At 38.7% G+C, this 116,461-nt stretch overlaps 10 protein-coding genes across 13 annotated transcripts; 5 read left to right on the top strand and 5 right to left on the bottom strand.

Annotated features, from left to right (window-relative positions):
• Nucleotides 1-3,665: 3,665 nt before the first annotated feature.
• LOC139949967 (uncharacterized) lies at nucleotides 3,666-6,875 on the bottom strand. Its single transcript, XM_071948568.1, has 3 exons — nucleotides 6,698-6,875; nucleotides 5,819-5,974; nucleotides 3,666-5,234 (listed from the first exon to the last, which is right to left on the bottom strand). The coding sequence occupies exons 1-3, from the start codon at nucleotides 6,873-6,875 to the stop codon at nucleotides 4,126-4,128; spliced, it is 1,443 nt and encodes a 480-aa protein (XP_071804669.1). The 3' UTR covers nucleotides 3,666-4,125.
• Nucleotides 6,876-11,143: 4,268 nt separating this feature from the next.
• On the bottom strand, nucleotides 11,144-20,319 carry LOC139949966 (uncharacterized). Of its 2 annotated transcripts, XM_071948565.1 has the most exons (4): nucleotides 20,249-20,319; nucleotides 17,263-17,519; nucleotides 15,933-16,100; nucleotides 11,144-15,084 (listed from the first exon to the last, which is right to left on the bottom strand). In XM_071948565.1, the coding sequence occupies exons 2-4, from the start codon at nucleotides 17,423-17,425 to the stop codon at nucleotides 13,997-13,999; spliced, it is 1,419 nt and encodes a 472-aa protein (XP_071804666.1). In that variant the 5' UTR covers nucleotides 17,426-17,519; nucleotides 20,249-20,319; the 3' UTR covers nucleotides 11,144-13,996. The 2 variants fall into 2 exon arrangements, with proteins under 2 accessions (XP_071804666.1, XP_071804665.1); XM_071948564.1 differs by lacking the exon at nucleotides 20,249-20,319 and having other exon boundaries at nucleotides 17,263-18,064.
• On the top strand, nucleotides 18,179-28,921 carry LOC139949963 (uncharacterized). Of its 2 annotated transcripts, none has more exons than XM_071948561.1 (4): nucleotides 18,179-18,332; nucleotides 19,534-19,709; nucleotides 20,457-20,609; nucleotides 26,989-28,921. In XM_071948561.1, exons 2-4 carry the CDS (start codon nucleotides 19,550-19,552, stop codon nucleotides 28,101-28,103), a joined length of 1,428 nt encoding a protein of 475 aa, XP_071804662.1. In that variant the 5' UTR covers nucleotides 18,179-18,332; nucleotides 19,534-19,549; the 3' UTR covers nucleotides 28,104-28,921. The 2 variants fall into 2 exon arrangements, with proteins under 2 accessions (XP_071804662.1, XP_071804661.1); XM_071948560.1 differs by having other exon boundaries at nucleotides 18,179-18,441.
• Nucleotides 28,922-29,260: 339 nt separating this feature from the next.
• On the top strand, nucleotides 29,261-38,228 carry LOC139949965 (uncharacterized). 2 transcript variants are annotated; one of them, XM_071948562.1, is made up of 3 exons: nucleotides 29,261-32,406; nucleotides 35,352-35,531; nucleotides 35,944-38,228. In XM_071948562.1, the coding sequence occupies exons 1-3, from the start codon at nucleotides 32,238-32,240 to the stop codon at nucleotides 37,026-37,028; spliced, it is 1,434 nt and encodes a 477-aa protein (XP_071804663.1). In that variant the 5' UTR covers nucleotides 29,261-32,237; the 3' UTR covers nucleotides 37,029-38,228. The 2 variants fall into 2 exon arrangements, with proteins under 2 accessions (XP_071804663.1, XP_071804664.1); XM_071948563.1 differs by lacking the exon at nucleotides 29,261-32,406 and adding an exon at nucleotides 34,790-34,885.
• A 1,208-nt stretch (nucleotides 38,229-39,436) lies between these two features.
• Nucleotides 39,437-55,574, bottom strand: LOC139949962 (polyadenylate-binding protein 4-like). Its single transcript, XM_071948559.1, has 12 exons — nucleotides 55,365-55,574; nucleotides 51,734-51,949; nucleotides 50,937-51,130; nucleotides 49,299-49,414; nucleotides 48,618-48,855; nucleotides 47,696-47,812; nucleotides 46,601-46,717; nucleotides 44,984-45,190; nucleotides 43,714-44,008; nucleotides 42,924-43,069; nucleotides 41,906-42,133; nucleotides 39,437-40,683 (listed from the first exon to the last, which is right to left on the bottom strand). The coding sequence occupies exons 2-12, from the start codon at nucleotides 51,927-51,929 to the stop codon at nucleotides 40,603-40,605; spliced, it is 1,935 nt and encodes a 644-aa protein (XP_071804660.1). The 5' UTR covers nucleotides 51,930-51,949; nucleotides 55,365-55,574; the 3' UTR covers nucleotides 39,437-40,602.
• A 1,302-nt stretch (nucleotides 55,575-56,876) lies between these two features.
• LOC139950120 (uncharacterized) lies at nucleotides 56,877-60,212 on the top strand. The gene is made up of 4 exons (XM_071948745.1): nucleotides 56,877-57,054; nucleotides 57,816-58,046; nucleotides 58,592-58,777; nucleotides 59,906-60,212. The coding sequence occupies exons 1-4, from the start codon at nucleotides 56,994-56,996 to the stop codon at nucleotides 60,199-60,201; spliced, it is 774 nt and encodes a 257-aa protein (XP_071804846.1). The 5' UTR covers nucleotides 56,877-56,993; the 3' UTR covers nucleotides 60,202-60,212.
• A 17-nt stretch (nucleotides 60,213-60,229) lies between these two features.
• LOC139950119 (monocarboxylate transporter 12-like) lies at nucleotides 60,230-72,202 on the bottom strand. The gene is made up of 4 exons (XM_071948744.1): nucleotides 71,847-72,202; nucleotides 65,944-66,084; nucleotides 62,244-63,098; nucleotides 60,230-61,721 (listed from the first exon to the last, which is right to left on the bottom strand). The coding sequence occupies exons 1-4, from the start codon at nucleotides 72,079-72,081 to the stop codon at nucleotides 61,591-61,593; spliced, it is 1,362 nt and encodes a 453-aa protein (XP_071804845.1). The 5' UTR covers nucleotides 72,082-72,202; the 3' UTR covers nucleotides 60,230-61,590.
• A 1,649-nt stretch (nucleotides 72,203-73,851) lies between these two features.
• On the bottom strand, nucleotides 73,852-83,421 carry LOC139949923 (mRNA turnover protein 4 homolog). Its single transcript, XM_071948499.1, has 7 exons — nucleotides 83,265-83,421; nucleotides 81,822-81,880; nucleotides 81,060-81,163; nucleotides 80,458-80,607; nucleotides 79,851-80,002; nucleotides 78,664-78,740; nucleotides 73,852-77,364 (listed from the first exon to the last, which is right to left on the bottom strand). The coding sequence occupies exons 1-7, from the start codon at nucleotides 83,290-83,292 to the stop codon at nucleotides 77,164-77,166; spliced, it is 771 nt and encodes a 256-aa protein (XP_071804600.1). The 5' UTR covers nucleotides 83,293-83,421; the 3' UTR covers nucleotides 73,852-77,163.
• A 3,620-nt stretch (nucleotides 83,422-87,041) lies between these two features.
• LOC139949852 (14-3-3-like protein 1) lies at nucleotides 87,042-104,208 on the top strand. Its single transcript, XM_071948404.1, has 5 exons — nucleotides 87,042-87,473; nucleotides 93,172-93,301; nucleotides 94,468-94,631; nucleotides 97,504-97,599; nucleotides 99,209-104,208. Exons 1-5 carry the CDS (start codon nucleotides 87,153-87,155, stop codon nucleotides 99,257-99,259), a joined length of 762 nt encoding a protein of 253 aa, XP_071804505.1. The 5' UTR covers nucleotides 87,042-87,152; the 3' UTR covers nucleotides 99,260-104,208.
• A 1,464-nt stretch (nucleotides 104,209-105,672) lies between these two features.
• On the top strand, nucleotides 105,673-110,405 carry LOC139949851 (MKRN2 opposite strand protein-like). Its single transcript, XM_071948403.1, has 5 exons — nucleotides 105,673-105,872; nucleotides 106,409-106,629; nucleotides 108,272-108,321; nucleotides 109,075-109,237; nucleotides 110,186-110,405. Exons 1-5 carry the CDS (start codon nucleotides 105,801-105,803, stop codon nucleotides 110,403-110,405), a joined length of 726 nt encoding a protein of 241 aa, XP_071804504.1. The 5' UTR covers nucleotides 105,673-105,800.
• Nucleotides 110,406-116,461: the final 6,056 nt, after the last annotated feature.

Raw genomic sequence — 116,461 nt, 5'->3', positions numbered from 1 at the left:
AAGTCCAGTATTCTCACTTGTGTATCTCAACATGCATAAGTAGAGTTACACACCTGTGAAAAGATGGACCCAATTGGTAATCGAAGTTGCAAGAAAATAACGAAAGAAAAAAACACCCTTGTTGAACGCAGCTAGAATAATCCGTTGTGGTAGGAGATTCTGTCCCCCCACATGGCGAACTGTGTACAAACTTCTTCTGATAGCGCCCTCTTTTGATTCATCCTCCTACAGACCACGTTTATTTCCGAATTCCCATGAGGGGGACCGAATCTCCAGCGGACAGAATTCCCTGGGACACCGTAATCAGAATACACAATTTGATGAGAAACGTGTCTCAGATTCAAATTTTTTGGGGAAAATTTTATAATATTTTCCCGTACCAACATCCATTCGAAGTGGTGCATCAATCTTAAAATGATTAGTACTATCAAAGCTGTTGTGTAGGCTTTTAACCAATAGTGTTTTATTGCCATTACTTTTAGGAGTACCAAACGTATGTATACCAAGTTCCCCTTTACATAGTTGGTTTTGCTAGCAAATAAGTTGCTGGCAGTGTAAGCACTTTATGTAATCCACCCATACAGCTATATAGTGCTAAGAAGATCGTATAACGCCCTCTTGCGGCGTCTATTATGTCATCTTTGTCCAGTAACAGCGAGCTTTCGATTTTCGGGACGTAGCACATGGACGTGAGAGAACATAACACAGCAGTCTGTATGCTCACGCTCGAGTGCTCCCGTCCTGGGGCCAATTTCATAGAGCTGCTTAAGCAAAAAATTTGCTTAAGCACGAAAATAGCTCGCTTATTTTACACGTGTTACTGGCCAAAATTTCATGCCATATACATTGCTTATGACTAGTGTTTAGCTGTTGTTTACTTAGCATAACAATTGAGTGGAGTCTTGGCCGGTAATCTGATTTTACTAAGCAATGAATTGTTTGCTTGAGCAAAATTTTGAAATTGGGCCCTGTATGTTGTGGACCGCATGGTGATATAGAATTGATTCAAGTCCCTGTCCCGTGAGAGTCCTTTTATTTTCAGTCCCATCGCCTAAAGTCAGACAACTTTTGCGAGGTTGGCATCCCCCAAACCTAGCCCCCCTGTGCCTGGCCATTATCGGGACCACAATAGCTAGATTTTGAAGTCGGATATGATTTTTAAGATCTCTCGTACTAGAACGGGGCTTGAATCAAGTCTATCACAAAGCTCATTCACCGTACAACGTGTACAAACGACATCACTCCGTTGTCGAACAGACCGGACGTTGTTTCACCAAGAAAGCGTTCTCAATCTCTACACGACGTAGACTACTTTAGTTTGGCGCATGCGTCGATCGATTTCCCTGCTACCTTACACTAGCTTCCCTGGGTCAACCCCGGTGTGTGGCGGTTTTTTTTTCCAGGACGAACGTGGGTAATTATCTGCACACGTTCGTCCTGGAAAAAGAAAACGCCACACACCGTACCGGGGTCGACCCAGGGAAGCTAAACAAACGCACCCAGTATTCAATCAGTAATCCCTTATCCCTTATAGCGTATTTTTTTCTCTAGGAAAGATGAGGCCACTAAGCATTAATGGACTTGTTGTACATGTACATTCTTTCTCACATGGGCGTAACCAACCAAGCGTGTCTAGAGTACCCTCTATACACCGGCCGTCCACAGCGGTCTTTGGTCGGCGTACCGCCGAGCGTTAGCCGCTTGGCTAAGTCGGCTTGCCGATGCCAACAGGCCGCTCAACAGCCACCACTTGCCACTGGCGGTCTGACGGCGGCTTGCGGACTGGGCGTTTGGTTCGGCGCGGGTAGTGGCGCGCCTATCTGAAACGGGTGTGTACGTTACTGCTCGGGGTTTAGTGATAAACCATAAACCATTAATTTGACATTGTATTTCACAAAATTGTTCCAGTTTGAACTTTAGTAAGATTCCAGACGAAAGTTTTACAAAGACTTTTTGTATCCTTTAATATCACTCCTGAATATCACTGCATTTTAAACATTTTTGTTAAGTTTATACAATTTACAGCTTAAAGCCTATAAAGTCCGAATATTGATATCACATGATTTTAGAGCAACCTTTTTTTTTAAACGAGCAGAGTATAGGCCCTACTGTTCGAAACGTCGAGAACACACCGGCTCTTTTTACAAAATCAAGTTTACTTTTAATTATTTACTGTTTCTTTCTTGTATATCAATACCATGCAAAGCTTCAAACAATACAATTTGTAGTATGCTGATAATACCCAAGCCTACATCCGTAAAAGGGGTAACCCTGTTTCAGTCCTAGGAGTAGGTGGCAACGGCCTCTGGACAAAACATTGTAGCCCACATCTTGCCTTCAGGCCTTGTGTGTCTGGCGACTTGCATAAAAATAAAAAATAAAAATAAAAACAAAATGCTGCAGATTTTACCAGGCTTACAATTTTAAACATGAACTCTTTCCGGTTATTTTGTGAGCTAGTAGAATGCACATTTATTTTTTGATTTTATGCTGACATTGTGTTCATCTTGACTTTTTGGATTGGATAGTTCCAAAGTAAAATATATCCATTTATACGCTGTAATGTGACAGTGGCGATGTTTTAATATATTTTCTATTTACACCCAGACGAGGTTTTTGGTTATACACTAACGCCAGATTATCTTCGGAACTAAAGAAAAAGAAGATTTAAGAAAAAAGCAAAGGGAATTTCTGGCAAGAAGTGCCCCAAGAAGTAAGCGTTGCACTCAATTGTATATGTTACCCTATCCCTATAGTGACGGCACTGTGAACAAGAGATAAACAGATAGGGTTTATACCCCACCAGCTGGATTTTTAAGCAACATTAAGAGAAAAAACATTCCATTCACTTTCACGATCGACAAGTTTGCCCCTTTTTGAGAGGAAGGAGTCAGCTTTCTTTGTAATGAAGCATAATCATATTCATATCATAGGGTATCATGGTGAGCTAAAAACAATGTGTAGGGTGATTAGAACAATGGCCTAAAAACATGCCAGCATGCTGCCAGCGGGCCACCAGCGGCCCTCACAATGAAGCCAGTTCTTTTAGTCTAGACCAGATTTCAAAAAACCAACTTCGAGCGGCATTTTTGAGTAAAAGTTGGTAACATACCTGATTTAACTGAATCCGAAAATGGTGGATACCAAGGCTAAATTTTAGTCCTTCACCCTGAAAAATCAAATTTAAAACAATACAGAAAACCTAGCAGACGACGGACTTCTCATGTGAAAAATAGTCAGGTTCTGCTGTGGTTCCATATTGATGTTGTCAGGATACCATACAGGGCAGGTACCCGGGTGCAGGTCAGGTATCCGTAACAAACTTTTGAGTGTACTGGATAGATCTGCAATCAAATTGCACTTTCAGAGGGACCAACAGGTGCTTTCAATGTCATTTTGAAAGTATTTGAGTTAGTGTTTTTTCTAATAAAGAGTTATTTATTATTTGAACATAATTTCTCTGTTGTTAAAAGCACAAACCGTTGATTATTTTCTCTTATAATGTAGGGCTATATACACTTCTTAAACAGGTAGGCCCACCAGATATAGTCTAGACTCAACAATGATACAGAAAATTATATTGTATATCAACTTTTCAGTGCTCCCTGTTTTTGAATACGTTGGCTTACGTTCAGGCGATACGCCGTGGTGTGACAGGGCCTTTAGACTGGTCCCCTATCTTTATCCGTATTGAAAAAGACAGGTCTTGCTTTTCAGAACCAACGATTCAATTGGATAAACATGCAGTGACGTAAGCTTCCATCTGTGTATTGATTGTTGCGAGGTACAGTATTTACTTGTATGTAATGTTGATTCGAATAGCTCTGACGTCATTCCGAGGGGCTCACCCGGGTCAGCCAGTGTCCTGCTTGTGGAGTGGGTCACTTATGAGGCTGGCCCCGGGTGCATGGCATCACTACGAGAGCGGTGAGTGATCGTTCGTTTAGCACCACAGGGTAGACCTAGGGAAGCTAATCGAACGCACCCTTTTGTAGGGTTAGTTGAAAGGTGTAAACAGACGGGGATTGACCTAGGTTAGAGGCCACTCTGGTGTTACTAACGTGCCTCAAAGTCTGACGTCAGATAGGTTCAGGTTATAGAGACCTCTACCCGCTTTTCATACATTCAATGATCAAGAGTGTAGTCAAGTCGCTGCTCTGGCAAATTGCGACCAAGATATAAGCTGATCAGTGAGAGAAACAACATCAAGTTATGGCCGGCTTTACGTTCATCTTGTAGCTCGGCAGTAAACCCCAAAAGCCGATCCCAAAACTCCTCATGAAGACTGTTTCGCTGTCGCATGAGGGCGTAATTAAACTGCTGCCAGATGAAGTCGATGTTGATCCCACCCACTGCTAGTAAGGGTAAGATGAGCACAAAAGACTTCGAACTGAGGATGAACATGTTGATTGGGAGGTTTCTCATAGCGATGCCTTTGTCTTTCTCGCTGTAGATTTCGTAGTTCCACGTGATGTGGATTGTGAGGCCCAGAACGGAAGAAGCGACAATGAACGGCATCAGAGTCGCCAACAACACGTGCAGGATACGGAAATCATGGTTGACCTCAAATACACGGCGACGACACAAGTCTAAGTTCCCCGTATTGCGTTTGATGAAAACTATCACCAGATTTAACTCGGCTGTCAAAGCTGTGCGCGTGACAAGTATGTTATACCAGAAACAAGTGTAGATGGCGAGAATGATGATTGAGACGGAGATTCCAATGGCCGTTTTTAAAATCGTAAACGCCGTGGGTGCAGACATCATCAGATGGACTGATGAATTACCAAAGGGCGTGACAGAGTCGTTGATAATTCTTGATGAATTGGATCGCCCCAAATAAGAAACAAGATTGCCAACCTGCATGGTATAGTTTACAAGTAGCCAGACCAAACTGAAGATCAAAAACACCTTCTTGGGTAAGGGGAACGTGCGACCGGCCAGGCATCTCAAACGCCTCAGTATGTAGTCCTGGTGAAGCACATAGTACCACGACCAATCTAGCACTGGTCCCCGGCGACAGTACTGGACCGCGTTGGACAATATACAAACTAAGGCCACCCCGGATACGATGTAAACAAAAGAAAAGACAGAGACCAAACGATTGATGTACCTGACTTGACCCCAATAGGTAACCACATACCAGCCCAGTGTGACTGTGGAACAACCGAGGAGTATTAGAACGAGTAGATTAGAAAGGACACCACACACTCTGCTGTTAAGCCAACCTGGAACTGAACAGATACAAAGGAAACCATTGTTTAAATAAACAAAAATGTGGCACAAACAATAAAGATGATGACAATCCCACTGCTGCCACTCTCAATAGTTAGGATGGGTTACTCGTCTTAACTCGATATATTCATTTCTGTTTTTTTTACCCATATGCACCGATGTGTGTTAGCACTGTGTACTCAGCATACTTAGCCGAGTTCTGTGAACAAAATCACAAGCATATTACTCGGGTGGGATTCGAACCTACGAATTTTGCAATTCTAGAGCAGTTACCAACTAGAACACCGATTTTTAACAGATGGAGAAGCTTGCATCAGGGATAAAGAATATTCATGTTTAACTCGAGATAGGATTAATTCTAGCAATTCGTGAAATCTGCTACAGGTAGCTTGGGGCAGTCAACAGCCCTACAACTGGTTTTGCATGATCCGATTAAGTCCACTGTTTGGAAAATTAATAACATGGAGATAACAGGTGTGAGTTGTCAGATGAAAATGGTGTTTTATTTGAATGAGCAGCTCTCTATAACGGAACTTTCCCGCAATGTCGCCCATAGCTATACCGCCGCAAATGGAGCACAAACCTGCTTTTGAGCTATCTCTGACTATTTTCCCATCGGCGTTCCATAGTAGACTGGAGCACACTGCACAGTCCGGTCGACTACTACCATCAGCCTCATGGTTATTTTCCATGTCGCGATTTTCGTCACTCCTGGATTCTTCATCGCAGCTTGTATCAACTTTTGTTAAAGGGAACGAAACAAGTTGTACAAAATCTTATAAATAATTTGTTATGGTTGGCGGTTTATACGCTAGTTTTTGTTCAAGACGCTGCTTTTATTGATTGTCTAGAAATCTATACCCATCTCTACATCAAAAATATATTAACAACAAGAGGGTATCGAATAAAGACTAATATTAATAAACGAAAACCATTGCTGCTAACCTTGATGTCAATAAAACTAATTTCACCGATTTCTTTTTTTTAATTATTTTTTCCCCACAGAGGTTAAACGGTACTTTCAACAAAGTTCCATTCATTTTAACACCCGGCTCAATCAATTTCGTGTGAAAAATGGAAGCTCCGTTGAATAAGCATATTCAGCAGTCAAAATGAGTAAGTGAATTTCAACATCGTATAGCATTCACTTATCAAAATTGAAAGATAACTCAAATTCGTTAGGTCGCAAAGACTATATATTCAATTTCGCAAAAGCCAACAGCAAGAGGCTGGTCCATAATTATATTTGCAAACATTTGCGATCAAATTCACGCCATAGATTTTGCAAAGACATCGCAAATACTTCCTTGCAAACGTATCTGCGATATGGCAAACATTTGCAAATACATCTCTGTGAAATACCAATTATAACGGGAGTCGACTTATTGAAATGACGGGGAAATGTCAAAATAACGGGTACGTGGGAATGGCATTTAATTGATGAGTTAGTCATTTGGCCTACCCTTTGATTTATCACCATCTACTCGTTTGTGGCGGCAATCGTAACACGGTCTGCAAGCGTCTAATGGACGACCCTTAAAGACTCCCAACAATGTCAAAACAGCCAAGAGAAACTTGGGCCACGTTGGACTGACAGCATTATGTTCGGCTGGCTCTTGGTCCATGTTAGTGTTGCTCATCCTGTATTATTAATGACATGGTAAAAAACGATTTTACACTATTAAAAATCGACGAAATTATAGAAGGCTTCATGAAAGTAATATTTCAAATCACATGATAGTGCTTCCGGTAAATAACGAGGCACTTAACCATTCTTATTTGTTCGTCCTTCAGGTGGGACGTAAAGCCGTAGGTCATGTGTGTTTCATTCAAATGCAAATATTAAAAAGGAGACAAAACGAGAAGTATAGCTAATCCAAACAACTTATACCAACCAAAATGACCGATGGTAAATGCAAACAGTCATATTGTAATTTTCAAAGTACATTATGTGCATTGAGACCACTAAAGAAAAAGGAGCAGTGACATGCATGGAAACTATATAAGTTAAAAGCTGTGAAGAATTGATGGAGGATGAATTTCCACCATCAGAGCAGAAATATTGATATAATGAATAATCACAGTGGGCCACAGTTAACAACAAATCAAGGAATTCTGAATGAAATCTAAGATGTTTTTATCAGCCAGGAAGAAACAAATTGATCGAGTTTAGTATTAACTTGACAACTTCACAACCAGGCATATCCCGTCCTTATGCATTATTTGACACTGTAAACGCAAAAATTATTTGTCCTCTGAGCTACTGCACACATTAATAAGATATTAACAGTATCGGATATGGCGTATTAATCTTACAATCTTACCTCTGCATTGTATGGTGCTGTCTCGATAAGACAAATTGCGCCTAAAAGTTCCGTAATTTACTTTATTTCCCTTCCAGACTTCCTTCTTACTGTTTAGTCCAAGCAAAATTAAATCAAGTTCCCAGCACATAATCGCAATTTAATTCTGGTGTCATACAGTTTCCTGTCAAGTTTCTATATTTGTTTCGTTGTTTAGACAGCACGTGGTAATGCAGGATTCATTTTTTGAAGTTCCTCTTTGAAAAAAACCGCATTAAAGTGAAGATGAATACTTTGACCGAGTGTTCATTCAACTCGAACCTCTACAAGCTAGAGAGTTGTTGTATTTATTTCATACTATTTGACCACCATGTAAAAAGATCATCCAAACAACAGAGTTGTGATATAGGAAACGAGATTTAAATAATGTTAAATTTAAGATGTAAAAGGACCCCCCCCCCCCCCCTTCCCCTAAATGATGGAGTAAAACACATGTACTCAGGCAGGGACTGAAAATCAGAGTCAAAAAGTAACGCTCTCTGGTCTGAGGTGGGATTCAAACCGGGGACCACAGAGGTGAAAGGCATAGAAAGAAACCACTGAGCCAAAAGCATGAATCAGTTTTTTTTTTACTCTGATTTTCCTTGGCGTTATATCCTGACTTACGGACATTGCCGAGTATCACAGTAAGCTCCTTATGTCATTTTGTCATACAGTTTCCTGTCAAGTTTCTATACTTGTATCGTTGTTTAGACAGCACGTGGTAATGCAGGATTCATTTTTTGAAGTTCCTCTTTGAAAAAAACCGCATTAAAGTGAAGATGAATACTTTGATCGATTGTACATTTACACACTATTTGAACACATTTAAAACAACGGAGTTGTGGTATAGGAAACGAGAAGTTGTTAAATTTAAGATGTAAAAGGACCCCCCCCCCCAAAAAAAAGGAAGAAATTATGGAGTAAAACACCCGCACTCAGGCAGGGACTGAAAAACAGAGTCACGAGCAAAGCTCTGGTCTGAGGTGGGATTCAAACCGGGGACCGCGCAGAGGTGAAAGGAAAGGAAAGAAACCACTGAGCCAAAAAACAGCTGCAGTGCTTCTCGCAAAGTTAGCTTCGATGATCTTTATTTTGTTTAGTATTAATCAATCTGGGACACTTCCTTTAAGCTGAAAATATTCACAGCATACATGAAAGTGAGATACAGAGTTGAAACTGAGATATTATATAAGTTATAATAACAGCATTGTTTGTGACCTGTTTATGAGATCCCTGCATCTGACGCACTCGTAAAACAAGGGGCCTAATCATAGAGCTATTAAGCACAAACAGCTGGTAAGCACGACAAAATCATGCTTACCAGCTAAGGTTACCAGTCGTAATACCAACGTCATATGTACATTATGTGTCTGGTGCCCTGCTCATTTCTGCTAAGCCAATAATTGTTAAGCCATATTTTTCGCATTATGCAGCTCTATGAAATGAAATCGGGTGTTAAAATCACAGAAACTAAACTATCAAAAGTGAAGCTGTTCTCGTATTTTAAAACACACAATTTTTGTTTCAAGTTGTTACTCAGACCTGGATTCTTGTCCAAACATCAGATCCTACAAGTGACCGCGTGGAAAGAGCCTGCCTATGAGACCTTTTCGCAAATACCCACTGCGCAAAAGCCAACTGTTGAATTGCTAGCGATCAAACTTGATCAGTATGGCTAGACCAGCATGCACCTCATTGCGATAAGGTCTACGGGAGAGGACAGCGAGACTGAATTTGAAAGTTCACCATCGAAAGATCGCTCCTCGTTGCCCTGACCATAGAGCGGTTGTTTTAAAGGCACTGTGGACACGGTTGGTTATTGTCAAAGTCCAGTATTCTCACTTGGTGTATCCCAACATGCATAGAGTAACATACCTGTGAAAAGATGGACCCAATTGGTCATCGAAGTTGCAAGAAAATAACGAAAGCAAAAACACCCTTGTTGAACGCAGCTAGAATAAACCGGTGAGGCAGGAGATTCTGTCCCTCAATATGGTGAACTGTGTACAAACTTCTTCCTATAGCGCCCTCTTTTGATTCATCCTCCTACAGACCACGTTTATTTCCGAATTCCCATGAGGGGGACCGAATCTCCAGCGGACAGAATTCCCTGGGACACCGTAATCAGAATACACAATTTGATGAGAAACGTGTCTGGCAGTAACGTTTCCCAGATTCAAATTTTTGCGGGAAACATTCATTCGAAGTAAAATATCAATCTTAAAATGATTAGTACTATCAAAGCTGATGTAGGCTTTTAACCAATAGTGTTTTATTTGCCATTACTTTTAGTAGTACCAAACGTATACCAAGTTCCCCTTTACATGGTCTAAAGGAACATTACAGAATTGGTTTTGCTAGCAAAAAAGTTGCGTGCAGTGTAAGCACTTTTGCAATCCACCATAAATACATAAACTGATAAACCTGTAGAAGTTCGAGATCGATCGGCCATCTGTGTCACTGGGTGAACAACCGATTACACATTTTAAATTGCATCGATATGTAATGGGATGAAATTGCAGCCCCCTTTTTTTTGTATTACCCCTAGTTTACCTATGTCCTGCTCGGACTAGGGCGAGTCTAGGGGTGGGTGGTTGCCTGGTGGTGTGTGATGAGTGGGTGATTGGTAGCAGGATTTGCAACCAATCAGGGCTATTGAGGAAGGGATGTCTAGGGGTCAGTGACAAAACCTATGGTGGCCCCGAAGGGACATCGCATAACGCAAACGTGTGCGCACACGTCTGCAATGTCGTGAAACAAATGGCGAATATGTGCGCACACGTATACAATCTCGTGAACTAAATCGTGAATATGTGCGCACACGTATGCAATTTCGTGAACCAAATCGTGAATATGTGCGCACACGAGTGCGATTTGATTTGCAATGTCGTGAATTTTATTGCATACCATGTTGCATACCATTAGGATGATGTCATAGTTGTGGATAATTTGTTACCGATCTAGGGAGTACTGTGGCGCTACAGCAGGCTCCCTCTGTAAAGCATGTGTATACCCAGGAACTTGGCACCAGGCCAAGGACGACCACACGCCTCGCTTGCCTCACAACAAAGACTACTGCTGCAATGACTACCGCTTATCTCACTGTTGGAAAGAAACCCCCCAGATCATTAGACATTTTATTCAAAGGTATGCAACATGGTATGCAATAAAATTCACGACATCGCAAATAATATTCGCAGACGTGTGCGCACATATTCGCGAATTGTTTCGCGACATTGCATATGTGTGCGCACATATTCGCGAATTGTTTCACGACATTGCATACGTGTGCGCACATATTTGCGAATTGTTTCACGACATTGCATACGTGTGCGCACATATTCGCGAATTGTTTCACGACATTGCATACGTGTGCGCACATATTTGCGAATTGTTTCACATTGCATACGTGTGCGCACATATTCGCGAATTGTTTCACGACATTGCATTCGTGTGCGCACATATTTGCGAATTGTTTCACGACATTGCATACGTATGCGCACACGTTTGCGATATGCGATGTCCCTTCAGGGCCACCATACAAACCCAAGAAAGTGGTTTGACACTTGGCCACTGGACACCGACAGAGGACGGATAGTGTTAGAATTAACCCTCCAAGTTCCTTCAATAATTACACTTTGCCTCTGTCGGACATCTACGTTGGATTGCGCCGGCCCAGCTTTATTACCACAATAATTGTATAAATATTCATCCCCTGTCCTGCTCTAGGCCGAATCCAAATCAAGAGAGCCAGCAGGACAGCGTGTCATCAACTGTAGCCTGTTTATCTTCACTGCATTTTCGTCATAACCAGTCGTACCAGAAACAGTAATCCTGTTCCCTGATCAAGGACAAGGACCTGTTTCTGAAGTCTTCAAGTTTGTCATCATAATCTTCGCAGCCCCAATATCTTCAACTTTGCTGGAAGAACTTTTTCATTGTTACACCGGAATCTTCAATTCAAATCGTCAGCGTCCGTCCAAGTCCACCACCAACAGATAGGCCATTCATTTATTTTTGTTTTATATTTCCATTGTATAAAGTTTCATTGTTATTTTTGTTGCATTTTAATTGTCGAGACCCGCCGGGTTTACTTCTCTCTTTTTGTTTCTGAGATTCTATTTTTATCTCATTTGCATTGTATAATACAGCGTTTTAAAGTCGCCTCTCCCTTTATAGTAGTCGGGATTTGAATAAAACTTTCTTTATATTTTACAACACCACTTAAAACAGCGTGTCCCTTGTAAAATTTATTATGTTTCAGCACAGAGTGCGCTAGCCGCACTCAAACATGTTACAGATACCAAAACAAAAATGAATAAAACGCTCACTGAGCGATCAACTCCAAACGCGAAATTAGATTATTGATTTCTCATCAAATTATGACATTTCAGACAGATATATTTCAAGGGATGTTTCCACTACATCATCATAAGCCCGTGTAAGTTTTATGTAAATCTGTGATTTTTGCGATTTTTTGTTTCTTACCAATTCTGTAACGATCCTTTAACTTTAAATTGGTGTACAATGTTATGGCTATGGCTTGTCTATGCTTTGTTACTTGTATATGTATCCTGCTCTTACCAGTGTTCACGCTATTATGCCTTTTTCTTTGAATTGTGAACAAAATAATGATGCCATATATCAACCCATGCCCTAATTGTCTTCATTTGTTAATATGAAGTATGCAAACATATATTTAAACTTGATGGACATTGAAATGTTCACACTACACACCGATCTTCGATGACTTCAACTGGCCCCATTTGTTTTGAGTTTTTCCTGTTGTCACGGCAAACAAGAAAGTATGGTTTCCCGGTGAAGCCATACATGGAAGAAACATCTGCAGTGACTACAAGTGTTCTTTGAGACTCTGTGTATGACTCCATAGCCAGCAGTTGTCTTCGTTTTATTCAAAATATTTGTTAATGAAATTTTAATAATTACCATGGTAATTTGCAAAAAAATAGCAAAAATAAATAATTTAATAAAAAGTGTGAATAATTATTGGCTTTCAAATCTGATTTTTATTTAGATTTTCCCCTTTTTTTCTTAATATTTATAATAAAGCGTATAAATAAACAATGATAACTGAATCAACAAGCTGATGTTTAAATTTTAATAATAAATAAAAAATTAATAATAATATTGATATGAGGGTTAAAAATTAAAATCTCAAAAAATATTAGAAAATGATATAAGGCACATGGCTTCTTTAAGCCTCTGTATTTTTTTTTTAGCAAAATATTCAGTCACATGATTTGATCATCATGAGTTGTGAATTGAAATAGTGTTTGATGAATTTTTTTGGGTGAGCAAATATTTTTATATGGCCTCAACATTATGACATATTTTTGTACCTTGTAGAAATGCCTAAAATACAATTTTTTTGCATTTACAAGTGCAAATAACCAGTGGAGCCTTACGTGTTTCTAAGTTTTGGTCAAGGGAGAGGAGACTCTTTGTTTGGCAAATAAAACCACACAATTTTTATCTAGGGACTGTTTACATCGCACACAGAGAGGTAAAAGATTTGCCACGATTTTAGGGACACCTCGAAAACAGGACCTCCTACGATACATGTAAAGTGTTTTGTGCCATCCTAGTCTTTTTAAATTTAAGTCTGTTGAAGATAATTTGTAAAGGTCGGGGGTTCGAATCCCATTCGAGTAATATGCATGTTATTTGTTTTCAACGAGCTCGGGAAAGTACTGAGTATACAGTGTCTAACACACATCGGTGTATGGGTAACCAAAATTAACATTCTTTATCACCGAAGCAAATTTCCATCTACTTAGTTTTTATACGTTGTAAAACTGCACCTCGGGTTTGTAAGGTGTTAACTGTCTACTTATTGTCATTTTTTTTACACATGACGTATCCATAATATAAGTATGCGTCTCTCATTCAGTGTGCAGTTGTTACCGCCGTGGCAGGAGATTCTGCCCCCCCCCCCCCCTCCCCCATATGGCGAACTATGTGCAAACTACTTCTGCTATCGCCCTCTTTTGAACCATCCTCCTCCACCCCATGTCAATTTCCCATAATTATGGGGGGGGGGGGGCAGAATCACCGGCAGACGGAATTCCCTTGGACTACCGCGACCATTTGAGTTCTAGCCGACATATATACGTTATTGGTGACTTGTGCCTCTAACTACTAACCATTGATGATCTATGATAGCAAAATGGTGCCGTGGCTTGAGATTTATGTCCCTGGAGATTATGTGCCCGTGGTGAAATGTGTTAAAACTTCTTCTGGTAGCCCCCTCATTTGAAATGTGGGGGACCGAATCTCCGGCGGAAGGAATTCCCTTGGACATCGCCATTTTAGTTCCTAGCCATCATCTGCGTTATTGGTCATGCATTCTCAAACTATACTGACCATACTATTGCTGATCCAAGATCAAAACAAAGTTACAATGCCCGGCCCATGTCTCGATAGTCAAGTTTCTGGTCAGTGATATTCCTACCAAGGTACAGGCTAATTACGGCCAGAAACAGCATGACGTGATGCCCTTTACGTTCGGTGTTTATCTCGACAGCATAACTCAACAGCTGATCCCAGAACTTTTCGTTGTCGAAACTTCTCTGCCGCGAGAGGGCGTACATAAACTGTGACCAGACATAGTCGATGCTGACATTCCCAACGGCGAGAAGTGGAATGATGAGGAGCATAAGCTTCTCACTGAAGATGAAGATGTTGATGAGTAAATTCTCCCGTGCGATGTTCTTCATTGGGTTGCTGTAGACGTCGTAGTTCCATGTGATGTGGACGGTGAGTCCCAGCACGGATGAGGCCATAACAAACGGCACCAGGACAGCGAGGACCTCTCGAAGGAGACCGAATTCTCGGTTAATCTCGGCAATGCGTCGCCTGCACTGAACCAGGTTCCCCTCGTTGCGTTTGATAAAGATCAGGACTAGGTTCAACTCTGCAGCCAGGCCCCTCCGCATGACCAAGATGTAGAACCAAAATGAAGCGAACAGCGGAAGCCCAACCAGCGAAATGATGAAATCCATTATGATTTTTAAAAATCGGAAGATATCACCAGGAATTGGGTCATTCAGAGCCATGTCAACGATGACTTTGGGTGTAGCGTTGGCTGGTTTTGTCAGGTATTGGGCAAGATTCACTGCCTGCATTGAGTTGTTGACAAAAACCCACACAATGCTGAGTGAAAGAAACAAAGCTTCAGGTAGCGGGAACCTGCGACCAGCCAGGCAGCGCAATCGCCTTGCTGTGTAGTCCAAATGAAACACCTCACACCAGGAACCATCTTTCACTGGTGTCCATGACATGGCGTTAAATACCGTACACACCAGGCTGATACCAGCGAGAACGACAACATACGTCATGAAGGATACCAAGTGTGTCAGATTCTCGCTACTTCCCCAGAAGTTAAAGATGTAGAGGTACATGATGACGAGAGACAGTCCAAGGCATAGGATTATGCACAGAGACGACAGGATACCACACAGACGGCTGTTAAGATACCTCGGAACTGTAAAGACAAACATTTTAAAAAATTAACTACATTATACAATAGTTATTCTTATAATATAAGAATATCATTCTCCTTGGGCAACGATGATACAGGCCTTAAATGTTGCACTCGGCCAGAGGCTTATGGCCATTGCAGCAGTAATGAATTTCGAAAAAATGAAAAAATGGGTTGGATATAAAAAAAAAATCAATAATAACAACAATACGGTGTTTAGGTATATCACAATACATACATATTAAAGGCAGTGGACACTATTGGTAATAACTCAAAGTAGTTATTAGCATAAAATCTTTCTTGGTGACGAGTAATGGGGAGAGGTTGACGGTATAAAACATTGTTAGAAACGGCTCCCTCTGAAGTGCCATAGTTTTCCAGAAAGAAGTAATTTTCCACGAATTTGCTTTTGTGACCTCGGATTTAGAATTTTATGAGGTCTCGAAATCAACCATCTAAACGCACACAACCTCGTGTGACAAGGGTATTTTTTCTTTCATTATCTCGCAAGTTTGATGACCGGTTGGGCTCAAATTTTCACAGGTTTATTATTGTATGCATATGTTGAGATATACCAACTGTGAAGGCTAGTCTTTGACAATTACCAATAGTGTCCACTGCCTTTAAACATATTATTCAGTACAAAAATACATTTAGTATAAAAATACTATAAGAATATGAAAACCAAGGAGCAACAGACAAACAAAAGATGGGCTGCTTATGAGAAAACAAAAGTTAAACACTATAATCACTGGGGTGTGTTTACTCCGACAAATTGCTGCCATTGCTCGATATTTTACTTGAGTGTCTGAAATCTTCATTACTGAAAAATACTTATTACTCAAACATACCCGCATTAGAAAATTCACTGACTACTGCCCCATCGGCGTTCCATAGAAGACTCAAGCACACGGCACATTTTCTGTCTAGTCTCGATGCATGAGCTGCTTCGCTATCCTCTGCGGACCGATTGTCATGCGCATCAATGTCTTTCTCTGACTCGGGGGTATCGTCTTCACCTGTGATTAAAGGTAATTATCAAGGTTCACATTGTAAAGCCAATCGCACACAATGCTTGTCACCCTCTTTTTTTAACCCTCCCCTTTCCAATTATTATAAGGAGCACCAACATGAGTGCTAAAGATACACCTACATGCACCACAACCTCTTAAAACTTCATGATAAGAATAATATTGATCATGACCCCGATTCCTAGACCAGTGTGGCCTGATTTGTTTCAGATACCGGGTCAGTTTGACCCGGTTTCTGTGGCAAACTGATCCAGAAACGGATCAAACTTTGTAACACTAGCAATTTATCATGTAAACTTGTACATTTATTTTGATGTAATTTTATTGTTAACCAAAATTAATGCCATTAGTCTATGACTTTTTATTTGGTCTTTGTATTTTTATATGAAAATAAACCAATACTGAATTGAATTGAATTGAATTGAAAACTGGTGCGAATTAATGCGAAACAAATTCACAATTTTTAAAACTAGTTTCCTGGTCAGCCTGACCCCAAAGTAGTTCTGGGATCTCAATCCGGGTAAATTTTTACATTGGAGCTGGAGTATGGTATGCGATAAATCATGTCGGACGTAATATCCATGTAAGGTGAACCAGTATGACCGACATGTCTTGTCGTACCAATGTCGTACATGTGACCTATTAATGTCTGACCCACCCTGTCCGGTACATCATGCCAGACATAAGGGCCAAGAAACTATGACCCATTACGATCGACTAAATGAAACAACTATTGTCGTACAAAATTACCCTTGTCGTGCACGTGACCCATTTTGTCAAACCCAATAAGTCCGATACCGCATGTCCGACAAGTAGTACACCACGTGACACATTATGATCGACTTAATGTGTCCGAATAATTGTGTGGATACATAATAACCTATATGTCGTGCAAGTGAACCATTGTCGGAAATAATTCCACCTAAATAGTGCATGACCCATTATGATCGACACACTGTGTCCGACATGTCTTGTCGTACATTGACCAGTCGTACCCATACACCATTATAATTAACGCATTTTTTCTATACGGCTTGTTAGACATGTTCCATGTACTATATGACCCATTATGATCGACTAATTTGTGTTCGACAAATCTTAGCAACGGTCAATGCCGGTGCATCCCATAACATAAATCTATGGTTCTTACCTTCAAATATACACTCAATGCCTTCACGTTTTTGACGACAAAGCAGGCATCGTCTATTTGCCTGTATCGGGGTACCCTTAAACACTCCCAATAGAGTCAGTGCAACGAGAAGCCATCTTGGCCATGGTGGACTTTCACATTCAGTTATGATGTCCTCTTCCATGATGAAGGCAGGTAGGCTAGTTTCCACTCAATCAGTTTTTTATAAACTTGTATAATCTGTAGTTTCGACAAGCATCCAGGTCCGAGTGAACAACCTGAAGCAACATATATTGAATGTATAGTCATTAAAAGGCGAGAACAGCTTCAGTGTTGATAGTTTGTTTATGTTGATCTTAATACCCGATTCCACAGGCAAAGTTCTTGATTTTACGAGTGCGTCAGCGGCATCGGAGTCTAAGCCAATTCCACAAACATTGATATTATTATGACCTATAGTTATAACATCTCAGTTTCAACCCTGTATCTCCCTTACATGGATATTGTGAATCTTTTCCGCTTAAAGGAGGTGTCACAGATTGGTAAAATACTCCAAAATTTGAGTTAATGAAGCACTGAAACTGGTGATATACATGCATATACAATCATTATTTTGAGAAGGGGTTCCATTCAAAGTAGAATAATTCGGATATTTCTTCACCCCCAAAAACATTTGGAATTGATACACGATTCATACTTGAATCATTTTTATTATTTCCGAGGATTGGCTGAACTTAAAAATGTTGCGTGGTGTCCGTTTAAGAATGCTGCAGCCAGAGATGCGGCTGGTACCCGCTGTCACTTCGCGAAACGTGGATGGATTCAACGTTTATCTTCACTTTAAGATAAAAAAAATTTTACAAAAGAGGAACTAAAAAAAAAAAAAAATACTGCATTACCACGTGCATCGTTTACCGAAACAGAAACTTGGCACGAATCTGTGAAATGCGACTATAATTAAATTGCGATCATGTGCTGGAAACTTGTTGTACTTTTTTTGCTTGATCGTATAACAGTACAAGCAGGAAGTCCGGAAGAGAATAAAGTCAACGGAGCTTTTAGACGCAGTTTCTCTTATCGTCACTGCACAGGTAAAATTGTGTAACTGATAGGCCTACGCAAGTTCAATTATTAGTGTTACTATAACTTATTAATGAATATGTGTGCAGCACCTTACAAAGCAACGGACTACCAACAAAGGCAAGTATGATGTCATGTTTCCATTATTTAAAGGCAGTGGACACTATTGGTAATTACTCAAAATAATTATTGGCATAAAACCTGACTTGGTAATGAGTGATGGGGAGAGGTTGGTAGTATAAAACATTGTGAGAAACGCCCCCCCCCCCCCCTGCAGTGGAGTAGTTTTCGAGAAAGAAGTAATTTTCCACGAATTTGATTTCGAGACCTCAGATTAAGAACTTGAGGTCTCGAAATCAAGCACCTGAAAGCACACAACTTCGTCTGACAAGGGTGTTTTTTCTTTCATTATTATCTCGCAACTTCGATGATCGATTGGGCTCAAATGTTCACAGGTTTGTTGTTTTATGCATAATTATGTTGAGGTCCCTTACGTGGAAACTTACTTCTTTCTTAAAAACTACGTTACTTCAGAGGGAGCCATTCTTATCACAACCTCATCAACCTCTCCCAATTACTCGTAATCAAGAAAGGTTTTATGATAAAATATATTTTTGGTAATTATTACCAATGGTGTCCACTGCCTTAAAGGCACTGTACACGTTTGGTAATTGTCAAGGACCAGTTTTCTCACTTGGTGTATCACATCATTAGCATAAAATAACAAACCTGTGAAAATTTGAGCTCAATATTGGTCGTCTAAGTTGCGAGATAATAATGAAATAAAAAACACCCTTGTCGTTGGAATGTGTGCTTTCAGATGCTTGATTTCGAGACCTCAAGTTCTAAATCTGAGGTCTCAATATCAAATTTACTCGAAAACTAAATTAATTCATAGGGTGCCGTTTCTCACAATGTTTTATACCATCAACCTCTCCCCATCGTTATCAAGTAAGGTTTTATGCTAATAATTATTTTAGTAATTACCAAAAGTGTCCATTGTCTTTAAATAAGTGTACTATTACGTTCGTTCATACGCAACACACAAGACCTACGGCTTTACGTCCCTTTCGAAGGAAAACAAAAGAAAATGGTGGTGCCCCGTAATCCGGAAGCACTATGTGATTTGAAATAATATTTTCATGAAGTAATTTTGATATTTCGTCGATTTTAGTGTGTAATACAGTTTTTACCATGTCAATAAAAATACAGGGTGAGTAACACCAATATGGATCAAGAGCCAACCGAACATAATGCTGTCATCCCAACGTGGCCCAAGTTTCTCTTGACTGTTTTGACATTGTTGGGAGTCTTTAAGGGTCGTCCATTAGACGCTTGCAGACCGTGTTACGATTGCCGCCACAAACGAGGAGATGGTGGTAAATCAAGTAAGGGTAGGCCTACTAACTCACTCGTGAATGCCATTCCAATGTTACCTGTTGTTTAGATATTTCCCCTCCACTGAAATATGTCGACTCCCATTATAGTTGGTACTTCACAGCGATATGGTGACACCGAACAGACACCATGCATCGCAAACACTATCTTTGCAAACAGTTTGCGAAAAATATTTGGAGTTTTGCAAATCGCAAATATCTTTACAAATCGATTGCGACTTATTGTTTGTGATGTCTTTGCAAATGCACCTGAGTTGCAAATTTATCGCAAATATTTGCAAATATATTGACCATCCTCTCGCAATTGGCTTTTGCAAAAATCGAATGGTCTTTGCGACCTATAGAATAACTGAAGTGATCTTTACCACTGAATGCTGACTTAGTGAAATTGATTCACTCCTTCTGACTATTGAATGCTGGTTCAACGAAACATTCATTTTCAAACGAAATCAAATGATCCGGGTGTGGAAATTGACCGGGAAACCTATGATCAAAGTAGTATTTTGTTTTGAGAAAATTGCTTCATTTACATGTATATCAAGGTTGGCATCAATATTGCTTCCTGAATGGTATGAAAGTAGTTTTGGTTAACGACCTTTCTGTTCCGGAATTCCAGGATGAGTACAGCTTTATAGATAATAAACAAAAGCAGCGTCTTGATCAAAGACTAGTTAAAAACCGCCAACCATAACAATTTTACAGATCTATATTTACAAGATTTTGTTCCCTTTACAAAAGTTGGTAACTGCGATGCAGAATCCAGGAATGGTGAAAATCGGAACGTGGAGAATAACCATGAGGCTGATGGTAGTAGTCGACCGGACTGTGCTGTATGCTCCAGTCTCCTATGGAACGCCGATGGGGAAATAGTCAGGGATTGCTCAAAAGCAGGTTCGTATTTGCAGAACTGTATAGTGCTAAAGAAACAAAACCATAAATCTGCACGATACGTTTTTTTTGTTATCGTTTTTTCTGTACTACTTTTTGTATAAGAGAAACTGGCCGTGGGTAAATTTAGGGTTGAGCAGTGAACTACCTCTAATTTTTAGCTGTTACGTCCTTCGGAACAGGTATTGTTTTCATCGAGATTTTTATTATTTTTATTCTTATTATTATTAGCTGTTCCGACCGTCCGTCGGAACAGGTGTTGTTTTCGTCGAGATTTTTTTTATTATTATTATTATTATTATTATTATTATTATTACTATTACTATTACTATTACTATTACTATTACTATTACTATTACTATTACTATTACTATTACTATTACTATTACTATTACTATTACTATTACTATTACTATTACTATTACTATTACTATTACTATTACTATTACTATTACTATTACTATTACTATTACTATTACTATTACTATTACTATTACTATTACTATTACTATTACTATTACTATTACTATTACTATTACTATTACTATTACTATTACTATTACTATTACTATTACTATTACTATTACTATTACTATTACTATTACTATTACTATTACTATTACTATTACTATTACTATTACTATTACTATTACTATTACTATTACTATTACTATTACTATTACTATTACTATTACTATTACTATTACTATTACTATTACTATTACTATTACTATTACTATTACTATTACTATTACTATTACTATTACTATTACTATTACTATTACTATTACTATTACTATTACTATTACTATTACTATTACTATTACTATTACTATTACTATTACTATTACTATTACTATTACTATTACTATTACTATTACTATTACTATTACTATTACTATTACTATTACTATTACTATTACTATTACTATTACTATTACTATTACTATTACTATTACTATTACTATTACTATTACTATTACTATTACTATTACTATTACTATTACTATTACTATTACTATTACTATTACTATTACTATTACTATTACTATTACTATTACTATTACTATTACTATTACTATTACTATTACTATTACTATTACTATTACTATTACTATTACTATTACTATTACTATTACTATTACTATTACTATTACTATTACTATTACTATTACTATTACTATTACTATTACTATTACTATTACTATTACTATTATTATTATTATTATTATTATTATTATTATTATTATTATTATTATTATTATTATTATTATTATTATTATTATTATTATTATTATTATTATTATTATTATTATTATTATTATTATTATTATTATTATTATTATTATTATTATTATTATTATTATTATTATTATTATTATTATTATTATTATTATTATTATTATTATTATTATTATTATTATTATTATTATTATTATTATTATTATTATTATTATTATTATTATTATTATTATTATTATTATTATTATTATTATTATTATTATTATTATTATTATTATTATTATTATTATTATTATTATTATTATTATTATTATTATTATTATTATTATTATTATTATTATTATTATTATTATTATTATTATTATTATTATTATTATTATTATTATTATTATTATTATTATTATTATTATTATTATTATTATTATTATTATTATTATTATTATTATTATTATTATTATTATTATTATTATTATTATTATTATTATTATTATTATTATTATTATTATTATTATTATTATTATTATTATTATTATTATTATTATTATTATTATTATTATTATTATTATTATTATTATTATTATTATTATTATTATTATTATTATTATTATTATTATTATTATTATTATTATTATTATTATTATTATTATTATTATTATTATTATTATTATTATTATTATTATTATTATTATTATTATTATTATTATTATTATTATTATTATTATTATTATTATTATTATTATTATTATTATTATTATTATTATTATTATTATTATTATTATTATTATTATTATTATTATTATTATTATTATTATTATTATTATTATTATTATTATTATTATTATTATTATTATTATTATTATTATTATTATTATTATTATTATTATTATTATTATTATTATTATTATTATTATTCTTTGTTTCTCCCTAAATCCCATAGCGTTTGTACACGTTTTTTGCGGCAGCCTAATCTCCTAAACCATAATACGAAAGAGTGAGTTTATTATACCAAATTGAAGCTTAGAACATAAGCTTAATTCTTATCGTAAAAAAAATGTAAAATTGTTAACTAATAAGCCTTAATTAAGCTTGTGAATATTTAATTAGCAAACCAAGTTAACACCATATCTCAAAAAGTAGACCGCCAATCCTGAAACTTTTTTCAGCTATACACTAGTCAGGTCCTGTTAATGTGATTTCCGACATAAAAATCTGGACGACGTCACCATGACGTCATATATTGCACGTTTTGTGTCTGTGCACAAACACAATGGCTCTTGAAGTGTAAACAAACCCAGCTTCCGGAAACATAATTTGTTCGATTAAAATTAAATTACATGTTGTACACTTCCCAAAACTGCTTTAGATTAAGATATATTTTATTGATGGTCATTTTAAAAGCATCAGAACTTATAAAAACAGTGTAACTATTTTTAAAAACCTGTTTTTCCGGGGAAGATTTTTCAAAGATCATGGGTACGGCGTAAAACTTGATTTGAATAGTCAAAATTGTAAGTTGTTGACTTGACCAAGTCCTTATCCCATTTTCGACCGGTGTTATTGCGTTTTTTTGTTCAATTTACAAAGATTTCTTACGGTCACCGACTAGCACAAGTCTAAACTTGTTCCCAAAATTTGACAAGCCTGAGCATGGTGCGTCGTGGACCGGGTTCATTTCAGGCGACGAGCGTGGACGACGAAAATAGACCGCCCGGGATTTGGATTTATTTACGGGTAAAGTCACCTTGTTCGCGCCGGGGACCATTTGCCTAAACTAGTTCCAATATTTCGCGTTACGTTCGGAAATTAGACCATGACAAACAAAAACTCTTTGACAGGAATACAAAAGCTGAGATTTTATTATGGTGACGTTTCTCTGGTAGTTGAGTGGCTCAGTTTTATAGAGCTTCTTATAATAAACAGGGAAAACACTTTGCTTTACAAAAATTGCAGAAATTGAGCAGAACATCTGGATTCACAACTTGAACATGAGGCATGGTTAAGCTGCTTTTGTGTTTAAAAAGCTATTATGTAGTTTGGTCCTGGGCCAATGGCTTTTAAAGGAAAAAATCGCAGCGCTTACGTAATCAGGGAACTGTGCTTACGCTAAGCGTGTTTTACAGCTTAGCGGGGAATGTGTTCTTCACGTCACAATTCGCATACACAAATTTGCTACAGTTGACTAATTGTGCTCAACTCGATCCTGCGAAACTTTCACTGCGAAAACAGTGACTTAAAAATTTGATTTGCATTCGCAGGAAAAACCGTGCTTTACTTGAGACAAAAGTAGGCAGGGGCGACTAGTGTGCTTAGTGTTAAAGTCGCGACTACAAATTCTTATTTGAGTCGCGACTACTAATTTTCTCTACTCCCGTTATAATCGTGTCCACACATCGACTACAAAATTTGTCCCGACTACCTGTTCGGTGAACCAGTTGTGTTGCTTAAATTAATATTGCCCTTGCGGCATAGCGGCACAAATCTTTAGAATCTGTACTTTATCTCGGCAAGTGTCATAGTTAGGTTTGAAGTGCGACTAGTCGAGTAGTAAATTTCACTAGTCACACCCATTCGCACCATAATTAAAAATTTGTCCCGACTACCTGTTTGGTGAACCAGTTCTGTTGCTTACTACTATTCGCAACATAATTTATATTGCCCATATTGCCCTTGCGGCATAGCGGCACAAATCTTTAGAATCCGTACTATATCACGACAAGTGTTGTAGTCAGGTTTGAGGTGCGACTAGTCGAGTAGTAAAATTCACTAGTCACACCCATTCGCAACATAATTAATATTGCCTTTGCGGCACATAGCGGCACAAATCTTGACAATCCGTATTTTATCTCGACAAGTGTCGTAGTCAGGTTTGAGGTGAGACTAGTCGAGTAGTAAAATTCACTAGTCACACCCATTCGCAACAAATATAATATTGCCTTTGCGGCACATAGCGGCACAAATCTTGACAATCGGTATTTTATCTCGACAAGTGTCGTAGTCAGGTTTGAGGTGTGACTAGTCGAGTAGTAAAATTCACTAGTCACACCCACTCGCAACATAATTAATATTGCCTTTGCGGCACATAGCGGCACAAATCTTGACAATCCGTATTTTATCTCGACAAGTGTCGCAGTCAGGTTTGAGGTGCGACTAGTCGAGTAGTAAAATTCACTAGTCACACCCATCCGCAACATAATTATTATTGCCTTTGCGGCACATAGCGGCACAAATATTGAAAATCCGTTCTTTATCTTGACAAGTGTCGTAGTCAGGTTTGAGGTGCGACTAGTCGAGTAGTAAAATTTACAAGTCACACCCATTCGCAACATAATTAATATTGCCTTTGCGGCACATAGCGGCACAAATCTTGAGAATCTGTATTTTATCTCGACAAGTGTCGAAGTTAGGTTTGAGGTGCGACTAGTCGAGTCATGATTGGAATTTGTTTAATGAAAATGATTCAGTGCTCTGCAGAAGAATTGAATTCTGCGCTTACGTCAAGCGAAATAGACTGCTTATAGCAGGGATTTCTTTTGTTTGTGTGCTTTTCTAAGCTCGCATATTTCACAGCTTAGCAGGGATATTTTTGCTTGTGCGCGGGGAAACTTATCATATGTAATCTTTGTTTTGAACTAATTGCACAGATATTTCAGCGCCTGCACAGTAATAGAATGGATGGTTGTATAATAAATGGGCAGAGTTTGGTTGAAGCAGACAGAGCCATAAAACTGGGCCATGTTCTATAGGGGAAATTATTACTTGACATTTTATGACAGTTTTGGGCTCTGCGACGTACACATACAAATACAGAGTCAGATACAGACATTACTGTGCAGAAATCGTGCAATTGAAATGTCTCATAAGCGCCCCCTATCGGCAGGAGTAGGAAAATAAAGGAGTATCCTACAAATTAATTATGTGTTTTTAAACACGTAAAATAATATCAAATGGAAGCTTTAGGATGTTTAGCTTAATTCCTATCATAAAACATATTAAAATTCTTTAATAATTAACCACCAGTGACCCTCATTTGCATATTAATTAGGAAATCTTTGCAGCATCATATCTCAAGAACTTCACGGCCGACATTTCAATTGTTTATTCTTAAAGACTGCTTGGGGGTTGGAGATAATTTGAAAAAAACTGTGACCTTCAAGTTGACCTCTACTTCCGCGTCAGCCGGAAGTGTCACCATATCTCAAGAACCTTAAAGCAGATTTTCAAAATATTTTCAGTTATAAACTCCTTAGGCATAAAATATTAACTTTAAAAAACCGTGACCTCAAGTTGACCCCTACTTCCAGGTCAACCGGAAGTGGGACCTCAAGAACTATACAACAGATTATCAATTTTTGTTCAGTTATAGACTCCTTGGGCATTCACAATTAGTTTGAAACAACTTTGACCCCATGTTGACCTTTACTTCCGGGTCACCCGGAAGTGAGCCCATATCTAAAAAAGTAAAAAGCTAATGTTCAAACTTCAGTTATAGACTCTAAGGCAATAGATATTAGCTTTGGAAAACTGTGACCCCAAGTTGACCTCTACTTCTGGGTCAACCGGAAGTGGGACTATATATCAAAATCTACACAACCGATTTTATAGTCTCCTTGGCATTGCAGGTTAATCTTTGGTAGCTGTGGGCCCATGTTGACCTTTACTTACGTGTCAACCGGGAAGTAAGACTTTATAACAAGAGCTACACAACTTTTTTGAAACCTTTTTTCAGTTATACATTCCTTGGGCAATGAAGCACATAATCCAAGCAAAACAACACGGAACAGCTTCGTGTTTGTTCACAAACACTTAATGTCTAGTTGTTATATTTGTTACAGTGTGCCAATAAGAAGCCATTCAATACGCACTTGCCGTATAAGCAGGGATCTCACTCAAGTTTACTATACAACCTGTGTAGTGGCAGAAGAGGGATCAGTACTCATATTATATGGTTGCTTATTTGGGCCACATTGAAATGTATACAAAACAGTGTCCTCTGTAACTGTTTAGGTTATTTACAAAATAATAACTTTACTATAATAATATATTACATCACTATTGACAGTGGCAGCAGTGGGATTGCCTCCATCTTTATTGTTTGTGCCACATGTTTATTTAAACAACGGTTTCCTTTGTATCTGTTCAGTTCCAGGTTGGCTTAACAGCAGAGTGTGTGGTGTCCTTTCTAATCTACTAATTTTAACATTCCTCGGTTGCTCCACATTCACACTGGGCTGGTATGTAGTTAGTTATTGGGGTCAAATCAGCAATATCAACCATTTAGTGTCTTTCTTGGCATTTGGTGACATCATAGTCGGGGTGGCTTTAGTTTGTACATTGTCCAACGCGGTCCAGTACCGTCGTCGGGAACCAGTGAGTGATTGGTCGTGGTACGATGTGCTTCATCAGGACTACATACTGAGGCGTTTGAGATGCCTCGCCGGTCGCAGGTTCCCCTTACCCAAGAAGGTGTTTTTGATCTTCAGTTTGGTCTGGCTCTTTGTAGTTAATACCATGCAGGTTGTACTTTTGGTTAACTCTCTAAGTCGAGTCAATGCGACGTTATTAACCAACGACTCTTGCATGCCCATGGGTATTTCATTAATTGAGAAGTCTCCACCCACTAAGGCGTTTACGATTTTAAACACGACCATGGTGATATTCGTGTCAATCATCGGTCTCGCCATCTACACACTTTTCTGGTATAACATACTTGTCATGCGCACAGCTTTGGCAACCGAGTTAAATCTGGTGATAGTTTTCATCAAGCGCAATACGGGGAACTTAGACTTGTGTCGTCGCCGTGTATTTGAGATCAATCATGATTTCCGTATCCTGCACGTGTTGTTGGCGACTCTGATGCCGTTCATTGTCGCTTCTTCCGTTCTGGGTCTCACAGTCCACATCACGTGGAACTACCAAATCTACAGCGAGAAAGACAAAGGCATCGCGATGCGAAACCTTCTCATCAACATCTTCATCTTCACTTCGAAATGTTTTATTCTCATCTTGCCTTTACTAGCAGTGGGTGGGATCAACATTGATTTCATCTGGCAGCAGTTTAATTACGCCCTCATGCGGCAGAGAAACAGTCGTCATGAGGAGTTTTGGGAGCGGCTTTTGGGGTTTACTGCCGAGCTACAAGATGAACGTAAAGCCGGCCATAACTTGATGTTGTTTCTCTCACTGATCAGCTTATATCTTGGTCGCAATTTGTCAGGTCAGCGACTTGATTACACGACTAACCATGGGCTCTTGTAGTGTATAAAGAGCAGAGTAAGATCACTTGTTCACAAAGAGCTACGATTCGTCTAAAGGCAATGGGTCGTTTTTTTTTACAAGTTCAAACCTAGCACTAGTCCTAGATATCGTCATGGGAAAACTTAAGACAAGTCTTTAGGACGAGTAACTCATCCCAAATTGAGATAAGACTACCTTTCATCGAAACGTACCATAACTCTGGATACTTCCAATCTTAAAAATTATCAACGGGGCGCTCGTATCCCCCCCCCCGCCCTTGTTCATCAAAAGTGAAAGAAAAGACGGGATTTTTTGTTAAGTTCCCTAGTTCCTTAAACCAGCTAAAAATAGATGAGGATATATTTTTAACATTATTGTTCCTCAAAAAATAAATTATGATTCTTTTAAAGTGTTTCATAACAACTCAATAATTGGTGTGCATTATATTGCTCACAAAAAGCATGTTTTTGTTATTTGGGGAAACTAGATTATACCCCAAAAAACGTGTTTACCTCTAAAATCCTGTTTTTATAGCAAGTTTTGGACTATGATAACAGTAATTTTAAGCTTAAAATTTGAAACTTAGGGAAAAAGATGCAGTTAAAGTTTTAAGATACGGGAGTAACTAATAATTTACAAAACATTAATGTTTAATTTAGCTAAAGTCTGAAAGCCACCTCGTGAGGAAGTTCGTACTAGTATATAATTTTTTCTGTGATCTATATTAGTTTTATGTGGGAAAAAAGTCATTCTAATTCGAGAAAAACTGTGAATGAAAACCTTTAAAGGGTCTATGTACTTTTTCCTAACAAAAAACAAAATGTCCACAGATTTACATTAAACTTACACCGTTTGTAGATTATGATAATAGAAAGCTTCCCTCGAAATTTTACTTACTGAGATGCTGTAGTTTTTGAGAAATGAGTAAAAGTAATAATTTTCATCTCAGTTTTAGCATGTAAAAACGTATTAACCAGTTATGCTATGGTTTTGGTATAATATCATAACTGGTTAAGGGGATTTTACATGCTAAAATAATTTTGGTCTCATGAGACCGAAATTATTTTGTGACTTGTTTTACTCATTTCTCAAAAACCACACAACCTTAGCAAGTGATATTTGAAGGTAAGCTTTCCACTATCATTATCTTCAAACCATGTAAAATTAATGTAAATCTGTGGACATTTTGAAAAAGTACCTAAATCCTTTAAAAACGCGCAAAAGCTGATTTCGGTTGTTACTACAACCTAAATTAAAGTCACCTGGAAGTGGTATTTTTTCAAAATAAAGCTTTTGTCACTAATATATGTGTTTTGATGAGTGGAATGTGAATAAACAGTTAACTAAGGTTTTAAAAAATCAGTTCTTATGTTTTACAAACTTAAGAGTAGACCCTGACCCGAGAGGGCGCTGTTCGTGACGTCAATCGAGGCAGACTTTGCCTGTAATGCGTAGAGTAAACACAATTGCAAGGTACATGTACGGACCAAGTCGTGAGTTTGTACGTTTAAAAAAAAATTGTTGTTTTTTCCGGCAATGCCGACCAGGTGTATTGCTGCTGAATGCAGAAAAACACTTTTTGAAATGTACCAACTCACGACTTGGACGTACATGTACTTTGCACGTGTGTTTACTATACGCATTGCAGGCAAAGTCTGCCTCGATTGACGTCACAAAAGGGGAAGGCGGAGTCAGCCCCCCAAACAACTTTATATATTTTTTAAACATATAAATCGTGACAAACAATTACTAAAAAAATTGTTTTATTGTTCGTAAGCATAATTTATACTCTTATGTTTGAAAAAAAAAAAATTATATTTCCAGGTGAATTTAAGGATAATGCGCGTACATGCAGAATAGTGTACGTAATCACAATGGGGTTGTCCCTATTTCCCACATAAAGGTCATGTATTACTTATGATTGATAACAATAACTCTGGGCCGTAGTTTTAATTTGGTAGTTTTTATACGGTGGTTCTTTTATATTATCGTGTGTGTATTGTTTTTGCTTGCCATCTTTTGTTTTAATTTTCACCACAATTTTAGAGTGTGTGATGTATAGTATAATTATAATATATATTTTTACCTTTTAATGAGCTAGGTCGGGGGGCACATATTTTTTATGACAGTTTTTTTTAAGAGAGGGGCAAAACCATTTAACAATACGTTTGCCCTTCTCTCAATTGTCAATTGTTTTACTCTCATAAATGGCCGGCCGTGTTAGTTCGCACAGTAAAAGGAAAACCACATAATTTCGAGGCAAACTTGTGTAGATCATTGTATTCTACTTTTACAAAATCTTTCCAACCATATGCATTTTATAACAAACGGTTACAAACGCTTTTCAAAGACCAACTCGTCCGATCCAAGGCAACGTGTTCCTTTAAGGCGACAGGTAGATCTCCGCGTCATCGTGAAATCCTTAGCAACACCCTAACACCCTATAGCCGTAGCTGAAGACGCCAATTCGGTTACGGCCAAGAGCCGTTGTCAGATGCAATTGTGTCCACCATGCAATACTGTCCGCTCCGACACTTTTGCATATGCAATCGTGTCCGGGACATGTACACGACTGTACATGTATGTGCGAGCGTGCATGCACTGAACCTACGTAATGCAGCATGAATATTCACGTATTTATGATTGCAGCGACTACCCAAGGGCCGAACATGCACTTAGCTTGTAAAAGAATTGCGAACGTGTTCCGTCGACCAAGGGCGTTTAATTTACAGCAAGGACGGTTTTGACACAATATGCAGCTGCGTCCGGGCGGACACGATTGCATATGCAACACCGTCCAACGGACATTATTGCATATGCAATAATGTCCTCCGCATAATATTGCATAGATGACGTAACTGCATGCGACACCGTCAATGACGCGCAACTGTGTAAGAGTTCAGCATTTAACGTCTGGCTACAGACTCGCTTTGATGAAGTCGACAGTTCCCATATATCATCTTTATAACATTTTGCAGATTCAAAGAAGAAAACCGACTTGAATGAGAAATACGTACACCGGATCAAAATACTTGACTCAAAATCAAAACTCTAAAACAAACACATTGCTTGCTTCGATAACCTTGAATTTTACCAGTGCGCATTTTACCAGTGCGCATTTTGAATTTTACACGTTGTCGATTTTGTATTTTATAAAACACAGAGTTGCAATTTAAATTTCAATTATTTTATTGACGGATGTTCTGTGCCTTGGGGAAAACAACAACGATAAGGATGAGCACTCCCTTGGTGGTGACATGGAAAATATATTAAATGGTCACAGAAAGAAAGTACAAGGATCCCTTTTCACTTATGATGTTTCGAGAAATGGGTTAAACAAAATTGAACTCGCAGTTCCAAAAACACGATTTCTTAGAACGACGAAAATTAAGAGGGTTTCAGTATGTTCTAATAACCTTTTGAGCTAAAACTGTCATGGGTTTGCTGTTAAACCAAGTTCAATGTTGGTTTTAATCAAGTGCTGGTATGGTATGGTATACATGGTCTTTGACAATCTTTATCAGTTAATACGAAACATAATATGCTAACAAATACCGAAACATTTTTCTGGGGTATTCCCAACAAACTTGGGGACGTTCTGTACGGGATAGCCACAACAGGCGTTTGTACAGTAACTGACAGATGCAGAACTTCCTCATCAAAAGAAACTCAAATTTAATGTATTTTCTTGAAACCGAATCCTTCTATCCTCTATATTTTTCAGTGGTTTTCTCTCGGTGTGTTTATACAAGATCCGGAAGAATCGAGATTATTTACTTCCTTGTTCAGGTTTTTGTTTCATCAGTTTTTGTCTTAAAATAATCTACAATACAAATATTGCAATGTATATAAACACAATATAGTTCCTGTTTTTAATACTTGATATCTATGGAATGCAAAAGAGGTATACAATTATCCGATCAACACATCGATCGATGTGATGATTAAAATGTATGCCCTTTGGCGTTCCTTAGTCGTTGTGTTGATCGGAATGTATGCCTCTTTGGCGTTCCATAGATATCAAGTTTAAGTAACTGGTATAAAGCCGAAGGCATGTATCTTTGTTGTCATACATTTCTTATGAAACCTCTAGTCAGTAAAAGTGAAGTTCATATCTAAGTTCTTTGTCAATGCTCTCAACTTCCTTTTCCAACCATGGATGTTGTCGATAATGATAAGTCAAACACTAGTACTGCAAGTCCTCCCTGGCCGAAGTTTTTGGTTGCAACTTTGACCCTACTAGGTGTGTTTCAAGGCCGGCCACTTCAAGTGACCAGACCATGTATTCTTTGTCGGAGGAAACCTCCGGGTGATGACGTCATGAGTAAGTTGAAAAAAATTAATGCATTTTTTTTTTTTTTTTTGTTGGGGTGTTTGTTTTGTTTGTTCGTTCGTTTGTTTGTTGGCGTATGTGTTTGTTTGTTTGTTAGACCATCTTCCCGTCATAAAATATTTGTTTCTATAGAGAATTATCATACGAAAATCCTGATTTTTGTTTGATGGTTCCCTTTTTTAATCGATTTAGAAATTCCAAATAAAAAGGAATACGACAGTTGGCAATTTTGGTGTACAGAAAAATATCGCCTTTTCAAGGGAACTCGGCAAACCAAACTCAGGAGATATTAATACCAAGCTGTCAACAGCTAATCTCTCTCATACTGCATGGCTTCACGTAACCCTATTAGTATTACTGTAGTATAATACGAAAGTGTAAGGCCGCCAGAGCCAGGTTTAACGTTACTTTACGATGAAGTGCAATAATCAAGAAACTGTGGTTCAGTACTAGACGACTACATTATTCTATAGTCATTGTGAAATCAGTGGTTAGCTTGGTAGGATTCTAACCCATAACCTCGGCATTGCAAGTCCTTAAGTCTAAACACTGGACCACGGTGGCTTCAGACATAGTGTAGGTTTTCCCGGACAATTTCAGCACAAATAAGATATATCAGCCTCATGTAAAACCACGCGTGTCCCTAAACCACTCAAAACCACAGAGCAAGGAGCTCAAACATTGTTTTTGTTTTGTGTACATTGCATTCTAAGTTCATTTTCGTGCACACACGATTTCCTTCTTCTCGTTAAGTTTTTTTTTTTAGTCATTCTGTTTTCATTTTAATATGCAAGACTATACATGTTTACTTCGGTTGAAACGTATTACCATGTGTAATACTGACCAGCCGTTTGCCGTGAGCTAACTTTGAGTTTGTCTTTTTGAAGAACTTCATTTTCTAAACCTCGATAGTAAAACAAAACATGAAGTTATGTTGTTCTATGGGCTCCAATGTACACGCCTCAAGTTTTACAATAACATGATACTTTTAGTAGTTTCTGTTCATTGATTTTGTTTTTCTTATTAGTGATCATTCGTTTTACACGTTCAAAGCACCGTAGCACGTCCAGATCTTGCCAATGCCCAATCACAAGCTGGATACTGAAGGCTCCACCCTACTCGGACCGTTGTCTTTGTTAAACGCTATACATATTCATGTTATTCAATACAGCAGTAGAGCTGGAGGCATGTGTTAAGCCCCAGGAAAATTCTCTTATTGTCTGCTCCTTGAAAAGCATGCAGGTAGCGGACAATCAATCAGAAGGTAGTGCTAGCATTCACTATAGAGGAAAGATTTACTAAGCAAGCAGGGTTTGTAAAAAAAAGTGCAACAATAGCCTATACAGTATAATACCACTATTTGTGAGCCCAATACAACATGTGTAAGTCCCTTTGGTTGTGCAGTTGGAGTCTAACAATGTAGGTGTTCACATTCAAATAAGTTTACGTTCGTCTGTAATGATATTCGGGACTGCTGTTCACATTCAAATAAGATTACGTTCGTCTGTAATGGTATTCAGGACTGCTGTTCACATTCAAATAAGATAACGTTCGTCTGTAATGATATTCAGGACTGCAGTTCACATTCTAATAAGATTACGTTCATCTGTAAATTTATATTCAGGACTGCTGTTCACATTCAAATAAGATTACGTTCATCTGTAATGATATTCAGGTCTGCTGTTCACATTCAAATAAGATTTGTTGGTCACTTACAATAATATATTTTGTTCATTTCTTTTTAAACCCTACTTTGTGTGATCCCTACTGGATTTTGGAGTTTCAATCCAACACCCGAGTGATATGAATATGGTGTTTTTGTGTTTGCACATAATAACAGTAAGTAAAGGACGCTGGAGTATCAGTTTTAATAGTTATAAATAAATCCTTATGTTATTCGGCCACAGTGACACCCAACATGCTTCTTAACATACATTTCTTTGCAAAATAGTTTAAGAGGGTACTTAAAAAAAATCAAAAATGAGCCCCTTTTCGCCTTTTCCTTTGGTTATATTTGGCCGGGCACTAGTGGACAGCAGCAATTCTAAGTAAATCATTCCTCTATAGTGAATGCTAGCACTACCTTCTGATTGATTGTCCGCTACCTGCATGCTTTTCAAGGAGCAGACAATAAGAGAATTTTCCTGGGGATTAAACAACATGCCTCCAGCTCTCCTGCTCTATTGAACATAACATGAATATGTATAGCGTTTAACAGAGACAACGGTCCGAGTAGGGTGGAGCCTTCAGTATCGAGTTTGTGATTGGGCATTGGCAAGATCTGGACGTGCTACTTTGCTTTGAACGTGTAAAACGAATGATCACTATTGGGACCATGTACTATTTTAGACTGCTGCCATCTTGAGATCACGCTCTATCTAAGACCGTTTGCTGTGTTTTAGTCGCATGTTAAGAATACAACTTGTCAAACTTCGAGGGCGGTTGCGGGCGGTTTGAGCGCCTGCAGGTGGTAAAGTGCTAAACGTTTACAACATGACTATAAAAAAAGTTCACAATGATGCCTTTTTGTTACAGCTAAAAAGTAGGAATGGATTTGAGAAGCTTGGCTGGGGCTAAAGGTCAAAACTCATTGCATCACTCTCTACGCTGAATCTTTAGCCCAAACTTGCCTTTACTGGGGCAGTGTTTATTGGCATGAGCGTAGTAAAGCGCTCGCCTCTCAACCAATGTGACCCTAGTTCGATACCCGGTCAGTGCTATCTGTGCGTTGACTCTCTGCTGTGCAACTAGGGTTTCCAGACCATCCGGTCAAACTCCGTGGTCACAATGGGTTGATATGGGTGGCTGCCCAAAGCACCCTTGCAAACCTGCTTCTCGAACACGTTGTAGCCGCGTACCCTTCGCAGTCCAGCTCTTAGCTGCGAGTAGGGGGATTATCTATAGCCTTCCAAATTTGTTTGATATTTTCATTACAGGTTTCCACATGGCAGTCGACACTGCTACTGCTGACATGGAAACTGGTCAAGGGAAAAAACCGGACACCGAGAGAGATGACGTCACTGATGGAGAATCAAAAGAAGACGGCAACTGTGCCGTGTGCAGGAGTGTCCTATGGAACGCCAATGGGGCAACAATAAACGATTTCACTAAAGCTGGTAAGCGTACTATATCATTGCCGCTATAGAGTCATATGTTTATGCCCCCTCCTCAAAATAGAATGGTCCATTCTACTACTCCACGTGGCCTTGCACTATGGAGAAAACTATTATTACCCATGACGTAAGCGTTTACAAGCCCCCTGAAGGGCCACGATACTTGGGACTTTAACTTTTTGTGATCAAAAATAATGGGGAAGTAGCTTTAAAAAATTGATACAAAGTCGAGACCTGAATCTTTATTTATCGGGTGGACAAATAAGAAGGGTGTGGTTTGTATCCAGGTGGTTTTAAATACATGGTTCTAGTCATACCCGAAAATGACTTGTAATGATGCATATCCCTTAGTGCAAGCAGTGTGGCTTTTTAATTGGTGCACATTTTTGGTGTAAAACCAATGTTTTGTTTTCAGTTCCAGAACGACTGAACAGTGCCCCGTGTGGCATTCTGGCCAACCTTCCCATCTCCATGTTCCTTGTGTGTACCATAGTTGCACTATTCTGGTACATGATCAAGTTCTGGGGTATATTCCGCTACATCACCCATCTGCTGTCTGTCTTATCATATGAAGCCATACTACTCGAGGTTGCTCTGATCTGCACTGTGTCAAACACCATGCGGTATAGCCACCGGGCATCAGGGAAGAAAAGCAGCTCTTGGTGGCAGGTGCTTCATCAAGACTACATTGCTAGGCGTCTGTTGAGTTTAACTGGTAAACAGTTCCGTTTACCTGGTGTACTGTTCCTATTTTTTACCACAGTCTGGATTCTGGCAATTAATGCTCTGCATATTTTGAACGGTATTCAAATTCTCGGTGCCGCACTGGATAACAAACAGAGTTACACTCCAACAACGGCCAGACGAGAGTTAGCTTTCACTCTCTTCAAACTTGTGGTGATCATTGGCACGTCTGTTGTTGGGCTTCCGCTCTTCGCATGCTTCTGGTACTACGTCCTGGTCATGCGCATGGCTTTAACAGCAGAGTTTAACCTTGTCCTGGTGTTCATCAAACGCTACGAAGGAAACCTTGCCCTGTGTAGGCGTCGCATAGCAGAAATAAACCACGAGTTTTGCCTGCTTAGGCGTTTGCTAACATTCCTGATGCCGTTCATCATGGCCTCAGCCGTGCTAGGAATCACCGTCCATATCACATGGAACTACGAAGTCTACAGCGGGACAAAGATGTATCTCGCAAATGAAAATTTATTAATCAACATCGTTATCTTTAATGAGAAATTCTTAGTGCTTATTCTACCGTTACTTGCAGTAGGCGGCATCAACATCGACGACGTGTGGGTTCAGTTTAACTACGCCCTCTCGCGTCAGAGGAGCTGTCGCCATGAGGCTTTTTGGGATCGTCTTTTGGCCTTCTCGGCAGAGATACACGAAGAAAGCAAAGGACATAACTTGACGATTATTCTGTCGGCAATCAGTGTGTTCCTCGGTCAAAATATAACCAATCAGAAACTAGACTACAGAGGAGAACTGCTCATTTAAATCCAATTATATATTACTCAACAAATATTTTGGTCGACGTACTTGGTTACGAGTAACGAAGAGCTGTTGATAGTAAAAACACATGAGAAACGGTTCCTTCTTTAAGTTACGTAGAATAGAATGAGGTAGTTTCACACTAAAATAATATTTGAATCTAAGAGAGCACACACATTTTGTGTAACATGGGTGTTTTACTGTCTTTGTTTTTCTTGCAACTTTGATAACAATTTGAGCCCCCATCGCTCGAAAGAGTCATTTTTGAAAGTTGTGTAAAAATAGCCAACGGCAACCCATATGAAACGGTGGGTAATAATAATTATTGTAAACAGAAAGGTTGCCGAAGAGGATTGGATAAAAATGTTTGTAGTGTTGTACATAAACTAAATTTCTAAGCCATTTAGAAACTAAATTTTACATTTTTATAAATAATTTTGTTTGTGTATTTTTATGCGGATAGCAGAAATAGAGAATCGTAAAGAAAGAAAATAATGCCACACAAACATCTGGCTCAAAAAGCAAGTATTAATCGGAGGGACTGGGCAAGTTCACTAATCTAACCATGAATTTTGGCCCTAGTTCAATCACCTTGAACAGAACGGCCATGTGCCTTTCATTTAATTTATAGGCGAGGATGATATCTGGTTATTTTATATCATTTATTTTCACAGAGTTTGTAATTAATTTAAATAAAATTCAAGTTCAAACAAGAAAGAAAAACACCTAACACTCAGTAACTGTGGTGAAAACAAGCTTACTTTATTAACTTTGACTTTTTAAAAACCAAAACAAAAAAAGCAAAAACATAACAAAATAACAGCAGCTATTTTTAATCTGAACAAAGCATAAAAAATGTGCACAATTTTAGGGATAATTGTACATGTATTTCAAAGGCTCTCATACAAGAAATATGTCTGCCATAAAAAAGATACATGTACAAACATTTCATTATTTTAACGATGCAACTGGCATTGTATTGATGCACAGATTAAGTTGAAAGTTTAGTCCCAAAATTGAAGTTTACAACAGTACTGTTGAGCAATCATGTAAAGGCTGCTTCATAGTGGTACAGTGTTTACCCCACAAACCTTGGATGAGATTTGGGCAATTTGAAAGTTTCCCTCATAGCACATGTTTTTCCAAGTTCTAAACTCGGTACCTCCCAGATGTTAAAATTCATGAGGTTTACCAGAAGAAAAACAATACTAGTTGGAACAGTTCATCTGCTTCAGTTCAGGTCTGTTGCAGGTCTAGTTCTCCCATATTATTGTGCAAAATTAAAATCAATTTAAAATAAAAAAACAAAAAAGGATGGGATTACATAAGGGGGGGGGAGTGACATGATAAGGGACAGAAAATGGTCACCATCTTAAACAGCTATGTAATAGACCTTGTGCACATGACGTTATTAGAGTACAGCGCTCTCCATGAGAGGTCAAAGGGCAATGTTCATTTGCCGTCCTGTGCACCTCTAAGATGGCATTGGATTCATAAGGTCTATTAAAGGAACACGTTGCCTTGGATCGGACGAGTTGGTCTATAAAAAGCGTTTGAAACCGTTTGTTATGAAATGCATATGGTTAGAAAGATGTTTTAAAAGTAAAATATAATTATCAACACAAGTATCACTCAAAATTTTACGGTTTTCATTGTACGTCGCGAACTAACACGGTCGGCCATTTATGGGAGTCAAAAATTTGACTCCCATAAATGGCCGACAGTGTTAGTCGACGAAGTAAAAAGAAAACCATGCAATTTCGAGGCATATTTGTGTAGATCATTGTATTCTACTTTTACAACATCTTTCTAACCATACAGATTTTATAACAAACGGCTACAGAACGCTTTTCAAGGACCAACTCGACCGATCCAAGGCAACGTGTTCCTTTAATACATTGTTCTGAAGGGGCCACTGATTATTAATTTCAAACTCCCATTTTACACTGAACAGCTGGGTTAAATCAGGCCTTGTAGTGGCACATCGTTACTGACTCCCAAAAAGGAACAACATTTTAAGCTCTCACTAAAAAAATTTACATGTACATGTAGTTGGAAGTATTTATCATGTCTTTAAAACATCTTGTTTTCTTAAAGCAATTAAAATAAAATAAATGTTCAAAGAGGTCACGGTAACGGTTTTGACGGGTTTATCTTGCTAGTGTACCCTATTTTTTTTCACTATACTTCGACATCTTGTCCGAAACTTTTTATGGAATACTTTGGGGAAATTTACCTTTTCAAATCTGTTCGATACGTAGATCAATTCAACGTGTTCCGCAAACATGTTTCTTTTTAAAGAAGTCTCAGAATAAAAAATAACGATGTTACAGAAAAAATAATAATTGAAAGCGCAACAATCTGCTCAATAAATTTGCAATATTTTTTGTTTAACTGTTTTACATTTTTGTAACATTTTTAAGACTATTTTTCCGTTTTTTATTAGATATTTTTTTTCTTTTTTAGACACCATTACAACTGGTGCAGCTTAATTAGTTGATTATCTCTTCTTTGTTTGTACTGTTTTATTTTTGTATTTTTATGCTCTCACTGAAATCTTGAAGGATTCGTCGTTTGTCGTCTCTTTCTCGATACACTGCCCTCTATTGATTACACCTTATTTTGAATTTTGCTTTTTTTTAATGTGGTAATATTTTTTCAGTTTTTTTGTTTGTTTTACATTTCTTTCAATTTTTTTGTTTGTCTTTCCAAGCAGCGTGGCTTGTTGAAGAATTTTTTGCAAAAATGTTTTTTTTTCTCAACTTCCTTTTCACACAATTTTACTATTTTTTTGTTCTTTTTGATTTTTTTTTTTAGTGTTCTTCTGCTAAATCTACTTGATGTTTACCGACGAAAGGAAACTAAGTGATTTTTTTTCCCCGCAACATGAAACCCTTCCATTCTTTGACTTTCCTTTTAGCATTTTCACAAGACATAATGCTAAGACTGGGCATACTCACTTGAACTTGGGCCAACTGTATCATCCCTGTCTTAGTACCGAAGATTGATTGATTGACGCTTGATTAATCGATCGATGAATAAAGGAAGTAAACACTTTACAGTGTGTTTCTACAAATAATCGCTGACGAATTTGAACAACTTGCAATCTGGATCATTTCAAATGCTTTAGTGACGGTCATTTTTCAAGTTGCTACTCCCATTTCAAAAAAACATTTCTGAAACAGGTAAAATTCCATGCACAATGCAGAAATCTCCAAATCCACTGCAAAGTATTCAATGCCAGACAATCTGTAAAAACTTGAAAAATGCCTGTACAAATGGTGACAATCGGTGTGAATATGTCTAAACGTCACTGACTGATGACAACTTGATTGGGTGTTTTACACTCCCCCTGTGTAAGAAGCTTATAGATTCTGGTTTATTTTGGATTGGTTAGACTCCACAATTGGATATTCAATCATCCCAATCAAGGATGATAGCATCCATGCTGGGATGATTAAGTATGCCATCTTGTGTCCGATCCAAGCCTAGTATTTACAGCGACTATTCTTGAGAACGCAAGTCTAGGCAGGAAGCCAATGAATGAAGGGTTGTACATGCTTGCTGTGGCTTGCTGTTACTACTGCTGGGTCAAGCTGGCTGGCTTGGTTGGATTCTCCTTGGCCTGGTGAGCCTTTAACACATTCACAGCTTCCTCAACCTACAACAAACATTAAATCAAGTGTTTAAATCCTATCCAGTAATGTTTCTCAGATTCAAATTTCGGGAATAACATTTTTTTCTTTTTATTTCTCCATAACCACATTATTTAAAAGTTAACTTATTCTTAAAATTATTATCAAACTGCTTTATACAAGTTAAATGTCTAACATGTCTACTCTTTCCAGTCACTTGGGATAGCGACTCTACAAAGTTGTCCTAGCCCTGAAGGCCTTGACAAAAGTTTATTACGGACTAGGCAGTTTGGCCAAAGTGAGACCTGAGTCCTTAGGGAAAGTTGAAAAGAACAAGTGTTCTACCACAAAGATTAAATTGAAAAAAAGATAGCCCAATAGAAAAACTATTCACCTTGGCACTAAGACAATTAATGCATCAAATCTGCAGTTCAGTAATAAAGCTTACTATACAATGTAATAAAAATGAATTCCCTTTTATTTTTACATAAAAACCACACTAATTTAAAATACCAATGTTAAAAAGGGGTTAACCGGTACAATTGAGAAAGAGTAGGCCTAAAAAGAAAGTTCAAAGGTGAACCATAGACAGATACTGAAATAACGTACACTCTAGACGATGTGACCTCTGACGTCACTCAAACCATAACATGATTCCCGCGCAACCGTCGAGCAAAACCTTTGTGTTTTGGCAGCCAGCTAGAAAGTGTATACAATCTTACCATGACTGCGCGCCTTTTTGCCCGGCGAAACATGACGTATACAGTGTTTTGTCAACAGAGGGCGGTTTGAATGTAAACATAGGTCCCATCGTCTATACAACAACAGTAAAAAGGCAATAACAACAATGGAGTTAGAACCCGAATAAAACCACAGCTAACTGTCAAGCTGCCTATTGTCTAACTTAATAGCAGCCGAAACAAACAAACAAACAAACAGATATTCATGCAGATTCGGATCATAGAATAGATACCAGAGAACGCTGAGCTAGAACGAAGGAAAAGTCTTCTGTGAAAGCGGCTTATTACACTATATGTGTATGACAGTTGATCATATCGTGAGCCCACATAGACGTTTTTAACGTGTTTTCATTGGTCAATGTTCATGCCGTATCGCCCCCCAAAGTGGCGTTTGAGCATGGACAAAGGTGGTCTCACAACGAAATCCCACACACGTTGTCTCACTTGGCGTTCTCTGGGTTCTATTTCTATGGTTCTGAAGGATCATTAAAGAAAAACGTTTGCTTACCTTGGCGCTAAGGAGTTCATATGACTCTAGCATGTGAAGCAACTCCGAGTTATCAATCTCCAACAACATGCCGGTGATCTTGCCTGCCAGCTCCCCGTGGGTGCGTTGGATCAGCGGGAAGAGGCGCTCGCCCAACATCTGTTTCTGCTGCTGCGGAGTGGCGGCCGCCAACATACTAGGAGTCAGGGGCTCCTGGCCAGATACCTCAATGGCCTGTTGGGGCACAGCCTATTCAACGGAAGAGAAGACAACAAATAATAATAATACTAGGTTCTTATATAGCTCTTTATTGTTCCCCGAGGGCTGTGTCACATGAGGCAATTTACAATCAACCAGTTCCAAGCAATCTCCAAGAACAAAAGGCATTCCCATCTAAATGATAGTATTTTTCTTTTGTGGGTCGTAAGACAATGTTTTAAAATTGACTCATGTGTTACCAAAGTGATCCTGTAGCATGCACTGTAGTTGGTTGCCTCCAAGTTGCCTGTAAAAGTTGCCTCGTGTGACAAGGGTCTATGGGTCTCATCAAAGCACTCAGTTCTTTTTCCTGCAAGGTATGTTGAGCTACATTTTAAAGTATGAGACCTATTCCTTCATAGCACCATGTAATGGTTTACAAGAATCTGTGGCGCAAAATGCTGTCAAGCAAACCTGGAACACCAGGGGGAAAGAACCCCTTCTCTTTAAGATAAAATACACTGGGTTCACACAAGACCAATGGCTTTACGTCCCATCAGAAGAACGAAGCATCAAGTGCCTTGCTTAAAGACATAGGTCACGACTGAGCACCGGATTCAAGCTGGGTTTTTTTCTGATTAGCAGAATGTGGGTTCGAGTCCCAGACACCACTAACTGTCGCGCAGTATTTTCCTGCTAACCAGCTTTATGAAAATGGGCTTATGAAACTGTAAGCATTGAGATTTTGGAAGGTCACAAAGGTCAAGGTTCTTTTGACAGTTACATTGGCGTCTTGAGAAATATCAAGAAGGCTAAGCGTTTCAATTTCAGAAGAACTTACCGCTTGGGCAGCATTGGCCATGGAGGGCACCAGCTGGGCACTGCGAGCATTGGTGGGCAGGAACTTCATTGCTCTGGGCTGGATGCTTGGTACTGGTATATTGGCACCACCTACACGCATTGGCTGTTGAGTCTGGGCTGCAATACCTAGCAAACATCAACCACATTCAAAGATAGAACACAGTTAGTTCAAATATATTAACAGATTTTCAGAAGACAACAATCATTACTCCGCTCAAGCGTCTAATAACTACCAGGGCTCGAGTTTGGGGAACAAATTGAAATCCACAAAACTACAGGGTTTTGTAGCTCAAAACTTTCACAGATCGTTTGTTACACAGGCATGCACCTCGCGGGCCGAAAAAAAAAAAAAAACAGAAAACTGCATCAGGATTAATGTTGAGGGCATGGATCAAACTAAAGCTAGCCGCCTATCAGGCCGTTACAGCGTCTGGTTCCCGCTGCATCCCCTTATACAAAGAACAAATAAAACACTACGGAGCCAGACTGTGCACAAAAAAGTGTAAAAGGTAATGCTGTACAATGCAAACTTGTGTCCATGTCTGGACTGTGCTGCTATTGTATAATGTGGAAACTTCTGGAACCAGTTTCTTTTCAATAAGGTATGTCTATTTCAGCAGGATTTTTATGTTCTATCAAGTGTGGATTTTTTTTCTTCATGAAGCCGATTTTTTTTTTACGCGTGGTCTTTTTGAAGCAACGGATTTCTCATTTCATAATCCCCAAATGATTTGCAAGCCTGATCAGATGCAATATTGTACAAGACTCACCTGTTGCAACACGCTGGGCAGACGGAGCAGGTTGGAGTGGCACTCTAGGGTGCACTGGTCTTACAGGTGTTGCACCCGTTGCAGCCGCACGAGGGTTGCCGGCAAACTGGTGCCTTCCTGCAGCAGGCATGGTTTGGAATGGCTGGCCACCTGGACGGGCCTGGGGCTGCGGCCAACGTGGGTTGCGTACATGGGCTACTTGACCGGCTGGGTAAATGCCACGTTGAGCGGGGGTGATTGTAGGGGCGTAGAAGTTGCCGTAGTTTGGATAAACTTGGCCGACTTGTTGGGCGGGCTGTGAATGAATAATTAACAGTTTAAAATTTATTTATTTATGTCTTCTTTAATAAGGGTAAATTTTGATCAGCACCCAGCACTGCTTTTCATTGAGGCCTCTCAAGCACTATAAAGCAAAATTAATACTTATTACACCATCAACATTTTTAAAAAGGAAAAACACCTCGGTCTCCTGCTTAAAAAAGAAAATCTTTACACAAAAGTGTAGATCAAAAGATGCATATAAAATAGCAATCATAAGGAAGCAGAGTATGTTGAAAAGCATGTTTCAAATTAATTTAATTCAGTGAAACATTTTTTTCTTTACTCACAACAAAGAAATACAGAATCATTAGGAGGAATGAGTAGTAATACAACACAAGCAAAGAGTAGTAAACATGACCAATGATAATGATACTGAAGAAAGTAACAATATAAGAAGTGAGTAGTGAGGCTGTTCAAATAAGCCAAGGGCTTGTGGAAACAGCCCTGGACATTTTACAAAAACAATAAGCAAAAACATCACACAAAAACCAAACAGGGGGGAATGCAAAATATACTTGTAGTGAGCTAATACCGATAATGCCCAAGAAGTATTGGCAAAATCAACACAGAAGGGAAGGAGGAAGCAAGCCTGATACTTCACGGAGGCAACGAAGGCGGTTGCCTCGATGCCCCCTGGTCATTAGCTATTCAAAGATGCACATTCTGTGTTGCCCTCAGCACACGACTTTAAAGAGCACCATTTAGTGTGTGTGGGTAATAGGGCGTGCAATCCATGGTAATTGTGTCTTCTTATTGGCCAACAACTTATCATGCTCAGGCATTACATTTCTCCCACCCAAAATCTATGGCAAAAAATGAAGAAAAACAAAAGGCCCCAAAACTAGTTGCTATTAAGGGGCTATACCAAGGAGAAAATGACTTGGTGCCCTTGCCCTTTCAAAAACGAAGCATACAGGCCCTAGGGAAAATGTTTCTGCCGTGTACTCACCGTCATGCGAACAGTGGAAACACGCTGCATGATCTGACTGGACAGCTGCGCTTTACGCTCTTCCTTGCGTTGAGCCAGAGCGACGTACAGTGGCTTGGCAACGATGATACGGCCATTCATCTCAGTCACTGCCTTGGTGGCTTCCTCCGGCGAGGAGAAACAGACAAATCCAAATCCTTTGCTTGTACCCGTCTCATCCAACATCACCTGTGTTTGTAGGCAATATTTAAACGTTTTAATTCAGGCCTGATACTTCACGGAGACAACTGTAATTCCTCACTTTGTACGAACATCAAAGGGTAATTGAAGAATAGCAAATTATGAAAATTATTCCCTATCCTGTCATCGTTTGTTCACTGAATTTTTACTAAAAGGATTACCTCTTTACAGTAAATTAGGACCCATTTTATTTCATAACGAACGAAAAATTTATGACGGGATACAGAAACTTTTCTGAAATTATTGTGTTCAGGTCTCAAATTTAGTGGGAGGGGAAAATACACATGTCAACATGGCTTGTAGGTTAAAAACATTTTCTGGACTAGCATACATTTTACAAGACCAGACTGTGATGAAAAAGAACGCTCTACCCAGTTAAAAATGTACAAGCAATAAGAAAATATCACATTACGTACTTCAGTCTTGTGGTATTTTAAGTGTAATTCAATTTAAACTAAAGCCATTGGACCCTTTCGGTACAGGAAAAGAAAAAAAAAGTTCACAGATTTACAAATAATTTATAGGGTTTACAGAAGGTAATGGTGAAAGACTTCTCTTGAAATATTAGTCCATGAAATGCTTTACTTTTTGAGAAAACAGTAAAACAATAAAAATTCTCGTTAGTGAGAATGACGGATTTGTTATAAACACATGTCATGACACGGCGAAACGCACACAAACAGGAGTGGGTTTTCCCGTTATTTTCTCCTGACTCCGATGTCCGATTGAGCCTAAATTTCCACAGGATTGTTATTTTATATAAGTTGTGATACACGAAGTGTGGGACTTGGACAATACTGTTTACCGAAAGTGTATAATGGCTCTAAAGCATACTACTCAACACAACTGAAGATTTTTACCAATAAAAAAAAACTTTTAGATATGTTCACAAAGTTAAGTACTTTTAATCAATTAAAAAACACAAGACAACTGGACTTGTCCAGTTCAGAGTTTACAGACTAGAGGCTTAAGAACACGTTGCCTTGGATCGGTTGACTTGGTCTTTGAAAAGCGTTTGTAATCGTTTGTTTTAAAATGCATATGGTTAAAAAGATGTTGTTTAAGTAGAATACAGTGATCCACACAAATTTGCCTCGAAATTGCATGGTTTTCCTTTTACTTTGCGAATTAACACAGTCGGCCATTTATGGTAACCAAAAATCTGACCACTATAAATGGGCGATCGTGTTAGTCGACAAGGTAAATACTTGTGTGAGTGATACTTGTATGGATCTATATTCTACTTTAAAAATATCTTTCTAATCAAATGCGTTTTATAACAAATGGTTATAAACACTTTTCAAAGACCAACTCGACTGATCCAAGGCAACGTGTTCCTTTAAGAACATTGGCCTATGGCATTCAGTCCAGTGTTAATTTTGAGCCCTGGTGCGTTACCTTGGCACTTGTGATGGTTCCGAACTTGGTGAACTCCTTACGAAGCTTCTCATCATCAAATTCATCGTCAAGATTCTTGATGTACAAGTTGACACCTTGATAACGATTGCTCCGCTCCTGAGGTTTAATTAACAATAATAATGTACTGATTTATATCGCGAGCATTCCATAACATGTACACAAGCACATAACAAAATAATGTTGAAACAATTTAATAAACAAAAGAACACTATTGTCACGTGACAATTCTAAAATGAAACTTTTTACAAGTCCAACACTGAGGGTGACTTGGAAACCCTACAGTAACAACAGCAAAAATCACAAATTTAACTCAACAAATTCCCTTGAAAGTTGGGAAATACCACAATCATTAAATGATAACACAAGACCCCCTTACAAACCATTAACAAATGCTCAAATATTTCTCAGGCATCTGAAGACACAACATGCAAGGGTGATTCATTTATCTCTCATTTTTTTTCTTGCAACTCCAATTACACCTTTGAGCCCATATTTTCACAGGTTTGTTATTTTATGCATGACACACCAAGTGAGAATACTGGTCTCCGACAATGGACCCTTCCCATGAAATATGCTAATTACATTCACGCATGCATACAGACCCTGTTGGTTGGCAAACGCCATAGAGTTGTGCGCTAAGCAGACGCGCAATCGTGTCTGCGTCACGCACCCATTAGCCGTGTACAAAACAGCGCGATGTTCCCTCATATTTGCCAACCAAAATGTTAGTGCGCACGCGCTACGTGCATTTTACATATTTCATGGGAAGGGTCTATTACCAAGAGTATGCACTGCCTTTAACAGAACAGAGAAGTATTTGGGACTGTTAAGGCCATGTCACACAGATCAATTCACATGCAACCAGTGCTAGGCACACTTCAAAAATAAAACACATTCACTTCTTAAGTTCCACGTGATTTTCTTGTGACAGTAAGAGGGTTTTAGTATTTTGTGCTGCAGAAGTGTACTTTTTTGCATACAATATAATTCGTTGCCTCCACAATGCCTGCAAAAATTGCTGTGTGTGACATGTCCTGAAGGATTTCAATGTTGTTTATAAACATTTTCACAAACCTGCTTCAGAGCCTCGAAGCGGGCCTTGAGTTCTGCTTGACGCTCGTTCTTCTTCTGGGCACGTCCGGCAAACACTGTACGGCCGTTGACAGCTTGAGCATTCATCTCTTCAACGCACTATGATAGATAGATAGATAGATAGATAGATAGATAGATAGATAGTTTATTTCTTTTTACATTCGTGACCAACGGCCAAATTACAGTAAAAATTACAATACATACAAACAAGTTTACATACAAAAAATAGTTACATATAAAAATATACAGCAAGTTTATATAAAAAATATATATCGCCATTGGAGGCTATGTTAAAATTTACAAAGAGACGTGAACAAACCACCATCAAAACACACACAAATGAAAACACACTATAAATGAGAACCAAAACAAACCAGTGAGTATTATTAAACCTCGCTGTCTTTCAATTCCCTCTTTATTTGTGTACAATCACGGGTTCACATGTTCTTGAACAACAATGGAAACAAACACTGATGCAGTGTTCTCCCTCATCAGTGGTCTGCTGCCCAAATAGCTGAGTAACTAGTGAAATAGCAAGTTAACTGGTCCTGTTTGCCAGTCACTAAAAAGGTTTAGGGCAAATCCTGACACAAAGACAGTCAGCTGGACCACTAGACTGGTCTCCTGTTTTTATTGCAAGGATAAAGACATTAAACTGGTTTTACAGAACCAGTGATTTCATTGGATACAATGATTGCACTGGATAAACGTGCACTGACGCAAGCTTTCCATATCTGTGTTTTGATTATTCCGAGGTGAGGTTTGGTAGCTGCACTTTTGGTCGACTGCGCAAGTAGCTGAATATTGTAAATGTTTACAATAACATGCGATAGGATTAACTGCAAATATCTGTGTGAATTGTGAGAAAATTCTCTTGTGGCCGACATGTCTTTCAAAAACCTACCTTCTGAGCAGCTGAGTGGTCCTCGAAGCTAACAAAGCCAAAGCCCTTCCCACGGCCAGATTTGTCGTCAAACATGACCTTGACGGAAGCCACTGTGCCATGCACCTCGCACATAACCCTCAGCTTTTCATCATCGACATCCTCTCCAAAGTTCTTGAGGTATACATTGGTGAACTTCTTGCGCTGGTCGCCCAAGTGAGCAAGGCGCTCTTTACGTGGGACAAAGCGCCCGACATATCTGCAAATGAAAAATAATGTCAAATGATAACACTCATTTTTCAAAGATAAAACTTCAATCTCTGTTCACATCCAATGCACAAAACATCAATTTTTGACAGATGAAACTTTATCTGAAAATGGACCGTAACAACATTACAAAAAGAGAAGACCAGCTTTTCTACTAGGAGGACTGATTCATGTTTAGATGACTGCAACTACAGGCTCAACGCCACCACCACATTGACTTGCTACGGACTGTGCAAATCTCCCCATTATTCAAACACAGGGGACCATAGATGTTCACTAATTGTTGGTCTCTACATGTGAAGCCAGAATGGTGAAAATAAGATGAAAGATGAGACTACATAGGCCATTGTGATGATTTATTGACTTATCTGAACATTTATCTGGTAACCATTTGAAAAGAGGGGTGGGTAGTTGGGGTCCTGCAAGCCAACTTACACTTTCTTGCCGTTAAGCAGCATACCAGACACCTTGGCTATGGCTTTCTGTGCAGCTTCTTCAGTTTCAAAATGCACAAAACCGTATCCCTTGGAGCCGTCTTCTCCCAAAGCAACCTGTGCAAACAAACAAAAAACATATTAAGTCAATCTTAAGTATGTCTGACAGTGCTCCCTAGATCCCCATCATTAAATGTTTTGTTTGTTGAATCCTTTTTCCCGTTATCCGTGTGGAATAATTTGCAGTCACTAAGAATTTTATTCTTTCTAACCATTTGTTTTGCGAATAAAATTCAGTTTTAACCCCACATGATGCCATTTTCTGGTAGTAGAACTTTGTTGTGCTAAGTTGCTTTTTGTGCTTAAAGAGACATTACAGAATTGGTAAGAAACAACAATGATGATCACAGATTTACATAAAACTTACACAGTCTAATGATGATAGTAGAAAACATACCTTGAAATATTTCTGTATGAAATGTCATATTTGATGAGAACTAAATAATCTAATTGTGCGTTTGGAGTTTATCGCTCAGTGAGCATTTTATTCATTTTTGTTTTGGCATCGATGCAATGCAAAATTTGTAATCGGTTTTTCACTATTCTCTCGTGACCTAGATGGCCGATCAATCTCACACTTCTACAGATTTGTCAGTTTATGTATATTGTGGATTACATAGCGTGGTTACACTGCCTAGGCCTGGGCGAATTATTCGAATATCCGGTTAATGGCGAATAGGTTTTCCTATCCGTAACCGCGAATGCCTTTTTTTTCTTAACCGGATATCCGCATAGGGCGCGAATAGCTATTTATAAACCGGATAGTTCTGTAATTACAACCAAGTAACCGGATATTCTTTAATATCCGAATATCCGCGGACGTCGGGCGACAACTGACATGAATGTTTTGTCTGAATCCTAATGAAACTTCTATTAAGACAGCATAAAACAGCATAAATTAAGTATTTAACTATGCTCACCTCCGTGAAGAGTCAAAACAATGACATTTCTGACGTAATTTGTTCAAAGATTACAAAAGTTTTCCTTCACGTAGAGTCATCCACGATCAAAAGAAAAAGCAAATCGCCATCTTTAAATTAGATCCGGTCATTTTTATGAATGAACCGAGTGACACTGTCTAAAACTAATATCAATCCGCCCAGAAGATCTCATTCACAAACGAACAGCGCCCTCTAGCGACAAAAAAAAATATTTTTTTAAATATTTTTTTATTTTTATTTTTTTTATAGCGCCCTCTAGCGGCGAAAAAAACTATTCGAATATCCGGTTAATTTCGGATAGTTGGCCAGCGGTATCCGAATAACAAAATTTCACTATTCGCCCAGCACTAACACTGCCAGCAACTTTTTTGCCAATTCTGTAATGTTCCTTAAAGCAAGTCTATGAAATTGGGCCCTGGGGTCGATTTCACAAAGAGTTAGGACTAGTCCTAACTTAGGACTAGTCCTAGGAGATATACAAATTGCATGGATAGTCCTAAGTTAGGATGAGTAACTGGTCCTAACTCAAGATGAGACTAGTCCTAACTCTTTGTGAAATCCACTCCAGGTCTTCAATAAAATGGGCACAAATCCATCAAGTAAAAAAAAATGTGTAGAAAATAGAAGCAGCTACAAACCTTGCAAGACAAGATGTTACCGAAGGCAGAGAAGGTATCGTACATGGCCTTGTTGTCAATAGACTTGTCCAAATTCTTGATGAAGACGTTGCCTACACCGGATCGCCGCAATGAGGGGTCACGCTGCGACCACATGATACGTATGGGCTTTCCCTTTAATGTGTCGTAGTTCATTGTATCAAGAGCTCGCTCAGCTGTAAAAATGAATTTCCAAAATAGTAAGCATTCGTTGGAGTTTCACATGGTGTGGATAAATAGAAAGAAACTCGAATAAAAAGTAAATTTGTGGGCCCGTAAAACCACAATATAAATTTCTTTAGTGGAAGGTGTGGGCTCTGAAAAAAAGACAAGGCAGGGGAATGAAAGAAGAGCAAGACTACACCGTTCAAAATGTCAAGTTCACACTGGCTTTTAAGCCTCTGTACAGGACCCCGGAACACTTTTGGGGGTTAAGGGCGCTATATAAAAACCGTGTTGTTATTCTAACAACCAATTCAGACAGGCACCCCAGAGTTGCGCCAAGCCAAATAGATTAGGAGCGACTCTGGGACAACCCAATTAAATTTTTGTTTCAGACAGGCTAACTTAACATAACATATATATTAGGTTCAGCTCCTGACAAGATTGACGTCTGAAACAAACAACTGCAAGACCTTTCGACTTGTAGGGGTCCAGTAGCTTGTAACTGCTTCAGACGTCTAACTTTTCATGCGCTTAATTCAATAATTTGGTTCGGCACGACTCTGGAACGCCTGTCTGAAATGGGCGTTAGAAACTTTCAAATTATAGACACATACCATCGGCTGGTTGTTGGAAGTTAACGTATGCATATCCGAGAGAACGACGAGTGATCATATCACGACACACCCGGATTGAGAGGATAGGTCCCGCTGAGGAGAACTTCTCAAACAGCATGGCCTCCGTCACGTCTGGATGCAAGTCTCCAACGTACAGTGATCCCATTGGGTAGTTGGCACCGCCAGCAGCATTCATTTTGGATTATTGGTTTTTATCTGTAATGGAAAGAGAGAAACCCCTATGTCAATGGTTTTATTAAATTTGAAGAGCAGTCCATAATCATAACATGCACTTCGGCTTTTTACAGTGGCCAAATTTGTCCATACATTACTAGCCCTGAACTGAACTCATAAACTTACTTCAGCAGGAAATACCCAGTCTAATTAGTATACGCATATTGACTGGCAATGAAGTAACTACTATACATTGTACGTCTGTTCCCCCGAGGGACTTTGAGTGACCTTCTGGTCACTCACAGGCCCGAGGGGGGATAGACTAGGGGGGTACACTAGTTAGCGAATTATGCCAGTCAATATGTGTTTTATAACACACCTCGGTTTTTAATGTGAATTAAAGGCAATGGACACTAATGGTAATTACTCAAAATAATTATTAGCATAAAACCTTTCTTGGTGATGAGTTACAGGGAGAGGTTGATGGTAGTAACCATTGTGAGAAACAGCTCCCGCTGAAGTGCCATAGTTTTCGAGAAAGAAGTAATTTTCCACGAATTTGATTTAGAGACCTCAGATTTAGAACTTGAGGTCTCGAAATCAACCATCTAAACGCACACAACTTCGTGTGAAGGGTGTTTTTTTCTTTCATTATTATCTCGCAACTTCGATGACCGATTGAGTTCAAATTTCCACAGGTTAGTTATTTTGTGCATATGTTGAGATACACCAACTGTGAAGGATAGTCTTTGACAATTACCAATAGTGTCCACTGCCTTTAAGAACAGAAATCTGGAAAAGAAAGAACATTTTGTAGTTGCTGTTCACGGTTTAAGTCAAGAGAGGGCGCTGTGCCGGCACCATTTTCAAAGACTAGTGCCTGCGCGGGAACTAGTTCCCGCAACCACGCGCGAGTGAGCACTAGACTATATTAGTTCATCCCACGTGACCGTTTTAGCCAACCAGAATGCAGAACAAGCAAGAGGTGTGTTATAATAATAATTATGATACATATGGAATGGCATTTTGTTTGGAACCTTTTCGGAGCTTACTTAGCTAGAAATGGGGAGGGGGGTGGGGTAGTGTTTAAAGGAACACGTTGCCTTGGATCGGGCGAGTTGGTCTATAAAGAGCGTTTGTAACCGTTTTTTATAAAATGCATGGTTGGAAAGATGTTTTAAAAGTAGAATACAATGATCCACACAAATTTGCCTCGAAATTGCGTGGTTTTCCTTTTACTCTGCGAACTAACACGGTCGGCCATTTATGGGAGTCAAAAACTTGACTCCCATAAATGACCGACCGTGTAAGTCGACGTGGTACAAGGAAAACCGTGCAATTTCGAGGACTGTTTGTGTAGATCATTGTATTCTACTTTTACATCTTTCTACCCATATGCATTTTATAAAAAACGGTTACGAATGATCCAGGGCAACGTGTTCCCTATTTAAAGAAATATGGGGAAGCAACTACGAGAATGGCCTCCAAAAGATGGACAGACTGTAGGCCTTGTCGACTAATGGAATTCACTACCCGACTGGCCTTAGTCAATTAGTTCAGACTTCAAGTTCAACACCAGTCGTGACTGTCATCAAAACAAAAGATTGTGAATCACTGACCAGGCACAAGATCATAACATGTCATTTGTCACAACAAAAGATGGTAAGATTCACGGTGTCGTTCAACCAATACAATAAAATATTGAACTTGTGTAATAGAAATGTGAAGTATGCACTATGCAATGCAATGATGGGCATAATTGCACTTGCACTGCAGTTAAAGCAACTATTTTGACCTACGCAACAATAAATTAAAGCAGGCAAATCATGACTAAGCTGTACATCTCATTGCAAAAAAAAAAAAAAAACTTTTTAAAATTAAAATTAGGCTATAAAAAGAAAATCAAAAATCAAACTCTTGACATGTATTGTATGCTGAATTCGGGTCATCTCGTACCCGAGTCAACTCGTACCCGAGTCAACTCGTACCCGAGTCAACTCGTACCCGAGTCAACTCGTACCCGAGTCAACTCGTACCCGAGTCAACTCGTACCCGAGTCAACTCGTACCCGAGTCAACTTGTACCCGAGTCAACTCGTACCCAATTCAACTCGTACCCAAATACATTTTTAACCAATTTTGGGGTTTAAACTCGAACTGATAATAATTATGGTTTAATTTATTTATTTATGTATGTAAATCATACATTTATTTTATTCATTTTGTAATGATTTCGTTTTTTTGTGTTTTTTTTCAGTGTTGCAGGTTACGAACAGTATAAGCGAATAACGCAAAATGCCTGTTTTTTTTTTTTGTTTTTTTTTTTACTTGGTTGGGAGCAGTTCCCTGATAACTTTTCAGGAAAAACAAATTAATTGGCTTGTTTGATTGAATTATTTTCTTTTTTTCTTTCTTTAACAAGAAAAATATGGAACGTTTGCGTATTATACATCGTATTTTTTTATATTGAAGGAGTTTGTTTTTAAGCAAAAAACAGAGAAACATCAGAACAGAAATTACAGCCTGGACTGTTTAAAACATTGGAAGAATACTACCGTAAACCATCTAAAAGAAATCACCCCCCACAAAAAAAAAAGAGAACAAAAAAGCAGAAGACAGATGAACATCCAGCACTATTAAAACGAAATTCGTGAGAAGGTATTTAATTAATACAAGTGAGTAGAAAGTCAATTTTATTTTCCATCGTTTTATATAAAATCACGCCGCACGGAATCTCCGTATCGGCACACAACGTACGTTAAACGGTACGAGTTGACTTGGGTAAGAGTTGACCTGGGTACGAGTGTTGACTTGGGTACGAGTTGACTTGGGTACGAGTTGACTTGGGTACAATATTTTGGGTACGAGTTGACTTGGGTACAAGTTGACTTGGATACGAGTTGACCCGTTTCGTGTAGGCCTAGAGTACATTACATGTAAATTTAAAAATTAGTAAAATTATTACTACTAAAACTAACTAGTACTAAATAACGCTATAATGTTATGTATGATGGCAAAAGTATTTACTTAAAAAAAAAAAAAATTATGGGGCACTAACATGAATCACATGATTTAGTTATGTTGCGCAATCATATTCTACCTTCCCGCCACCGCCGTGGCCGCTGCCTTTCTCTCTCACATCACTTTTTTATAATATTATTAAACAGGGCAGGGCCAGGGGCCTAGTATTATTAGTATTAGAAGAAAAAAATAAGTGTCCTCATTCAACGACTCATTCAACGCCTAAGCAATGATGTTCAGTAAATAAGATATCATTTTATTTCGCAATGAATGAAAAAGTGGCAGTCAGACACGGATATATAACCCTTTTTTGAACCACACCAAATATGAAAGCACGTTTCGGGGAAACTTATTCGTCATGCGCCACATGTGAACACCAACGACGTGCTTGGCCACTTTTCATTCAGTTTCATTTATCAGTTCCATATGTGACTTACGTTTACACGTATATAAGCTGAAAATCCCGTAGTTTCCTCGTCTGCAGCAAGCACAGTAGTTTCTTTACTTTTTTTATTTGTTGGTTTTTTACTTTTAAACTTTTTTTGTATTTTTTATGTTCCAAAGGAACGTTTTATTTTAAATGGGGTTGTGTGAACGTATTCACTGCACACACAACACTCCGCGTCAATGTTGTAGAGGAAATTAAAATGGCATTGCTTCCTTTATAAACACGTCAAGCCAATATCAATCCGCGTGACGTCATAATGAATTCTTCAAATCAAAGTATCATAGCAGATTTTACCCTAAATGATAAAACATGATTAACCAGGAATTTGTCAATACTTGTTTTATTCAAAAGGATTCATTTTATAAGGAATGGATGTTTTCAAGAATTGTTTTCCGTGTACAGAGGACTTGTTTATGTACGTGAACGTGGAACGGTTCGTAGGCTGTTCTATTTAGCATGGTGCAATGCTGTAAGTATGCGTGTTTTTGCTTTGTTATGCTTAGGTACCAGTTGGATAGGGGCTGTGTCAGCTGATTTCCTAAACTTGGTCAGTCCTTTGTCGTGACATCGGCATGCACTTGGACGACATAGACTTGTAACAGTGTATGCTCAACGAATTCTACGGCATTTTTGAGCGGGTTGAAATGCGAGGGAATAGTCGTACTTGCAATTCTGTGATCGTGGTTTTTAATCGTCCCGATACACGGATCTTATTATTGGCTGATATAGCGCCCTCTTCTTTTAATGTTTGCTCAAAAAGTAAAGCATTTCATGGAATAATAAATATTTCAAGGGAAGTCTTTCGTGACCATATACCTTCTGTATCTTTGAACTTTTAATTTTTGTTCTGTTCAGAAAGTGTCCAATGGCTTTAAGTGATGATCGGTGAAGTTCCATGTCAGAATTGAATTAAACTTTGTATTATGAAGAAGGAAATTATACACTCCAGATACTGCCGCATGCCCCAAGTTCCAAAATTATTTCGTTTTGCTGTAGTGAAGCCGACAAACGCCCTCATGGGGGATTTTTTATGCACTTAGAACTAGCCACTATATATCGAAGTGATTTTCAAGGGAATTTATTTATTCTTCTAAACCGATTCAAAATGGAATATCCTTTGAAAAAAAAACGGAAAAGTTTTGAGGATGGCAATTCTTATGTAGTGCACCACATGCAAATCTTATCCAGCCATTCATAGAATAAGTTATTGCATAGAACATTAATTAGCCACACAAAGTCATTCAACGCGACTGTATGGCAAGCTAAAAGGCAAGCTTATACACCTTGGTGCTGTTGTCAAGAAAATTATAATACGTGGCTCAATAAAATCACCGCTCTTCTAAACGAAAACAATCGATTTTGCTGAAGATAATTAAAACCGTTTAGGTTGTTGACAGCCGCACGGCACCAGCACTACTCAGTGATCAATATATTCCGACATTGTACTTGGCACGGTAATTTGAAGTAAATCACGAAGTCGCTATCCCCATGCAATTATAGCGGCAAGCCTAGGTTTTGGTAATGCATACACGAAGTTAGTGTGGTACAGAGATTCTGCCGTGGTGACCGGTACTTAACTGTGATATTCTGATAAACTATAACACATTTCGGCATCATAATGACACCAGATCTGACAACTCTAGCACTCTTGTTGCTATTTGGCACAGCCGCTCTGAAAGGTAAAATAACATTTGTAAATTATTATTTTGAAACCCACACAATCTTACCCCATTGGTAACTATAGTGATGAAACATTTGTTTAATCGCTCCATCTAATGTGTTTTTGTTTCGTGACTTTTAATATTTTTGCTTACTATTTATTTATATTATTCTCTTTTGGTTCTTGATTGCATTATCCCTAGCGCTTTGTATCCTTTAGAAAAGGCGCTCTTTAAATTCGGTGATGTAAGTACTCAACATAATAGTTAGCATAAAAATGAACTAACTTGGTAACGAGCAATTGAGAACTGTTTATATTTTAAAACATTGTAAGAAACAACTCCCTCTGAAGTAGCGTAGTTTTGGAAAAAGAGGCAATTTCTCACTCAAATAAAAAAACCTTCAGGCCTGTAGCCCTTTTTATGTATCTGAAAGCACACACACCAAAAATGTGTTCCATTTGGTTTTTTCTTTCATTATTATCTTGCAACATCAATGACCAATTCAGTCAAACATTCTCACGTTTCCATACTCCCACTTTACACGCGGACAGCATTATATAGCAACGACATTTTAGGTAAAAAATAAAAAATAATAATGACATAATAACGGCAAACCAATGCAATTTCTTGATGGTTGTATTATTAAGAACGTTTAAATGTAACTTCAGCGTTATTAGAAAATGGCGAGGGCATAATAACGGATACGTTTCAACAATCCTTTCTTACTAGATTTTTATTATTATGATTATTTTAATATGATTATTTTGTTTGTGTGATAGCTGTTTACGGAAGCGTTTGTTACATGGGTCAGGAACCAAATGGAGCTGGTATCCGATACGGTTGGTCACTAGCCGAGCAGAGACCGTGTGAATGCACCGAGTTTCGTCTGGGCGGAGTCAACATGAAGCCTCAAATGAAGTCCTATGAAGTGAAGATTGGTGAAGACCATCGCGTGAAGACCATCGAGGGTCAGATGATACAGTCACCTGACTGCAACGAGGATCATAGTGGTAAGAATCATTTGTTATCTTAAAGCTTAAAGACACTGGGCACTATTGGTAATTGTCTTCTCACTTATATATAGCTCTATGATCTCAACATATGCATAAAATGACAAACCTGTGAAAGTTTGAGCTCAATTGTTCATCGAAGTTCAGAGATACTAATGAAAGAAAAAACACCCTTGTCACACGAAGTTGTGTGCTTTCAGATGCTTGATTTCGAGACCTCAAATTAATTCTAAACCTGAAGTCTCGAAATCAAATTCGTGGAAAATTACTTTGTTTTTCTCGAAAACTGCATCACTTCAGAGGGAGCCGTTTCTCACAGTGTTTTATACTATAAACCTCTCCCTATAACTCGTTACCAAGTGAGATGTTATGCTAATAATTATTTTGAGTAATTACCAATAGTGTCCACTGCCTTTAAAGGGCTTTAGATTTTCGTAACATTAACAACACAAGACTACACGTTGAGTATATAGCTATACCGAATTACTTTTTGAAATCTATTACCGATTTCTCAAAGCCCTCTATTTGAAATCCCTTTATTTCAGGAACAGCAGTTGAGGGAACTTCACTCTGTGCTCCAAATACATTTCTGGTTAAGCAAACCATGGATCTTCAGCTGCCGATGACGTCACCAGTGAGGCTAGAGGTCACTTTCGGCGTTGTTGCTCATGGATACGTGTGCTTTATTCATGATGGTCCTGGTGATTGTGATGATGCATTGTATCAAGTAGGTGAGTATCCGCTGATGTTCTCGAAATCAGTTCGCCTGACAGGCCACCTTGGGTGGAGAACAAATACCTGCATCTTGTAATAATGTTTCTCCCACAAAGGCACTGGACATCTTTTGTTAAAGACGAAAATTCTCACTTGGTGTATCCAAACATATGCATAAAATAACACAATTTGTGAAAGGACACCCGTTTGTCAAAGACCAGTAGTCTCGCTTGCTGTATCCAAACATACGCATTTGAAGACACTGGACACCTTTGGTAATTGTCAAAGACTGGTCTTCTCACTTGGTGTATCTCCACATATGCACAAAATAACAAACCCGTGGGAAAAATTTGAACGCAATTGGATAATAATGGAAGAAAAAACACGCTTGTCACACGAAGTTGTGTGCTTTCAGATGCTTGATATCGAGACCTCAAATTCTAATTCTGATGTATTGAAATTAGATTCGTGGAAAATTACTTCTTTCTCGAAAACTACGTTACTTCAGAGGGAGCCGTTTCTCACAATGTTTTATACTATCAAGAGCTCTCTATTACTCGCTGCCAAATATGGTTTCATGCTAACCTTTAACTAACAAATCTGTGAAAGTTTTGACTGAACTTGTCATTGACGTTGCAAGAGAATAATGAATGAAAACAAACCTTGTTGCACAGTGTGCTTTCAGTATTTTATTTATTGAGTGAGAAATTAATTAATCATCTTAACTTTTGTTGATTTGCCAAGCTATTGTCTAAGATTGTCTGTCCTTTAGCTACACAGGATTTGATATTCTCTAATTATTAAAAGTTCGTATAATAAGACAATGCTCCTATACTTACTATCACATCCTCCAATACAATTGTTTTGGTTTTTTTTTTTATCTGGGACCAATCCAGGATATAAAGAAAATGCACTTCTCGCGCTCATACTCGCGTTTCTACTGAAATCTGGTTGGATTTTTTCTAAAGAAACAATTACAAACTTTAGTGTATAATTTTGTTTATGTTATGCATATAGGCCTAGGTCTTCGATTAACGAAAGTTTAAGGATAATTTCACGAACTTTGTTTATTTCCGTTCAATATTCGTAGAACAATAACGGCAATGTTAATGATATTGTGATCTTTTTTTATTACTTTGATACAGAGCTGTTGACTGCTAATTATGCCCGCATATCCAAACGGGAATCCCCGATGGATGCGTGGACTTATGTTATCAAGAACGCTTTAAATTACTTCGGAGTACCAGTCGTGATCACCTACGATAACGGTCGCTTCGAGCTGACAATCCAAGGGGTACCAGATTCGACCCTGGCCTACGACGCACAATCTCCACTTCAGCCCACCAGCTGGTTTGTGAGTTTTTATACTCATGGCGAAACTGAACTGAATTTCACTAAGCCGTGTATAAATGATTACTATCCAAAGATCGATCAGAATTAAAGGCTTTACAGAAACACATGATTGGAAAAGTGTGCAAACGCACAAAGACAACACAAACAACGACAACAGCAACAACAACAGCAACAAAAACCACAACATTATTATGCAACAACAACTGCAACCACAACATCATCAACAACAATAACAACACAGCTCAGACATTGTTTCTTTATTTGGTATCGTCTTGTATATTTATATTTGTATGCAGTGGAAAGTCTAATAAAATAAAATTAAAAAACAAATAAAATAAGGAACCTGTCCTTGGCAAAATGTTGTCTGCTTAACGCCTCATCCTTTGCTTATTAGGTTCACCATACCACTGGCTCTGCTTGCAGCAACACGTATTTTGTACATTTTCGTTGGAATTGACTGCAGACCTCCATCTTTTAAGTTAATGCGAGGTCAAAGGTGATTATAAACAGGGATTAGTGTGGGCTCGAGGCAGTTATCTGGCGTAATTCACGAGCCTCATGGCGTCATCAGATGTCCAAGTTATTGGCACAGCCGTGAAGAACGTTCTCGATGGCTCACAGTTTAGAAATTCGCGGGATATTTGAATTAGCTCACAAGCAGTCCTTATAAAGGGGTCTTTTTGTAAGACGTCCTCAGATTGACATTAAACTCACACAGTTTGAAGACAATGATAGTTAAAATCTTCCATTAAAATATCACTTGCTAAGGTGCTGTAGTTTTTGAGAAGTTAGTTTTTAAAAAATGTCACGAGAATCATGTTCGTCTCAGTTTTAGCATAATTTTATAAAACATTATCAGGTATAGTATAGGTTTTCTCGGTCAATTGCGTCAAATGAGCAGTCAATTTAACCACCAAGCTTTTCTATTTCGCGAGAAATCGAGTGCTACTGAAAAGGGTCATTCGGTTTCGTTTTATGATTAGTAATGTTGCGTCATTCGATTTAACAAAATAATCCTTCAATTTAACAATTCATCAAAGCAGCATTAAAATTCGCAGACGCTTCTTAAGGCGTGTTTGTCACGAAAAAGAAGGACGATACGCTAAATTGAACAGAGTGCTAAAGGAATCTGAATTTGAAACTCAGTAACAACTGGAAAGGCAAAAAAGCTTGACTTCAAATGCATGAAAATGAAATTGGCTGCTCATTTGCCGAATTTGACCGAGAAAACCTATGATCTTACCATAACTGAAAAAAAAAACGTTTTACATACTAAAAATAATTGTCGTGGCCTTGTTTACTAATTTCAAAAGAGAAAAGAAAACAGCAGCAACCTCCAGTAAATAATAGGGAAGCCTTCTACTATCATTATCTTCTTATCCTATGAATTTAAAGTAAATTTGTGCATTATTGTGTTTTGTGTCCTACAAAAAGTACCCGATCACCTCTGATCATTGACGAGTCAAGACAGAAACACTTATTTGACTGTGTCTTGGCGGTATCTTTTGAGCCACATCAATGCGAGAAAGGCAAAGAAGCTAAGAAGATTAATTCCTCCCATGATGGTAAACGCCAAGGTGTAGCTACCGAGCGTGTCAAACACCAAACCTAATCGGGAATAATAAAAGACCTATTATAAGAAAGAAGGCAGTTGACACTATTGGTAATTACTCAAAATGAATATTATCATAAAACCTTACATGGTAACGAGTAATGGCGAGTTGTTGTGAGAAACGGCACCCTCTGAAGTAACGTAGTTTTCGAGAAAGAGGTAATTTTACACGAATTGAGTTCGAGACCTCATAATTAGATTTTCAGGTCTCAAATCACAACTTCGTCTGACAAGAGTGCTTTTTCTTTCATTATTTTCTCGCTGCTTCGACAACCAATTGAGCTCAAACTTTCACATGTTTGTTATGTTGAGATACACCAAGTGAGAAGAGAAGACTGGTCTTTGACAAGTTGGTACCAATAGTGTCCAGTGTCTAGGGACACGTTGCCTTAGATTTAGGCGAGTTGGTTTATAGGGAAAACGTTTGTAACCGTTTGTTAAAAAAGCATGAGGATAATTAAGTTAAAACTACAGTTCAGATGAAGCAGTTTATGAGTTTAGCGTTTTAAAATGCTTACCTGGAAAGAACAGGAATGCGAATCTCACGACACCAGCTTTGAATCCGATCCAGCCCAGCGCACATCCCAACTGATCCACACCGATCGCCTCTTTCGTGACGACGTCACTCAGTATGAACATGAACGAATGAAAACATCCGAAAATGAATGCACCAACAGAAATAGCCCAGCTAGCAGTCAACCATGGATCAACAAAAAAGTATGTTGATGTAGTGATGATTGCAAACGACATCCATACGTTAGCACCGAGACCGATTTGTCCACAAACAGAGACGGTTTGACCCACAAGTAAACTCCCTAAGATCTTCCCAATACCGAAGATTAAAACAAAGTTAGCAGCTTCGCTTAGTGAGTATCCCTTGGAGATAGTGACGTAGGGTACAAAGTAGATCACCCACGCAGCGAACGTGAGCCACGTCATAACCGTGACGAACGTGACAAGCCAGTAACGGGCAGAAGTGAACAAATCTAGTTGAAGACTCGCGGTGATAAATTTACGAATTGTTGTGCAAGTCGACGACCGACTCTGTCGACTTGATCCGTCTTCTTGATCGTCGATGGCTGAATGGTCGCCATCTTTGTCGACCGAATGGTAGCCTCCATTACCTGACGTAGTCTTATCTTGTGGTTTGATTAGAGCGCCACACACGGTGAGATTGAAGAATAATGCACCAAGGAGCATCATCGTCGCTTTCCAACCATAGAGGTCCAATAGGAATTGCGTGAGAGGGGCGAAGATAATGAACCCTATAGAAGTACCCAAGCCGGCTATGCCTAATGCCGTTGTGTGGTGCTTGTCAAAACATCGACCAATTAGATCTCGGGATAATATATTGACCAGTCCAAGTGTGGGTCCTACAATGAAAACAAAATTCGATGTAGTTCAACATTTATTTTTCCATTAAAGGCAGTGGACACTACTCAAAATAGTTATTAGATTAGATTAGATTAGATTACATTACACCTTACATGGTACGGGTAATGTAATGGGGAGAGGTTTAGAGTATACAAATATTGAGTGGCTTAGAGTGGAATAGGAGGAATATTATCGCAAGGTAAAATTTGGACTGTTCCATTTCACGAGAGGAAACCGAGTGAAATGGAACAGTCCAAATTTTACCGAGCGATAACATTCCTCCCAATTCACGAATTAAAGGCAGTGGACACTGTTATCTCCCACCGGTGATGTGTTTATAATATTGTTGTTTGTAATTTATACGTTTCTCTTACGTTTATCAGTTTATCCTTGTTTGCATAAAGTCAAAGTTCAGTGGCCACGGCCAATCGCCTGCGGGCATCTAAGGAATTTCGTTTAAGGTGTGGCAAGCCCCTATTTTTGTACACAGATACCTGGGTGCCTGTATTTCCAAGTCATTTCTGTTCCTGATTCCGTTGTGTTCTGTTCCAGTTTATTTTAGTTCTTCTCAGACATGTAATTTTCCGTATCCATCTCCCGTAAGTAGCCTTATTCTGTTTACAACTGTTATTTCTGGTATTTATTTCCCTTATGTATAAATATCTTTATTTTAACCTTCGAAGTCAAAACTTCCCTTATGTAAGCATTTTCCTGTTCGGCATATTCAGCAAGTTGACGTTTTCTCATTTTCCTTATAGTTATTTATCGCCGTTTGAGCCAACTCACTCGGTCCCCCTTTTATACGGCTTATAGTCTCTGGAGTTAATTTGACGTGTAATTCATTTTCTTGCTGCTTCATCCTGTATTTATTATATTGCTTGGAATTATTTCTTAAGTCCCCCGTTGTTTCCTGTATATTTATTGTTGGTTTATGTAACGTTTATATCAGAATACCTCAGAATGCCCCCGTTGTTTCCTGTATATTTATTGTTAGTTCATGTAATGTTTATACCAGAATACCAGTGAACGCCCCAGAATACCGCACTGCAGAACATTTACCATGTGCACGGACGTAGTTTCTGAGTTTCTCCCGGCAATGATGTAAGTTTATTAAATGTATTAGTTATTTCACCTTTGTAATTTAACGCTGGATTCGTCTTTGTAGTGTCTTATTATTCAAGTTTCACTCTAATATCAGCCCTCGGTCGTTGCTTGGTTTATTGCCGTATCTCGTTCTGCATTTAAAGTTGTTTTTGTTAGACTGGTATGGTTCACCTTTGTCTCCCTTCCCTTAATTGTTTAATAATGTGCATTTTTCGTGTTATTTAATATGCTATTAATGTATTTGTTATTTATAGTTTCACCTGTGTAATGTTATACACTGAGTGCAAATAAATGGGAAAGCTCATCTAAAGGTCTCCGCCGTCTCATTTGTACCGTGCATGTGACAGACACAATTGGTAATTACTCAAAATAATTATTAGCAGAAAACCTTTCTTGGTAATAAGTAATAATGGGGAGAGGTTGGTAGTATAAAACATTGTGAAAAACGGCTCCCTCTGAAGTGCCATAGTTTTCGAGAAAGAAGTAATATTTTCAACGAATTTGATTGCGAGACCTCAGATTTAGAACTTGAGGCCTCGAAATCAACCATCTAAACGCACACAACTTCGTGTGACAAGGGTGTTGTTTTTTTGCTTTCATTATTATCTCGTAAGTTCGATGACCGATTGAGCTCAAATTTTCACAGGTTTGTTATTTTATGCTTATGTTGAGATACACGAACTGTGAAGGCTAGTTTTTGACAGTTACCAATAGTGTCCACTGCCTTTAAAGCCACTCAATATTTGTTTTATATAACTGACATTATAGATCCTTGCGGCGCTGTACTGCTAAAAAACATTGGGAACAAGGATGATCCCTGTTGAATGAGAAATGCTATTCCCCACGGGCGAATATATAGGTTTTTTTGATCGCCGGTGCGGATGGGAGTAATAGTGCATGTAACGTGAAGTAAGTTCCGCCAATCAAATGACAAGGATCTGTATGTGAGTTATAAAACATTGTAAGAAACAGCTCCCTCTGCTGAAGTGACGTAGTTTTTTAGCAGTACAGCGCCGCTGCGCCGCTGCTAAAACACCTGTGCAAAAGGTTGTGATCCGATTTGTGCATTATTTTACGCCGCGCTATATTATTTTTGGTTGTAATTAATTTGTGTGATTTTTCATAATGTTATACTTTTAAAATACATCAAATGACAAGGATTTATATGTCAGTTATATAAAACAAATATTGAGTGGCTTTAATTCGTGGATTGGGAGGAATATTATCGCTGGGTAAAATGTGGACTGTTCCATTTCACTCGGCACAGTTTTACCTTGCGATAATATTACTCCCATTCCTAAGCCACTCAATATTTGTATGCTATTCCCCCCCATTTCATCTCGTCTAGTTGGCGTTTCTGCTTTCATATGTTGTACATCAATATAAGGTGCTAAATAATTGGGTCTCAGAATCTAACACTGCAATAACCTATATTTCTGAAAGTTTGTATAAACTCAGCGCCATGAGTACCTTGTTTGGTAAACATGCACTACACAAGACTTCGATAATATTATTTTGTTTATGTGGCGGTTCATATAAATTATTATCTATCGTGTGTGTAGTGCTTTTAGACTGCAATTAGATTTCTGCATGTGAATTGTGTATAGTGTATAAATTGTTACCCTTTTTACGAGCAAGGTCTGGGGGGCACATCTTTTTATATACTTTGCCTTTCCTGTTTTTTTTTTGTTTTTTTTATAATGTTTGTATTTTTTTTTTGAATAAATATTCAAAACTCACCCACAACTGCAAGAATGATGGCCATTGTTGACAATCTTGTTGCAAAAGCTGAACAGATAAATGCAGCACCAGTTACTGTACCACTGACCATAAAGACCGTCCGCACACCAAATGTATTCCCCAGTATTGGTGCAAATGGACCTGCGGGATGTTTCATCAGTATAAAACAGTCAAACAATTAACATCAAAGAACCTGCAGAAAACCTTAAAGGCACTGGACACTTTGGATTTGTGCAAGAACGATTATTGCTTGATATTGGATAGTGCTGCGCTCAGTTGTAACTCGCTAAAGCGCATGACTGGTTTGTGGGACAACACGAGTCCCCGGCGTTGTCTGGTGAGGATAATGCTCTCCAGACAACGACGGAGACTAAACAGTGGTATCCCACAAACCAGTCATTTTGTGGCATGGTTGGCTTGTGCGTAAAGCGCTCGCCTTTCACCAAGATGACCCCGGTTCGATTCCTGGTCGGGGCCATAGTGAGTTTGTGCGTTGGTTCTCTGCTGTGCCACGATGGTTTTTCAGACCATCCGGTTTCCTCTCTCGGGAAGAATCAAACACTTTCGATCTTGGCTGTGCTCCGTGGTCATAATGGGTTGTTGTGGCTGACAGCCAGAGGCGCCCTTGAATGCCAGCTTCTCGAACACGTATAGCCGCGTCCTTCGCAATTTAGCGCTTAGCTGCGAGTAAAGGATGATTAGTCCCCCAAATTATTGTGTGACATGTTTTTTCTTCTTTCATTATTATCTCGCAAATTCGACGACCGATTGAGCTCAAATTTTCACAGGTTTGTTATTTTATGCATATGTTGAGAACACCAACTGTGAAGACTAGTCTTTGACAATTACCAATAGAGTCCACTGTCTTTAAAAGGTTTCATCAGGCCTGAGGTCTTTTATTATTTGAGTGAGAAATTACCTCATTCTTGAAAACTACGTTGATTATTAGGGAGCCGTTTCTCGTCGGACTTTCAAGCTCCCCATATTACTCATTACCAATGAGTTTGTTTTTGTGCCAACAATTTTGTTTGGTAACTATCATTAGTGCCCACCAGTGCCTTTAAGCATTGTAGTGGTTAGTAGTGGATGTGTAACTGTTATTTTGAGTACTGATATCATACGGATATTTAATGACTTTTTGTGCAAAATGTAATACCCGGTCCGAGAGCGACGGTGGTACGGGTGAGCCTGCTGTCGATTTCACAAAACTCTTCCTAACTTAAGACTAATCTAAGGACTAGAGGACCAGTCCCAACCCTGCACTGTAGCATGCAGACCTTAAGATTTATCCTAAGTTAAGACGAGTTACTCGTCCTAACTCGAGATAAGACGAGTCCTAACTCTTTGTGAAATCGACGGCTGGAGCTTTAGAAAACGATAGCTCCATTGATGGGGGAACACACCCAAACCAGCTTGTATAAACGCCAGCAACCATGGGCCTCTTTTGTTTATGGTACCCTTACATTTGTGCAACAGCTCCCATTGGTTTTGTACACGTGTTCCAACTGTGGACCTTTTCCGAACAGTACATCAGTGACGTTTACACTTGATCCGGTGTGGCGGTTTCAGTCTTCCGCCGTGTTCAGTTTTCCGGGTGACGTAGTCGGACATATCATCACGTTGTTCGAACGGTTTTAGCTTTCCGGCGTGTTCAGTTTTCCGGGTGACCTGTCAGATACCGCCGCGAGTACCCTGGCGAGTACTGTATAGTTCTCTCAGCAGTGACCCCAAACTGTTTATATTACGATTCTTTTCTGTGTAGTCACATAATCTCTTGCCCCACTCTTTACATGTATTCATGGGTACAACTTTAGGCAGGTCACACTCTGCTTGCATATAAAACAACTCATACGATCCACGCGTTTGCCGCTATAGTTGTACTCGACTCGTGGACGCCGCCATGACAGCTACCGGAGGGTAACGGACGACTCAATACGGCACTAAAAATGGACTACTTTCGCTTGCTGTGCGCAGGCATCGCATGACGTAATGCTACCGTATTTGGTCATTCGGAAAACTGAACACAGCGGAAAGTTGAAACCGCCACACCGGCATGGTGAATCAGGTCTTATTAGGTTTAATCCCTGTCGCGTTTACACTTAAATCTGATCTGGCATTGATCCACCTTTATGGTTTTCCAAAGCTTATTACCACCGCGTCAAATCGAGAAACGAATTTTAAAATAAACAGAAGGAAATGAATCGAAGCGTGGTTCGGTCAGATTTGTTGCAGATCAATGCAATGGCGTCATAATGTGAGAGGACAAGGTACCGTTGAAATCATGTGGTCCTCTTTTTGTGAAAAAAAACTTTTTGTGAGGTGTTGCTGCATCGATTCACCTTCGACTCACCTGGGTGGAACAAACAAGTGTAAACACAGTGGAAGACTCTATTGTCAGCGTTGTTTGTACACGAAGTGCCAAGGGCGATAACGGTACTACAAAGCCATGCTTCGACCCCGCGGTATCAAGTACTGTTAATATGTGCCGTGCGGTGTAGTATCTATGCATTTCGTGAAGTCAGAGCGGGCCGCCGGTGCTTGCGTAAAGAGCCTTGGACGTAACGCAGAGATTTATATGATTATTATATGCAAGACTCTGGTTAACTAGAACTGAAGAAGAAGCGTGTTGCGAGCGGACTGGAGTATAGAGAGAGTGACGACGACTGAAGAATACACATGAAACAATTGACTGGGTCTAATCTTGGTTTATTAAGAAGTTGACTTACAGCAGTACAATAAGTTACAGAGGTGCTGGACCTAGCTAGTAGGTTGGAGAGGCGAGTCTCTTGTACAGAGAAAGTTGAAGGAGTAGTCGAGGCCCAGAGTGAAAGTTGGGCAGAGGTTATATAGGATTTTGGTGGTGGGGGAACTCTAAACTTAGAAATGATGTCACACAGAAATAATATAAGATTGGTGACATCATTACCTAGAAGTGGGATGATGTAATGGTCAACAGGGGGGGTAAGGGTGGGTGGTCAGGAATGTGAGGGGAGGGGGGCTAACACTGGACATGGGCTGACAGAGGATATGGGCCACCTGTTGAAGTGTAAACAACAATTTTGGGAATTGTACTCAAGAGATAAAATAGTGGGAATACATCCTTACACTAGTATTGTCCTCGTGTGAAAAAGGCTTTTCCTCTGTGATGTACAGTCACGTAGTGTTATGAAAATGTAAGGCCAGGGCTAGGTTACAGTTTCCCATAATTATAGTTATACAATTAAGAGCATGGATGGAGCTTTTTCAAAAAAAGTGAGCATTAACAAAAGAGAGACAATATAGGAGGGGTATGCTCGGTGTTTCAATTAGTTCGATCGAACATTATCTACACATCTGGATTCTCGACGCTCAAATTAATTAGCGCCGAACGAGAAGAGAATATCAGAATGAAGAAGTTTCAGTTTTAGATGTGCCAGGAAAACTCTAGAATTATACTCCAGGGGCAAACCCAAGCACGCAGTATAGGGACTGAAAACCCAATCCACAAAGTGCCCCTGTATTCGAACCGGATCCCAGGGGTGGAAGGCAAGACCATACAGTTTTATATAACTCAATGGGCAAGACACTAAGGCAAGACACAGTTTGCCCGTGATTGGGGTCAGCATCTCACCGGATACCGGGTCCTAAAGACAAACGCGGGCAAGGCCCGATACTTCACGGAGGAGGCAACGAAGGTGATTGCCTCCCTGTTCCCTCTGGTGGAAACTTACATTTCCTTATAGGGTGCCCTATACAAGTGCATGGAGAAAATGCTTTGGCTCCCCATGCCATTTCAGTTACGTCTTTAATATCCCTGGTGGTAACGCCACCACCTTGATGAGAACAACCTTCACGTGGACAATATTAAACGTAACTTTAATATACCGACAGACTTTGTGCTTTAAAATGGTCTTCTTTATCAAGTCGCCGTAATTGTTTGATGACCTCATTTGTTGTTAAGTGTCTTTTTTTTACAATTAAATGTGAATCTGTTAATAAGAACATTGTTGTTAACCATAGATATGATAGCGCATTAACATTCAAACATTTATTTGCCAGAACTCAATCTTTGCATCTGAGTGTTATCCACATATTTCCCAGGCTCTGGTCAGCTCTGCCAATCTAATTCCGCAATTGTGCCATTTTAACTTCTCTGCCATCCTTTTTAAAAGCTCTGAAGCATGAAGATAGTGTAGCTACAGCTCATATTTCTGAACTGGTCTTTTGCTTAACTCTTTTACAGTTTCATAACAACTATGCGCAATTCCACAATTTACTTTTAACCTAGACACTATTTTCAAGGAGTTAAATATTTATGTATATTTATTTATTTATTTGTTTGTTTATTTATTTGTTTACTTATTTGTGTATTTTTCTATTTATTAATTTATTTGTTTATTTACTCATAAAATTATTTATTTACATAATTATTATTTTTAATGGATTTTTTCTTTTCTCTTTATAGATTTGGTCACTTAAATTTAATTTGCATTCTACTTACATTATTTAAGTGTTTAGGAATTTTTCTGTTTTTGTTGTTAGTTTGTTTTTACACTGTGCAAGTTTCTCAAATTTTTTACTCCTAAAACTGGTTCTATCTCAAATAGTCCAGGCTTTATATTATTTTTGTTTCAGTTGCCAAATTTTGATGTACATAGACATATTTTATTTATAGTTAACTTTTCTATCTTTTTGTACATGAATTGCTTTATACATATTCTATTACTTGTTTTATTACTGGTATTTATACAACCAGATGTGGGGAGTCAGGTCTATGGACCACAGTAATTATTTTGCTTTTGTTTCTCCAAGCCCATCTGGAAGTATTTTTTGTATTGTCATGTATTGTTGAAATGGCTGAATAAATAATAATAATAATAATAATACACCAGCAGGGTTTGATAAGCAGGACTGTTTACTTCGACTTTAGCAAGGGAAAGGGCACCAAGGCATTTTCTCCTTGGTAAAGGGCACCCTTCAAGAACACGGAGGCAATGACCAGAGGGCATAGAGGCAATTGCCTTCGTTGCCTCTGTGAAGAATGCCCTCCTCTTGCCAATATGTTTAACGGTTCAATTTGTTTCTAAAATGTTCCCCTCAGATGGCTTATTTTATGTCTTATTATAGCTAAAGAGCTTGTCCCTTTGGAAAGTGGTTATTTTGGTTCGCTTTTGAGCAATCACTAGGCTGCAGCTGTTCTTTGTTTTTTTCTGTTTTTTATGTCTCTCATTGTTTTCTCAGTGTTTTTTAAACCCTACAATTTCTGTTATTGTTGCTGTGTGTTCTTGGGTTTTTTTTCTGAAACAAAAAAAAGGATCAGACCTTGGCCCAATTTCATGAAGCTGTTGTGCTTACTGTAGTAAAAAAAACGGGGGTGGAAGCATAAACGTATTTTTACCACGGATTTGTATTGTTGCGTCACTAGTGTTCTTTACCGCGGGTTAGCCAGCATTTACCCTTGCTTGCGGTAAGCAGCTTTAATGTGTTACACAAACTCTGCTAAGGGTAGTTGCGATAACGTAACCCTCCTCCCGACGGCCGTCGGGAGGAGGGTTACGTTATCGCAACTATGCTAAGGGATGCCCGTATAAACACAAAACGGCTACTTACATGTCATATAAAATGGGCCCCTGGAAATGCCCCACCTGCGTATAAGGGTCAGTCCCGGTTTGATGGCATCCCCTTTGGATTCCATTAAATATGTCATAATTCCACACCAATCTCATTGAATCCGATTGAGGCCCTTTGATATTTTGAACGGGATTCAATGGGATCCCATTGTGTTACTACGATTTAATGGCATTCATTATTGAGTTCAACGGGATCAGCTTCTGTGGAACCCATTGTCCCAAGTTCCACACAAATCCAATTGAATCCCATTGACTATGTCAAAAATTCCACACCACTATATATTCAAATTGTACCTGCTAGATCCACAGTGCCGTCTATTATAGCTATCATCCACCCAACCAGCCATGTTGAAGCGCGAAACTGCTCCTGTAAAGTCGGTAACATCACCGCTAGACTCTTCGTCATTGCAATCCAAGTCATCCAGTCTGCAAATGCCCCAAGTACGGCAATACATCCCACGTAACCACCTTCTTTAACTACATCAGTAAAATAACTTAACAACCGCCTACAAATTCCGCAACCCACCATTTTATTTTGTCTAACAATACACGTAGATGTCTTTAGGGGTGGACTAGCATCGAGCCTATGTTAAAAGAGCAGCCCAGTTTTTACTCGCACTATGTCTAGTAGTATAGTTCACTGCGCGCATTGGGTTCCAGTCCAGCACCTTCAGTTCCCGAAGTTTTGTTTCTGTTAGCCTTGATCAAGGCGCTACAGCCAGCCGCGATCTGCAAATCCCAGTCCCCATCACTGAATTCCGCCAGCGCACCCCCATACATAACACAGTGCGTATGTATACAGTGTATGTACACATAATATGTACACATACGTACTGTACATGTACATGTACCATCTGTATACGGTACACTTACGGTACAGGGGTACTTTCTAAGTAGCGCCTTGATGGTTTTGTAACTGCCAAAATTTAGGGCGGAGCTCATTATATGGTGGCCCTGAATGGACAATGCATATCGCAAACGTGTGCGCATACGTATGCAATGTCGTGAAACAATTCGCAAATATGTGCGCACACGAATGCAATGTCGTGAAACAATTCGCGAATATGTGCGCACACGTATGCAATGTCGTGAAACAATTCGCAAATATGTGCGCACACGTATGCAATGTCATGAAACAATTCGCGAATATGTGCGCACACGTATGCAATGTCGTGAAACAATTCGCGAATATGTGCGCACACGTCTGCGAATATTATTTGCGATGTCGTGAATTTTATTGCATACCATGTTGCATACCTTTGAATAAAATGTCTAATGATCTGGGGGGTTTCTTTCCAACAGTGAGATAAGCGGTAGTCATTGCAGCAGTAGTCTTTGTTGTGAGGCAAGCGAGGCGTGTGGTCGTCCTTGACCTGGTGCCAAGTTCCTGGGTATACACATGCTTTACAGAGGGAGCCTGCTGTAGCGCCACAGTACTCCCTAGATCGGTAACAAATTATCCACAACTATGACATCATCCTAATGGTACGCAACATGGTATGCAATAAAATTCACGACATTGCAAAACAAATCGCACTCGTGTGCGCACATATTCACGATTTGGTTCACGAAATTGCATACGTGTGCGCACATATTCACGATTTGGTCCACGAGATTGCATACGTGTGCGCACATATTCGCGATTTGTTTCACGACATTGCATACGTGTGCGCACATATTCGCGAATTGTTTCACGACATTGCATACGTGTGCGCACATATTCGCGAATTGTTTCACGATATTGTATACGTGTGCGCATATATTCGCGATTTGTTTCACGACATTGCATACGTGTGCGCACACGTTTGCGTTATGCGATGTCCCTTCGGGGCCACCATATCATTATGCTAATGTATACTAACAACCTGTTCTCGGTGGTTGTTGGTTGACCTATAAACTCTCGCTGCGATGTCAATCACAACGTTCTGCAAGCACTCGCACACATGTGCTCGTGGCTGTAGTTGTAATGGCGGCGGGCGAGGGAGAAATCCCTACTAGTAAAACAAAACTGTAAGTCGCTGGAAATCAGTGGTGTATAATTTGCAACACAACTAAAAAAAATCAACAAAATATAACAACCGCGGTTAATGCATCAATCATAGGTTGAGAAATGGAAGGAAGAAAATTAGACCATGTGAAATGTGTTTGAGAAAGGTTAAAAAAGTATGGTGTCATGGGTTTCCGGCAAGATGGCTACTTGGTAAGAATTCTTAGGTGTTGGGCATAATATGTACAGTACAACACACCCCATCCCATTGAAGCACAAACACAGACCAGATAAGATAAAGAAACCCAGCTGTTTATTTTGTCTTAATGTAGACATATATTATTTATTACGTTTCTCGCGGTAAATCAAAGTTGGGGATCGAGAATATGTGTTGTCGAAAACATACAAGATGGTAGAAGATGGCGTGTGGCTGAAATGGGCTGAACAACAACTACAAGTGAAGTTCAATCCCATAAACTAACTCTTGCCATACTAGTACTACACTACAACGTTACACTAATAGTACAGCAGCTTCCAATTCAGGGACAAATCTACCAGCTACGTTGTAATTATGATGCTAGTCCTCGTGTTATAATGAAATCAGTTATTATGTTATTTACAAATCTTTAAGAGTAGACCCCGACCCGAGAGGACGCTGTTCGTGACATCAATCGAGGCAGACTTTGCCTGTAATGCGTAGAGTAAACACAATTGCAAAGTTCATGTACGGACCAAGTCGTGAGTTTGTACGTTTCAATTTTTTTTTTTTTTTTTTCCAGGGAATGCCGACCAGGTGTATTGCTGCTGAATGCAGAAAAACACTTTTTGAAATGTACCAACTCACGACTTGGACGTACATGTACTTTGCACGTGTGTTTACTATACGCATTGCAGGCAAAGTCTGCCTCGATTGACGTCACAAAAGGGGTAGGCGAAGTCAGTCCCCAAACAACTTTATATATTTTTTAAACATATAAATCGTGACAAACGATTACTAAACAAATTGTTTTATTGTCCCTAAGCATATACTCTTATGTTTGAAAGAAAACAAATTATATTTCCAGGTGACTTTAGGGATCTGCCGAATTAACCATGGAGGGTGGACAAACCATGGAGGAATGCACGCATGACATACAAAGATGTTTTTCTCCCGCCATGATGCATCTACAACTATACCATATAGATATAGAAGAGTTTGCGGTAACACCATGTAATAAAAACCATATAGAGAAGAAAAGACCATGAGTCATACAATGAAAACCACTCATACAAGCCACCACCACAACCTTGTCAATAAGGAACTGCATTGTATTTGTCAACTGATATTCAAAGGCAAAAGGTCTTTTCAGAGCGAATAATGCGACTGCCTTGAGCAAGGCTACTTGTTGCGTAGTGCGTGTTACTGGTATTCAGCTGTTGTTTGCTCATCCTGAAAATCACGTTGACATTTAGTTAGTAATCCTCATATAAAATGCTAAAATTTCATGCTCAGCAAGTTTGAGTGCTACTTTGTAGAGCAGGGTATACATAACTTGTAAAGAAAGAACGGACTGAATTTTGTGACTGCAAGACAAACGGTGTTTGAAGCGGAAAACTAAGAAGTAACTATAAATGCTAAAGAGTACAAAAAAATAAAAAAATTGATTTCCTCTGAGGGAGTGTTGGCTCCGTAAAGACCCGGTGGGGTCTAGACGTTTCGAACCGTACACTCTGCTCGTATTCGGGAGAAGCTGCAAGCTGTTTTGTAAATTTGCATTGAGCATGCTGCAGTCTCGCGAGAGTATTGTGAGAGAATAAAATCAATTGTAATTCTTGACGGACTTTGTTCTGCTGTGTACTTTAAGACCCTGGACACTATTGGTAATTGTCAAAGACCAGTCTTCCAACTTAGGGTATCTCAACATATGCATAAAATAACAAACCTGTGAAAATTTGAGCTCAATTAGTCGTCGAAGTTGACAGTTAATAATGAAACAAAAAACACCCTTGTCAACGAAGTTGTGTGGTTTCAGATGCTTGATTTAGTGACCTCAAATTATAAATCTGAGGTTTAGAAATCAAATTCGTGGACAGTTACTTCTTTCTCGAAAACTACATCACTTCAGAGGGAGCCGTTCCTCACAATGTCTTATACTATCAACAGTTCTCCATTACTCGTTATCAAGTAAGGTTTTTTACCAATAATTATTTTCAGTAATTACCAATGGTGTCCACTACCTTTAAAAAAAAACTCGGCGCTTTGTCACTTTATAATGATGACACATTTGTAACATCAGACAATTCTTGATTAACAAGTTGTGGGCAACAATTAAATTTGCACATTTTACTTCCTGTTTGGCCCGATACGTACGGTTACGTTCGGTTCATGATGAGATTTTACGTGACACTTTTACGTAAATGTCACATTTCATGCACTTCAAAATATCCTACTTTTTAAATATCTTTTTTATTTGGAACACCTTATGGCATCATATTATTGTTTACTAAGTTGAGTAATATTCCTCAAAATGGTACGACTTGCCCTGAGAAAACAATGTTTGAATTTTGCTTTCACACCCAGATGTCTCAAGGAGCTGTTGGTTTCTTCAAGGCATTTGGAGCTATGATAGCAAATTTAAGAAACATTTGTATGCATTTACACAGCCACCAGTTACATTTTACAAGATGCTGTGGCAGCACAAACTGCAGCCGCCCATTCAACACAAACTTGTTCTCCTAACGATCCCCATCAACAAGAAAATGGTATACAAGATCTTTCCACACAAGAGGGCGCTATACACGTTTTAAGTTGTTTGCAGTTTTCTGCTACTTGATCCTGTAGGGAAAGACCCAATAAATGAATGTTTGTGGGACACAATGACTGTGTTGTGTGTGGACCAAATTTAATATACAGTGTGATTTAAGAGCAATGTACAAAGTAATAGTATTTGTGTGTATGTCAGGATCGCCTTACATTTACAGGTGTTTTAAAAAATATTAAAATCGTCAACAAAGAATAAAAACACTTGATCACACTGCTGCAGGATCTAAATTAAAGCAGTCTTTCATTCGATATATTTTTTAAGATTAGGTTATAAGATCAAATGATAACAAACTTCATATGGAGTTAATGATATGAACAATTTTCAGATGAGGAATAAGGACAGCCTTCGATTTCACCGAGCTCTTCCTGACTTAGGATTTATCTTAGGAGTTAGGATGCGTTAAGTTCCATAACCATAGACGTTGGGACACATTAAACCCATCCTTAGTATGGGTCGAGAAAATCGGCCTAAACTCCTGATAGGATCAATCATAGCGTTTTGAGAGATCGCCTGCCGTTTTTTTTTTTAAATCTAGATGAACCAAGGGTATTTTCAGCAGATGGCCTTAACCCCTAAAAATCTGGAGCGGCACTCATAGGTACCCATGTGAGTAGGTATACACATTCAAACCTGAGATCTCTAACACGAGAGGACAATAGAGTCCACAGTTCTGGAAAGGTCCACAAATGGACTACGTGTGCAAAACCAAAAGGAGTATAACGAGAGAGGGACAATAGGCGGTCTACAGTTTCAGGCGTATACAAGCTTGTGTGTGGCTTCATTTAAATATAAAAGTCATTATCTGTAGAAGGTTGTTTCTCTATTCCTCCTCCACATCCTCCTCCTCCTCCTCCCCACTCTCTGCCTCTTCCTGCTCCCCATCACTTCCATCCTCCTGTGTTGTTCTATAACTTGTTGCCTCTGTGATCTCAGAAGTTTTGAAATCTTCAAATGTGCCATTGTTGGACCACATGCCCAGGAGGTCAATCTTGAAATCAACCATGGTGTTGCCTAGCAGTTTCTGCAAAATGATGACATTGCATAAGTAACTACAGGTAACAAAATGTAATATTTTCAAACATTGCAACACATTTATAGCTTTCTCCCTCAACAGTGGCCTGCTGGCCAAACACAAGTTAAAACGCCCAAGGTCAATCTTAAAATCAACCACACTATTTCCCAGCAGTTTCTGCAACAGGATAACATTGCCTGAGTAACTTCAAGCAATAGAATGTACAAGTCTAACATTTTTTGAGTCGCGCCGAACCAAATTATTGAATGAAGTGCATGAAAAGTTTGACGTCTGCAATAGTTAGGAGCGACTGGACGTGCTAGAAGTCGAAAGATTGACTGAAGCGCCTTGGTTTCAGATGTCGATCTTGTCATAAGCTGAACATAATGTAAATGTTACATGTATGTGAAGTTTTCCTATATGAAACCAAAAAGTATTTGGGTTGACCAAGAGTCGCTCCTCATCAATTTGGTTGGGCGCGACTCTGGAGCGCCTATTTTAACAGGGTGTAATATGACATATAAACTAGTGAAAAACCTTACAAACCAGTGAATAGGCAAGCTAAGTGGTCCTGCTGGAGAGTCACTGAAAGGCCACAAAATGTCATGACTGGGATTTGAACCCCCACACCCCAAGGCTTTTGCCTCCAGAACTTAAGCCTAGTGCACTAGACCACTGGTCACAAAAATAATCCCCTGTACTGATTTTAAAGGCTGTGGACACTAATGGTAATTGTCAAAGACCAGTCTTCTCACTTGGTGTATCTCAACATATGCATAAAATAACAAACCTGTGAAAATTTGAGCTCAATCGGTCGTCGAAGTTGCGAGATAATAATGAAAGAAAAAACAACCTCGTCGCACGAAGTTGTGTGCGTTTAGATGGTTGATTTCGTGACCTTAAATTATAAACTTGAGGTCTTCAAATCAAATTCAACGAAAATTACTTCTTTCTCGAAACTATGTCACTTCAGAGGGAGCCGTTTCTCACAATGTTTTATACCATCAACCTCTCCCCATTACTTGTCACCAAGTAAGGTTTTACGCTAAAATTATTTTGAGTAGTTACCAATAGTGTCCACTGCCTTTAAACCTCCAATACTATAAACAATACACAAAATTGTACACACTGCACAACACAGTCTTGTATGAAGGGCCAAAAGATCAACACAAGCTGGCCACACACAACTTTACATTTCTTGACTCAATCACCCCTAAAAATTAAAATATTTCTAGAATAAAATGAGGATTTGATACAAAGCAATTCACAGAAAGCTCTACTAAGCTCTGTGCAAGTTTAATATCTTACCAGTATTCTAGCCTGTTCAGGTGTCAATGACTCTCCTTCTTTACATACTGTGTGTTCACCAACTAGCGTTATTACACCTGTAGAGCAAACATCAATCCAATTCAATTCAATTCACTTTATTTCCAGTCCATTAAAGGGTCTACATACTTTTTCCTAACACAGAACACACTGTCCACAGATTTACATTAAACTTACACAGTTTGCAGATTATGATAGTAGAAAGCTTCCCTTTAAATTTTACCTACTGAGGTGCTGTAGTTTTTGAGAAATGAGTAAAACAAAAATTTGCGTCTCAGTTTTAGCATGTAAAAACGTATTAACCAGTTATGCTATGGTTTTGGTATAATATCATAACTGGTTAATGGGATTTTACATGCTAAAATAATGTTCGTCTTCCTGAGACGAACATTATTTTGTGACTTGTTTTACTCATTTCTCAAAAACTACACAACCTCAGTTAGTAATAAAACTACACAAATTCAGTTAGTAATATAGGGAAGCTTTTCACTATCATTATCTTCAACCCTGTAAGTTTAAAGTAAATCTGTGGACATTTTGAAAAAGTACCTGAATTCTTGAAGGTTAATATATATACACAAGGTAGTGAATAACCTATTTTATAAATATGTATACATAGTTTTATCTGTTTTACATGATACCTGTAAATTGCGGTTATGGCTTAATGTCCTAACCAAAGCACAAAGCAAGTATGGTAAAGTATCTTGCTCAAAGTACCAAGATCGAAACTTGAACCAATACTCTGCTGATCAGAAACACCAGAGCTCCAGTCTGGTGCTCTTAAAAGGTGTCGATACCTTTTGTGAATCCCGTTTTTGGCTATAACCTGAATCCTGACTCACTGTGAGTGAACATGTGTGTGATATAATCTACTTATAGAAGTTTCAGCTTCATTAGTCATCAGGTTTTTTTGAACAAAAAGTGGAAATCACAGAGCAATGTTTTCAGGAGAGTCGCAGAAAATCCATTGTATGTACTTGCTAAAATAAGGTTCATTAAACTGTTTTACTCATTTCTCAAAAACTACAACACCTCAGCAAGTAATATTTAAGGGAATTCTTCTGACATCTTTGACCTTAAACCTCAACGTTAAATGTAAATCTGAGAACGTTTGTGATTTTTATGGTACAAAAAATACCCAAACCCTTTAACCGTTCACCGACACTGACCTTTCTTTAGTGAAGTTGGAAGTCCGAGCTGTCTGAGATGAGGTTCCATAGAGTGAGAGAACTGACTGAGTGGTCCCTCATCAAGAACCACGGTAGACTTGGCTAGGTTTCCTGATCTTGCAAAATCGGGCTCTACAAACGTCTCAAACCATCTATGGAAATAAATAAAATTCAATTCAATTTAACCAATATTATTATTTCCACATTGGTGAAAAAAAGAGAATAATTTAATATGATTTTGTTTTTTTTTCTTCCAAAAAGGAACATGCCCCATCACCCTCAGGAAGGGTTACAACAATACTTAAAATATAATACAAACTGCAGTTCACATCATGACAAATTAAATACAACCTAACCAAATAAATACTATAGCTATTTAAGTCAAAGACAGTCAAGAACTGGCCAAGAAAAAAATATGAAAATGAAAAGAACATATGTAAAGGATACGGAGCAAACCAATATTGGGGCATTTACAGAAGCCAGAACAGGTTTGTTATTTTGTGCATGTTGAGATACACCAAGTAAGAAGACTGGTCTATGACAATTACCGAAAGGTGTCTAGCGTCTTTAAGACAGTCTCTAGGGCTGCATTGTGATTTCAACTTACTCATTAACTGCCTCTTTGGATTCGTTGGTGAATAGCAATCCCACATTGCCTTGCAGTCTTCTACTGAGCATGTGCAAACCGTCTCTGTATTCACTTTCTCTTTCTTTACCGAGGGCCATGGCGATCACTTTGTTCTTACCAAAGAAGAACCTGTAAAGCAAGTGGAAATATGCTTTTAAAATTACAACTGCATGAGTAAACAACAAGGCAAACACCTTGCCTAATGCTTCACGGAGCATAATTTGAACTGGGATCCTAGAGGTAAAGAAAGATACCACTTAGAGACCTTTATCACGGTGTGGCCATCTTGATTTTACTCCATTCCAACTCATAGTTGCCAAACTGAGGCTGGACGAAACAATAGTCTAGTGCCATGTTTGCGCAATGAATGTTAGCAATCTCCATTACTGTTGGAAACAGGGAACATGACCAAGATTGTGTCGGCGTGATAAAGGTCTATGCCAACCTGACCACCACCCTAACACATTATTCACATGACCTTGGCCTTAAGTCGAACCAGGGCCACATTGGTGAGAGGCGAGCGCTTACGTACTCATCCACCAATTGCTAAATTTCTGTTTACTACCTGTGCGTATAATTACCTGCTGTGTTTCCACATGTTTCTGACGTCTTTTATTTTACTGTTGCGCATGTTTTCAACAGAAAAGAGGAAGATTCTAGCGTACTTGTCTACACATCCTCGAACCTGTAGGAAAAAATATAAACACAATGTAATTTGTTTAAACTGTTTTGTAAAAGACTCTGGACACTATTGGTAATTGTCAAAGACAAGTCTTCTCACTTGGTGTATCTCAACCTATGAAGACAAAAAAATTACAAACCTGTGAAAATTTGAGCTCGATTAGTCATCGAAGTTGTGAGATAATGACAGAAAAACACCCTTGTCACACGAAGTCATGTGCTTTCAGATGCTTGATTTCGAGACCTCAAATTCTAAACTTGCGGTCTCGAAATCAAATTTGTAGAAATTTACTTCTTTCTCGAAAACTATGTCACTTCAGAGGGAGCTGTTTCTCACAATGTTTTAAATTATCAACCTCTCCCCAATACTTATTACCAAATGAGGTTTTATGCCGATAATTATTTTGAGTAATTACCAATAGTGTCCACTGCCTTTAAAACTATTTGGGCTGTAAACCACATTCAACTGCCACCAGGGGCACGTGACCACCTACTCCTGGTGCTGCAAAGGGGTTACCCCTTCACAGTACATAAGGACATGTAGGCACGAGTATCATCCACTAGGAGCCTGGCTTGTAGAGCAGAATGCCTTTCCTGCTTACAGCCTTAATGAAAAAAGGCCCTGATGTTTCTTAAATGGAAAAAGAAGGCCACTACTGTACCTCTTCAATCAACTTCTGCTTCAGTTCCAGACCTTTCTTCCGCGTGTTTGTCAACGACACTGTGTGTAAAGAGCAAGCAATAATTAAAGTAAACTCATGGATTTCAAGTTTCCAGCAGATCAGCTCTTTATTCCTGAAAATGACAAGTCTGCATAAACAAATGAAAATCTGTTTATCCGTTTGTTCACAACCAGACCAGACAACTCACCGACTGACAGTTATTGGGGGTTTTATTTTTTCAATCTTTATAAATTTGTTTATCACTCACTGTAACTTCTTGTTCTCCTTTTTTTTTTTTCTTTTTTTTTTTTTTTTTTAACTCCCACAGTATTCCCATGTGTGGCTTATCTAATTTCCAAACTAGTTGTAATGTTTTTATTCCCTAACTTGGGGTGACAGTCAAACAAAAAACATTTGAAATGGAGGTATTTTTGTATGTTCCATGTTTCTATGACTAGAGCGGGATTTGAACCACGACCACCGGTGCATACTTTACTAGAGGCAAGTTTACACATGATATTGAAATGAACGCATTCACTCTCTCGGACCACGACCATCCGCCATATTATTATGCCAGATTAAAATGTTCAATCCAACACCAAATAATGAATTTTCGAGTCCAATACTCACCATCAATAAATTATAAATATGCTAAATTTAAGACCAGCCGTGTTTATTTATTATAATATATGGATAGCTAGCGGATAACTAGCCCACCTTGAGCTGTTAATGGCTCCGCTTTTAACATCGGTCTCATCACTGTCACCATTACAGCCCACCTTCGATACATGTCTTAAACGCTAAGTTTTCAAAGGTCGCAAAATGCGAGGTAGTTTGATTGCAAATTTCTCCCACTTAAAAAAGTCCAATACTACTCCAACATACCTCATTTTATTCCTGACATTTGTGGAATTACTATGACACATAACAGGGCTTACTAAATGATGACTTTGTCCAGATGTGATGATTTGAAAATTGGTCAAAAAAAAACGTGTACACAAATTACATTTACTGTGACATACTCTTGGGCGCCGCCATGTTTTAATGATTCTCTTAGATAACAATTTCTTCAAACTAACAATGAAATTTAAAAATACAAAGAATACAATACATTTTTATCCAAAATTTATTAATATAATAGAAATTGAAAGTTCCCTTCACCATTATTTTATGATGTTTCTCCTCCATGATGGTAACACCATGGTCATGGAGCTAACGGTCACTCACACACACACACACACACACACTGTCATCTATTCACCAGTTTACAACATTACAATTTACATTTTCAACATTTGGCTGGTCGTCATGCTGATTGCTGGTTGAGAAACAAATGAGACTGAGAGTTAAGTTGTGAGTTTGCGACCGTCGTCATGACCAGCCGGTTGCACTGCACTGGCATTGGCAGTGTGTAACTGACTTCCATTACATGATTAAACTTACCTTTTCTGTCTCTTTTTGACTTCGGCATTTCTGAATCCTATTCTATAATGCGATTTAGAAACAAAATTTATTAGAAACAACACAGCCACAGCACATGGAATGTAAATACAGAACGAAAAAGATCAGCATCAGAATCACACTACAAATTTTACACGTGTTTCGCAATAGTAATACAGTGTGTCAACGGCGTGGGAAAAGACGTCTGGGGATCAAACCATCTGCAGGTGCCCGACTGGCAGGGATTATCGACTCCGCATGAGTTGATCTGGATACAATTCATTTGGAATCGATTCCACACAGTAACTCGGTGGCCACGGCCGTCGCCTCATGCAATACTATCCGGAAGACATTATTGCATATGCAATAATGTCCGCCATACGGTTTTGCACATGCAATCGTGTCCGCCCGGACGCTGCTGCATAATGTAATTGCGGACACATTTGCATATGCAGTTGTGTCCGCCCCGTGCAAAACAGTCCTTGCAGTAAATATTAAAGGAACACGTTGACTTGGTCGGTCGAGTTGGTCTTTAAAAAGCGTAGTGGAACCGTTTTTTGTCAAATGCATATGGTTGGATAGATGTTTTAAAAGTAGAATACAATGACCCACACAAAATTAAATTTGCCTCGAAATTGCGTGGTTTTCCTTTTACTTTGCGAACTAACACGGTCGGCCATTATGGGAGTAAAAAAAAATGCTCCCCATAAAATAATGGCCGACCGTGTTAGTCGACGAGCTAAAAGACAACCATTCAATTTCGAGGCATGTCATTGTATTCTACTTTTAAAACATCTCTCCAACCATAAGCATTTTATAACAAACGGTTACAAATGCTTTTAAAAGACCAACTCGACCGATCCAAGGCAACTGTAGGCCCCAATTCACCCCCTTATTATTAAAAAGAAACCTTCTCGCTACTCCTGTTGTTCACGTTTCAATTTCAAAAGAACACCAAATTAGTTCTGCCGCCCCCCCCCACACCCTGATTACCCCCCCCCCTCTATAACTGACTTTGAATTTTATTAAAGTCACCTGAAAATATAACCAAAAAAATCTTCAAACATTAGAATATAATTTTTTGAATAATAAGTTGTTTTTAACGATTTATAATGTTTTAAAAATTTAATGAAGTTGGGTGGGGTGACTCCGCCTACCCCTTTTGTGACGTCAATCGAGGCAGACTTTGCCTCGATCGAACATCGAACACACGTGACGTACGTGCAAGTACATTCGTCCTCGTCGTGAGCTGTACGTTTCAAAAAGGGGTTTTCTTGCATTTTTCCGGCAATGTCGACTTTAGCAAAACAACTAAAGACATGGGGTCAGTTTGAAAAGTGGTCCGGTCCGACGTCTTTTCCAGCACTATGCAGCAAACACTTCGAGCCGTCGTGCTTTGAGAATCCGGAATACACTACACATTGACATGAAGAGAAAAGTCTTTTCTAAAACATGACGCCATCCCAACAATTTTGTTTAGCTAGTGGTGAAGTCGAAGAAGGTACCTGAAAGACGTAACGAACCTATAGGCGCAATTGCCTAACGTGAAAAAAACGTATTGTTTCAACTTTGACAACTTTGAGGGAATTTTGAGGAATCCTCCTCCTTCAGCAAATGTTAATTTCCAATTATGGCGGACAGAATTCCCCGTGAGACATCGGATTTGGCTTAAAATGTTTCAAAAGAGGGCGCTATCATAAGTAGTTTGTTCACAGTTCGCCATGGGGACAGAATCTCCGGGGGATACGGAATCCTGCTCTGCCAGGTTAGAAAAATTAAGGGGAGGATAATGATGGTCATGGTAACTGGAATCAAAGACAAGTCCCCAATGCATGCTTAAACTAACAACCTTGTGAGGCTCAAAGATGCAAGAAAATATGAAAACAAAGCAACCCCTGCATTTGGTGTGCTTTCAGAAGGGGAGATGCCTGGGGCCGGAGTCAGGATTCATGCCTGAATTGAAACATTAATTATGAAACATTAATTATAAAAACGGGGTGGGGGGGGCAGGGAAGCGTGTCCGCCGGAGATTCGGACCCCCCCCCCAAAAAAAAAAAAAAAAAAAAAAAAAAATCGGGAACATGGGGTGGAGAGTATGATGATTCGATCAAAAGAGGGCACTATCAGAAGAAGTATTTACAAAGTTTTATCAAGGGTCCGGGGGGGGGGGGGGCAGAATCTCTTGCAACAGGGTTGGGCACTGTAAGTTCCCGACTGGGTTTTTAGTATAATCAACAGCTCTCCCAGGTGAACTCATTTTTGTATGGCCATTAATAATTTTTGGAGTATACTGCCTATGAGCCCGTGTCCCAGGGAATTTTCAGGAGAGATGTTGGTACACAGTTTGCCATGGGGGACCGGATCTCCGAGGGACAGAGTCTCTTGCCACACCGGGATGGGTGGAACTAACGTTATTATGAAACACACATGCTGTGCTGAAAGTGTAAAAAGTGATGCAAGACGCCCCAAGACCCAAACAGCGCCCTCACAGAGAGCTCATCTGAAGACCATTGTCTTATAATCAGATTAAGAGTGCATGCACAGTTCCATTGTTTTACACCAGGGATGCCGGCTCCTGCATAAAATTCAGATGTGTATGCTGAGGGCACGTGCACGTTTTTAAAGGGCGTTATTAGCGGCCTCATAAATTAGTGAGGGCGCTGCTTGAGCGTGTGACGTCATGCAAGGGTCTGTCTTTTGGTCTACCCGACACACGGGTCTATTTTCGCCGTATAGCAAGTAGTTTGTTAAAGTTTGGAAAGATAGTGATGTTTTATTAATTGCTTTTAAATAAACAACAATTAACATTTCGAGGTGGGGGGGGGGGGCGGCTGAAAAAAAGAGATACACAGAAAGAAAAAAGTTAAGGCCCTACGTATGTGCCCAAATGTTGTCGGACCCGACATTAGTCATTATTATCTGGCGGCTGTCTACCACAAATCAAGAAAGCTTTTAACTTTCTCGAATTACATTTAAAATTGTCTGCATATAATTATTATTATTATTTTCAGACAAATTAATATTAATATTGAGACAAAGATTTATTCCCCTAAATTGCCGTTTGTTGAACCGGGGGTGGTACTTTTTGTTGACAGCCACACCCTCTTCAAGCATGCTGAATTATTATTATAACGGGGCGGGACCGAGCCGCTGATGCAGCAGGTGTATTGAGGCAGGGTGGCTAATAGGTACTCTGGGTGCGTAGATGATAAATTCAATTACTTTGAGCGAGAGTGCGTGGATCATCTCAGTTGTAATAAATTCATTGATTATTCTGATTTCCTCCCGCCCCATCTATGGTGTTTGTACCTGTGTGCCGGTGAACCAGGCTACGTGCAATTATTATTGCATAGCACTAGATAAGAATGTACCAGAATACTTCGTGGATGATCTCATTCATGCCATTGACGAATTTCACCGTACTCTGACCAATGGTGCCCGTGGTAACAGTGACGTTCTAACCAGCCCGTGTGATTCATCGCTGGAAACCCCTCACAAGGAACTGCATTTGGCTAGCTAGCCACTGTATGCATGCGCTATGTAGCACTCATAGGAGGAAGGGTCTTCCGAGGTAGTAAAAAGGCTTAAAGTAGGGCACTTGCATAAAAGTAAAAATAATAATTAAAAGAAGTATTTAAATGATTTATTGTATCTCTTTAAATCCTCATTAGTTTTGTATTGTCACCTTTTGATGTTAATTTTTCCTCGAATTATCGTTGCAGAAAACAGTTGGGAAAATACTGTTGGCGTATGGATATTTGTATTAATTGTGGTGTAAATAAGCAGTGTAGTAGCCGCCATTTTATGATCCTGACCCGACTGTCTGCTGAACTTGAACCGTGAATATTCGGCGTTTCCTTCGTATATTGTCAATTTTCCCTTGGTTTCAAGATGTCGGGTGAGGGTGGAAATAAAAGAGAAGAGTGGGTACAACGTGCCAAGCTTGCTGAACAAGCAGAGCGATATGATGACATGGCAGAAGCCATGAAAAGTGTGACACAAGATTTCGGAGATTCATCGGTTCTGTCTAACGAAGAGAGGAATCTACTTTCAGTCGCCTACAAAAATGTCGTTGGGGCTCGGCGTTCGTCTTGGAGGGTTATCAGTAGCATCGAGCAGAAGTCAGACAGCAGTGATAGAAAAAAGGAAATGGCAAAGGTGTATCGGGAAAAGATTGAGAAAGAATTGAACGAAATCTGTAAAGATGTCCTGGTGAGTTGACAAAATGTCATGAAGGGTGGGCCGTCTGACAAAAATGACAGCCACAGTTCACTGACTGCCAAATCATGGCATGTCATCTGTCCTCATATCTTGTCATGTTCGCAACACGTCACGCATGACATGGCAATTGACATATTAATTTAATAATAATATTTATATGGCAGGTACACTGTGAAGTTATCATCTAAAAAGGCAGTGTTTTTTTAATAGACAAAGTTATCGTAAACATGTCAGATAATTTATTTTAGAGCGACAGCTATCCGTCAAGGCGTCATATCCATTTGTTGCGCACTGTCCATGCTGTCTGTGTGGTTGAGAGGGAGTTGAGATGCCACTGTCAAAAGCAGTACAGAGTCTAACCCATATTTCCGTTATTCTGTGCATTGTCATTTTTCGTAGAATTGTCAGAATTTGTAGTTGTACGCACCAGCTAGCCCCACTTCAAGTGGCCAAGGATAGCTGAATCCTTAGCCACACGTCCACCCAATTTCCTCATGCAGCTAATTATGGAATACAAAAATTCTCGCGCGCTATCTACGAGCCACCCGGCATTATAAACCGGCTGAATGTGTTCACATAACTCTTAGCTTGCTTTGTGTGTATTGAAAAGTGAAACAAATAAAATTTTAAAAAGAAATTTTTAACGATAACTTTGCTACTTATCGCCGACTCTAATTTCATCGTTTCGTGCACGGCGCAGCCATCTTCTTGGAATATGCGAATCAACATGATGTCATTGGCCTGCTGAGCTGTGGGCCTGTGAGGGTGCGAATACAAATCAACAGCTGTTTTATGTCAATTAAGCTTGTGTATTTTTTACGCGCACGTGCTACATTGTACATAGTTCACGAAAAAGTACACAAGCAAACAGCCGTTGATTTGTATTTGCGCCCTCACGGGCCCACAGCTCGGCAGGCCGATGACGTCATGTTGATTTTCATATTCCAAGATGGCTGCGCTGTGCACGAAACGATGAAATTAGTGCCATGGCAGAAACTTCTAGCTATGGACGGGAAATAAAATCTGCCGATGGCGGCGCGAACACGAATAACTGAAAAACGGGTTAGACTCTGTACTGATTTTTTTTTTATAGATTTTTTAGATTTTGTATAACTGGACATCCTATGCTGGATTATACCATTCCTCTGGGCTTTGAATGAATGTTGTAGGTAGGTAGTTGTAGGCCTAATCATGGTCTGATGGTAGGGCCTAATGAAAATGAGAAATAATTATGTAGTTTAAACAAATATTAAATTATTAAACAACATTACTAACATTAAAAAAAATTAAGCGGGCACTTCATTCAATTCAAACAGCGCGCCGCAAATTTTTCATGATTTTGTTGAGAAAAATTTTGCTTTAAAAGTTCAAACGTCTCGGCCTTCATGGTTCCAAGTTGTAAGTTCCTCCCTCTATCTGATGTTCTGTCAGTGTCAACCTTTTTTGGAAAGGTAAGAATAATCAAATTATAATCACTGACAAAAAGAACGTCTCGCTCTCAGTTTGAGCCAAAACTGATGGCTCCTCTGTGGATCAAAATGAGCCAAGACTGCAGAGTGCAGGCCTCAAAATATTAACTGCAGGCCCCTGCAAGAACGAAATTCAATACAAGGCCTGAGACTGGCTCAGTTAAAATTGAGCCATGGGCTCACACTGGCGCAACTTAGCAGCCAGATGGGTTTCCTTTTTTTCGTAAACAACAATAAAGACATAATGGCACTGCACATGCGCATATTCAAAGTGACTGATTTTTACTGTTCAAAACATCGTCAAAACACTTTCGTAATGACTTTGTTTTCATGACATGGGAATCAAACTGTACAACTATTTCCCTTAAAAACTGTTTGACCTTTTATAGTTGGCATTGAGAACACCCCACATACAAAGTAAGATATTCATGATGATTAACCCCTAAAAAGCATAGGAACATGTAATGTTGGAGTGATGTAAAAATCCTGACCCTTGGACTTGAAACAAAAATGATTGTGGACATCAAATAAACAAGTTCAGCCCTATATTTGTATATAGAAAGGTGAATAGGCTAGGCCTGAGGGTTAATGGCATTTTGGGGGGCGAAGACGTGCTGTGTTTAATCAGTTCGACCAATTGTAGGCCAAAGGGTTTATGTAGCCTTCAAGCAATAACATGATTATTGTGAATTCAAATCAGATTTAGCAACCAGGGGTAACAAATCGTCATTTTTGCAAGGAATTTGCTTTCAGCACAGGGGCTATGCAGTGGAATTTGACATGAAATATCTGTGTATCAAATGTCCAGGTAAAGCCCCTGTGTATTAAATTAAATTAAATAGTGTGGGAATAGCTCAACAGCTTTGGAAATGAATGATATACAGTATGAATATTATATAAATATAGCAATGTAAACAATTGCTCACTGTGGAGTAGTTTACTTTAAATGTAAGGAAGTGAACCCCCCTGTTTATTGATGTCACAATTTACTCTCACTTGTGAATCCCTGTTGACCATTGATTTCTGATGAATGTTGGTTTTCTTATTCCAAGGCATTGTCAGTTACACCATGGACGCTAAGTTAAAGGGGCTGTGTGATCAAGATCAAAGCAGACTTAAGCCAGCTGTCCATTGAATGATAAATTCTCATCCAGTTACTGCAGACTTGTATGCGCTCACCTCTACATAGATTTGGCGAGGGAGGGTGCGCACATGCAGTTACTGGGTGGGGTTTATCATTTTATGCTAAGCCACAGGCCTGCTCTGATCTTACAACACAGCCCCCACATGTGGGTTCAGCCATAGATCTACAATGTAGCTAGCTCTATGGTTCAGCACACTGCAATTGTGAATAATGACCATACAGTATAACCCCATTTACCCAAAAAAGAGAGCCCCAAATTGCCATCCATGAATCTGTGTCTAATTAGCAGCTGATTACTACGGAGTAAGGGTTGGATATTATCCTCAAGGGGAAAGCATCTTAATGAATTTAGCATGGCCAGCTGGCCCATTTGGGCAGTAGAATGTGTTGTCCTTACAGGAAGGTGTAGGAAAAAAAAGATTACATAATCAGCGGCTGGAAATAACAAGGAGTCTTTATTTTGTGAATTTCCCAATGCTGGGCAGTGCTGCTTACAATGTATTCATGAATAAGGTACAGTGATCTGAGCAGTCAAATTGCCACAACTCATCGTGCCATCATGGTAGTGAATTGAACAAATAAATTGATCAATGTCAGTTATAATACAAAAATAATTATCAAATTGTTTGTCTAAAAAAATGTGAAACATTTTGGCAAAATTTTAGTTTATTGAAGAAAGTCAGTTGTCTGTGTCGATCGCTTTCTTATTAAATCCGAGAAGGGAATGGGACATTAGCAGCGCCGATTAAGCGATGCATATGTTATGTGATTTGTGGATTGTGCATCTGCGATGCCCGTTTTGTTACTATGGCAGCATACATGAAGAATGGGGGGAAAAAAAGAGTGTCAAAAAATAGTCTTGCAATTTGCCAGGTTTAAGCGTCATTATGATTGAAGATGTTCTGCCTGTTAAGTGTTGTAAACATGTTGCACTGGCTGTGTATTGTGGCACAAGACAACTATGCAAGAATAAGTCTGGATGTACTTAACATGTCTGGACCATGTAGATGCATTCCCCACACAATATCATGTTTCAGACCGGCATGCAAGTAGTTATAATAATTCAAAACCACAGTGGATGAAATTGAATGGACTGCGAGTTCGTACATGTAGGCTACATTGTACATGTACATGTAGGACAAGAAGGGTTAATTAATTCATGCCAAATCTTTTTAATAAGTCCCCATGTTGTTTTGTATGTAGCCTAATTAGTTAGTCTTTAGGTGCTTCCTTATTGCGTTATTAAAAAATCCTAACATTGGGTTCTTTTGTTATTTGAAAAACAACGCATTAAACTCAAACTGCACTATTGAGAAAGCATTTGAAATATGTAGATCTTGTAAGGGTATATTAGGACCTCGGGAAAACAATACACAGAAAGGAGATTGGTTTTTACATGATGCCAGCCCCTGATGTGAGAAATAGTAATTATGAGAGCTGTGAAGAAGTGAAATTATTTTGATAAATCACAAGGTCACAAAATCATTACTCGTTCAACATTTGCATTGATGGGAATTCTGAAGTGGATTTAGCCTAGAGAAACGTGAACATGTTTCCTTGGAATGCGAGGAGTCACTGATGCACTCCCAGATGTACAGGGCTACATCATACATGTAGCCTTGGGATCAAATGCAAATTGCAAATACAGTAGCAAATTCATCGGGTAGCAGTGTGCCAGATGAAAGACTTTGTTTTTCAGTCTCGCGGGATTCTCAATGTACATCTTCAGTGCGCTATTTACCCAAGTGTCTATGCTTCGTTTTTGAAAGGGCAAGGGCACTACTAGGAGCTTATCCTTGATGAGGGAAGTATTATTTTGGGAGGCAATCGTCTTGTTGCCTTTCATGGCCTGATGTACCAACATATAAAAGAGCTGTTCTCTAATTTAGACATAACTGTTAGCCCAAAGGCTACTTTTCAGTATATAATAAATTATGCAGAAAATCTCTAATGACCTGTGCATTTGTACTTGACAAGTGAGAGTCATACTCATACCAACAAGTTCATGCTAGAGATTTGTCCATACCTAACATTCATTTAATTTTTTTCTGACAAAAATCAACAGTGGTCAGGACTGCCTTGAAGATTTTCATACATGAAGATGCAGAATATAATAGAGTATAAAACAGAGGAAATCGTGCTTGTTTTATACAAACTAACAGATAAAACAAAATATGCAGAGTGTCTTCCTTTTTGATCAGCACAAGGCTGTATGTCATTCATCATCTGCTTGCTGATGTATTGACCCCTCATGCTAAGCTCAACATCACACACACACACAGAGACTCTGTCGTGCCACGCCCACCATTTTGGGAGTAAAATTGCACCTAAACATGCTCATTCCAGTTGCGCAATACATCATACATGTATAACCGTGGAGGTAGAAATAGAAACACACATGGATGTTGACTCCGTTATTGTGGTGATGACCTAGGGTGAATTGGGTCAATAGCATGCGTGAAACTAAAGGTCATCAACATAAAGTCAATAATTTGTACATCCTCGGGCTATGATTAACCATGGCCATTCCCTTGCTGATGAAGATGTTTGCTGTGATGCCCTTTCTAAAGGCCTGGTACTAATTTATATTTTTCTCAAACAAGAAGGAGGGTCTATTTCTAAGCGAGCAAGAGCAGCATTATTCAATTTCAGACAACCAACAGATGCTTTACTTGCAATGATTGATTTCCCTTGTATAGCAGAGCAAAATGCTTTGTAAAATGTGTCATTTAAAAGTCATCATTTGCTACTTGATATCACCACTCTTGTGTGAAAAATTTGTCCAGTTGAAATATTTTGCTATGCAAAAATGCTGGATGAAATCGTTCCCTGACTTGTATGACATTTTGATAGATGGAAAATGATTAAACGTGCATTAAATTGTGCAGTACTTGCATGCTAAAACGTATACTAATATGCCTGTGATTATTTGCACAGAACTTGTGGAAAGTACTGAGCATACAGTTAACACACATCAGTGTAACGGGTAAAACCGAAACAACTTTTCTTTATCCCCGATGCAAATTTAACATCTATGGAAAATTACTAAATGGTGACAATTTGTTTTTATTTGCAGACTTTGTTAGACGAAAAACTCATCAAAGAAAAAGTCTCTGATGAGAAGGGAGAAAGCAAAGTATTTTACCTAAAGATGAAGGGCGACTATTACCGGTACCTCGCAGAGGTAGCACACGCTGACAAAGCAGGTAAGAAACATTATACAGCACACCTAGTGCAAGATGGGATGGGCACATTATTCAGTGTCTCCCTTTCAGTGTGACCGCTAGCCTAATGCCTCTTCAAAAATCTGAGGACCAGTGCAGTCATGGAATTTCAAAGGGCACTTCCATAAAAGTTAATGTGAAACTTTTGAAGGGCATCAAGGCCAAGGTATGAGACTGCAGGTAATTCAAGGCCTGCAGTGAAAATTCTCTGAAGTGGTTTGGCTGGCTAGTTCAGTGTTGAAATGCGACCTTAATTAGTATGATGGACTTGTGACACTCCTTCGTCCCAGTGAATGACCAGCTTGTTGGTCCTGCTGGCGAGTCACTGATGAAGTTAATGGCCATCGACATGGAATCTCTTTTGGAAATGATGGACCCAATGGAAGACTTTTTGAAAACGAGTGTGACCGTTGTACTCCCAAGTTCTTTCCCATTGTTCTCAGGGAGGAAAAATACACAAAGGCCTGTTGTTTTAAATGTTTTCAATTTCATAAGAAGGGTCTTGTTAGAATCAATTACTCTTATTGGATACTGAGAACAAGACCAAGATGGTGGCAGCATGGTAAGGTCTGTTAGGTTCCTGAGGTGTCAATGCGTTGTCATGTCTTGCAAATTTTTTCTAACATTGAGGAAGTTGCCTCCTTGAGTGGATAGCAAGCGTGACTTCAGTTCTTTTCATTGCAGGCATGGAATGTCATCTTCGAGAGGGCAAGGCCATTTATTGGAAAATCTTACGGAAAACTCATTGGAAAATCTTACAGGTCTATGGTTATTTTTGTAAGTGGGCACCAAGTGGCAACGGAGGCCCCAAGTGTATTTCCAGGCCTGCATTGCAAAGACACGACCTCGCAACTTACGAAAGACTTCGCTTTTTGCTACGATCAAGAAAACCAGCAGATTTTGTATTAGTGGTGATGTTAGGAGTCTTGCACAATGCGCACATTCTTGGGAGTTAAACTGTGCATGAAGGAATGCTCAAAGTGATAGGAATGGTAGCAAACATTCTTAGGAGGTGCATTCCATGTTGTGCAGTATTTATTCAAGGAGCTTTATCTCCAGACTTGTACTCAATGATTTGTGTTTAAGCGGGCATCCATAGAAATGCGTTGCAATAACGATTAATTTTATTTCATTCTTTCCCTCTGCAGAAATCACTGAACAATCGAAACAAGCATACGACAAAGCATTCAAGTTCAGCTGTGCTGAAATGCAGCCAACACATCCTATCCGCCTTGGTCTGGCTCTCAATTTCTCAGTATTTTATTATGAAATTGTAAACAATCCAACCGAAGCGTGCAAGCTTGCCAAACAGGTAGGTACACTGTTCTTAACCAGGGCCCAATTTCATGGAGCTGCTTAAGCACAATATTTTTGCTTTTCAAAAAAATCCTTGCTTAGTAAAAAGATTACTGACTAAGGCTCCACTTGACTGTTATGCTAGGTAAACAAAAGCTAAACACCAGTCACAGGCATTTTATATGGCATAAAATTTTGGCCAGTAACATGTGTAAAATAAGCAAGCTATTTTCGTGCTTTAAGCAAATTGTTTTGCTTAAGCATCTCCACAAAATTGGGCCCAGATTAGTTGTACGGGAAGGCTTGAAATTAACGCTGGACTGCAGGCTTGAGGCCACATCGGGAAAGTGAACTCACATCAAGACAAGCCATGGGTCTAAAAGCCTTGTGTATAAGTTCATACCTCAATGTGTACTATCTTGGCAAAAACATTTTTGACAATAATGATCAAGATCTTTCATTTTTAATGAGTAAGAATGGATACTTGATACAGATCTTTTCTTCTTTTTCGAGTGGTGTCGTATTTCTTGTTCAACCCATTTTGATTCTGGGCCTGTATGCGTAAGCTTTGAAAGGGCAAGGGCACCAAGGCATTTTCTCCTTGGTAAAGGTCATCATTTAAGAACAATTGTAAATTTCTACTCCAGCATTGCAAGGGCAACAAGGCAAAGACCAGTGACTGGTGGCATGGAGGCAATATCCTTTGTTGCCCCGTGAAGTATCAGGCCTGCGGTTCATTTTGATATTCAATGAAAAGGGCATTGAATTTTGTAAAACATTGTTGGCATTCTCTTTTGATTGTAAAGACCCATTTGTAGTTGATCAAATAGTCAGTGACCTTATGTTTCAAATGTTGACCTGAAAGTGTATCAAACAAAATGACATTTTCACTTGAGGTTAGAAACTTGTAAGGTTTTGTTCCTTTTATCTATTTCAAAATGAGTGCATCACATAACTTAATTTGACCTTTGAGAAATTCTTATAAATAATTAGTTGGTGAGGCACACCAGGCAGTATACAAAATAATAATAAAGGTGCCTTCTTATATAGCACGCTTAAACATACAGTATGTTTCCTGCAAGGTATGTGGGACTACGGTTGAGTTATGAGACCTACTCTTTTTACATAGCACAGGTGTTGTGGTGCAATATGCTGCCCATCAAACAAGAAACATTGGGACAAACCCCTTTCCTTTATGAACCATGTATGTTGTGGCCTGACAGTTTGAATAGCACATGACATAGGGCCACTGATTTTCCGTTTCAGAAAAGTGCAAATTCCGTTTGGCAAAAACATGAATTCCGTTTCAGGCACAAAAAATTCCGTTTCATGTTTTTTTAATTAGATAAAAGGTTGTTTAATACCCAGGGACACACTTATAAAAATCAATTTGAGATAAGTTGCACTGCTGACTTCGTAAAATGTTCATTTGAACTGACAATTTTTTTAAATTGTGGATTGTTTTGTATACTGCTGTTCGATGAAACAAAAACATGTAGTCGGGGTAAAAAGGTTGCACTGTGACTGCAGTATCAATGCACATGATGTGATAGACTTGATTCCAAGTCTAAAACTGCAGTTGATTCTCTGCATCAGCCACATTGTAGGTTAATGACAGGAGTGTAATCCACAAGAGGGCGCTGTTTCAGCATGATCAAAGACTTGGGAACAAGTCTATGGACGTGACCGTTCTCCATCCACAAAAAAAATGTCGGCCATTTTGTTTTCGCTTAGGCGACAGAATGTTGACAGTTTACGGTTTTATTTTAGACCTTTCCGAGATGAAAAAACATTGTATGTGTTCTTATAGATCATAGGTAAGCTAGTTTGTGTATTATTGTTGGTAAAAGAGAGGGAGAAAATGCAATTTGGGTGAACAAAAAATTTAAAAAACGTGCCGCGCATAATGCCCTTTGCTTAACCATGTTAACAATAGTGTGTACATCATGTGTGTAAACATGGAGGATGGTGTGAAGTAGAACAGAATGATCCACGGTTACGATCTCGTACTTTTTAATGGTCTGATTTCTGATGCTTTTTTAGTTTAACGAAAAGAATCTTAAAAAAAGAATGCAATTTCAATAGTTTTGGCGTCAAGAAGAAGTAGTAAAAAAAAAAAAAAAAAAAATTAAATTTTCTGAAATCCCGTTTTCCGTTTCTAAGGGCGGATTCCTGCGAATTCCGTCCGTTTTTCGCGATCGCGGAAAATCAGTGGCCCTAATGACAGTCTTACCACTGTTAGTGTGCCACACCCATTTCTGATAGGCAAACATTGATGCTTCCCACTAGGCCAACCCCCATCCCTCTTAAGTTCGGTTCATCAAGCCACCAGTCTTTCCTTTTAATTCATCCTTTAAAGAGCAGTTTGACAAGGCTGCTCGATTCAGGTTGGAGGAAAAATGCTTTGTGAAGTTAAAGGGACTGTGTGGTTGTGATCAAAGCAGGCCTGTGGCTGTACATGTATGGAATTATGAACTCTGAAATCCAGTGTACACTTTGAGCTGTGTCTACGTTAGCCCTGTAAAGTCTCAGAATGTTCAGGCTAGAAATTACATGGAGGCCTCGGAGCGTTGCCCCTGGTCTTGGCCTTATTGACCTTTCAACACTTTGCTATACTAAAACATTTTACAATGGAAGTCAAGTGCCCTTACAAAATGAAAATGGCCTTGACTTTTCAAAGATGAAACTCCAGGCATTAATGTTGAAAGAAAAAAGTTGAATCTAGTGACAAAGATGGTGGTCTGGATCTGGGTCTGGTTGTTACTGTATCACTCATACAGGAGACTGGCATGGGCTGAATAGTTTTAAGTGAGCCCCCTTTAAAAGTGGTCCTCGCTTTTTGTTGTGTTTGTTAACAATTGTACTTGATTTTTAATTTGTGTATGTAGGCATTCGATGAAGCCATCGCCGAACTGGATTCACTGCAGGAAGATTCATACAAGGATAGCACACTCATCATGCAGCTGTTAAGAGACAATCTCACGGTATGCTAGCCATCATCCAAACATAACAAGAACCACACGTGTTCATGGAATATGGAAAGATCAGGCACTTCTGTATCCCATACCAACAGACAACAGCCAAATATCATGCCTGTATTCAATGAGGGGAAGTTGGATATGGGACATTGAAGTGTTTTTTTTCCCCATATTCCATGAGTGCATGTGTGATAACAAACTTATCTTCAAGCACACTTGATGCACAGCTTAACGCAATACGAAGTGTTGGAAGAATTCAGGGTTTCGCGTATACTTGGCTTAAAATAGTGCATGTGAGGAGTTACAAGCGCAATCAGCAGATTGAAATATAGGTATAATTTGTCACACTTCATGTTGCTGCTATGTTCAACCCCTCAGAATCAAGTACAGTTGTATTAAGTTTGCTTGAAGATAATACTTGTTAATCCCTAGGTGTCGGCAGACTTGGCAGGTAAATCCACTTTTCTCTGTAATTTGCACAGGCAAAGAACTATGTAAACAATATAAATTTCCCTGGTTAGTCTGCTGCCACTTTGTTTTCAAAAGTCTCCCGTTTATAGTATTGCCTTTGGCGTGACCCCCTTCGTCAAGGCTGCAAAATGAATCATCAGCATTTAATACTCCAGTATGAATTTACAATTTCCTCTTAGGGTGCCCTTAACCACATAGACAATGTCTTAGTGCCCTTGCTGCCCTTTCGAAAACAAAGCTTAAATTCCTGGTCTGCTGTTTTTTAGGCCTTTTGCAGAACAAAGGCTAGGGCTTAGTCTTCAGCTTGGGCTCCGTTAGTAATTTTGAAAAACATATACTTTTGCTACAAAACGCAGAAATGGGATTGGTGCCAGAGCCATGGTTGCCTAAAGGGTCTCAGAGTCAACACACATTAAGTACGGTGACCCCCAAATGCATTCACAATCCTTCATGTAGGGGCCTGTACATGTATGCTTTGTTTTTGGAAGGGCAGGAGGGGCATCCAGCCGTCGATTTCACAAAGAGTTAGGACTCGTCTTATCTCGAGTGTAGGATTAATACTAGGGTCTGCATGCTACAGTGCAGGGATGGGACTCGTCCTAAGTCCTAAGATTAGTCTAAAGTTAGGAAGAGTTTTTGTTAAATCGACTGCAGGCATGTTCTCCTTGGTAAAGGGCCCCCTATGAGGAAATTGTAAATTTCTACTGGAACATTTTATGGGCACCAAGACAATGACATGGGGACATGGAGGCAATCGCCTTTCATTGCCTCTGAAGTATCAGGCCGGCATGTACTATTTAGGTCCTTCCATCAAATTTTGGCTTTGGTATTTTTTTTATCCACAAGACCTCAATCCTTGCCCTTTCCATCACTCCTGAGGCCATGTATCACAAAGACCTTTATCTGTATCCAGACTTTGTGCCACATGTTGAAAAAAGGTGTGTGTGCTGAGGATACTTTTTACAAAAGCTCATTAGTGGATCCGATTGGTGTAGGGGTAAGTTTCCACGCCGTCCACTCATAGGACCCTGGTTCGAATCCCGCTATTTTGCGGGCCATCATTTTAGCTTTTACAAAATGTGAATAATAATAATAATTTGAATGAATGACTTGCAATGAAATCTTTTGTTTTGTTTTCTTTCAGTTGTGGACGTCAGATACTAACGAGGGGGAGGAACAGGTTGATGCAGACTAGAATCAAGGAATAGACGTAAATGTAGTGTGTTAGTGCCCATGATGTTTTGCTCATGCTGAGAATGTAGACAACAAAATATATAACAAAACAAAAAACCAAAAAAAAAACAACCTATAAAAACAAAAACCCTAAAAAGTTTCATCTGTTCACCATCCAGCACATGTTTTTTTGTTTTCCATTCTCAGTTGTTTCGCCCCTGATTTTCCTGTTTTTTTTTTTTTTTTATTTTATAGAAAAATGTAGCATTTTTATCAGGTTTGTATCATTTGCGACACATTTATTTGCTATCGACTTAAAGTGTAATCAAAGTTTTTTTTTTCCAGTTTGAACAAATTGGGTTCTTCAAATGGGAAAACAAAAACTACATTAATTTATGGTTTAGAAACAAATTGCTGATGCTTGACATATAGATACCACAGAAATACTTGATTGTGCAGAAGCAACTTACCCAGAAGTCACAGACTTAAGGTAGAGGTCTCTGCCCAGTGCCCATTAACCAACATTTGATCAAAGTTTACACTTCCAAACCGAAAGATGGAATTTTTTTTCTATTTCCCTTTCTTACGATTAAAAAAACACATCTTGGTCTTGATCTTGGTCAACAATGTATTTCCTAGCGTAGCAAAACAAAAAATGAGCGAGAACCATTTTGACTTTATAGCCGCAGTGAAGAAGGAACAAAACGCTTGCCCTTAGTGATTTAACACTTGGGCTTCAAGGATAAAATTATTGAAGCGGTATTTACTTGATTTAAATAAGTAGGATGTAGTGTATATTTTATCCAAGCAACGCCTTTCATGATTGACATGCACCAATAGGTTTAGAGAGTTTGCCATAGTTGACACGTCATCCTCCTTCTCGGGTGTTTAACCAAAGAACAAGCTGCTTGTTGGCCACAAGATTTTCAACCTTGTCCCTGTGGAGCTGCAATCAGAGGGCCATTTATTCTTCATTGCACTGTTGCCAAGTGAAATAGTGATGCTCGTTACCATGCCGATGCGTTAACTGTTTTTCTTGGTCTACTAGCAGGCTTAATATGTATGGTAATAAAAAAAATCTAAAAAAATATTTAAAAAGAAAAAGTCTTAAAAAAAAAAAAAAAATAGCCAAACAGAAATTTAAAGATGTTCTTTATTGATAACATTTAGTGGTCTCATGTTAAAGTGGCTTGGTGTTGATGTATATTAGTGCTAGATATTAGTGACTGACTTGTACTATTATTAATTGTCTAATTCTATTATACTAGCTATCATTTTTAAGCTGTGAAAGGGACATGTTAAGATAAATGGCAGCCTGTTTGTTATAATGTACAGTCCAAACTCTCATTAATCCACCAATACACATATTGGATGCATAGGACTGCGTTGTATGAAACAAAAGAAATGCATTCAATATTTGTTTTTATATGGCTCACATGTAGATCCTTGCCATTTGATTTTTTTTTTTTTTTTTTTCAAACCACAAATTAGACACAATTCTGAAAATCCCTTTAAAAAACCCTCATAAAAAGCTTGGCTGACTCTGTGTAGACACCAACCTTATCTGCCAGTCATGTCCTTCTGGATCTACACTGCACATATCAAGCGTTCTAGGACTCTAGATTTGTTAGCGTTGCAGAAGTATACAGTGGCAAACTTATGGGCGGTATAACGCGTGTTCCAGCAATCAAATGATGAGGATCAATGTGTGTGGTATATAATGTTTAATAATGTACATGTATGTAGTTGATGGCATTACAGGTGCTTTATGTTGGCCTGGAGTGAGATGTCCTTGTGTAGTGTTACAATGATTTTATGTCTTCATTTCAAGGGTTATTTTCTCGTGTTTCTATCATGAACCCATTTGATGATCTGCTCAGTGTACTCTTAAACTTATTGATGATTGTTTGCCTGTGTACTTGCTTCAGTATTAATCAAACAAAAAAATATTGTGTATTGTAATGAATGATTGATTTTGTTGTTGTTGATTTTTTGGTTTTGTTATTATATTGTTGGCATGGGCGAAGAAGAACCTGTGTCGGTGTGTGGTCACATTGCCTAGTCTAAAATGGCACTCAAACAAAAGAATGGCAATCGGTCAGTTGGATCTTGTGAAGGGTGGTGTTTTTAAGAAGTGATAACAGCGGTCGGGGGACATTGTGTTTTCATATTGTCTGTGGGCCACGCTTGTAGTCGCTCAGTAATTTGGTTTCCCTTAAAACCAAACTGCTGAACTGATGATGTGGCTATGCCTATGGCTAGAAATCCTTCCCTTCATTGTGGTATTTGCAGCCGATAGCCAAAGCGCCTAGCCGAAGCCGATTGATCCACACTCTATGGTCTAGCCTGCCACACATTACAAGTAGTTGATCACAGTGTAATGGAACCAGACTACTGCAATGCTGTGCAAATTCTTGATCAAGGGGAATTGTTTACTTGTCATAGAATGGGTCAAATTGTTGAACACTCCTTGTACACGTAAAGTGCATTATCTTTTTTGTGAAATGTTATGTTGTCCCTCCATTTGTGTAATAATGGTAAAATAAAAAGTCTGGGCAATACATGTATGACAAGTTATTGTTTAACAGTATCTCATTGGAGTGTATACAGTAATAGAAAGCAAAACATTGAGAAGAATGAAATTTAAGAATGCACAAAAAACAATTCCTGGTATGTCTCCACATTTTAAAAGCTGCAGGTTTGAATAAAGCTAGACTTATTTTACATTATAATTTGAAAATGCATATCTATAATATTGTAAGTTTACCTTTTTTTTATTTGGTTGTTATTTTGTCCCAGTTTTTTTTTTTTTAAATGTTTGTTAACATTTTAGTGAAATATCCATGTCTAGATTAACGACACTGCTTGATTGATAGTTATCAAGTTTCATCTTGGTTTTCACCCAATGAACAAGTAATAAATATAAGAAAAGCATAAATTATTCAAACTTACGTCTGTTAAAATTAAGTATGTTTGATTCAACCGGCAAAACAAAACTGTAAATTTGAATGTGTTTTGTTTTATTCAAATATAGAAACTGATTTTATTTGTGCCAATGTTTAACTGCATCTTTTACAGTAGAACTAGTTTGGTGTATGTATAATATAAACAAGTGGAACTGTAAGAATGGCAAATGACAAACCTAAAATGCGATACGGGCAAAAACCAAATGGGTTTCCTCCAAAGATCGATGTAAAGCTGTAGGCGTTTGATGTATTCACTGGACGCCATTTTAGTAAGCAACTCCATTGATGCAACAATGGATCTGAATGCCCAATTTTATTTTCTCTCACCAGCTGCGAAGAATCGCGCTTATGGATGCACGTATTTTGCTCTTGTGTACATGTATGTCACAGGTTAGCAGGAGATTTTGTTTGTTGCTTGCATACTCCCACATTGCTAGGCATTGTTTGCTTACTTGCCGAGCGCAGAAATTCAGCGCTTACCCGCTGATAAATGGTGATAGCAAGTGCTGAATAAACCGATCCATTGAGCTCCGCCCTGTTGCGTATGGACCAATCACAACGCAACTAAGGTCTGACGAATCTACAAATCAAGTTCGATATGGGTGCGCGCGTATGCTTGGTGCGCGTGGTAGAGTTGTGCAAAAAGGCATTGGAGAGGCTCACGTGTTCTTGATACTTGTGCGTTGTGGGCGGAGACTAATGGATTCAGTGGTTAGCAGAGCCATGAAATTGGGCCCAATGCAGATAAAATGACCATGGCTTTCAACGCTTTAACAAAACAATTTCTTAATGGAATGGTGCCCATGCCATACATCAGGTTCTCAAACTAGAAAAGCTCCTTGTGCTGCTGTACGATCTTTGGTTTACACTAAAAACAAAAACTAACCGAGCATCGGTGCTACTTGTATTGTAGTGAACAATCATCTCCTTATCATTCACGTCAGGTTTTTTAAAATCTCTTATTTCTGAAGTTCACTTGATGTCGATTTTGATAAGCCATGGAGTAACTTATGTGTGCATCACAGTTGAAGCTTAAATCTTGTAACATCACATGTGACATGAATTTGGACTCGTTACAGGCTGTGTATTAATGGATATAAATGATATATAAAAAAACCTAAAAAAAACAACTGCATGTATTGCCACATCTGCTTTTCAATTATTGCAAGTTGGTTACCAAAAATATGTCCGCCCTTCTGTAAGGATTTTGTTCAGGTAGTGGTTTTTTTGGTCCTTTTTTTGTCTGTAACTGGTGCAGTGAGACCAATGGCAACGAGTTTGTGCATTAAATGTGACAATCATCAATGGAAATTGAATTGTTGATTGGTAAATAATGTTCTAAAAGTCAACACCAAGTGTCTTTGTCTATTATAGTAAGCTCAGCAGCAGGCGATAACAAACTCATAATTGCCATGTTTATAGACTACCTCGTAGATACTCGCAGTACTCGCATGATAGTCTTGGATCGAGGTGGATGCTGGGCTAGATACTGACAAGATGTAGCCACTCAATTTCATAAAACTTGTAAGCACAAGAAAACCTTGCTTAGCAAAAACAGGTTACCAGCCAACATTCAATGAAGTTTACAATGTTGTGACTGGTTCCCCAGTCTTTTTTTGCTCAGCAAAGAAATTTGTAAGCAAATTTGGTTAGCAAATAAATTTGTTAATGTTTTGCTTAGCAGAAAATAATTTGTTAAGCAGTTTCATTGTGGCTTTATGAAATTGAACCCAGCATGTACCTCATTCTAGGTTATGATTGCTTGAACACCCAAGTATATGTGACAGAGTCTACGCTAAGAAGCAAAACAGATTTCCCTACTAATACATTTTGCTGGTTCACTATTAATATTCTTGGCAACCCTTATAACGAATGCCTTCAAATACTGCATGAATGTCAAAGTTGTGTAACCAACCTCCTGGTCTGTTGAATTGTTTCGACTTGTTCTTAAACACCAAGTAGAATAAATGGACATGAACCATTTCAAAAACAGTGGTGTATCCGTCATATGCGTCTTGTCTTCTCTTCATTGCATGTGGTTGAAGGTATATATGATATGATTGGTTGTGACTTGTGGTGAAAGGTGGGGGTTGGGGTGAGGGGGAATTGACCGATATTTAAATAGAGCGTAGCGGGGTTGGGTTGTGGAAATTAGTTTAAGAAGTTGTGCCATACAAGCATGCAGGCCTGATACTCCACAGAGGCAACAAAGGCGATTGCCCGGTCATTGCCTTTGTATCCTTGAAATGCCCCAGTAAAAATGTTCAATTTCCTCGTATAGGGTGCCCTTTACAAAGGAGAAAATGCCTTGGTGCCCTTGCCCTGAAGCATACATGCCCGAGCATGGAATTTGGTACACCACTATTACTATGAGTATATCACATGACTGATATTTGGCTTTAGGGCCAGGCTATCACAGATTTGATCTTTGAAGAAATCTTGGTGGAATAACTTGCAATGGCATCCATTTTTAAATGGTGAAAAATACTTGTTCTCCCCCACCTTCCATTTTTCAAACTCAAATCTGTGATGGCCCTAAAGGAACATATTTCTCATGGCATACTCATCTTGCTTTATGCTTGGACTGTCCCAAGCTCCAAGCTTGTAGCATCAATGGCACAATCCACGTCAAGCCGCTGTACTAAGCGTTATTATTTTTGGGGAATTTGATATTTAAAGAAGTTAGCACCACCAGAAAATAAATTTGCAATCCTTTTTTTTGGATTCGAAATTATGTTGGATTCAGAATCCATAAAATGTGGACTCTCAAACTGTTATTATCACTTCCATATGAAGACCGAGAACAAAACTGGAAAGGTAAGAAGTTTTCCCGTAGGGTAGCGTTATGGCTAGCTCTCATCATCGGTCCTAATAGTTGCCATACAACTAGACCGATGATAAAAAAAAGAGCCAGTACCAGCCCAACAATTAAGTTGGACTACTCACATAGGGGAATTCTAAAGACTGGGGTAGTGCTCCACAAGATTTGAAATGTGTTCAAAGTCTCTGTTATTTTTCAACTACAGGGACAAAGGAAAGAACACAACATTTTCCTGAGGGATGCAACAAATAGAAGGTGTGTTTACTCATTACATGGATGTATAAATTAAGACTTGGGGTAATATCTGTCAGTGCCAATTAGGTTTTAAGTTTATAGCTCCATGGTTTTAAGTAAAAGGGCCAGTATCTGGTTCTGAACGTCTAATTTGACCATAGAGTAAGGGTTTGACCATAGTAATAGAGCTATACAGCTTGACAAATCCAGTGTGGTCTTGGTTCGCATCGCAAACGTACGTGCAGCCGTGTCTTGTGTAAAGCTCCCTCTGTTGTCAATGTGATGCAATAAAGAAGACAGGCGTAGCGAACCAAGACTACATCTAGTGCAGTGGTACCCTGCCTTCAAGAAGCCTGGAATTAGTGTACAAGGAGAGGTTGCACGGGCACCACACTAAGTAATGTAAACAAACAACTTTTTGTGAAACACGAAAATCAAAATGTGTGCGGGTTTTAGACTTGTAAAACCTTTCTAGGATTGTTAAAAACCATGCTTTAGAACGATTCAAACGGCCCATTCCTCGCTGACGCTGTACACAAGTAATGCTTGTTACCTCACTCCCAGTAGATTCAACTATGTCGACCTTTTCCGGACACTACCAGCAGGCATGGCAGGTAAGAAGTTTGACCGTGCATGTGACGTGTGTGTGGTGGGCCAAATCGGTGCCACGCACTACCCACCCCGGGCAAAAATGTTACAATACAACTGGCTTGTTCCTTTTCGAAACCATTCCTCACACCTTCCCAGAAGCCGGAATATCGGATAGCTTTGTAAAAATTGTATAATTCAATTGACAGTGGATCGAGGAAACACACAGGAAGGTTTAGACCACTTCCACACTCAACACTGTACCGTGTTATATAAAATAAAAAGCCACGCCCACACAACCAATCAATGCAGACTCAGTATAACTTTCTTACCAACTTTGTTGAGTGATATATGAAGAAAGAGAGTAGTTGCGATAACGTAACCCTCCTGCCGACGGCGTAGCCGGAGGGTTACGAGTCGCTTCAATCGAAAAACGGCGAAATATTTTAGTCAACAGATTTGCTGCAGTCCACCCAGTTTAAATTTCAAGCCCTGACAGTTTTAGTTGCGATAACGTTACTGCAACTCTATTCAGTTAACATCTCTTACTTTATTCCAGCAGATGTCATCATCATTTCAGAGTGTCAGATCCTTCTCCCATGATTGCCAGCCTCAAACTAAAATCTTTATCTTCAGCGTACCGACCCATTGCCCCATGTGTGGAAAGTGTGTTGATCAGTCTAGTGTGACATCCCCAGTGGCACGGTATCCGTCACCGTTTCTGTCGGCCCATGGGGTACCTTACAGCTTAGTCATCAAGCCAACAGTTAGTGACTTTCTCATGTGAGTATTCAGTTTTCAGTTTTCCGGGTGACGTAGTCGGACATATCATCACGTTGTTCGAACGGTTTTAGCTTTCCGGCGTGTTCAGTTTTCCGGGTGACCTGTCAGATACCGCCGCGAGTACCGTACTGTAGTTCTCTCAGCAGTGACCCCAAATTGTTTATATTACGATTCTTTTCTGTGTAGTCACATAATCTCTTGCCCCACTCTTTACATGTATTCATGGGTACAACTTTAGGCAGGTCACACTCTGCTTGCATATAAAACAACTCATACGATCCACGCGTTTGCCGCTAGTTGTACTCGACTCGTGGACGCCGCCATGACAGCTACTCCGGAGGGTAACGGACGAGTCAATACGGCACTAAAAATGGACTACTTTCGCTTGCTGTGCGCAGGCATCGCATGACGTAATGCTACCGTATTTGGTCATTCGGAAAACTGAACACAGCGGAAAGTTGAAACCGCCACACCGGACAAGCCAGCTGTGGTCTTGTATTTTCCAATTCAATATTAAAGATTCTATGTCAGATTTTTGGCCCCAAACATTAATAAATAGATTATTTTTGAGTGAATGGTATTTCAAAGAGTATCACCCGCTCTAACGAAAAAAAGGTTAACTTTTACATTTAATGGTCAGGAACCATGACAAAAATTTGAAACGTTTCTTAAAAAACACATAAGAATTGGTCACGTGATATATTGTCGGGATCCCGTCAAACACTAATTTTGAGCACTTTATTTCACTGCTACTAATAATTGGCGGACTTTTTCGAGCAATGGCTCAAATGAAAGCTTGTAACTTTCTCGACCCCCATCAAAACACCATTGAATTTTAAATCAAAATTTTTGGGTCAAATCGGCCAAAAATCTGACCTAGCATCTTAAATAGGCAACCTAATGGCTTTGTGAAAATTACCCGATTGTATCTTTCAATTCTCTTGAGTATCAATGCAAAGACAAATGAGATCTATGGTGTATGTGTACAATGTAGATAGTCTCTTCAGTGCGTGCTTGTTCAACTTATTTTGAAGCTGGTCTTGTAAAATAGATTGTGGTCTAGTGAACACAAGCTTTAAAGGGAACACGTTTGGTAGTTACTCAAAACAAATGTTAACTTTAAAACTGACTTGGTAACGAGCATTGGAGAGCTGTTGATAGTATAAAACATTGTGGGAAACCACTCCCTCTGAAGTAACATAGTTTTTGAGAAATAGGTAATTTCTCACTAAAATAATAAAAGACTTCTAGCTAGAAGTCTTTTATTCCTATCTGAAAGCACACAAATTCGTCCAAGAAGGGTGTTTTTTCTTTCATCATTTTCTTGCAACTTCGATGACCGATTGAGCCCAAATGTTCACAGGCTTGTTATTTTATGCTTATGATGGGATACACCAAGTGAGAAGACTGGTCTTTAACAATAATTACCAAACGTGTACCTTCCCTTTAAACCCAGCATACCTTCGGCCTTGTTGGATATGAGTCAAGGCCGCGCTATATTTTCCAATACTTGCAAGAATCACCATACTTTGCAAAATATTTGTGCAAACTTTTCTGAACAATTCAAAGGTGCCTGGTTTTTTTTAAGACAACCTTCTTTCTTAAAAATCGTACTCTATTGTGTTTCATTCACACACTGCAGTTCCTATGGACCAGGCCAAAATTTACACACAGGATTAACTACTTCCAAAGGTAGAGTGGAATGAACTTTTATCCATTTATACATGTAGCCACACTATTGGGGTTGAACAAAGACAATTTACTTGAGCAGGATTTGAACCAATGACCTCCGGTTTAAAGTGCCAAATAGTTTTTTTCAGATCATGTTTAGTTTAAATAGCAGAAGGCTTACTTAATTGTTTAAAATATCCAAACTTATTTGGTAACAAGCAATGGACAGCTATTGACAGTACAAAACATTGTGACAAATGGCTTCGTCTGAAGTAGCATTGTTTTTGAGAAAGAGGTAATTTCTCACTAAAATAATTAAAGACTTCAGGCATCAGAAACACACACACACTTGTGCAAAAAGGGTGTTTTTTCTTTCATTGTTTTCTTGCAACTTCGGTGAGCCAAGATGTTCACAGTTTTGTAATTTTATGCATACATGGATGTTGAGATTATACACCAAGTGTGAGTACTGGTCTTTGTCAATATTACAAAATGTGTCCTGGGGTGGATTTCACAAACAGTTAAGACTAGTCTTATCTTGAGTTAGGAAGGGTTACTCGTCCTACAGTATCTTACATGTGTAAGACTAGCCATACGTGTTTTGTATCTCCTAGGACTAGTCCTAACCTAACTCTTTGTGAAATCGACCCCAGTACCTTTAAGGGTTTTGCCATTACTTTTTTTTTCAAAGGAAGGACAGTGGTTTGGGTTTTCTAGGTCATGAAGAAAGGTCAAAGCAGTACATTTTCTCAATTCCATGTGACCCATTTGCAGGATCAGTATACAGTTTTGATGAATCAGGAGTCCATTTGGAGTCTACAGGATGGCATCAGTGTTTGACGGTACCTTTAGTGGAGGAGTATGATGAGGAGATGAAGAACGGCTGGGATGGGAGACTAGCAGAGGCTGCTGTGGAACCTCAGTGGTGTAGAGAAAGGTTGGTGTGAAATTAGTGCACCATTCCAGGCCTAGAATTACACGCATGCCTCGACCTCCGTTGCCCCTGGTCTTGGCCTTGCAGGTTCCCCTTCAAAAGTTTCCCCTTGTCTTTAAAATAGTCCAATGCAAGTGCCCTCTGCAAAATGTAGATGGCCTTGCCCCTTCAAAGATAAAATTCCAGGCATTCACTGCAATATCAGTCTTCATATAATTGCCTCTCATTAAAGAGTTTTTAGAAAATAGGACGTGCTAATACATGTTCCGGCTTTTTCACACTCACATGTGGGATATTTTTAGGGTTTTAGGAGACATACGCTTTTTGGCGACAGTTATTTTTTAAACTTTATGCTCTCCTGGGCACCCCACTGTTGTTTTACTTTGTTTTCTTAAATATTTTTAATGTATGTACATGTGCTTGTAAATGTGATTGCCCGAATAAATATTATTATTATTATTATTATGAGGAAGGCATTTGCCATAATTGCTTTGTAAAATTGAGTAGAGGGTACCAGTTAATTCTGCTCTACCGGCCAGGCTTGAGAGTCATCATGGCTGTAGATTCAAAGAAAATTGTTGTGTGTTGTGGCTGAGCGGTCTAGTTCACCAAAGCTTCCCTTAAAATATCACTTGCTGAGGTGCTGTAGTTTTTGAGAAATGAGTAAAACAAGTCATTAAAATAATTTTCGTCTCTAAAGATAAAATTATTTCAGCATGTAAAACGTATTTCCGAGACATTGTTTTAACTAATTTTTCAAAAACTACAGCACCTCACCAGTTTTTAAGTAAGGTATAGCTTTCTACTATCATTATCTACTATCATTAAATGGTGTAAGTTAAATGTAAATCTGTGGACATTGTGTTTTGTGTTTTAATAAATAAATAAGTCCCCTTTTCTATTCCGAAATTGATTAATTATTCTTTCATCTTTTTGTTTTACATGTTTCAGATATCAAGATGATGGACACAATTGCTTTGATTTTGTTATAAGCTTCTTAAATTTTATTGGCTGCAATCCGATCCAACCAGAATGCAATCAACCAATCACAAGAGAGAATTTCTGCCGTGACCTCATCATGCCAGTGACCTCTAGAGCAGCAGGGTACATTGGAATCTATCAGAGTATTGATAAGTATGGTTTCTTAGTTCAACAAACTGCAAAAAGGTGACGGAGAGCGGCACCATTCGGTTAAACATTATTACTCTGGACACTTTTGGTAATTCTCAAAGACCAGTGTTCTCACTTGGTGTAGCTCAACATATGCACAAAATAACAAAACTTTTTAAAATTTGGCTCTCAAAGTTGCGAGATAATAATGGAAGAAAAAACACCCTTGTCACACTAAGTTGTGTGCTTTCAAATGCATGATTTCTAAACCTCAAAATCAAATTCAAATATTTTAGTGGAGAATTACTGCTTTCTCAAAAACTTCTTTACTCACAATGCTCACAATGTGTTATACCATTAGCAGCTCTCCATTGATCGTTACCAAGTAAGTTTTTATGCTAACAATTATTTTGAGTAATTACCAATAGTGTCCAGTGCCTTTAGGCAACTTACTAGGCTCTTGCACTCAAATAATAATAACAATAGTGGCTTCTTATATTAGTGCTCATATCCTTCACAAGGCGCTTTAACGTTCAGTATTTTCTTGCAAGGTGTGTGGGACCTGTTTGAATTATGATACCAACTCCTTTTACATAGCACCATGTACTAGGTGTTGTGGCGCAATATGCAGCCAATCAAACCAGGAACAAGTTTCAAGTAATAAACCAAAAGGGAAACTGACTAGGAATTTTGTGAATGTAAACTGGGTTAAATAAAAACTGAACAACTGGAATAAATGTATTCTTCCAAGCAGTGACCATTCCTTTTGAGATTTTATTTATTTTAATTATGAATCAAATTGCTGGAAGCCAGCGTTTTTATTCATTTTGTTTTTAAATGCAAAGGAAAGCACAAAGAGATTTCAAAGGCATTGCCATTTGCTTATTTATATTTATGAAGATATGTTATTATTGTTTACAAAATTGTTACATTGCTGACTTAATACACCTTTTCAGCTTTCTACATCTCATAAGAAAAATATTTTTCTTTGATGAAATAAATTTTTAAGGGAATTAGCTTTCTACCATCATCTTCAAACCATGCAAGTTACATGAAAATTTGTTGACATTGTGTTTTGGGTCTTACAAAAAGTCCACAAACCCTTCTACATTTGGGTATTTCAAGGCCCAATACCTAAATTACTGGCCCGCCTCCGGCCAGTGGTCCAGTGGGTTGTGGGTTACAGGGAAATATGAAACTACTAGACTCAAGCCATTGGTGTTGGTTAATGGCCCAATGCTGAAATTATTGGACTGGTCTGGCCAAAAGGTATTGGTTACTGTCCTCCAATGTTTGAACTAATGGACTCTTGCCAGTGGTCCAGTGTGTGTTTCAAGCCCTGGGGGTTTATTGACCAAAAGCTAACATTACTGGATTCTGGCCTATGGTAGGTCCAATAGGTATTTCAAGGCAACCTGTAAACTCTATAAAGTTTTATAATTTGGTTTTATATAAAAAAGTCAATCTTATATGCTTAAAACCATTTCTCATTGAAGAATGACTTGAGGCGTTTGATTAATATCAAAGGTGATTGTTTCTATAAAGATTGGGGAACTACTTCCCTATTGAGGTGCGCAATTATTTACCAATAAACAAATTAATACTTAAATTAATATTTATCAAATAATGTATATAAAGAGATGGATTTGTATAAACTGTACATTTAAGTATAAAGAGTAAATGATGAATAGAATAACACAGTATAGAAAGTCTCTGTTTTTGGTTTGATTGTTTTTGGTTTGTCTTTTTGAATATAAGGCAAACACCACAAAAGTACACCATTTGATTTAGGTGTCTACAGACATATTTATGGAGTCAGCACCATGTTTCTTTTAGCAAAGAATGAAATTTGAAGTACGCATGCACAGAAACAATTATTTTGTTATCATGCATAATATGCGCTTCTGTTAAAGGCAGTGGACACTATTGGTAATTACTCAAAATAATTATTGGCATAAAACCTTTCTTGGTGACAAGTAATGGGGAGAGGTTGATGGTATAAAACATTGTGAGAAACGGCTGCCTCTGAAGTGCCATAGTTTTCGAGAAAGAAGTATTTTTCCACGAATTTGATTTTGAGACCTCAAATTCAGAACTTGAGGTCTCAAAATCAACCATCTAAACACAAACAACTTGGTGTTACAAGGGTTATTTTTCTTTCATTATTATCTCGCAACTTTGATGATCGATTGAGCTGAAATTTTCACAGGTTAGTTATTTTATGCATATGTTGAGATACACCAACTGTGAAGGCTAGTCTTTGACAATTACCAATAGTGTCCAGTGTCTTTAACCTTTTAAGTTTTAGAGACCATAGCAACCAGAAAGGGCTTGTATCAAGTTCCTGTAGCAGCTGCAAAAAACATCTGCAAAATCCATAGAGTTATATATAAGAACTAGAGGGCGCACGAGTGATGCTTCGTGCACAAACGCCATGGGACCGCAAGATGACAAGCGCGTCATTATGCACGCGCGTTGAATATGAAATACACGTTTGAGTTTTTTTTAGTGAACGCTCACGCGATGCTGTTTGTTCAACTTACAAAATGGCCGCACAAACACACGCTGTGAGATAGCTGTTTTGTCAACTTAGAAAATGGCCACCTGCTCGCATACCGGGGCGCGTATATAGGCCAGTGCGCGCTCTAGTTCTTATATATAACTCTATGGCAAAATCTAAACAACTTCCAATGAGGGTCAAGGGTCATAACGTTACCTGGCTAAGACATTTTTCCAATGTTAACATAGTATCTATGTTTCCAAAACAAATGTGAATTTCTAGTTCTAATTATTTTTCCTACACTTTTGCAAGAGATAATTTGTGTCAAAAATACAACAATAAAACCATGTCTGGGCGTACATGTTTGTCAATTACTTATACAGAAAGTAATGGTCTCCGAAGGGTCACGGTGGAATTTCCTGCTCATACTTTAAGTAAATTGTTTCAAACACGATAGAAATTTTTCCCAGAAAGAGAAATTTCCAGTGTCTTAAGACATTTCGTCCGCCGGAGATTCTGTCCCCCATATAGGAAATTAACATTGGCTGAGGTCGCTATCAGAAGAAGTTTGTACACAGTTTGCCATATTGGGGGACAGGATCTCCTGCCACACCGGTCCAACATAAATTGTAAACAGACTGAGGTGATGTAACATAAAACCAATTTTTATTCAATATTGCTTAGGATATTTACATGTACCTGCCAAACATATTACAAGGTGTATACAAATTACAAGGTATTTTGGCTGGTAAGCTATTTCTGCTTAGCAAGGTTTTATATTATTTTGTTTAGCAAATTGTGTGCTACACAGGGCCCAACTTTTTGACTGCATATCTCTAAGCTCGGCACTTTTAGAATGGTGGCTCTATTAGGGCCATAGAGCTATTTATATTGACTAGAGGGCTAACACCTCGTTATACACGCACTAAGGTTTTGAAGCCGTGTGGGCCATCCATGTTTATGTACAAACCAATACAAAAGCTTGAAATTTTGTACGGCAATTGTACGGCTATTTGCATAATAGTGCGTTTGTTCTTTTCTATGTGTCATCGAACCAAAAATTGCAGCAATTGTGCACGCGCAATCTGCTGATGAGCGTACAAACTGCGAGCGTCATGTGCGCCATGTTTAATAGGCGCGTATACTTTTTTTTAGTATGTCAATCAAGCGCACACGCCAAATGTAAAAGAATGGCGGCAATGTGTGTTCTCTTAAAAAAAAATCAAACATGTCTGTGCCCAGGGTGGCTTCAAAATGCAGAGCAAGTTACGCTCTAGTCATATAAGCTCTATGATTAGGGCAAAGTTCTGAGGTAGCAGAGAGCCCTAGGACCCAGATACACGACCATCATGCAATAGACCGATCCATTAGGCTCCACCCGCACTGAGCACATGTAAGCAAGAATCATGAGCCTCTCCAATGCCATTCTGCACAACTCTGCGGCGCGCGCCCATATGCGCACGCATGTCGGACCTTTTGTCGAACCTTTGGTTGCACAATGGGTTGTTATTGGTCAAAACGCAATGGGGCGGAGCTTAATGGATCGGTCTATTGGTGCAAGATATGCGGACAGATTTGCCATGGTACACATCATGCAGGGTCCTATATATTTTAGCTTGGTGGGTTTGTTTTTTGTTAAGGAATTATACAAAAATACCCGAGTTGTATTTAATATTTCATTATTTTAGTAATTTTCGGAAGACGGATTGTCAAAGTATTCCAACGAGCTTGACGGATACTTCAAACTGAAGTAAGTTTATAGACTGGTACCTGCTTCATCCGGAAGGATGGGATAAAGGCAGGCACTCTGGTCTTAAACCCAATGGACATTCACTGGATAGACCATAGACATAACACAAGCAATGTATCACTGTATAACAACCCAAACATCAATATCAGAATAACACGTAAAAACACACACAAGTGTGTGTGTGCTCTCTATCTATGGCCCTCCTTGAATCCACGGCTTCGGCTTGGGATCAGCTCCGGCTAACGTGGCCCCTCAGTTTTGTTGACTATACCCATTATGTCTTCAGCAGGGATTCAGACCAGAGATTGGAGATCGATCGAAGCAGTGGATTCAAAAGGGCATAACACTTACAGTATTATTTTGTGAAAAAAATAGTCAAAGGTGCGATACATCTGGGTAGGGAAGCCAGGGCCCAATTTCATAGAGTAACACTCTCAGCAGTAAACATTTCACGCTAAAGCAACAAGATGCAGGAACAGTCACAGAATGTACATGTGACTTATATTTTGGCTGATTGCCTTATTCTGGAAAGCAAACGTTTATTGTGCTTAGCTAATTTGTTCTAGCCTTATAAGCAGCTCTATCAAATTAGGCCATGGTTCTATAAAGGCCAGTACCTTGGCCAAGTTTCATAGAGCTGCTTAAGTAGCTAAGCACAACAAAATTGTGCTTACCAAAAGTTGTTACCAGCCAAACTGCCATGTCACTTGTACAGTTTGTGACTGGTATCCTGCTAATCTCTGCTAACCAAACTCTTTTGTTCAGCAGCATTTTCTGCTTAAGCAGCTCTATGAAATTGGGCCCTTGTGTTATTTACATGACTCGAAGTGTCACGTTAGATGTTTTGGCCATTTTTCGCTTCAGCAAATTTTATGGACAAAACATAATTAAATTGAACTCAATGTTGACATGATACATACAGGTAGAAAGGGAATATGTTTATAATGTTATATACAAATACCTTTTGATTAGAACGTGTTAAAGAGACGCCAGAAATACAAAAGATTTTCCTTATATTTGTGTAAGTTTCAAGCAGGAAAAAACCCCATTAAAATTACGAGCTGACAAATATTGTGTGGACAGCACAACATTCAAATAAAAAAACAAATATTTGTTCAAGGTATAAAGATGGTCAAGGTAGAAAACTTCCAACAAAACAATTTTCCTTAAAGGCCTGGACACTATTGGTAATTACTCAAAATAATTGTTAGCATAAAAACCTACTTGGTAATAAGCAATGGAGAACTGTTGATGGTATAAAACATTGTGAGAAACAACTCCCTCTGAAGTAACACAGTTTTGAGAAAAACCTAATTTTCCATGAATAAGATTTTGAGACCTCAGAATTAGATTTTGAGGTCCCGAAATCAAGCATCTGAAAGCTAACAGTTTCGTGTGACAAGGGTGTTATTTCTTTCATTATTATCTCGCAACTTCAATGACCAATTGAGTTCAAATTTTCACAGGTCTGTTATTTTGTGCATATGTTGAGATACACCAAGTGAGAATATTGGTCTTCGACAATTACCAATAGTGTCCAGTGTCTTTAACAGAATGTATTAAACTCAAAAAGACACACTTTGAGTTTCATTCAAAGTTATAAACTTTAAAAAGATTTTAAGCAGAAAAACTTGCTTAACAAAGTAATTTGCTCTGCAACAATAAGCAGGCCAGTACAACTAATATAAATTACATGGCAGTTTCAATGATTACCTGTTTCTGCTTAGCAACAGTTGTCTATGCTAACAAGACTTTACAAAATTTTGTCCAGAAGTGAGCATAACATTATTTTATATTATATTTGACAAGGAAGATCATTTTTTGTACAAAGTTTTCAGAAATAAACACAATAATTAAAACGCAATCG

The sequence above is a fragment of the Asterias amurensis genome, chromosome 17 (assembly GCF_032118995.1).
Source record: "Asterias amurensis chromosome 17, ASM3211899v1".
Taxonomy (NCBI): domain Eukaryota; kingdom Metazoa; phylum Echinodermata; class Asteroidea; order Forcipulatida; family Asteriidae; genus Asterias; species Asterias amurensis.
The sequence above is the reverse complement of the archived record's forward strand: the minus strand, read 5'-3'. Positions and strand labels throughout refer to the sequence as shown.

Coding starts and splice junctions, on each gene's coding strand:
- LOC139949963 (XM_071948560.1), top strand. CDS start 18,395: ATGAATATGTGTGCAGCACCTTACAAAGCAACGGACTACCAACAAAG. Junction 18,442..19,533: donor GCAACGGACTACCAACAAAG/GCAAGTATGATG, acceptor ATAAAAATACAG/GGTGAGTAACACCAATATGG. Junction 19,710..20,456: donor AGGAGATGGTGGTAAATCAA/GTAAGGGTAGGC, acceptor CCTTTACAAAAG/TTGGTAACTGCGATGCAGAA.
- LOC139950120 (XM_071948745.1), top strand. CDS start 56,994: ATGACACCAGATCTGACAACTCTAGCACTCTTGTTGCTATTTGGCACA. Junction 58,047..58,591: donor CTGCAACGAGGATCATAGTG/GTAAGAATCATT, acceptor CCTTTATTTCAG/GAACAGCAGTTGAGGGAACT. Junction 58,778..59,905: donor TGATGCATTGTATCAAGTAG/GTGAGTATCCGC, acceptor ACTTTGATACAG/AGCTGTTGACTGCTAATTAT.
- LOC139949962 (XM_071948559.1), bottom strand. CDS start 51,929: ATGAATGCTGCTGGCGGTGCCAACTACCCAATGGGATCACTGTACGTT. Junction 47,813..48,617: donor ACCACTCAGCTGCTCAGAAG/GTAGGTTTTTGA, acceptor TATCTATCATAG/TGCGTTGAAGAGATGAATGC. Junction 45,191..46,600: donor GAACCATCACAAGTGCCAAG/GTAACGCACCAG, acceptor CTACAAACACAG/GTGATGTTGGATGAGACGGG.
- LOC139949851 (XM_071948403.1), top strand. CDS start 105,801: ATGCTTGTTACCTCACTCCCAGTAGATTCAACTATGTCGACCTTTTCC. Junction 105,873..106,408: donor ACTACCAGCAGGCATGGCAG/GTAAGAAGTTTG, acceptor TTATTCCAGCAG/ATGTCATCATCATTTCAGAG. Junction 109,238..110,185: donor CCTCAGTGGTGTAGAGAAAG/GTTGGTGTGAAA, acceptor TACATGTTTCAG/ATATCAAGATGATGGACACA.
- LOC139949967 (XM_071948568.1), bottom strand. CDS start 6,875: ATGAGCAACACTAACATGGACCAAGAGCCAGCCGAACATAATGCTGTC. Junction 5,975..6,697: donor AGATGGTGATAAATCAAAGG/GTAGGCCAAATG, acceptor CTTTAACAAAAG/TTGATACAAGCTGCGATGAA. Junction 5,235..5,818: donor CAGAGATAGCTCAAAAGCAG/GTTTGTGCTCCA, acceptor GTATCTGTTCAG/TTCCAGGTTGGCTTAACAGC.
- LOC139949965 (XM_071948562.1), top strand. CDS start 32,238: ATGGATGTTGTCGATAATGATAAGTCAAACACTAGTACTGCAAGTCCT. Junction 32,407..35,351: donor TCCGGGTGATGACGTCATGA/GTAAGTTGAAAA, acceptor TTTTCATTACAG/GTTTCCACATGGCAGTCGAC. Junction 35,532..35,943: donor AAACGATTTCACTAAAGCTG/GTAAGCGTACTA, acceptor TTTTGTTTTCAG/TTCCAGAACGACTGAACAGT.
- LOC139949852 (XM_071948404.1), top strand. CDS start 87,153: ATGTCGGGTGAGGGTGGAAATAAAAGAGAAGAGTGGGTACAACGTGCC. Junction 93,302..94,467: donor AGCACACGCTGACAAAGCAG/GTAAGAAACATT, acceptor TTCCCTCTGCAG/AAATCACTGAACAATCGAAA. Junction 94,632..97,503: donor CGTGCAAGCTTGCCAAACAG/GTAGGTACACTG, acceptor TTGTGTATGTAG/GCATTCGATGAAGCCATCGC.
- LOC139949966 (XM_071948565.1), bottom strand. CDS start 17,425: ATGGAAGAGGACATCATAACTGAATGTGAAAGTCCACCATGGCCAAGA. Junction 16,101..17,262: donor CATTGAGTGTATATTTGAAG/GTAAGAACCATA, acceptor CTTTAATCACAG/GTGAAGACGATACCCCCGAG. Junction 15,085..15,932: donor CAGTGAATTTTCTAATGCGG/GTATGTTTGAGT, acceptor TTGTCTTTACAG/TTCCGAGGTATCTTAACAGC.
- LOC139950119 (XM_071948744.1), bottom strand. CDS start 72,081: ATGGTGGGTTGCGGAATTTGTAGGCGGTTGTTAAGTTATTTTACTGAT. Junction 66,085..71,846: donor CGGCACTGTGGATCTAGCAG/GTACAATTTGAA, acceptor AACATCCCGCAG/GTCCATTTGCACCAATACTG. Junction 63,099..65,943: donor CATCATTCTTGCAGTTGTGG/GTGAGTTTTGAA, acceptor TTTTCATTGTAG/GACCCACACTTGGACTGGTC.
- LOC139949923 (XM_071948499.1), bottom strand. CDS start 83,292: ATGCCGAAGTCAAAAAGAGACAGAAAAG. Junction 80,003..80,457: donor TCCAAAGAGGCAGTTAATGA/GTAAGTTGAAAT, acceptor TTATTTCCATAG/ATGGTTTGAGACGTTTGTAG. Junction 77,365..78,663: donor CTGAACAGGCTAGAATACTG/GTAAGATATTAA, acceptor ATCATTTTGCAG/AAACTGCTAGGCAACACCAT.